General features: G+C 43.0%; 2 protein-coding genes across 2 annotated transcripts; one reads left to right on the top strand and one right to left on the bottom strand.

The window, feature by feature from the left end:
- Positions 1-15,050: 15,050 nt before the first annotated feature.
- Positions 15,051-24,560, top strand: TTR (transthyretin). The gene is made up of 4 exons (XM_075533015.1): positions 15,051-15,119; positions 16,766-16,896; positions 20,182-20,317; positions 24,348-24,560. Exons 1-4 carry the CDS (start codon positions 15,051-15,053, stop codon positions 24,453-24,455), a joined length of 444 nt encoding a protein of 147 aa, XP_075389130.1. The 3' UTR covers positions 24,456-24,560.
- Positions 24,561-63,266: 38,706 nt separating this feature from the next.
- On the bottom strand, positions 63,267-140,461 carry B4GALT6 (beta-1,4-galactosyltransferase 6). Its single transcript, XM_075532949.1, has 9 exons — positions 140,212-140,461; positions 107,037-107,153; positions 101,798-101,911; positions 86,611-86,735; positions 79,617-79,733; positions 72,764-72,951; positions 69,146-69,268; positions 68,767-68,868; positions 63,267-66,815 (listed from the first exon to the last, which is right to left on the bottom strand). The coding sequence occupies exons 1-9, from the start codon at positions 140,324-140,326 to the stop codon at positions 66,668-66,670; spliced, it is 1,149 nt and encodes a 382-aa protein (XP_075389064.1). The 5' UTR covers positions 140,327-140,461; the 3' UTR covers positions 63,267-66,667.
- Positions 140,462-144,179: the final 3,718 nt, after the last annotated feature.

The raw sequence follows: 144,179 nt of genomic DNA, 5'->3' as shown, positions 1-144,179 counted from the left end.
TGTGCATGTGTGTGTGTGAATACAGTAGCATGGAGTTGATTCCAGCTCAGAATGAGTGTAGAAAGTTTCTGAGGCTGTACATTTTAATGGAATCACATAGCCTCATCTTTCTACCAAGGAGCGGCTGAGGGCTTGGAACCACTGACCTTGCAGCTAGCAGTCCAATGCTTACCTGACAGTGCTACCAATATAGAGCAAAACCAGCCAGACACCTTGTTTTAAAACTCTATGACACAAAAAGTTAATAAGGAGTCAATAATGCCTTGAAATGACTTTATATTTTGTAAATCAAATGTGTGTGCACATGTGTGTGGTTAGAAAATAGTAAACTATTTCTGGAGGAGATAACAATTTTAATCACTTTCAATGTCTGGGTCAAGAATTAAAAAATAACATAAAACTCACTGCCTTTGAGTTGACACCAACGCTTAACAACCCTATCGGACAGGGTGGAATTGCCCCTGTGAGTTACCAAGAGTATAACTAAGGGAGTGGAAAGCCTCATCTTTCCCCTCAGAGAAGCTTGTGGTTTTGAACTGCTGACCTTGTAGTTAGCAGCCCAATGCATAACCACTACACCACCAAGCCTAGGCAGATCATTTGCCATAATTTCATGGTCCCTTGGATGCTGGAGACCCATTGATAGTGAACAAGAGTACTCGGTCTCCTGGGAACTGGAGAGTCTTTCTGGCAATGTCTACATCATGTATGCAGAACGTACAGCCCACGGGCTAGATTAAGGCCCACAAAATCATCAATACCAACTAGCAGCACACACTCCCGTCAAAGCGAAGCAATTCTAGCCATCACAGTAGGAATGAGTTCATTAATGTTGGACCCATATGGCCTGAGGAGGATGTGATAAATACCCAAATGGCCCTTAGCAGAAAAAAGTAAGTTCCCGAGCCCTGGCCCACACCAATGCTAGCATGCCCCACAGGAGGATGTACACTCAGAGTCAGGGCACATCACTGTGCTGCATTTGCAAGGGAAGTTTCAAATATAACCTTGTCGCCACGGATGAAGGAGCTCAAGAGAACTAGGTGCTTGGTAAAAGGAGCGGCATCGGCCAAAGGCACAGGTCAGACCCCTCGATTTTGCTGTTACTGCTTATTCTGAGTTGGCTTTTGAAAGCCAGTTAGCCAGCAGACCTCAGGAAGCCTGTACGTGCTCTCCTGCCTTTCTCCCTGTTCCTCACACAGCAAGTGCCCAGGAAGAGCATTCAGTCCAACTGGCCCTCTCAAGACCCATAGAAAACATTGTTACCTGACTCAAATTTTGTGATGAGCAAAATAAAGTTTAAGGAGTCTTGTCAGTTGTCTTGCATCTATAAAGGCATGATTTTAGAAATGTCAGCCAGGCATAATTGTGTGTGTGTGAGCAAACTCCGGGATTCTGTGTTTCAACTTTGGGAAAATTTCCTTGCCCTGTAGTGTACTACTCCTGGATTGTTTTAATCCTTCAATAAATCATTACTATCATCGTAACAGGAGCTCCAGCTTGCTCTTCAACACAGCAACTGGCATCTCTTGCAAAGAGTGTCCTAGGAAGCAGATCTACACCCTTAAAAATAAGGCAGATGTCATAAGTTGCTTGGTTGTGAGTTCAGATTGGGGTTGTCCACCATGCTTGAGTTAAAGGGTTAAGGAAGACTTCATGGATGAGAGGATTTTAGTGGGTGCTAGATCAAAATACATGGAACCCTGGCAGGGCAGTACTTAAGAGCTAGGTGGCAAACCAAAATGCCAAAATTTGTACCCTGGAGAGTACAAATAGTTAATATGCTGGACCGCTAGCCAAAAGTTTGGCGGTTCAGAGACTACCAAGAAGTACCTCAGAAGAAGGGGCTGCCCATCAACTGGTGAGAAATTAGCCATTGGAAACCCTAAGGAGCCCATCAATGGGATAACCATGAGTGGGGGTGGACAGAGAGCATCTGAGGAGATGCTCATTGACCCTGGACTGCATGCTCAGCCCTCCATGAGTGACCACAGCAAACGGGACTCCAACCTTGTGGCAGTTATGTAATCTCCAGTCAACTTGTGAAGGGGTAGAGTTTAGCCTGACAGTTGGGTTGCGGCTTGATGGCCTCATTTGGAGGTGCTACGGAGATAAACAGCTCACTGGAGGCCAGGCACACTCTCTCTCTCTGCTATACATTCTTGTTGACAAGCTACATGGACCCAAGCTGATGGAACCTGAGACCTGGAGCTGGAGGAGCCACATGGAGACCCACACCAGTGCTGAGATGCTTCCACCGCCATTGGATCCACAAGACTTTCCACCCACTGGCCTGTGATCTTCCTGCATTAGGCATCATTGCATGTGTTGCATGAGTCTAAAGAAGAATTTAAAGACTGATTTCGGGCATATAGGCTAATATTGGACTTATGGACTGAATCTTGACTGGGCTGGGATATTTTCTCAATGTACAATTTTTTTCTTTTATATAAAGCTCTCTTACACATATATAAGTGTCCCTGGATTTGTTTCTATAGTCAACCCAGACTAACACAAACCTCATGACCCAAAATATTACCAGCCTGATTCCTCCCAGGATCCATCTCCGAAACTGACATTTCTAATATTTGGATATAGATTCCCCGATATCAATCCATCATGCTAAACCTGCCCCAAAGTAGATTCATTTTCTTTCATATGCCTACTTATACAAGCTAATGATGTTACCATCTAGTGGTCCTCTCTAACTAAAACATCAGCATCATCTCTGACTCTTCATTCGCTCAGTTACTGTTCTAATGTCACCAAGATCTCTTCTTTCTACTTCCATAGTGGTCACTCATAAGGCTTTGCTGCGTTATTGAAACCACCTTCATTCTGTTACCACAACACCAAGACTCACTCCTCTTCCAAGTTGCTATCCAACCCACCTTTCTATAAAGCTTCTGTGAAGTTCTGCTTACTCACTTGAGTCAGAATTAGCAGGATGAAGGGAGATGGATGTGCAAGCCGTTAGAAAGCAGGGGTACCAAGTCACAAAATCTGTCTAGTGTTGTGTTGGGACGTGAAGAACTACAGCAATAAAGGAAAGTAGAGTTGAACTAAATTGTGGCCATTACTGAAGGTCAAGCTAAGGACATTAGCCTTTATTTGGCTGGCCATAGCCTATGAAAGAAAGCTTTCAAAAAGAGGTGTGATGTAATCGGAGGTATGCATTAAGAGGATTAATTTGGCAGTAGCTCATAGAAGGGATATGGAAAATAGATTAGCATTCAGGAGACCAGCTATGACATAAGTATAAGAGGTGGATAAGCAATGAAAGTTTGAACTCAGGGGGCAGTTGTAGAACCAAAAAGTCAAATATGGGGAAGCTATTTTGGATGTCGAGTTGATGTTTTTGAAGTTTCGTATTAAAAAGGAGAATTCAAGCTCAGCCCCTGGGGTGCTCGCACTGATTAACAGTGCTGCCACTTACACACAGAAGGGTGGAGCAGTAGAAGAGTTGAGGCTTTGGGAAAACGAAGAGTCCGTTTCACACATGTTGAGCTTGAGACACCATTGGGATTCCAAGAGATTCGGAGTTTGAGTCAAGGCTAGCAGGAACAGATTTGGATATTGCTATATGAGTACACAGGCCATGTGAACTCTAGTGTCCCAAGTGACAGGCTGAAGAAATACTGCTGGGTTTGGTAGTGGTAGCTCTTCCAAACAAGGCTACCAGCAGCTCAGGAGCATATTCTTAGTGAGAAAGTGACAAGTGAGCTAGCTTTTTTTCTTTGTTATTACTAAATACTTTTATTGGGGGCTCTGACATCTTTTATCACAATGCATGCATTCATCTATGGTGTCAAGCACATTTGTACATATGCTGCCACCATCATTTTCAAAGCATTTTCTTTCTAGTTGAGCCCTTGGTATCAGCTCATGTTCTTGCTCTTTCCCCTGCCTTCCCTCCCTCATGAACCCTTGATAAATTATAGATTATTACTTTCATATCTTACATCGTCTTCTGTTACCCTTTACCCACTTTTCTGTTGCTCATCCCCCTGGGAGGGGGTTATATGTAGATCATTGTGATAAGTTCTTCCTTTCTCCCCACTCCTTCCCCTTATCCTCGTGGTATCTCTATTCTCATTGTTGGTCCTGAGGGGTTTATCTACCCTGGACTTCCTGTGCTGCTGGCTCTTATTTGTAACAGTGTACATATTCTGGTCTAGTCCAATTTGTAAGGTAGAATTGAGATCATGATAGTGGGGTGGTGGTGGTGATGGAGGAAGCATTAAAGAACTTGAGGAAAATTGTATATTTCTTCAATATTATACTGCACCCTGACTGGCTCGTCCTTTCCTCGTGACCCTCCTGTATGGGGATGTCCAATTGTCTACAGATGGGCTTTGGGTATCCACTCCATCTCCCCACCCCCTCTTCACATTGGTGTGATTTTGTTCTGGGTCTTCCATGCCTGATACCTGATCGCATCGCCACCTCGTGGTCACACAGGCTGGTGTGCTTCTTCCATGTGGGCTTTCTTGCTTCTCAGCTAGATTGCCACTTGTTTACCTTCAAGCTTGTAAGACCCCAGATGCTATATTTTTTTATAGCCAGGTACTTTTGATAGCTGCTCTATCTTTTGATCAGTTTTCTTCACCACATTTGCTTATGCACCCATTTTATCTTCAGCGATCATGTTGGGAAGGTAAGCATTACAGAATGTCAGATTATTAGGTGGGGGGGGGGAAGTGTTCTTGTGTTGAGGGAGTACTTGAGTCAAGGGCAAATGTCCATCTGCTACCTTAATTCTTAACATAGATATGAGTACAGCCCCGAGGACCATATTCCTTCTCAGAGCAGACAATGCACAGAGAGGACCACAGAGCCTGCCCCATCATGAGATAGGATGTCCCTCACTGAACCATAGCAGTGTGGGGGACAACACTGGAGACACAGTGTGGGAACTGTGCTCAATCTGACCCCATCCTACTGGGGCAAAACACTAAGGTCAGGGAACAGAGCAGCAAGGGGAGCAAAGTGATGAACTCTCCAGGGAATACCAAAAATAGACTTTGGGGACAGAATGTGGCACCCCATCAGACTCAACTGGAAAATACTCCTAAGGGTCAACAAACAGACCTGTAACTATTCATAGGCTTTTCCATTTTTGTCATTGGCTTTCTTTTTGTTGTTATTTGTTTTTGTTTTGTTGGTTTTGTCTTCTTTTGTTGTTGCTTTGGCTTTGCCTGGTTTTTGCACTTAATAATGCCTCAGCATGTCTATCTAGATAAGATAAGCAGGATAACCAATTTGGAGATGAAAAATATGGGACCGAAGGTTCCGGGGGGGACACGGGAGAAGGGGAGGTGGAGAAAGGAAGTGGGGGGTCATCCACCCAGGGACAAGGGAACAACAAGTGAACTAAGATCAGTGGAAAGAAGGGCGTAGGATACTTAGTGGGGCTTCATCACGGGCAATTTAACAGTAAGGAACATGATGGTGGGACAAGAGGAGAGTAAAGGAAATAGAGGAAAGAACTAGGAGGCAAAGACATTTATAGAGGTCTAAATACAGGCATGTACGTATGTAAATATATTTTATATAAGGATAGGGAAATAGATCTATGTACTTAAATCTATGTGTTAAATATTAAGATAGCAGGTGGACATTGAGCTAGCCCTTTAACATTTTTATAATCTATTTTTGTCACTGTTGTTGAAAATATACACAACAAAACATAGACCACTTTTGTGGCAATCAAAAGATATAGTGTCTGCAGTCTTAAAGAATTGAAGATAAATAAGTGGCCATCTAGCTCAGACATAACAAAGCCCACATGGAAGAAGCACACCAGCCTGTGTGATCATGAGGTGTCGATGGGATCGGGTATCAGGCATCAAAGACACAGAACAAAAAATAACATTGATGTAGATGAGGGTGGGGTGGAGTGGAGACTCAAAGCCTATCTGTAGACAATTGGATATGCCCTCACAGAAGGGTCACAAGGAAGAGATGAGCCAATCAGGGTGCAGTATAACACTGAAGAAACATACACAGGGAATCCAGGACAGATAAACCCCACAGGACCAGTAATGAGAGTAGCAATACCAGGAGGGGAAGGGGAAGGTGGGGGGATAAAGAGGAACTAATCATAATGACTTGTCTATAACCACCTCCTAGGGGGAAGAACAATAGAAAAGTGGGCAAAGGAAGATGCAGTTGGTGTAAGATATGAAAAAATAATAACTTATACATTATCAAGGGTTCATGATGGAGGGGGGAGGGGGGAAATGAGCTGACATCAAGGGCTCAAATAAAAAGACAATGCTTTGAAAATGATGATGGCAACATATGTACTAATGTGCTTGACACAATGGATGCTTGTGATAAGAGCTGTAAGAGCCCTCAATAAAATGATCTTAAAATAATAATAAATAATGTATATTATGAAAAATAAAAAATACACCAATTCAGCCATTTACATACAGACTCAACTTTTTTTGCCATAAATCCTTTAGACAGTTTGCTGAATCCTATGTTTTTCAATGCATAAAACTAAATGCAAAATACTAGAGTAGGAAATGCTAAAGATAAATCTCTCCACTGAAGTAATCATTGAGCTGGAAAGAGTGATTAGAATCGACTGTTTCAGAACTCTGGAACGTGTTCAGACGCTTATAATAACCTAGGAGAGGATGCTGATCTTTTATAAGGGAGTGGATATGCAATCAAATGATATCTCTCTCCAGATGACATTACCTTATATGTAAGACCCCTAAAGAGTTCACACACATACACACAACTCTTAGAGCTAAGAAAAATAATTTAGCACAGTGGCAGGATACCATGGCAATGCGAAAGTCAGTCGTATTTCCATAGATTGGCAATGAACAATCTGAAAAGGAAATAAAGAACAAAAATTCCACTTACAGCAACATAAAAAGTATAAGATACTAGGAAATTTTATTGAGGAAAAAGATTACCAAAACAATGCTGCAAGTAATTAGAGTGTAAAGACACCCAGGTTCATGGAGTGAGAGACTTACTGTTTAGATAACAATACTACTCAAAGTCATCTATAGATTCAACACCATCTCTATCAAAATCCCAATGGTGCTTTGTGCAGAAATATAAAAACCCATCCTTATCCTCAAAGGACTCTTAGTAGTCTAAACAATCTTGCAAAAGAAGCAAAACGTAGGACTGACACTTCCTGATGTCAAACTGACTCTAAAGCTACAGGAATCAAATCAGTGTGGCACCGGTGCACAGAGATGGGCACATAGCCCCATGGGATAAAGTGGAAGGTCTAGAACTAAGCCCTCACGTAGATGGTAGAGGTGTTACAGCAGTTCAATGAGGAAACAACAGCCTTTCAACACATGGTGCTGGGCAAACAAGCAGAAACTTGTTCTCATCGGTGCGTGTCATTGAGTAGATTCTGACTCACACCAGTCCTAGAGGACAGGGTGGCATAACCCCATAGGAAGCTCCATCGTGTTTTCCTCAGCTGTAAACAGACTGACAACTCTTTTTAACTTGTGGATCTTCAGGTTGATTCAAACCTATCACCTTTCAGTCAGCAGCTGGGCATTCAAGACATGTGGCACCAGGTCACCTAAAAAGGACCTCAAATAGAATATCTACATACAAAAGAAGAAACCCTTCATATTATCTTATTTTACATTATATTATAATTAAAGGAATAAAACATATATGCCCTTATATAACACCACATACAAAAATTAATTTAAAATATATCAAAGTTCTGGAATTTGAGAGCTAAAATACAGGAGGCGATCTTTGTGACCTTGAATTTGGTAATAATTTCCTAACTACGACATGAAAAGCAAAGACAACAGAACTTTTAACTGGACGGTGACTAGGCAGACATGCTACACAGACCCTCTGCAACAGGGGTGGGGCTGTTTCACTGCCAAGGGCGATTTGGATATTTATAATATCATTTGTGGACCATACAAAATTATCAACTTAAAAATTAGCCTGCTATGTTTAGTCAAGCAATGAACTCACTCCTAATGTGCTGCTGGAACTGGTCTTTGATGAGGCCTGTAGTGTGAGTGGACTTGATTCCTCCACAGGCCTTCCTTCTACAGCCTGCAGCGGCTACACCTGCTCTCCACAAAGACACAGAGACCAAATGTGACAGGCATGGTGATAATCCTGGAACCCCGACCTCAAAGGAAAGGATAGGTACATGCATTGAGTCCCGACTAGGAGAAGAAGAGGAAGCTGAACAAACGCCGTCAGATAAGAGACAGCTGTGTGAATTGCTCCGCCGCACCGAACTGTCATAAACAGTGTAAAGACTCAGCAACCTGACTTTCCGAAACGCACACAGGTGGCGAGTGGCGAGAAAGGTGGGATCTTTCTTTTTACTCACTGGAAATGTAGTCAGACTCCAGCCACCCACCCCCTCCCCCCATCAGCTGGTGGTACCTCCAACGCACACAGGCTCTGCTGTGCCTAGTACCCTAGTTCCACCTTCACGGATGGGCACTGAGTGCACCACCCCCACACCTGTTGGCACATGAACGCCACCTCACCAGGCCTTCAGAACACACAGGGCAGGGTCCCTGGCCACCACGAAATGGGAATGAAATTCTTCCATAAGCAGCCACCTGCTGCCCTCTGGTCCTAAAATAATTCCCTTCACCACCATCTGAGGTGGCACAAACTTCTTCTGCATCAAGTGCCCTAGCCCAGATAACGTGTAGATCGGCAATCATTCCACCTAGAGACCAGGTGCACACCCTGTCCCTTCCCCCTACCATGTGAGCTCCGTGGCTGGCAGAGGGTCCTCACTCATTCTGGTACTGACCCTTTCTGGGTGCCTGGAGCCCCATACTTCTCTCCTTTATTTATTTTTTTGTTTCCCTTTTTATTCCCTTTCATTTTAAAATACTTTCATTTCTGTTCTCTGTTTTCTTTTTATGTATTTGTCTCTTTATTATTACTCTCTTTTCTTTGTCTTCCCCCTCCTAGTTTTGCTTATCGATCTACTTTGTCTTTTTTCTCTTCCTTGTTTTTATTTTCCATTCCCTTTTCTCTCTGCTCCCCTTCTAAATTCTTTTCTCTGGCTGTACCTTACCTCCTCCTCATGCTTAATTTTTCTTTTATTATTCCAGTTTGGGGCTGTTGTTTATTCTTGCTTTATTCTTATTTCTTGTCCCATTGGATAGGAGATGATAACCATGTCCACATGACCCAGCAACACCCACATCTCCTTTTCAGACCTGCCTACTGGGCAGATTCCATCCTGGGTCAAAATTCTCCTTCATCGGTAGACCTGTAGAATCTAGCTTACAATTTATCTGTTTCTAATGGCTGATAACTAGAAGGTCAGCAGTTCGAATGTACCAACTGTTCTACGGGAGAAAGACGTAGCAGTCTGCCTCCATGAAGAAGTACAACCTGGAAACGGGTGGGACCATTGCACACTGTCTTCAGAGTCACTGATTTGGAATCGACTGAATGGCACACTTGGTTTTATGTCTCTAAAGAGATGGATTCAAAACACAGGTACACTAATTTTGACTCATTAACATAACAAAGACAACTTCTCCCCACTGGAATTATAACTGCAGAAATAGAGATTAGGATTCAAAGCACTTATTTCTGGGTGACACCATTCGACCTATACACATACAAAGATACACTATTCAGTCACAAGAAAGAATAAAGCTCTGCCATGCTGTGACAGGGATGTGTGAAACATGTTGAAGGAAATAAGTCAGACACATGAGATAAATACTGTGTGATTCCACTTACATGACGTCATCAGGAATAGGCAAATTTCTAGAGATAGAAAGTAAGAGAGTCTCCCAGGTCCTAAGCATAGGAGGAACTGAACCTTATTATTTAGACAGCACAAAGTTTAAGTTGGGTATCGTGCAAAATGTTGGAAATTGATCATGGTGATTGCTACACATTTTGTGAGCATACACTTTAATAGGGCTAAAATGATCGATTCTTTGTGATGTGTATTTTGCCACAATAAAAAATAAATCAGGAAAAATACATAGGAGTGTATTACAAAGGAAATACATCCTACGGAAATGAGACTATTAGATGTAACAAGCAACTATTAAATTTAACAAGCTGAGGAAGATTATATACAAAGGGAACTGTGGGTCTAGTTAACAAATGAGAGAGAATGTTTGCTTTTCCTTGGCTGGTTACCTATGTGGACCATAAATAAGGAGACAAAGATGAAGGCTTTGGGCCGTGTGTACGGAATCCTCCGTGCAGGAGAGAGACGTTCCACAGAGAGATGCACCCAGGCTCGGAACAGAGCCCTGGAGAGTGCGACGGCAAATAGTGGAACGAGGGACTTTTCTTTCAGGGTTCTCAAGTAGCCAGGAAGAAACGTTCTCAGGAAAGTTACCAAGTCCTTTCACCCCACTTCTTTGCTCAGCCAGCAACCACCTGATGATTAATTAAACTGGCATTATGGATTTTCAATAAGTCTTTTCTAATTTGGGTACTATTTATCCAACCCCAGAAGCTTGTTAAACTCAAGGTGCACTGATAAATCCGAATTCCTTAGTCTGCAAAGATCCAAGACCTCAAACATGATTGCCTCTTACCCCCCACCAGCTTCCCCAGGAGGGTGAGTCCGAACATGACCCCCACCTCTGTCTAATCAGCTTATTCGCAATAACGTTAATGCGGGTTTGAATGTCAGCCGGCTACCAGTTGACATGCACCCTCAGAAAAGAAACAAAGAAGAAAAGGTTTGTCTAGGATATAAAAAGACAGGTAATAAATAAGCCTATTCATTATAAAGGAAAAGAAAAATAAGCTTAATCCGAGCAAGACTGAATGATTCCTTAGCTACAACTATATTTTCTACTAAAAGGGGGGATATGATCATCAAATTCATGTTTGTGACCTCAATAAAATATCTAGGCTAGACCTAAGGAAAGAAGTAAACTTGTAGATTAGGTGTCACACACACGTTCCTTTGTCTTCTGGTACTAGATTCTTTCTGGTGAGGATGCCTACCTCGGATCTCATAGGATCTATAGTAACCATTCCATTTTCCATTTTTCCTCTGGCTTGGCGGATCCTATGCACGGCTTTTTCTAAAAATGCTTTCACAACTCAAAGAAGCCCTGGCAACCAGAGCATCTTACCTCTGCGCCTCTGTGTGTGCCCAGATGAACCTGAGTTTATCACATATCGCCTCCTAAGCAAGAAACTCAGGATTTTTTTGTACTTATCCTCGCTGCAGGCTCCCTACAAGCCGCACGTCGTACTTGGGCAAAACCCAGTCTCCTTGTCTCTCCTACTTCAGCCTGGCTCTTGCTGCTCTCACCTGGAATACTGCATACTTCTCCTTGGGTGCCCTTGCTCGTTCTCCACTCTTGATGCATTTGCTGGTGTGCTCGGCCACAACTTCCTCTTCTTTTTGTAAGAACAAAAACTTCATCTCTTGAGAAGTCTATGGATGTTTCTACGCGCTGTTCTCCGAATGACCTCCTGGTCTTGTTCCTATTCAAATTTTATTCCTGTTTGCCAGATCAATGACAGATCAGAAAACATGAAAGTCAAAGTGGGCAAAAGCCTAGAGCTTGGAGGGTAAGCTAATGCAGTGAATTCCGGAATCAACGGTTCAAAGATGACACCAGGGTCGATGGCAAGGTTGGAACTCACAGGGTGAGATTTATCAGGGATAAGTCTAGACTTCCAAGATTTAGATTTTGAAGAGAGGGAATTGAGTCTCCCCAAAGTATGTGGTGTATATATATATATATATATATATATATATATATATATTCCTGCTGATACATGCAGTCCTGTTTGGAAGAAAGGTTTTCTTTGCCATGTTAATGAGGCCATCATCAGCACCCTAAACCTGATCATCCCTAAATTACAAACAACTGCTCAGACAAAGGACGAAGTACGTGCAGGAAAAGAGAGATGCCAAGAGAGTCCCCGGAGGTGCACCTTGCTAAGGCTAAGGAAAGACGGGAATTTGAACCCACCCCCAGGCACTTCTGAATAAAGGCCTCGTGGTTAACTTATGAAAAAATCCACAACTGGAAGCCCCTTGGTTCACACAAATCCAATTTTTTTAATAAATCATTTTATTGGGGCTCAAACAACTCTTATCACAATCCATATATACATTAACTGAGTAAAGCACCCTTATACATTTGTTGCCCTCATCATTCTCAAAATTCGCCTTCCACTTGGGTTCCTGGAATCAGCTCATTTTCCTTTTATCCCTTCTCCTCCCTCATGAACATTTAATAATTTATAAATTAGTATTTTTATCTTATCTTACACTGCCCAGTGTCTCCCTTCCCCCACTTCTCAGAGAGGAGGTTATATGTAGATTCCCCAAGATCGGTTCCCCCTTCCCTCCCAGTGTTGCCACTCTCACCGTTGGTCCTGAGGGGTTCATCTCCTAGATTCCCTGTGTTTCCAGATCCCATCTGTACCACTCTGCATCCTCTGGTCTAACTAGGTTTTCAAGATAGAATTGGGATCATGATAATTGGGGGGGAGGAAGCGTTTAAGAACTACAGGAAGGTTTTGAGTTTCATTGTTGCTACACTGAACATTTAGTGACTCATCTCCTCCCCACTACCCCTTTGCAAGGAATGTCCAGTTGTCTAAAGATGGGCATTGGGTCCCCATCACGCACTCCCCTCATTCACGATGATATGATTCCCGCCCCCCCCACCCACTTTTGTTGCTTGAAACCTGGTTCCCTCGGCCCTTCATGATCACACATGTTGGTGTGCTGCTTCTCTGTGTGCTTTGTTGCTTCTGAGCTAGATGGCCGCTTGTTTGCTTTCAAGTCATTAAGTCCCCAGATGCTACATCTCTCAATAGCCGGGCACCATCAGCCTTCTTCACCACACTTACTTATGTACACATTCGTCTTCAGCGTTTATGTGGGAAAGGTGATCACACAATGATGGTTTTTGTTCTTTGGTGTCTGCTGCCTGATCCCTTCAACACCTCGTGTTCACTTAGGCTTGTGTGCTTCTTCTCTGTGGGCTTTGTTGCTTCTGAGCTAGATGGCCGCTTGTTTGTCTTCAAGCCTTTAAGACCCCAGGCGCTATATCTTTTTGATAGTCAGGCACCATCAGCTTTCTTCACCACGTTTGCTTATGCACCCATCTGTCTTCAGTGATCAAGTCGGGAAGGTGGGTATCATGGAATGACCGTTTAGCTTAGCAAGGTGCTAAAAATCCAATTTTCAACCCACTATGGGATGGCACAGGATCGAGCAGCATTGTGTTCCACTGTGAAAGGGGCGGCTATAGGAGGGAGTGTGGAGTGGGGGGCTTGCAGAACGAGCCCAGCAAGTAGGAGGAGCAGGGAGGGAGTGCAGTAACTCAAGGACAGCTCAAACCAACAACATCCTTTACCTAGAAGGATGACTTTGACAGTTCCTAGAGTGCCTTTATATCCTCTTATTTTTAAGGATACAAGAACAGCCTTTTGAAGTAAAAGGATAGATACTACCATTTTAAATATATACCTTATATACTCATATATAAGCTGAGTTTTTTAGCACATTTTTATGCAATTTTGTGGTAAAATTAGGTGCCTCGGCTGATATTCTGGTTGGCTTATACTTGAGTATATACAGTATTAGTTGAGGCACTGGGAGATTAAGTAAGTTTCAGAGGGTCAGCTAGGAAACTGGCCAGCAGAACTAGGTATTGGGGGACTCAGGCCATTTGACTCCAAATTCAGAACTCTGCCTGGTTTGACTCCATAGTCACATTCCACTCCTAGGTGAGCTCTCAGCTGAAAGCACTGCTGCTTTTCTGTACTGGACCAGCTTTCCCAAGATCTTTTCCTACACATTTCCAAGTGCATGGAATGCCTTCCTGTGTCTTTCACCACTCCCTGTATCATGAAGGATATCCGCTTTAACATGCATTTATCTGAGTGTTTGCCTCTCTTCTCCTATGTCCTCTACATAGTTCTATCTATAAAGACAAAAAACCTGCCTCACATAAGGCATCTTCGTGCCACAGTAACGGAAGTGCTCCACTGCCCACAGAAGGTTAGAGATTCGAATCCACTAGTCCCTGCAGGGGAGAGAGGTGTGGCGACCTGCTGCCAGCAAAGTGGGAACCGTGTAAGACAGTTCTACTCCACATGCTTTGCGCTGACAAAGCCACACACACGCATGCGCTCATGCATGCACAGAAGAGGTGATCGCTGATCAGTGAATCACCAGATGCTTACAACTTCTAGTCTTGTAAATCTGTCAAGAGGAGAAAAATCTGTTCTCAATCATGGGTCCTAGTTCTTACTTTTGAGATTTTTATTTTAACAAAAGACAGCTGGTTAGAATTGTTTCTAGCACACCCAATGCAGGAGACACAGTCCCAAAAAAGTTGATTGTCTACATTTTAGGTTATTTCATGCCAGTTTGAAGTATGCCATTATTCCTTAGTTGGAAACAAGCTTTGTGTGGAAATAACACTCACATGCGTGTGCACGGACATAAATGTGAAGAAATGATCACTAAGCAAAGTTTTCCAATGACTGCTTGGCTAAAATATAGGCTTTTTTCAATGTACGACCTGCCAAGGTTTTGTTGTTGTTGTTGACGCATGGACCTGTGTCACATGTGGTTGTGTTTCTAATGCATTCTAGTAAAGCTTGTGCGGTCAAGTATCATTAAAGTTGAAATAAATTACCACTTGCATCCTCTCACATGAAAGGTAAAATATCCACTAGCTGAGAACCATGCGTGGATCTAGATAAAGAAGAAAAGGCCTCCCAGAGTGGCAATGCATCCAACCAGCAGGGAGAAGGTGTGTGTTTTGTTTTGTTTTGTTTTGTTTGGGTGATCGAGCTGGTCAAATGGCCTGCTAAGATTATGTCATGGAATTAGTGCTCTGAGGCTTTAATCATTACTCTAGGCAAGGTTCATATTTGTGTGGGTTACTTATTCTCCCTTTGTTGACTAAGTCAATAATCAGAATCAGCAGCTTTGCAGTCGACTGGCAGGGATAAGCAGCCTGGCTGGGAAGCAGCGAGTATAAAAGCCCGGAGCGGGGAGCAGCCAGCACAGGAGTCTGCTGGTTCTTGGCAGGATGGCTTCTCATCACCTGCTCCTCCTCTGCCTCGCTGGACTTGTATTTGTATCAGAGGCTGGCCTCGTGGTGAGTGCTTGATCCTTTAAGGTTCCTTTCCTAACTTCCAGGGTGGCTTCTTTCAGCTAGAGGCAACACTATACAGTATCGATTTTTAAATCATTGATTCAAACCTAGAAGGAGAATGAAGTCCTGCCGAGCGTACTGAACTGTGTGGTTTGAAGTCTTGGAGCTCTCTCTCCTTCAGTGCTTTGGGGTGTTGAGTTGACAGTAGCTTCGGCGGTTGCTGTGCCACGACACTGACTCCTGGCAGTCCCATGTGTGGCTGAGTGGCCAGGGGCTCCTTGGGTTTTCAATGGCTGCTTTCTCAGCAGTAGATTGCCAGATCTTTCTTTTGCGGTGCCTTTCGGTGGCCAACCTTCTGGTTAGCCACTGAGCACGTTCACTGTTTGCACACTCCCCTTTCCCAGGGACTTCTTTGGCATATCTAGAATTATCATTTCCTCTAATGGATGATTTTTTTTAAATAGTTAGGACAGTAACAATGTGATTCTTATTCAAGTGTTAGAAAAGCATCCTTTTGTATTGTGTGGGTGTGGAGGGCAAAACGGCACGAGATTCGTTTATCAGATTGTGTTTCTGGATGGCTCTTTAAAACGCTCAGTGAGCCACACTCCAGTCCAAGGTCTCCTCTGAAGTGCTCTGGAGGAATTAGCTAACCCTGTGAACGGGGCATGACGTCCTTTTAAAGAAGCCCCGGTGACACAGTGAAACACTTGGTGAGTAGCCAGGAGGCTGACACTGCTCTGGGGCAGCAAGGACTGGAGAGCTGCCTCCGTAAAGATCCCCATTAGGGAAACCATTGTCCTGCAGGGGTTCATGCTCATAATGGCCTGATAGGACAGAGTAGATTACCCCATGTTTTGTTAAGGCAGTAAATCATTACAGAAAGACATTGCCACATCTTTTGCCCGTGGAGAAGCTGGTGGGTTTGAAGTGCTGACCTTTAACCACTGAACCAACTGGGTTCCTTCTGTAAAGATTAACTCGCTCATTCACTGCCATTGAAGGTAATTCTGACTCGTGGTGACTCTGAAGGATGGGGTAGAACTGCCCTCATGGGTTTCCAAGGCTGCAAATCTTTATAGGAGCAGGAAGCCTCATCTTTCTCCCACAGAGCGGCTGGTAGTTTCGAATTGCTGACCTTGTGGTTAGCCCAACTCTTAACCCACTGTGCGGCCTATGAAGGTTCTCTATGAGGTAGTTCTGGTTTTGTCATGTAAGGGTACTATGAGTGAAAATCGACTCTGGCATGTAACTGCAGTAACAGTAAGAGAGAATTACTATAGCAGTAAATGACAAGAGGCTCTCAGAAAAAAAACTACGATCCATGGCACATTGCAACTTTTTAGTAATTCCACTGAAACAGAGAAGCTTAATAAAGCAAACGTTCTCTGGGATCTATCTTCTTCCTTGTCATAAATTATACAAGTCCCAGGGCATCCAAGCATGTTCTGAGGCAGAAATTCTTCTTGTTTTGGAAACAATTATGTCTGTGTAAGACTGAGTCAGGAAGGTCATTAATTGCCAAAACTTATGGTGCTGGAACTGGGATCAGCATGTACTTCCTGCCTCATTCAGATTTCTGAAAACATCATGAATCCTTTTCTTTTTAGCAGTGCTGTTGATTTCCCATTGGTCTTCTCTCTGTCCAGGGCTCTGGTCCCTCCAAGTGCCCTCTAATGGTCAAGGTCCTGGATGCTGTCCGTGGCAGCCCCGCTGTCAATGTGGCTGTGAGGGTGTTCAGAAGGACTGCAGACGAGACCTGGGAGCCCTTTGCTGACGGGTAAGGAGCCCAATGAGGCCTGCAGTGGGACTTCACTTCATCTTCCCATTGACACTATAGACAGAGGCTCAGATATTTCTCCAAGGAATCCACAAGTAGATTGAAAATGCAGGCAGAAGATGCATCTCTCCTCTTGCTTCGCTTAGCTGAGGAGTGAGCATGGATCAGGGCACCTTTTGGAGCTCTTCTGAGGTGCCATTGAGTCCGTTCAGCATCATGTAGGAAAGGAATGAAACAGACCCAACGAAGGCCAAATTGTCGCCATGAAGTTCCCTCCAACACATGGACGCCGCATGTGTTACAGACTGGAGCTGCTCGAGACAGGCTTCTTGGCTGACACCTTTATAGCAGCAGGTCACCAACCAGTTCTTCTGTAGTAGCTCTGGGTGGGTTCACCAGCCAGCCCTTGGATGAGTAGCTGAGGATAAAGCTCAGGATAAATCTGGATGGTGGGGGGAAGATGGAGCCAGGAACTCACTTCCCTCACTTAAAAAGGGGTTTGCAGCCCTTCAGGGTAATAGACCCCTTGAAGGAGGTGAGGAAAGCCATGAGTTCTATTGCCATAACCTACTGCCACCAAGATGATGGCAGCTCAGAGTGAAGTTCTAGGACAGAGCACTACCGCTTTAGGTTTCCAAACCTGTGAATCTGCCCAGAAACAGATCGCCTCACCTGTCTCCTGCAAAACAGCTGTTGCTTTCAAACCACTGACCATGTGGTAACCAAACACACTACCGGGGTTCCATAGTCCACTAGGGATGTACTTAAGCACTTACCCACAAAAATGTCTCCGGCCATCCTTGTGCCCCTGGATATATACCAAGTTAAGAATCCTTGGTCACTCTTTGCCAACAATGAATATGGGACAAGCTCATTTCTATATGCAAGACAAGTACCAGTTTAGCAGGCGAGCATGAGAAACCCATCTCTATGATGCTGCAAATCGACGAAACAATGAAAATCATCCGTACTGGCTCTGACCAGGCCTCCCCCTCCTTCCCTGCTTCCCTAGGAGAAAATAATTTAACTGTAACTTCTTTTAAGTGAATTAGCAAGCACAAACTCGATTAGAACCACAACAAAGAAAACGGCCTCCCCAGTGATGGAATCAACTTAGCATCTTCGAATTGTTGGAAAGGTGTGCAATGTCTGTTAATTGATCAAAGAAAGGTGAGGAGTGGAAAGAGAGAGTTAATAAGGCCTTTGCCTTCCACGATTCATTTTGTGGATCAAGATGCCAAGGCTGTTTGTCTGAAGCAGGCCGGTGGAGCACCTACAGTGGGGTCCTGGAGCTCAGTGAGAAATCACATGGAAGAGGAAGACCAAAGTGCGGCCACTGGTGAATATGGCACTCACCCAACATCAGGCTGAAAAAAACCGGCTGCTCACTTCATCAACTGCTTTACAATCTCCTTGGAGTGTCCCACCCTCCGCCAGCAAGAATTTCCAAGAAAATGCAGATTAGTAACCCTAAGAAAACCAACTCAGAGTCACCAGAAACCCTGAGCATTAGGCAGCAATAAAACAGTTAAGTAGTCATGTCTCCTGGCTGAAGAATTCTGTGGGGTTTAATTGGATCCTGAGATCCATATCATGATTCTTTACCCATCATTGGTTGGCCATTTTCTTTGGTGTGGTTCTTTTATTTATTTATTTAAATCGTTTTATTGGGGGCTCGTACAACTCTTATCACAATCCATGCATCAGTTGAATCAGGCAGGTTTGTACATACGTTCCCCTCATTCTTTTTAGATTGTACATTGTTATTATTTTCATCTGTCATACTGACTGCTGTCTCCCTTCCCCCATATTTTCTGTTGTTGTTCCCCTGTAGAGGGGTATATGATTATATGTCGATCACTGCGATCGGTTCCACCTTTCTCCCTTCCTCTCCCCCTTTTCCCCATCCCCTTCTTGTATCACTATTCACACTCCTGTTCCTGGATTCTATGTGTCGTGAGCTTCCATCCCTTTCTATACCTGTGTACATGTTCTGGTCTAGTCTGCATTGAGAAGCAGCACTGGGGTCATGGTAGTGGGAGGTGAGGAAGCCTCAAGGAACCATAGTGTGTTTCATTGATACTTTATTGCATTGGTGTGTTTCTTAATTGAGTTTGTATTTGCTAATTCACTTTTTTTAAAAGTTATAGTTCAATTACTTTACTTCTCGGGAAACAGGAAAGGAAGGTGGGGTTGGGTCAGAGTTAGTGTCTAGGACTTCCATTTCTGTCTGACAGGCTTTGCAGTGTCTTAGAGATGGGGTTCAGTGGATCAACTACTGTGCTGGTGCTTGTGTATAGAAATGAGTTTGTTCCTGTCCTTGTTGTTAGCAAAGAGTTTCCATAGAGAATGATTATGGAAAAGTCAGATACAAGTCCCTTCTTGTACCTTGGGTTCTCCCCGTGTGTGCAAACGATGCCATCTATGCAACCCGCATGCATGCCACGGGCTAGAGGAGACATAACTTGATGTCATAGGAAGGTGCAGAGTCAGCAGCTAGTCAGGAACCGTCATTAGCTACCCGTCAGCCAGTCAATTGCAACAACGAAACCTTATACCTATGCCATGCTCCCACAAAGGAAAAATCTACGTGAAAACACCGGCAATTTCCTGTAGTTTCGTTTCAGAATTTTCCCCCTTCTGACTGAGTTAAGGTATATATACATCATATATATAACTATATAGAGAGTTAATAAATACCTATACATATAAAACCAAAGTCATAGCCTTCGAGTCATTTCCAGCTCATAATGACCCTGGAGGATAGGCTAGAAACTACCCTTATGGGTTTCTGAGACTATAACTGTTTGGGGAGTAGAAAGTCTCTCTCTCCCAAGGAGTCACTGGGGGTTTCAAACTGCTGACCTTGCAGTTAGCAGCCCAAATCATAACCATTACACCAGGGTGTCACATACATATGCTTAAAATAAACAAAACCTCTATTGTTAAGTCAATTCTGACTCCTAGGAACCCCATAGAAAAGAGTGCAATTATCCCATAGGGTTTCCGAGGCTGTACATCTTTACAGAGGCAAATTGCCGCATCTTTCTCATTTGGGCCAGCTGACAGATTTGAACTTCTGACCTTTAGGTTAGCAAGAAGGAAGAAGGAGGAGAAGGAAGAGGAAAGAAATAAAGATGATGGGTGGATGGATAGATAGATAGATAGATAGATAGATAGATAGATAGATAGATAGATAGATAGATAGATATCTGTGTCACTTTCCATGCTATTTAATCTCTTAGCCCCTTTTTCCTGTTTAACCTTGACATTGGTGCCTGCTAGGAAAACCAGTGAGTCTGGAGAGCTACACGGGCTCACCACAGAAGAGAACTTTGTCGAAGGGGTGTACAAGGTGGAACTGGACACCAAGTCCTACTGGAAGGCAGTTGGCATTTCTCCATTCCATGAGTATGCGGAGGTGAGTGTACGAGACATTGCATAGTTGTGAGGGTTGGCCTTGTTTTTCAATGCTAGGAAATGCATAGTTTGCATTTAGCACACCATAAAAATGTCACAGGGAAGCACTGAACTAGCACAGGCCCCTGTTCTCATGTTTACAACCCCATTTTGCCAAATTCAAAAAGCCAACTTCAACTTTTGTTTTCTCGAAGTTCAGGAAAACTCATTTGCTAAGAGAAGCTGAAATTACAAGACTTTATTTATAGTTTTGATGTATTCCATTTGATACAAATATTTATTTGTTTGCCTAGTACATATGCTTGATTATAAGGCAAAATTCCAGACTCCACAGAGGCTTTAGGTAAATAAAAAATACATGTACCATTTTACATTTCTCAAATATGAAAATCTCTGAATTCCAAAACACATTCCAACTCCCCCAAGAGATTTGGATAAGTGGTTGTGGACTTGCATTACTTTAGCATCTTCCTGATTTAAGTAGAAATGGTAATTTCAAAATAATAAGAGCAACTGAGAACAGTTATCAAATGTCAGGCACCAATGTAAATGCTTTGTATGGGTGACCTGCTTAATTCTCATAAACAGTACATTGAAGTGATCTTATTTTTATTCCCATTTTATAGATGAAGAAAGCGAGGCCTTAGAAACGTAAGCAATTTATGCAAGTCATGTGTAAAGGGAGGGGCCCACGATGGGCTGAGCTTCCGAGGAAAATCCAGGCTTTGGAAAAAAGTTGCTTTTAGATACTCCATTCTTATGCTTGATGGAGCCCTGGTGGCATAGTGGTTACACGCTGAGTTGACTGCAAAGGCAGCCTTCTAAACCACCAGCCTCCTTGAGAGAAAGATGGGGCTTTCTACCCTCTTACAAGTTCAGTCTCAGCAGCTCCCGGGGAAGTTCTATCCTGACCTACAGTGCCATTGAGTCGGCAACGATGGCAGGGAGCTGGGTTTTCAGTGATCGGATAGTAACTAGCCAGCTGTGACCGGGTACAACTCATGGAGTTTCTATGTGGGTCACAGTAAAACTTGTCGCTCTCTTGGTCCATAGCTTAGGGTGTTCATTGTACAAGTGGTGTAATGCCAGGGCCCCTATGAGATACTAGAGAATCTCAATCACTGATACAGGGGCCCAATTTTCTTGTTTACTTTTTGTCTCTAATTCTTTCAGTCATTTAATCCAGATGGCTGCCGTGGAAATAGAATCCAGACATGTTGTACAGAATTAAACATCACTAATTGCATCAAACGTACCTCGACATGATAGGGAACCATCCTCTCTGGCTTAATCATGGATGGGATGGTCAACTGATAAAACACTGTCTTTTTCTGGTAGGCAGTGTTGCCAGGGAAACCATAGAGCTCTGTTTGACTCAGGAGGTCCCCAAGCCACAAAGAAAGCCCTATCGATCAGGAAGTATCTTGCTAGCTGCCTCTCAGTCTGGCAGGAAGGCACTGAGCCTGGGACCGAAACAGCTCCCATCACATGATGTTTTCCACTAGAATCTCAGTCGCTAGAGATAATCTTCCCCGGGAACCAGTCCAGTCTGGTCTCAGCTTGCTGGTATCATCTGAAAACATTCACAGCGACCCCGCCCATCACATAGATAGCGGCTTCCCCATTGGTTTTACTTTCTGTCAGTATTCACGCAACATTTTGAAAACGCATGCCTGCCCTTGGAATGGAAGGGAAGGGGTGGAGGAAGGACATCCTAGGCAGATTCATCACCCTAACTTGAAGTCTGGGTCGATGAAGGGAATGACAGAGCAAATAGTCAAAGGTGACCCTCAAGGCCTCACCTTGGTGACAGGTCCCTGGTGGGTTTGGCCATAAGTCCCTTCCCTTGCTGCCAACTCCTTCCGAGAAGTGGCCCCACAGATTTGCTTCAACACCAGTCACCTCCTCCTCAGTCTCACTTGAAAAGGAGAAACACATCCTTGGAATTATTAGACCCCTTCACTCAACGGGTTTTTGAATACAGATTATGCCATTTGCAATTTTTCGAAAGAATGAGTGTGCTGTGGATGCGATTGTGTACCCCGCCCCCAAATGTTCAAATTCTTAACTTCCGTGCCTGTAAAATGACCCTGTGAGAACAAGGGGTCTCTGGCTACATTAATGAAGCCATGGGAGAGTAGAGCATCTCCTACCCTAATCACAGCTGAGTCATCAAGAGCTCAGACTAGAACTAGGGACTCACAGGGGGAAGAGGAAGGCGGTTGAGGGAGGCAGATACAGCTACAAGTCAAGGAGTGCTAACAATGACTAGAACGGAAATAGACCGGGAAAGAGCCCGAGTTTCAACTTTTAACCTCCTGAATCATGAGACCATAAATGTCTGTTCGTTGAAACCACTTCCTTTGCGTGTCTCTGTGTGACAACACCGGATAACTGAGTGGGACTGGAGGTTCCTTTTTCAGAGGCACTTCCAGAGACATGGCCTTGCAGAAGTGTCCTTTCTCCTTAGGAGAGATTCTTAAGTGCTCCTCTCCTCTCCTCTCCTTGCCATAATGTTTTTTACTTTGGCGTAATTAGCCCCACGCCCACCCCCAAGTCCTGTTGCTTGGGAGCCCAGATCGCCTTTTGAAAAACTACTTGGAACAGAAAGTGGTTCTCCAGGGTATGTCCAGTGATCCAATCAGTGCCTGAATGTGAAACAAGTAAAAGTCCACACTTCCTCCCTGATCTCCAGCTAGCTTCTGAGCCAGATGCATCCCAAATTCCCTCCCTCTGGGAACCCGAGCCCCCCCCCAGAGTCTCCAAGTCTGAGATGTTGCGCTCCATTTGCATGTAGGATGCGCGTAACTGGAACAGCATTGGGTCAACAATTTCACAAGGAAAGAGGAACTTATCTCTAGCCAACGGGTGGATAGTTCAGAATTCCAATATGGTTTTCCACATTCTGTGTTGTAAATGGTTGTGGTTGTTAGAAGTCATTGCGCTGAGGATGATGCATAGAAAAGAATTTCCCCAAAGGATGGTCTAAGCTCCCCTGTTTGCTCTTTGCAGGTATTCCTCTAGCACCACTGCCCGGTGGGTTCCACCCACCACGCTCTCAGTTAGCAGCCAGGCACTTCACCAGGACGCTAAATGCTTTCAGTGTGCACTTTGTTTCCTGTATCCATGAAAGTGTATATAACATTCTATATACATTCAATTATGTTTTATGTATACAGTAGAAATGTATATTATAAATGCATATTGCATTTTTATGTGCATTAAAATACATTCCTGTTCTTATTAGAAAATGTAAAGAAATAGTCCAGGGATTGGTGTCTGACCTTGACAGCAAGAGCGTTCCTTTCTGGCCCAGCTCGGTCACTGTATGAACTTGAGCATGGCACTCTAATCCAGAGGTTTGGTTTGCTTATCTGTAAAATGGGAGCGACGTTTCCTGCCAGCTCTAACATTCTAAGTATCTAAGTCTAAAGTAGCATTGGCAGCCCAGTGGGTACATCAAGTTTTGATTGGTTCAGGTTCTGGAAGTAGATAAGCATTCTCGTGGCACTATTGAGGAAGCATTTGGACAGCTAACCTCAAGGTCTGTGACCCATACCCACCACGGTGCTGCTCGCTGCTGGAAGGGAGAAAGTTGAGCTTAGCTGTTTCCATGAAGCTTTACAGCCCAGAAACCCTATACAGGGTGTCAGTTTGTTTTGTTTTGCTTTTGAGAGCTCACTATTCTCAGGCAGTCTTATTAATTATCCATTTCCACATTTCCTCCACCTTCCTACCAAATGTCAGTTGTTTGTAAACTGAGAAACTGGGCACGAGCATTTCAGCTCCCTGTGGCTTCTCTGTGAATTTACAAAATAAGAGACCTGACTATACGCATGTAGGCTGTAGTGGAGAACTGTTATTCTAATGTCCCTGGCTCCACTGCCTCAATTTGCGAGCTTATTTGGGAAAATAGCAAAAAGTACTAAAATTTTAACATTGATTGGGCACCAGCTAACCACTGGGCTCAAGGTCCGATGGTGTGCTTTTTGACTCTGTTAACATCAGACGTTGTCTGTGTTCTCTCATAGGTGGTGTTCACGGCCAACGACTCTGGGCTCCGCCATTACACCATCGCCGCTCTGCTTAGTCCCTACTCTTACTCCACCACAGCCGTCGTCAGCAACCCCAAGGAGTGAGGGCCTCCACCTTCCCTGGGGTTGCAGGAAGGGCAGGAGTGCTTTTAACCGACAGTATTCCGTTTGTATTAAAGCAGGGTTTTCACTCTATAAGCTATGTTAGAATCTCGGGCAGAGTTTCTAAAGTACTTTCTGATAAAGCTTTTCCCAGTTCATTTGAACCTGCATTTTCATTTCCTCGCTGTCCTTTCAAAGAGTCCGTGTTTTACAGAGAAGCGGAAGGACTGGCCAATGTCTCTGGCCAGACCTCTGGGGAAAGTCAAATTCCCAAGGTCTTTCAAGCAAAGTACGTATTAAACACAATCGGCAACCAGGAAAGCACACCTGCTGAAAGCTGTTCTTTGTCACCACCCATCAGCGAATCGCGGAAGACAAATTGCAGGGCCCACTTCATTTCGCATGCATTGCTTTTACATCTTGGTACTGATTTGCAGCATAGTACCACCCTAATGGAATATCCCGGGCCCTAATGAAAAGCCACTAATCCAATTTAGACCAATTACATCCTGGGATCAAAGGAATAAAGGCTGCAACTCGAGCAGCCTTATGGGAAGCCCTGGTGGCAAGGTGGGTGTGTCTCTGGCTGCTAGGAACAAGGCCTGGGGTTCAAGTTCACCGAATGTACCCAGGGGGAAAGATGAAGCTCTCTGCTCCCAGGAAGTTTCGAGTCACAGAAACCCCATGAGTCAGAACTCACTTGCTGGCAGTGGGGTCATCTGAAATCTGGCTGTGCTGTGGGTTCAGGGATCGACACACACAGTGGGGTATGCATCGGGCTGGGCAGCTAATGCAAAGTCTGTGATTCAAACCTACCAGCTGCTCTGAGGGACAAAGATGTGACAGTCTGCTTCCATAGAGATGACCCCATTGAAACACTAAGGGGCAGTTGCACTCTGTCCTATGGGGATCTCTATTAATTAGAACGGAGTCACCAGCATGGGTTAGTCAGAAGTCCATGGACGGAGAAAGTGCCCTGTGCCCAGCACTATTTAGGCGCTACCAACATTAAGGATGTGACCTAAGGTCTGCATGTACAGAGCTCACAGTTTCTGGAATCAGTAACTATATCTGCATGATTTTATGGAGATGATGGAATCAGGAATGGGCGTATGAAAAAGGGAGCAGCAAAGAGCACGGAGAAATCAGAGACAGACTCGCAGGACAGGTATCAACATGAGTCCAGGGGAGAGTGGTGGTTCAGGGGTGGGATTCTCACCTTTGATGCAGGAGACCTGAGTTTGATTCCCAACCCACACACCAAGTTTAGCCACCACTGTCCCTGGAGGCTTGCGTGTTGCTATGATGCTGAATAGGCTGCAGTAGAACCTATTCTCCTGAAAAAAACAAACAAACAAACAAAAAACCATATTAGGCAGAAAGACCGGACAATCTACTGCCACATAACCACACAATCAATTAAAAGAGTATGTAGGGAGCTGTCATGAGTCAGGGTCAGGCTCAAGAGTAGCTAATAATAATAATAATAATAATCTGAGCCTTGACCGTTTGTCAGATAGAAATGGGAGAAGATAATCTTGACAGAGAGAACAGAGTTTGCAAAGCAAGGCCAACTGAAAACAACTTGATAAATTGGGGGAACGGTCAGTGATTCTGAATATTAAAGAATAGGAGTATCAAGGTGGGCTAGGTTGGTGTTGTAGGTTACACACCGGGCTGCTATACGCTAGGTAAGCAGTTAGAAACCACCAGTGGCTCCTCTAGAGAAAGAGGAGGCTTTCTACTCTCCTAAGGAGTTAGAGTCTGGGAAATACACAAGGGCAATTCAACTTTGTCCTGTAGGATGGAGATGAGTCAGAATCAACTCTCCGTCAGTGAATGAGAGGTTGTGCTGCTGGAGCAAACCGCCCCCCAATTCTCAGTGACTAGCAAAATAAAACTTTCTTCCTCGCCGGTGCCAAGTTCATTGTAGAAGCTCCTGGTCTGACAACTCTCCAAGGTGGTTTTCCTCCAAATAGTGACTCGGGGACCCAGTTTGATTCAGTTTTGTGGCTTTAAGGTCACCTTGGTGACATTGCACCAGGAGACTGGGGGAAGAAAGAGAGTAAACGATGAGCCCATCTGGGTGGAATTGTCACGCATCGTGCCCTTCACATTTCACTAGCCAGATCTAGTTACATGGCCCATCTAGATGCACTGGGAAATGTGATCCCTGGCTGGGAGTCATCTCCCAGAGTAATTCTGCATTCTGAAGAGGAGTGTGCTGATTTTGTTCTTGGACCATAACCATCTCTGCCCCTGTAGGATTAGGAGCAGTGGGAAATGAGGCCAGAGCAAACGGAGGCTTTCTCTGCCTTCCATTAGAGTCGAGAATTTATCTTCTAGCCATGACAGAGCCATTGAAAGGAATTGTATCATCAGTCTTCTCTGTGTTGTTGGAGCAAGGGCAATTACATCTTGCAAACAACTGCCAAGTAAGATCCTCCAGGCCTAAGAATTCTTTCCATTTTTTCCTAAATTTTTATCTAAAATGTTACCACTCTCTAGCTGCCCGCATAAAGAAATTGAAAGAGCGTAAACTGTAGATTTAACCTGACTAAGTTTTCCCACAAGTACAGGTGACAAAATCCGTGTAGTAAGGTTAACAAGTCCTCCTTTCATGTATATTAAATCAATCCATCAGAAATTGGCAGTTATGCAAATTAAGTCCTTCATACAGTCAATTCAATCTAATACCTACCATGATTGTATTTCCTTTGGCTAACTTTCTTTATTAAACGGCTATTGATTTTACAATGAAGACCATGTATATGTATGTGAATGAATGAGTAGCTATATATAGTTATATGGTCTTAGCTATCTAGTGGCTAGCTTTAGCAAATATTAATTTTTCTCAGTTGAGGACCCTTTAGAAGTCTGAATTCAGGGTACCAGCTCTAGGGAAAGACTTTGTCAGCTCCAGAGGAAGATTCCTATCTCCGTCCAACATCTGTGGGTTTGCTATCCTTTGTAGACCTCCATGTGGTTTGGCATCAATCTTCCCCTGGTCTATCCAGGTTCACAGCACAGGGACCTTGGACACAAAGTACACACGCCACTCCTGGCTCTTCTTCCGTGGTGGTGGTCCCTCTTTATCCTCGCTTATTAACATTATGTTGTTGTTGTTAGGTGTGCATCAACCCTTTGTACTGCAGAGAGAAACACTGCCCCGTCCCATGCTATCCTCACAAGGATGGTCCTATTTAAGCCCATTGTTGCAGCCAAGGTGTCAATAGTGCCTTCCGACCTGAGTTGCTCATCTTCCGGCACTACATTAGACAAGGTTGACTCTTCTTCATAAGGGTTCCCTGGCTTATCCCTCAGAGGTGAACTGCCTATTCGTTTTTCCTTGTCTGTCTTAGTCTGGAAGCTCTGCTGAAGCCTGGGACCTAGAATCCAGCATCACAGAAGCACACAAGTCGTGACTGCATGACAAACGGACAGAGGAGTTGTGCATCAGGGTCACCATTCCTGTTTTCTTATCATCATAGTGGTTAAAATGTCTAGCATGTAGGATAATTACATCAAATCACAAAATAGAGGATGATTACGTAATACTGAAAATCCTGGTCTAGCCAAGTTGACACATATTTTTACAGGACACAAATCAATCTATTTAGCCTTCCTGCCCCTACTCCCTTTTAACATCAGCAAACTTAATCTTATTCATTCAAACCCATTCCGCTGGGCTTCCAGTGTAATGTTCGGCCTTTTTCTTTCTCTCGCCCTGAATTTAGTCTATCTCATAGTGGTGATGCAGATCTTGGCATAAAAGAAAATCTGTTGTCGACCCCTTGATTGTTTGATAGCCCAACTGTCTCTCTTAATGCCCATGGTTTTGTCTTAGTATCTCTTTGGTTATGTCCTGTCTTGGCGTCCTCTAAGATTCTGCCAAACTTTATCCTGGGTTTGTATTCATTGAAAGCGTGGCCATTCTGGAGGTCAAAAATAACACAAGATTTGTTTGTATGTTTTCAACTTCGTGATTCTGAACACATTGTTTTACTTTTATTGGCATGTGATAGTTAGATTTTCTGTGCCAACATGGCTCCCATAGGAACATGTGGGTGGAGTTTGGACTGTCAATCAATTTGCAATTGGATTTCTCCCTGGTGATCAGACCTGCTTTGCCACATTGCTAGCAGATTATGTCGGCCAAACTGTACGTTGTTAGAGCCTGAGGCTCCATCAGGACCTGCTTCGCTATGCTGCCATGCTACTGGCCTCTGCGATGCCTCGGCTTCTCATCTTCCTGCTGTTGCCGCCCCGCTCTTTTGTGTCTGTGGCCAGTGACTGACTCTGCTGGTCTTGCCTAAGGACAGATTCCACTATCTGCTTCCTTGACCTTGGACCAGAGGCCTGCATGAGTAGAAAGACCTTCAGTATATTAACTGTCCCACCTAAGTAAGTGGAACTGAACTCCTTGTATGGCTGCATGATCTAATTACTGTAGCGGTTGTATGCCTTCTCTGGAGAACCCTGCCTAACGCATGGCCTTTAGTGTGAGCTGCAAGCGGAAAGTTGGAATTCAGAATGGTGGCTCTAAGTCTAAGGAAAGTCTCTCTCTCTGTGTCCCTCAGCTCTTAGGAAGTCCTTTGTATCTTCAACTTCTGCTTCCTTGGAGATCACCATGTGTCTTGGCATCCAACTCTGGGTTTGTTTGTGTATCTTTGTGTCATAAACAAGATTGGCTGAAACAGTTTACAATAGCAAGAAGTTGAATAAAGAAACATCGGTAAAAACACAGGGTAATCCAATGCATCCCAAGAAAATCATGACATGGATGGACATGGAAACCTTTATGCTGAGGATGTTAATCTGAGCTGATTAGAGAAACAGACCAAGGAAACTGATATGTTTAAAAGAAAGAGCTTTATATAATGAGAAATTGTACATTAAAATATCCCAGCCCAGTCCAGATCAAGCCAATAAGTTCAATATTAGCCCATGTGTCCATACTAGTCCACAAATTCCTCTTTAGACTGATGCAGCTATGCAATGATGTTAAATGCAAAAAGATCACAGGCCAGTAGGTGAAAAGTCTTGTGGATCCAGTGGTGGTGGAAGCATTTAGGCACTGCCGTGGGTCTCCACATGGCTGGCTCCTCCAGCTCCAGGGCTCTGGAGCTATCAGTGTAACTCCATGTGGCTTGTCAACAGGAATGTCTTGCAAGGGATGCAGCAGAGAGTGTGTGTGTCCCGCCTCCAGGGAGGAAGACAGGAGTTCCCAGAATCTTCAGGAGAAGGCCATGCCCACACTGAGACCTCATTGGCTATGACCTGATTGACAGGCTAGACTCCACCCTTTCACAAGTTGACAGCAGATTATGTAACTGCCACACTGTTTTAGTCTCTAAAAGGCAAATATTGTATGAGTCCACTAATATAAGGAGAAGCCCATGTTCTCAGGTCACATAATCTAATCTGGTGTCCAGAGCACTGAGATAGTAAGCTTGCCTAGTGGCTATGAACTATACCCTCTTTACTTGAATGGCAGTGGAAACCCAAAATTCATTTACAGCGACTCCACATGGATTAAGCCTCCAGGGAATCCCCTCTGACCACAGTCCAGGGATGTGAAAAAGCCTTGCTCTCAGAGAGAGCACCGTAAAGTTGATTATGGCAGGTGTAATTAGGTTAAAATGTAACACCTCATCACTTGATATCCGTTTTGACCCACTTTAAAATAGTTTCAATTTTTAGTATTTTATGCTTTCTTTCCATTAGAGGTTTTTCTCAGCTTTATTTTGTCATTGTTCTTGTTTGTTTGTTTATTTGCTTGCATATTGTTTTTGTTTTGTATGATTTTCTGTATATGAATTCTAGGATAGGTAAATTCATAGAGACAGTACCTGGATTAATAAATATCTAGGGGCATGGCAGGGGGGTTGAAGGGAAATTGGGACCAAACGACAAAGTGAAAGAAAGAAGAAAATGCTTTGAAATGATTGTGGTGGTGATTGCATAACTCTTCTTAATATTATTGAACTATTAAATTGTATGTTATGTGAATTATATGCCAATCAGGCTATTAAAATGAATGAATCAAATTGCATATTTATAGATATTGGTTGAACAAACACCCTACACTAATCTTGCCGATTAACATAACAAAGACATTCCATTAACATACGAGGTTTACGACACATTCAGGTGGGTGCTACACATGGGAATGCAGGAAATGGCATCCAAAGGAGACTTAGAAATAGGTGTGTGCTGGAAGTGGGTTTGATTTTGCCGTACCAGAGCGGAATCATGGGATGGACTGTAGAGTACTGAAGGCTTAAAGAAAGATACGTGGTTCCCCAATAAAATGATCTCTCAATAGAAAACAGGAATTGAAGAAAAAAAGAGAAAGATACGTGGTAAGGATCTCATCTTCTTCACAGATGTGTAGAGCTGCCAGGATTTGAATAAATACTTTCTTATACTAATATGAAAACAGAGAAACAGGGGTGGCATTGAGGCTACCCGTTGGGCTGCTAGCCCCCAGCCACTCTTCAGGAGAAAGAAGAGACTTTTCATTCCAGTCCAGATTTCCGATCTCAGAAACCCACAGGGACTGTTCCATGCTGCCCTCCAGGGTCGTTGTGAGTGGGCATGGACGCAAAGGCAGTTGAGCTGGGAATATGAAAATGTGCCACCCTGTTCTCTATAGATTGACTGGAGGAGCCCTTTTGTCACATGGGTTAATCATTCGGCTGTTCACAGCAAGTGCTGAGGCACCAACTCCACCCAGGGAGAAAGATGAGCCCATCTGTTTCTATGGAGATTGGTAACCTTGGGAACCCTACCAGCCCCTATGAGTCAGAATCAATGATGGCAGTGGGAAGAAGACAAAAGAGGTATCAATACACACAACACCATGTATGTGGTAAGAGGTCCACACATACACACGACGGAGATGGCAAAAGTTCACAAACTCTCTCTCAGCAAAGAAAAACCTTAAGGTGTGGTTTTGCCACTTTCCAAGGTAGAAATAAGTTTATTGTGCCAACAGCAAGCAACTAACATGGTGTCATTGAATGCAGAGCTGGGAAGATGCACCATGGTATCGTGCAGTATTTTCACCAGAGAGATAGAATTGATAGAAAGGCTTCAAGTGTATCAATACTAATACAATAATTAGGGAGCAGTAAGCTATGCATATTTTTGCCCTTTTTTCAGCTCCAGCACATCTCTGTTTATATCCTCTCGATTACAAATCCTTTCTAATGCCTTATAAATGTGTATGTTTGTGGGGGAAGTGCCAAGAACAGCCTACTTAAAAAGGTGTCAGACCTTATAAAATATCCTACTTTCTTGAAAATAAGGATACAAAAACCACTAGTGTGGTTTCTACATAAGATCCATTCAAAGAAGCATAATATTTTAATTATTCAGCAAAGCCTTAGATCTAGTTCAGGATTATCTCTATTTAATGACTCTTTTCAAACCAGAGATCATTATTACAATAAGTAGGATATCTGGAAACGACAAATCCACATTTAACAGGTAAAAACTATTAATCTGGTGACATGTAAGACTGATAAGATTTAATGTGTGTATAGATAGATCGTAATCAGCCTCCGGTTTCAAGTTGGTACCCTGCCAGAAGAATCATTTCTCACATAAAAGCAGACATTCAGCAACATTTCAGACATGAGAAAAGAGACGGGGGAAATGCCAGGTATAGGTTGTTGTGATTTTTCCCACATCATTTGTCTTCATTATCTAGTCCTTCTGTGATAGAAATACCATGAGTAGATGCTCTGCCAAACGCGATGGATTCTCTCACAGCAAGGAGACGAGAAGTTCAATTTCATGATGCTAGCTCCAGGGAAAGCTTTCTTTGTCAGCTCTGTTAAAAAGTCTTTGTCTCTTTTTCAGCATCTATATACCCAGAAATCCTTGGTGTTGGCTATTTTGAATGGTTTATAATGCCAGAAGTAACCAATTTAAAAAGAATGATGCCATATTCATCATTAAAAATGCATTTCAAGATCTATATTAAATATTAAAGTACAATATTGTCTGTGATAAGATAATACATATTGACATACAAGGAAATCCAATCAATACAATTATTCAAATTTATACACTGACCACTAAAGCTAGTGATGAAGACATTGAAGAATTTCACCAATGGCTTCAGTCTGCAATTAATCAAACACACAATCAAGTTGCATTGGTAATTGCTAGCTCTTGGAATGCAAAAGTTGTAAACAAAGAGGAAAGAACAGTAGTTGGAAAATATGGCCTTGTGGATAGGAAAAAAAGCAGGAGATCAAATGATAGAATTTCTCAAGACCAATGACTTCTTCATCACAAATACCTTTTTCCCGACAACATTTATGGTGACTGTGTGGTGACTATACACGTGGACTTTTCCAGATGGAATACACAGACATCAAATTGACTACATCTGTAGGAAGAGATAATGCTCAATATCAGCAGCTAAAATGAGGCCAGGGGCTGATTATTCAATAGACCATCAATTGTTCATATGTAATTTCAGGTTGAAGAGAAGAAATTTAAACAAGTCCACCAGAGCCAAAAGACACCTTTAAATGTATCTCTCCTGAATTTCAAGAACAGATTTGATGTGCTGAACACTAACGACAGAAGACCTAATGAGCCTTGGGGTGGTATCACTTATGAAGAAAGCAAAAGTTCATTACAAAGACAGGAAAGAGAGAAAAGATCAAAGTGGATGTCAGTAGAGACTCAGAAACTAGCTCTTCATTGTCCAGTAGATAAAACACATGAAATAAATGATGATGTAAAATAGCTGACCAGTAAATTTTTCATATTGGCTCAAGAAGGCAAACTAAAGTATTATAATGAAATGTGCAAAGACCTAGTATTAGAAAAGCAAAAAGGAAGAACAGTCTTAGCATATCTTAACCTGAATGAATTGGGGGGGGGGGAATTTCAAGCTTCATGTTGCAATATTGAAAGATTCTATGGGCCAAATATAGACCAATGCAGGAAGTAGCCCCCCAAAGTTAAAGAATACAGTGTTACTATACCAAAAGGGCTAATTGACATTCAAGAGGTAGCATATGGTCAAGAACTAGTGGTACTGAAGGAACAAATCCAAGCTGCTCTGAAAGCGTTAGCCCAAATCAAGGCTCTAGGAATCGATGGAAATGTCTCAACAAGTCGATGAACCACAAGAAGCGCTCACTCATTTATGTCAAGAAATTTGGAAGACAGCTACATGGCCACTTGAGTGAAAGAGACCCAGAGTGGCACCCATTCCAAAGAAAGATGATCCTACAGAATGTGCCGTTTATAGAACAACATTATCAATATCACATGCAAGTAAACTTTTGCTGAAGATCATTCACCGATGGCTGCAACCGTCCACTGACGGTGATCTGCCTGAGAAAAAGAGGAAGGCCCTCAAGGACATGGATTGGCACAGTGGCTGCAACCACGGGCTCACACCTAGGAACAATTGTGAGGCTGGCCCGGCACTGGGTGAAGTTTGATTGTTGTTTGCAAGTTCAATATGAGTCAGAATTGACTTGACAACACCTAACAACAATGGCTATAAGAGATATTCAGAATAGAAACCCAGCAGATATTTTCAAGAGATTAGTTGTGGGAATTAAAGGAATCGGTATGGGCAGACGCATCTCTCTTTACTAACAGGATAAGAATGGGTGATCCTGTAACTCAGATCAGGAGCATAAGTTGAAGAAGAGTTTTGTGGGCAAACACACATTCAAATTCAGCCGAGCCAAGCCAGTAATCAGGTGAATCTGTAATCTCAGAAGTTTCAAGTTGGCACTATGTGAAAATATATAACCAAAAAACTAAAAAAATCACTAATATTACGGAGCCCTACTATGTGCTGGGTATTGCTTCTCCAGATATTTGAAGTAAATCAATAAACAAGATAAACAAAACCCCTAACTCTTTAAAAATTTTTAATAAGAGATACAGACAGCAAATACAATAAGTAAATACTGTAGTTCATTTAGGGAGCCCTAGTGGTGCCGTGGGTTAAGCATCAGACTGCTTACTGAAAGGTTGGCAATTTGAACCAACCAGCTGCTCTTTGGAAGAAAGATGAGGCCGTGGGCTTCTGGAGAGATGGACAGCCTCAGAAATCCCTTTAGAAAGTCATTCTAATGTGCCCTACAGGCTCAATATGAGCTAGAATCCACTAGTTAGTGACTTCACACATTCAAGAAATGCACTGGGAGGGCCACAGGAGAGAAGATCCCAGGTGGCGAACTCCATTCGCACTCGGCTGCTAAGCGAAAGGTGGGCTTGTAAGGTCTCTCTGTCCGGGCTAGATTTAAACATCGGTCCTTGGCTCCGCACGAGAAAGAATTAATGCTGAAGCCAGGCTCATGATCCAAGTGAATTTAATGAGAGTTAAAAGAAGCTTCAGGTTTTATGCGGCACCCATAGGATTCCTTTCAATCATGCGGCCTGGCAGAGACTGCTCAGGATCACGCAAAGATCCCTATCCCAAGTTTTCCTCCCACAAAGACAACCCAACAAGACCCCTCTCCCTCTCAGTTCCTGCCTTTTCAAGGATTCCCCGGGGAGGCATGGTGAATGACCCCAAGTCAGTCCCATTGGCTGAATTTCAATCACCTGGCCCAGGTGGGCTGATCCAGGTTTAATGCCCATCTATGCCCACCGGTGGGAAAATCCAGCTTTGTCCTATGCTGGCTCTCCTGGGCATGCGTCAATGGACATCCCAGTCCCCAATGCTAGCTACCTAACAGGCTCTTTGAACTCACCCAGAAGAGCCTTGGAAGGAGGGCCCGGCCATTCTTATGACCATGTGCCTGAAAGATCACCTTTGAAGTCCTAGGGAAACATGCGCTAAGCTTCCCGCACAGGCCTGCCATGATCACCATCACCTCAATGTCTAGCGGTTTAATTTCGTTTGGGGTTTATGAAACATAAAACTCACCTGCCATCGACTTGACGCCGACTTGCCTATAGGACAGGGTAGAACTGTTCCCTGTGAGTTTCAGAGACCATAATTTTTCTGAGTAGAAAGCCCCATCTTTCTCTCTCCAAGAAGCTGGTAGTTTCGAACCCCTGATCTTGTGGATCACGTACGCACTATGCCACCAAGAAACACAAGGGAGAAGTGAAACTCTAGTAGAATTCATTTAAAGTAGACATAAAATGCCTTCATGATTCCATCTTTCTTTTTTCCGTCACATTTGCTTTTAACCCTCTCCCCAGAGAAATGCCCTATGTCGATATAAAAACCTTTTGGGTCTAATTCAGTCTGGAGCCTGCAGACAACCTGGATGTACAGGACAAAGCAGTAGAGCTCTTCTGGGGGCATTGAAAGCCAGCCATCAGAGACACAGGCCGCAGATGCGGGAGAAAAGCAGACTCTCCCTGCAGCTTTCTTGTCGTGGAGCTTTCTGGGGCTTCCTGGGGAAGGTGATAAAACAGTGTACATTCACCGCTGCAAATGTCTTCCTTCAGGCCGCCGCCCAGGGCTCTCCTGCTGACCTCAGCACTCCCTCCCTAGGGCCCCTCTTGCATCTCTCCCGGATGCTTTTACCCAGCACGTCAGTCCTTTGGGCTCCTGGAGGATGACATTAGTGGCCACACCAGCAGGGGAGTTTGCCTTTCCATGGCAGGCATTGATTTTAGCAGGCTTGTGAGTGGCCAGCTCCTCTGGGCTAACTAACAGACCTTCAACGTCTGACTGCACTGCTTCCCAAATGTAAATTAATATCCGCCTTGGCTTGGCATTAACAGCATTAACTGGGGCAGTTCTAACCTGGAGAGAATGGGAAGCTAGAAAACTGGGACTGCATCGAAGTTCATTTCCATGTTGAAAGGTAGGAGGAAGAAGAAGTGAGGCTGAGGGAGGGATGTGCCCTGTGAATGGTGGACTATAAGAAGAGAGAATTGCTCTAAAGCCGAGGTTTAGAGTGAGAACAAGATATATCTCAAAAGTACTGCGTTGGTGTTACAGCTCGTGTGAACAAATCACAGCCTGAGACGTGGATATCCTCAATATCTCTGCTGAGCACACGCTACTCCAGTGTCTGGGGGCACTGGGGGTTAGGCTTTGGGCTGCCACCCACAAGACCAGCAGTTCACACCCACCAGCTGCTCCATGGGAGAAAGATGGGGTATTCTGTTGCTTTAAAGATTTACAGAAACCCCATAGCATAGGGTCTGCGTGAGTCAGAATCAACTCAGTAACAGTGAGTTGGATATTGGGGGTTACCAGAAGGTCTCAGGAGGAATCTTTTTATTGGTGATTTTTTTAAATTGTTGGTAGAAAGAACAAAAGGCTTGACTCCAGGGCACAAAAGATGGCTTACTAATGCAGTCTTTTTCCTTGTATGTTCATGTGGGAAGTGCCATCATGACTCACCGGTAAGACACAAAATATACCCATTTATCGAGAAACGCTGAGAGGTTGTCCGCTTCAGGGAAGTAGCCTAGTTCATAAATTGAATGCCAGCTTCTGCATCCTTGAATTGACTTCAAGGACTTGGTCATTGAAAGTGTTTTAAAATAGAACCAGTCTATTTAAAACATGTTTCTGCCTAAGGCCAGGGCCAAAGGAACAAAAGAGTCATTTTATTCAGAATTACAACTGAAGTCTATCAAGAGAGCTTGGCCGCTGTGCCTGCCTTGAAAGGCAGAGCCCTTCTGCTGTTCCATACCTCCTCACCAAAAGGCTGCTGTCATGAAAGCCCAGTTCTGAAACACATGGACCATCATGAGTTGGGACCCACTTGGCAACAACAGATTTGATTGCTAACCAAAAAGTCTGTGGTTCAAACCCACTAGATGCTCCGAGGGAAAACAACGAGGCTTCTGCTTCTGCAAAGATTTCCGAAACCCTATAGACAGTGGCTGTGAGTCAAAACCAACATGATGGTGTTAGGTAGCTAGAGACAGAAACCAGGGGTTGCCCCTCTACATGCCAAGGCCTCCCGCCTCCCTTGCAGGAAGTTGGAAGCCGATCAAGGCTAGAGGGCGTGCACAAACTCAGGCTTTGGCACAGGAAGCCAGTACCCTTGGGAGGTCCCTGATCTAGGCCAGGTGAGCTTAATTCAGCCAATGGGGTCAACCAGTATGCGTGACCACGCCTCCCAGCGGAGGGCCCTGAAAAAGTCAGAACTGGGAGTCCACTGCCCTCTTTTCCAGCTGCACCTCTGTCTTTTCCAGCTGCATCCCCCTCTTTTCCAGGTGCTCCTCAGCTGCCTTGCAGTTTTCTCTGGCCTTGGGTTTCCACATGTGGGTGTAAAGTGCCCTGAGGGTGCCTGTGTAAAACCTGAAACTTCGGTCCTTTATAAAAACCCAGTTGGATCACAACCCAGGCTTAGGAGTGAATTCTTTCTGATGTGAAGCCAAGGACCAAGGCATTTCCACCCGAGGAATCTAACAATGGCCGTGTATTCTCTTTTACAGCTAAATAAAAATGTGGTCCCTTTCCTGGCACCTACCAGGAAAACCAATGAATGTGACTAGCATGCAAATTTACAATGCCAAAGGTCAAGAAATTGAACATTTTCACCAACTTCTGTAATCTGAGATTGATCAAACATGCAATCAAGTTGTGTTTTTTTAAATTACGGATATTAAGAATTTAAAAGTTAGCAACAAAGAAGGAAATGGGGCCTTTGATGATAATAATAAATAAAAATAGTTGGAGAGTGCTGGATAGAGTTTCGCAAAACCAATGGATTATTTGTTGCAAATACCTTTTTTCAACAACATAAATGGTTACTGTACACATGGGCCTTGATGGATGAATACACAGGAATCAAACTGCCTACATCTGTGGAAAAAGACAATGAAGAAGCTCAACCTTATCCCACTTGGAATGAATTTGTTTGGTATGCCTCTTCTATCCCTAATCTTTGTAGCTTCCATGCAGTGCCTGGATGGGAGCATGCAAATAAGGTGTTGACAACTCTTAAGTTGGGAGTGGTCAGTTTTGTGATTCTGCTGAGCCATCTCAGAGCTAGAAGAGAGGAATCCCACAACTTTCACTAAAAAATGAGCCACCAGCTGGGCTCATTACAGAACCACGCTTCAGGTGGCAGAGGCAGCAGCACTGAGACTAGGAGAGAGCACCGAGGTGCTGCTCTGAAATCGTGAGGCAGATCAGAGCACTGCACAGCCTGCTGAAGAAGTAAAACTATGAGATGCCTATGAGAAGGAGGCTGGCTTTCAAAGTGGGGTGCCTTTTGCATGTGAAAGTTGGACATTGAATAAAGTGGACAAAAGACGAATCGGTGCATTGAAATTATGGTGCTGGTCCATTCTTCAAAGAAATTGAAAAAATTATTACTAACTTCATATGCAGTGGGAAGAAGCCCAAGATAGGCAAAGAACTCCTTAAAAAAAGGACAAAGCAGGTTGTCTTGCTCTACCTGACCTCAAAACCTACTATCCAGCCACAGTTTTCAAAACAGCCTGGTACTGGTATGGTGATAGATACATGGACCAATGGATCAGGACAGAAAATCCAGAAATAAAAACATCTGCATACAGACAACGGATTTTTGACAAAGGCCCAAAACACATTAAATGGGAAGCAGATGCCCACTTCAATAAATTATTTTGGAAAAGCTGAACATCCACGTGCAGAAGAAACAAGACCCATATCCCACTCCAGGCACAAAAACAAACTCAAAGTGAATCAATGAACTAGATGTAAAGGCCAAAGCTATCAGAATCATCAATCGGAAAATTGGAACAAAGTTAGGAATCCTAGTGCAGAGAATACACGGGCTAGGAACCCTAGTGCAGAGAATACACGGGCTAGGAATCCTAGTGCAGAGAATACACGGGCTAGCAGCATTAACAAAGGAAACACACTGTGGGGAAGATATGGGACCCACTAAAAACAAAACACTTGTGCACCTTAAAAGACTTTTTTAAAAGAATAAAAAGAGAGCCCACAGATGGGGAAAATAAATTTTTAAATGGCACAACAGACTCATTACTAAAATCTACAGAATTTTACAAGCTTACAGCAAGAATAAAACGAGTGGCCCTGTGAGGAGGAGGGCAAGAGAACTAAACAGATGGCTCACAGAGGACGTGCGTCCAGTCATTAGCCATGTGGGAAATGCAATGAATACACCATGAGCTATCCACCAAGGCCATTAGTGTAGCCCAGTTTTAAAAATCTGAGAAAAACAAATGTTGGCGAGGGTGTGACGAGATAGCAACACATATCCACGACAGGTGGACTTAATAAATACGTACAGCCACTGTGGATGGCAATATGACTCAACAATTATGGGGCATATATCCAAAAGAGATAAAAAACAGATCACAAACAGACATTTGCACCCCCATGTTCATCGCAGCACACACAGTTCACAATAGCAAGAAGCTGGAACCAGCCTGAATTCCCATCATAAGAAAAGTAGATTAAAAAAACAAACTCTGATACATACACACAATGGAACACTACACATCCCTAAAAAAATGGTGAAACCATGAAACACCTCAATGTGTGGAGGGATCTGGAAGACATTATGCTGAGTGAAGATAGTCAAGCACAAAAGGACAAACACTGTCTGAGTCCACTGCAGGGGGAACATGCAGCGGAATGGCACAAGCTCAAGCTTGCAGGCCAGCCAGTCTTTGGCCATGGACCAGACAGCCTGGTAAAGAGGTGAACAAATGATAATGGTGCACACCATCTGCTCCAGGTAGTATAGGGTAGGTCTCTTGGCAGGAGGGTACCATACAGCATCTGGGATCAAATGGAAGGGGGACAAGTGGGGATGCCAACTGCTGAGGGTTTGCCATGTGGATCTGTGGCAAGGTCCGCTGGTGAGGGAGGCAGCCCTGTCAGAGAGATGAAGTTTACTGATGGAAGGGGCAATGCAGAGGTCCGGGGAGGGAATGGCCAAGTTTTGGGGAAACATAGGAGCATGTCTATTGAGGGGAGGGGAGGGAGGGCTGGCCTCCAGGTGGGAGAGGAGAAACTAAGGATGTTCTTGGGAACAATAGGTGGGCAGGGTCTTTAGTGATGTGCAGCAGGAGGGCAGAATGGACCTAGAGCATCTGGGGGTATCCTGGGAACCCAGGCTGGTGCTGTGGAACACTGGGACATAGAATCTTGCATCATTGGTGCAGACAGCATGCTACAGAAGAGCCCAGACAGGAACTCCACTGGGTGAACTGGACTCTACCTTAAACACACTTGTAACCTGACGACTGGAAAATGCATGGTGTCTGAGGAAGCAGAATACAGCTGTGCCAAGAGTGGTGTGTTATTTGCTGGCAAAGAAAATCTTGCTACACCAATGTCCTGTAATATATATATATATATTTCCAGCAATCCTGGGACAGCCATTCAGTTATATTTTGCTTATGCTTGGGAACATCAGGATATATCTCAGAGGTGTGCTTCCATTGCGTGGGGCGGTGGGGGGGGGTAGTCAGCCTCTTGAAGCCATGTTATTTATTTTCTCTGTTTTTCAGGCAATGAAACCCAGGCATGTTAAGCCTATAGTGAAAGAAACATAACCAGGGTTTGTTTGGGGTGGTTTTTTTTGGGGGGGGGGGTATAAAGATAGAAGGGTGGAGAAGATAAGAAGGAAATTACATCTAGGAGGGGAGTCAAGATGGCATCCAGGTAGAATCACCCACCTAGCATTCCCGTTGTTAGACCAAAAAAGGTAAGGAAGCCAATATTGGGAGGCTGGGTGCTAAAAATAGATTCAGTATACTAGGGTCTGGTTCAAACCTCCCTGAGATTTTCACCCATGAAAATGCACTAAGTTCATTGCGTCTGACTGCGGGCTCCGTTAACCCTTTCCAGGTTCAGCAGAATGGCTTCTACCACCCCTTCCTGTGCCCAAGATCCGAGTCCAACAGTGAACAGTAGTTTTCCCAGAATACTCATGAGAGACTCCAAGAACTAGCCACAAGACCTCACACCACAGTTCCCCTCTCTGCTATCTGGCCTCCTCCTGCAGTCTAGGGATTTGAAGTTCCCCTACTAGGCCAGGAACGGAGTGACTACATGGGCCATCCCTATTCCCCCTCTTCCCAGCTCCACATCTGCCAGCATGGGTAACAGCCTAAGCCAGAAAACTTGCTCTACCAATTTGGGGTTCCAAAGGAGTCTTTAAAAGGCTGAAAATTATGCTCTGACAGTCCAAATCAGGCCCTGCCCATGCTGTAGGCCCACTCCAACCTGGCCCAGTGGCATACCTACAGTCACCTTCCTCATTCCAGCCTCTGAGGCTCCCCACCACCACTGGGCATTGAGTCACTGTGGCACCCCACCTATATAGCAGTTGAACCCAGCACCATAGTAGGTCACAGGTAGTCCTTGAAAACATTCTTACCACTTACTGAGAGAAAGAGCTCAGAGCCCCTTCATCTGCCAGGAACTGGCACCCAGTTTTGCCAAAATGACATGCAAACATCAACATACCTAACACCCTCAACAAGAACACAAGAAAAACAAAACACAAACACACTGGAAACACAAAAAAACACCAGAAAAAGTCATAAACACAGAATAATCAGATTTTGATCTGACACAAAAAGAAACCCTCAGAATGTGGCTTGAAGTAATACAATATATGAGGGAATCAACGCAAAATAAGGACACAATGACTCCATCCCAAAGTCAATACATGGAAAACAATTACCAGGAGGAGATTAAGTGCACGATAAAGGGGATAAAGTCCACACATCAAAGGGAAATACAAAGCCTATTGGATAAAATAACAGAAGCAAAACACAAGATCACAGACAAAACGAGACAGAGAATCACACCAGGGATCTTGAGGATAATCAGGCAGACATCAACAAACGGGAAAGACAGTCAAACAAGAGAATTAAAGAGGCATAAAAATCTTAGAACAGTGACAGATGCTATAAAGAGGAAAAATATTCAAATCAATGGTCAACCAGAACAAGACAAAATGAAGAAGTCAACAGCTGAATTAGTAAAGGAGTTCCTGGAAGGAAACTTCCCCACCCTAATGAATGAGAATCAGACATTCATGCAGGAAGCTGGGAGAACACCAATTAGACTAAACCCCAGGAAGAATTCACTAAGGCACATATGTTAAATTATCCAACATCAAGTAAAAGGAGAAAAATTTAAGAGCACCAAGTTAAGAAAAATCAGTCACAGAAAATAGTGCTCAGGTAAGAATATGCTCAGACCTATCAGAAAATACCAATGGAGAGAGTGGAGTAATATCTTCTGAAAGTTGAAAGGAAAAAAAGCCAATTAAAGAATCCTCTGTCCTGACAAACTATCTATTAAGATAGACAGTGAGGAAATTGTCTTCCAGGACAAGAAAAAAAACCTCAAAGAATATGCCATAAGACACCCAACCCTGCAGAAATTCTTTGTTGATTCACTGGTCAGAAGACAAACATCCACCAAGCACAGGCAGGAGACTGCCATATACCACAACGCCATCCCAAAGTCCATGCATGGAAAACAATTACCAAGATAACATTGCCTCAGAGGGAAAAGAAGGCAAGAATAAAGCCCTCCACATAAACACAGCACACTGAAATGAAGGGAGAGAGGAAAACACCTAACACAAAAGGTATGAGATGACAGCAATGAATCCACAGATGGTGATAATAACTGAGTGCCAATGGCCTGAACTCACCCATTAAAGGGCAAAGGTTAGCTGACTGGCACAGAAAGCATACCTGGTACCTGCAAGACACCCATCTTAAGCTCGCAAACAAAAATAGACCAAGAATAAAAGGCTGGCAGAAAATATAACAGGTAAAGGGAAACTTAAAAAAAAAAAAGCAGAGGGTGCGATCCTAATCTCCGACAAAATTGACCTCAAGGTGCAAACCATAAGAAGAGACAAGAGTGGGCACTATATAATGCTAAAAGGATCAGTAGACCAGGAAACAGTAAGCATAATAACTATATACATGCTTAATGAGAGGCCCACGGAAATTTTCAAACTTTTCAAAAGATGTAAAAAGAAATCACACTCAAAAATCATAGTAGGTGACTTTAATACACTGCTATCAGAGAAAGATAGATCATTGGGAAAGAAGTTCAGCAAAATGGCTAGAGTTAAACACTACAATTAGGTGACTGAACCTGGTAGACATTTATAGACCTCTCCATCCAAATGCAAAAAAATTCATTCACATTCCTTTCAAGTGCACATGGTTCATTTTCAAAAACAGACCACATGTTGGGGCCCAAGTTGAGCTTGAGTAAATTCAAACACATAGAGATCACTCAGATGTCCCTCTCGACCACCACTCCATAGAACTGGAGATCAACAAAAGGATGGCCAGAAAAACAAGGGCAAACAATTGGAGAATGAATAAAAATCTTCTGCTACACGAATGGATACTGGCCTCAATTAGAGAGGAAATCAGGAAGTTTCTAGAAATTAATGAGAATGAGTCTACAACTTACCAAGACCTATGGGATACAGCAAAAGTTATTATCAGAGGAAGTTTGATAGCAATTAATGCACTATGAAAAAGGAGGAGAGACTTATGACTGATATGCTATCACGAAACCTCCAGAAACTAGAACAGAATTAACAGAATCAACCCTCCAAGAAAAGAAATACTAAAAATCAGGGCATAGTTAAGTGTGTGGGAAGACAAGAGAACAATGCAAAACATCAATGCAGCAAAAAACTCGTTCTTTGACAGAATCAACAGAATGAACAGACCGCTGGCAAATCTCATCAAGGAAAGGAAGGAGTAAATATAAATAGCCAGAGTGAGGCATGAAACAAGGGAAATCACAACAGACACCAACACAATTAGAAGGATAATCACAGGGTACTATGAAAGCCTGCATTGTAGTGAATTTCAACAACGTGGAAGACATGGACATATACTTGGAAAAACAATCCTTCCCTAGATTATCCCAGATAGAGGTCAAGAGCCTCAACAGACCCAAAGCAAAAGAATAAATAGATATGGTTATCAAGAAACTACCAACAAAAAATGCTCCTGGATAAGATGACTTCAAAGGAAAATTCTACCAAGCATTCAGGGAGGAGCTGACACCAGCCCTCTGCAAATTATTCCAGAGTATAGAAAAAGATGGCAAACTTCCAAACTCATTCTGCAAAGCCAGTAAAAGTTTGATATCCAAACAGTGCAAGGATCCCACAGACATAGACAACTACAGACTGCTATCTCTAATGAACATAGATGCAAAAACCCTTAACAAAATATTGGCCCATAGAATATGAAAGTATATAAAACATATCATCCATCATGATCAGGTGTGATTCATTCCAGGAATTCAGGGATGGTTTAGCATCTGAAAGCCCATCAACATAATTTGCCACATTGATAAAAAAAAAAGGCTAACAATCACATGATAATATCAATAGATGCAGAAAAAGCATTTGAAAACATCCAACACCCATTCATAGTTAACACACTCAAGGACATAAGAATGGAAGAATAAAAAATTTCTCAATTAATACAAGTTATTTAAGAAAAGCTAATAGCCAACATCAGAGTCACCAGAGAAAAGACTAAAACAATCCCACTGAAAAAGGGGACCAGACAAGAATGGTATTCGTCCCCACTTCTTTTCAACATCTCTGGAGGTCCTAGCTAACAACATAAGGCAATGGAAGGACATTAAAGGTATCTATCTGGGAGAGGAAGAGGTGAAAGTATTGCTATTTGCAGATGACATGATTCTATACATTGCAAACCACAAAAATTCCACAACAGAAGTACTGACAGCCATTGAGGAATGCAGAAGAGTGGTGGGACACAAGATCAACAAACAGAAGTCTATTGGTTTGTTATATACCATGGGAGAGGAGATCAAGAAGGCAGTACCCTTCACAATAGCCAGAAACAAACGGAAATATCTAGGGATATAGCTAACCCAAACCAAAAATTTATACAAGGAAAATGACAGGACCCTACAATAGGAAACCAAAAGCAACCTCCATAAATGAAAGAATATCCCATGCACATGGAGTGAAAGACCCAATATAGTAAAAATGTCCATCTTACTCAGGGCACTATAAAATGTCAATCTTACCCAAGGCACAATCTTACCCAATGCTATCCTGATTCAAATACCAACAACCTTCTTCAAAGAATTGGTAAAAAAAACTAACCACCAATTTCATATGAAGAGAGAAGAAGCCCAGAATTAGCAGAGAACTCCTCAAGACGAAGGACAAAGTCAGAGGGCTCACCTTACCTGACTTTAACACCTACTATACAGCCATAGTGGTCAAAAGAGCATGGTACTAGAATAATGACAGCTACTTACACCAATTGGGGGAAAAAAAACCCCAGAAAACCCAGAGATAAAACCATCAGATATAGACAACTACTACTCTTTGACAAGGGCCCCGAAAGCATCAAGTGGGAGGTGGATGCTCTCTTTAACAAGTGGTGCTGGAAACAATGGATATCCACCTGTAGAGAAATCAAACCAACCCTTACATCACCCCATGCACAAGAACAAACTCAAGTTGGATCACAGACCTAGAAGTAAAACCCCAAACTATCAGGGCCATCAATGAAGGCATCGGGACAAATGTACGGACCTTGGTTCAGGGAATGCATAGGCTAGCTCTAATAGGGAAGTGCACGCAGACAGATGATGCTGAAATCAACAAATGGAATATACTAGGGATAAAACACCTGTGTGCATCAAAAAACTTCAACAAGAGAGTAACATGAGAACCCACACACTAGAAGAGGATTTTTAGCAACAGACAAAGGGCTTATTACTAAAATCTACAATACCCTCCTAGTCAGAAAAAAGAAGATCACAGTTAACCCTCTGAGGAAGTGGGCAAAAGGTCTAAACAGAAGTTTCACTAGTGAGGAGATCTGAATGGCCAAAAAACATATGAGAAAATGTTCCCAAACTATGCCATCAGAGAAATGCAAATTAAAAACAACTACGAGATCCACCTTATACCCTTGAGGATAGCCCAAATCAGAGAGCAACAAATGTTGGAGAGGATGTGACAAGATAGGCACTCTCCTTTACTGCTGGTGGTTGTGTAGATACATGCAGCCACGGTAGAAAGCCATCTGGCGATATTTAAAGCAAATAGAAATTGAGTTACCTTACGACCCAGCAATCCTTCTACTGGGCATATCCCCAGAAGAGATAAGAAATAGATCACGACCAGTTGTCTGCGCTCCAATATTTATTGCAGTGCAATTCACAACCACAAAGTATTGGAAACAACCTAAATTCCCATCAATAGCCAAGTGGATTAGATAACTCTGGCACATATATACAATGGAGTAATATGCATCACCCAAAACACGGATGATCGCATGAATCACATTGTCTCAAGGGAAGCATTGGAGGAACTTAAAATAAGCAAAGGTAGCTAATCACAAAAGGACAAGCACAACATGAGTCTACGGAGGTAAGTATGATCAGCACAGTAGGTGTAGAAGAAAAGCCACCTATCTCAAACCATTCGGATTGAGGTACAGGCAGTCAGGCAGGGGACAGGCCACACCCAAGGATGTAAATGACATTCCAACACAAAGAAGAGAAAAGGGGTGGGGGAGCAAGAAAAAGGGGGAAAAGAAAAGGGGGAGATGATGGCACTAGGGGAGCATGTACACTGGTACAGATATGAGCTCTCGACACATGGAATCTTGGTCAGATACACCCCTCAGGAATAGAAATGGGAGTAGCCATACCAGGAGGGTAAGGGGAAGGTGGGGAGTTGAAGGGAGGAAGGGGAACCTATTGCAATGATTGACATATAACCACACCGCACCCCCTATGGGGAAGAGCAACAGAAACCGTGGGGGAAGGGAGACAGCAGTTAGTGTAAGAGATGAAAATAATAATAATTTATAATTTATTAAAAGGTCACAAGAGTGCGTGGGTTGGAGGGAGGGAAAAAAGAGGAGCTGATACCAAGGGCTCAAATAGAAAGTAAATGTTTATAAAATAATGATAGCAACATATGTACTAATATGCCTGATACAATTGATATATGGATTGTTATAAGAGCCGTAAGAACCCCCAGTAAAATTACTTTAAAAACTTGGATTAGCTTCTGAATCAGAGATTTCAACAGATTTTTTTCTAGACCAGATTTCTAGGAAATGGCTTTAGAATATCCACACCTGCTCAATACACTTTATGTGAAGCTCATGGCCACACTCTGACCCCTGCCATTGACACCACGGTTTCTATCACACAGCACAGTCACTCCTCACAGTGCCAACACCCTCCTCCCCACCGATCACTGCTTGTGTCAAACCCGATGGAACTGTAGCAATATTTATGATCCATTCTAATAGAATATGTAATAAATATAGTCATAAATGGAATATTTCTTTGATTACACGATGACTACTAATGACAATATAATGTTATAAAATCTGTCTACATTAAATTGCAGTATTAATAGTTACAATGTTGTTAGTATATGCGTGTAAGCCTTGTTTTTATCTTTCTCTTTTAATTAATTTAGTTCATTCTCAAAACAAATAGAGGATGATAAATGCTTATTACCATAAATTGTAGCCCCAAAAAACAGGCGCAACTAAAACAAGAGAGCATGCTCATAGGATATTTAGACAAAACCATTTAATTCAAATGGTAATTAGGTAACAATGACAACTTTGACTGGAGCACAATCCAAATTCTCACTGCCATTCAGACAATGCTGACTCATAGTGACCCTCTGTGGGTTTTTGAGAGTGTAACTATTGACAGAAGTAGAAAGCTCAGTCTTCCTCAGAGCTACTGTTTGTTTTGAGCTGCCCATTATGCAGCCTTCAGCCCAACTCATAACCACTTCACCACCAAGGCTCCCAGAAGGTTCAAGAAGTAAATTAGCACAGTTTTAGCCCTGTAGGTTGACTGACACATATAAGCTGAGTTTACAAAAAAAAAAAATGTTTGTTTGTTTTTGTTATAACTAACCTCAGGGACATTTTTATTTAAAAAAATGATACATTTCTGGGGAAACACTACACAAAAATCTTATAGACAGTCATTTTGTTGTCACCCTTCTGAGTATCATCCAGGGCGGTCCACAACTCCCTGTAATGTCACTGGTATCCTACTTAAGAATTTATCTACATCACAGGTTTCCAAACTCATTTGATCTACAGCACCATTTAAAGAATAATGACTCAGCGCCCCACCCAATTAAAAACATTTGCTCTATAGCCCATAATCCAGGATCAAGTGTGGCATCTGCTTTTGCAGCCCCCCTGGATTGTACTGGCATCCCTCAGGGGCCATATTGCCCACTTTCAGAAATATTGTTCTACATTCTGTTGTATTAGTGAAAAGTATGAGAACAATGAACTCATCTTCTAAGGACTACCACAGACAAAGGTTTCATTTACCACATACTCATTAATGGCCATAGGAAAATACAAAAGAAATTATTTTTATTCTAAAAGACATCATTACTCTAATAGGGATGGATTTCTTTAGACCCTGTAATCTGAGTCTGAACAGCTTACCACAAGGATCCACATAATCAAAATTTATTTTGATTGTCAAAAGGGAAATGGAATTTACCGATTACCAAGTAGAGGTTATTTTATTTTAGAAACAGGCCAACTCATTTAAATGGCGAAGCATTTATTTAAACATGCATATGTGTCACGTGCAACTCAAAGGTAGGGAGGACAGCTGGGCCACAGCAGAGAAGGAACTGGGTCTAAAGAGCCCTCAGGCCCTTATGAGTGAACGTTCTTTCTCTTTCCCTGGGCAATGATGTCATGCTGAGTCCTCTTCACTAGTCTCTCTGTAAACCATTGACTTAACCATATGGAAGAAAACTCAGACCCAGGCTCAACGATCTTTGGCTCCCCAAGTTAACTCCTTGGAGTTGACTCCTCTCTGTGTCGCTTCAAATTCATGAAGAAATCTGACTGGCTCTCCCTTGCCTATTGCGGTCTTTCTCTGGACTAGACAGCCCTGGTGGTGTGGAAGTTACATGCTGGGCCACTAACTGCAAAGTCATCAGTTCAAAACCCTGAGGCACTCCTAAGGAGAAAGATGGGCTCTCTACTCCTGCACATTGGAAACTCACGGGGGCAGTTCCACCCCGTTCTGTAGGGCCACTGGGAGTCAGCATCAACTCATTGGTAGTGAGGTTATTTTAATGATTGCCATTCTCTGGGCTATTTTCAATGCCCTGGTCAGGAAATGAAGTCCCAGAACAGGGCAAAATGTGTGACATTCCTCACTGAGAGAGAGAGGGCTTAAGGGAAATGGTCTAGGAGAGGTACATGGGCAGCGCTTCCCAATTCTCTGGTACGGTCCCAGTTGTTAGGTGCCATCAAGTTGATTTCCACTCATAGTGGCTTTGTGGGGCACAGTGGAGCTGCCCCAGCGTTCCCTCCATCATGTTCTAATGGGAGAGGATCACCACGTCTTCCTGCCATGAAGTTGCTGTGTGAAATCAAACAACCAACCGTCCTTTTGCAGCCAAGTCCATGCAGTTTGTAACCCCAGGACTCCCAGATGAGATGGCACAGGAGTAGACCTTTCTCACCTTTACACTACAAAGCGTGTTGTACTTTAAAAAAAAAAAAAAGGAGTAAAAGGAAGTTAAAAAAAGGAGGAAGAGGAAAAAATTTAAAGCCTCTCTAAAAATCAAAAGCAAAACACTGGTCAAACACAAATCAAAGTTTCCTTGACTTTTTGCTATGTTAATCTTTGAGAATAACTTAGTTAAACATTATTTTGTTGAAAAAAGTGTCAAATTTTTGTTTTTGTTTAAAAATAACTGTTTAGAGTTTGCTTTTAAATTTTTCTGTTTTGCTACATGGTTCAAATGTCTAACTATATAAAAGTATAAATGAACCAGCCCTTGATGATTGAGACCCTGTGCTATAGACTACTGAGATTTTACACTCTGTCATTCACAGGCTTCCCTAGCAGGATTACATGTGGAAACCCCACTAAGCAAACTGGGCTTTACCTTGTGTTAGACAGGGTTCTCTAGAGAGACAAAACCAGATTTCTAGTTATATATATATATAAAGATAGATATATAACACAAGAAATGAACTGTTAAATTATATACAGATAGATATATAATACAAGAAATGAACAGTTAAATTATAAAGCAGTACAAATAGCTCAGTGTAACTCACTCCCATGAGAGAGTTATGGGACACTGGCAATCCTTTAAGTCTTGAGGGCCACCAGGTAGTCCTCTGTAGAGAGAGCTAAGCTATACCAGCACAGGCAGCAAAAAGCAAAGCAGGTCACCAACCATCAGTCCCCAGCTCCAGAGATGTACATTCCAATTGTGTGGTCTTAAAGGGACCTCAACTTACAGCGACACAGTCCATGGGTGAAGGGTCCCACAGGTAGTGTAGCCTGTAAATCGAGGCAGAGAACACGCAAGGCAGCCCCACACTGTTCCGATGATCAAAGAGTGAGAGACAAGAAAGGTGAGGCTCACCAAGCTATTTATCTCTCCACCTTTCAATTAATCCCACTTGTGTTTATCGACCAGGCTGGCACAATAAACTATCTCAATCCACCCCTTGCCAACCTGGCACCTGTACACAATTCTTTAGCCATATATACTTATATAATTTCTGGACATTGACGAAATCACACTTACACTTATCATCAATCATCTATCATACATATAAATGAAAACACACTGAGTCCAAGTGTATTTGATATATCATACCTCAACAAAGGAAAGATATGCAATAAGCACATAAAAAGAAAATACATTGACAATTACAAACCTCACATTTGCAATTGATCACGTGGTCGTAATTGATAGGTAGAACTACCTTCTTCTACTACCCATTCTGTATTACCTTTGCCCTCAGCAAGCACCTCAGCTGGCCATGGTTGTTTGCCTGGTGGGGTGACCTGAGGGGTCTGGGTCATTATAAGTCCTGTCAGGATTGGGTTGCTGTAATTTACCATTTACTTTAATCACAGGGTATGGTAGCACTAAGAGTCGGCCTATGAGATCTCCTGGATTCTAGTCAAATTCTTCTTTACCTCCATTATGTAACACCAGTCCAATTTCTCCTTGGTAATCAGGATCAATCACACCACTTAGTACACTGACACCCTTCCTGACCTGTTGATCCAAAGACATGAGAAGCCCAAAGTGACCAGGGGGCATTCTCAGCTGCCAGTTCAGTGGAATCAGTGCTGTGTTTCCAGGTGGGAGAGTTCCTTCCTTCAGGACCAGGACCTCCAGGCCTGAGGAACACAGGGTTGCTGGGACAGGAAGCAAAAATGCAAGTGGATCACTAGGAGTAATAGTGAGTGGTGCCACTCCAGTTTCCACCCGTTGGTTCCTGGACTCATGAATTCTAGTTATTGGAGACACAGCACCATATATTGGCTGCTGGTTGAGAGCGTATACAGCTTCCAGGAGAACATTGCTCCAGCCCCGCAAGTTGTTGCCACCTAGTTGGCACCATAATTGTGTCTTTAGGAGTCAATTCCATCGTTCTATCAAGTCAGCAGCTTCAGGATGATGAGGAACATGATACGACCAGTGGATTCCATGGGAATGGGCCCATTGCCGCACTGTATTTGCTGTGAAGTGAGTTCCTTGATCTGAAGCAATGCTATGTGGGATGCCATGCTGGTGGATGAGGCATTCTATAAGTCCACGAATAGTAGTTTTGGCAGAAGCATCACGTGCAGGGAAGGCAAATCCATACCCAGAGTAGGTGTCTATTCCAGTAAGAACAAAACGCTGTCCCCTCCATGATGGAAGTGGTCCTATGTAATCAACCTGCCACCAAGTTGCTGAATGATCTCCCTGAGGAATAGTCCCATATCTTGGACTTAATGTTGGTTTCTGCTGCTGGCAAATGGGGCACTCGGCAGTAGCAGTGGCCAAATCAGCCTTGGTGAGTGGAAGTCCATGTTACTGTGCCCATGCATAACCTCCATCCTTGCCACCACATCCACTTTGTTCATGTGCCCATTGGGTGATAACAGGAGTGGCAGAGAAAAGAGGAGGACCTGTCTCCATAGCACGTGTCATCTTATCCACTTGATTATTAAAGTCCTCCTCTTCAGAGATAATCCTTTGGTGAGCATTCACGTGAGATACAATTACCTTTACTTTCTTGGCCCATTCAGAGAGGTCTATCCACATACCTCTTCCCCACACCTCCTTGTCACCAATTTTCCAATCATGGTCCTTCCAATTCCCTGACCATTCAGTCAAGCCATTAGCCACAGCCCATGAATCAATCTCATATCTGCCCATTTTTCCTTATACGCAAACTGAACGGCCAGGTGAACTGCTCGAAGTTCTGCCCATTGGGAAGATTTCCCTTCGCCACTGTCCTTTAGGGAGATCCCAGAAAGAGGCTATAGTGCTGCTGCTGTCCACTTATGAGTGGCACCTGCATATCGTGCAGAGCCATCCGTAAACCAAGCATAACTTTTTTGGTCTTCAGTTAAAGTATGATAAGGAACTCCCCAGGAGGCCATAGGTGCAGACTGGGAGAAAGAAGGTAATGTGACAGGAGTGGAGACTGTGGGCATTTGGGCCACTTCTTCATGCAGCTTACTTGTCCCTTCAGGTCCTGCTTTGGCCCAATCTCATATATACCACTTCCATTTAACAATGGAGTGTTGCTACGCACGTCCAACTTTATGATTCCGTGGGTCAGACAATACCCAGTTCATGATAGGTAGTTCAGGCCTCATGATGACTTGGTGCCCCATGGTGTGAACTTCAGTCTCCACCAAGGCCCAGGAACAGGCAAACAGCTGTTTTTCAAAGGGGGACTAGGTGTCTGCAGAGGATGGCAGGACTTTACTCCAAAATCCCAATGGTCTATGCTGTGATTCACCAATAGGGTTCTGCCAAAGACTCCACACTGCATCTTTATCTACAACTGACACCTCTAGCACCATTGGGTCAGCTGGGTCATATGGTCCCAGTGGCAAAACAGCTTGCACGGCAGCCTGAACCTGTTGAAGAGCCTTTTTTTGTTCTGGGCCCCACTCAAAAGTGGAGGCTTTTCGTGTCACTTGATAAATAGGTCTAAGTAGGATACCCTAGTGAGGGATATGTTGTCTCCAAAATCCGAAGAGGCCCACTAGGGGATGTGCCTCTTCTTTAGTCATTGGGGACGCTAAATGCAATAGCTTAGCCTTCACTTTAGTAGGAATATCTCGACATGCCCCAAACCACTGGACCCCTAAAAATTTTACTGAGGTGGAGGGTGCCTGAATTTTCATTGGGTTAATTTCCTAACCTCTTGTACACAGATATTGTACCAATGAATCTAGACTCTTTGATATATCCTCCTTAGTGGGTCAAATAAGCATAAAGTCATCAGTATAATGGACCAGTGTGACATTTTGTGGAATAGACAGTTGGTCAAGGTCCCTTCAGACTAAATTATGGCACAGGGTAGAAGAGTTGATGTACCCCTGGGGGGAGAGTTGTGAAAGTATATTGTTGCCTCTGCCAGGTGAAGGCAAACTACTTCTGGTCGTCCTTCAAGACTGGTATTGAGAAGAAGGCATTAGCCAGATCAATAGCTGCATACCAAGTATAAGGAGAAGCATTAATTCACTCAAGCAATGAAATCACATCTGGAACGGCAGTTGCAATTGGCATCAACACGTGGTCAAATTACGATAATCCACTGTCATCCTCCAGGATTCATCTGTCTTCTTTACAGGCCAAGTAGGTGAGTAAAATGGGGATGTAGTAGGAATCACCACCCCTGCATCTTTCAAGTCTTTGATGGTGGCACTGATCTATGCAATCCCTCCAGGAATGCGGTACTGCTTTTGGTTTACTATTTTCCTAAACAATGGCAGTTCTAATGGTGTCCACTTGGCCTTTCCTACCATGATAACCCTTATTCCACATTTCAGGGATCCAATATGGGTATTCTGCCAGTTACTAAGTATGTCTATTCCAATGATGCATTCTGGAACTGGGACCCACAGTGAGGTGTACCTGAGCTAAAACTCCATTGAGAACTTGACCCCCATAAGCCCCCACTCTGACTGGTGGGCCTTTGAAACACTTTGGGTCCCCTAGAATTAGTGTCAATTCTGAGCCAGTGTCCAGTGATCTCCGAAAAGTTTCATTGTTTCCTTTCTCTAAATGAACAGTCACTGTTGTGAAAGGCCGCAGGGCCCTTTGGGGAAGGCTAGAAGACTAACAGTATAGACTTTCAGTGACGTAGCAGGGTCCTCCTTCAAAGGGACCCGGCCTCCCCCTCATTCAAGGGGTTGTGGATCTGTAACTGGCTCAGGTGTTGGAACTGATTGAGTGTTCATGACGGTCTATTCTGCTGTTCACCTGATCTACCATTCTTCCGCCTGTATAGATCACGTAAATATTTAGTAGGTTTCCCATCTATTTCATTCCTAGAGACACCATGGCTAAGTAGCCAATGCCATAATTCCATATCAGACAGGTTGCTTTGATTACTATTGAAACCTTGTTGTCTGTTATAACCACGCCTACCCTGTCTCTATTGATTCAGTGCTGACACCTGCCCTCTACCATCACGGGGACCAATCAGCCCCATTGTGGGCAAATGTCGGAGTTTGCTTAGGGCAGTGCCCACTGTTAATCCTGGTGCACATAAAATAGCAATTACAGGAGCCTTGAGAGAGGCTGGGGCCCACTTCACAAACTTATTCCTTATGGTTGTGGTAAAGGGTATGTCCTCAGGACATCCTTTTTGGGTCTATGGGAATATCTTGATAGATCCATTCTAACATACCAATTTCCCTAAGTTTTTGGATGCCTTCCTCTACAGTGTACCAAGGTAGGTCAGGTACTTCAAGTTGGTCTAATGTAGGCCATCTGGCAGTCCATGCTTCATTGAACCAACCAAATAAAGAATTAGATCCTCTCTTAGCCTCTCTAGCAGACACATTGAAAGAAGAATCTGTGCTTAGGGGTCCCATAAACAGAAACTCAGACCGGTCCAATATTACATTTCGTGTACCGGTATCCCACACCCTTAGTAACCATTCCCAGGGATATTCCCTAGGCTTCTGCTTGTACGTATTTGAAAACTCAAGCAAATATTTGTGAGAATAGAGTGCTTCTTCTTGGGTAATCATCTCAACCTCACCTTTAGGAGCTTTCTTTGACGTGATTTTAGTGACAGGTCTAGCGGTGGTGAGGGTGTTTCCTTGGTGCGCTCAGCAATATCTTGTGAGGCATCTCCCTCAGGCAATGCTCCTGATGCAGCCCCACCTGGCATATCAACTTGAATAGTTTGGCTAATCTGCTCAGGTGTGGATTGTAAATTAATACTTTCAGCTGGGAGGGGTGGATCTATTGACTGGGGTGAGTCGATTATTTCTAAGAGTTCAATATCCTCCTCTTCTGGATCATCAGCCCATACGTTCCCATCACATGTTTCAGGGTCCCAACTTTTCCCAGTCAATGCCCTTACTTTGGTTTCAGACACTGCTCTAGATCTGCAATTCAGCTGCCATTGTAATTCAGCCACTCCTATAATGAACTCTGGACCTGGTTCTCAGCAATGTCAGGTCTATTACTAGAGGAGAAAAGGCTCTCCTTTGTGTCACAGATGGAAGCTTTCAAATCGGTTAGTCTGCACCTGAGGCGTGCTTTTGAGGCTCTGAGACCATCCCTCTCCTTAACCATACTTTCCATTGTAAGAAGGACCAGCCAACCAGCTTCCTTATACTTGTCCTCCTTACAAAACTCCTGGAAAATATCAAACATACGATCACTCAGCCTCTCCTTTAACCAGCATCTCATCTATCAGTGGTGCTACTTTAGGTATTATTTTTGCTATTTCACACCACTGATTAGTAAAAGTAGCAGACTTATCCATGCTTTGGGGTGTTGAAGTAGTAGCATTATTAATGCTGTTAAGACTAATCAATTTAAGAAGCCCATATTTATGGTTTTCGTTCTCTAGAAGCACTCCTGTTGCCAAAATGTATTAGACAGGGTTCTCTAGAGAGACAAAACCAGATTGTTAGTAATTATACAAATATATATATATTTATAAAGATAGATATATAACACAAGAAATTAACTGTTAAGTTATATACTGATAGATATATAATACAAGAAATGAACAGTTAAATTATAAAGCAGTACAAACGGCTCAGTGCAATTCACTCCCCTGAGAGAGTTGTGCGACACTGGCAGTCCTTTAAGTCTTGAGGGCCACAGTCCTCTGTAGAGAGAGCTAGGCTATCCCAGCACAAGCAGCAAACAGTAAGGCAGGTCACCAACCGTCAGCCAGGTGACCAACCATCAGTCCCCCGCTCCAGAGATGTACATTCCAATCATGTGGACTTAAAGGGACCTCAACTTACAGCGACACAGTTCACAGGCTAGGTGTCCCCACAGGTAGTGTAGCCTGTAAATGGAGGCACAGAACAAGCAAGGCAGCCGCACACTGGTCCGATGATCAAAGAGCGAGACAAGGAAGGTGAGGCTCACCAAGCTATTTCTCTCCGCCCTTCAATTAATCCCGCTTGCGTCTATTGGCCAGGGTGGCACAATAAACTATCTCATACCTCAAACTCACCAGCAGCGGATTTGAGATACCGACATGCTTTCTTGAATTAAGACTGAAATTTAAGGCTGACTGCTAGCCCAAGGTCATGGAATTGGTGGTTGTAGGACTTGGCTTATGCTTTCAGAAAGCCCAAGGGGTGGTCATCCGGGACGACCATATATTTATCATTTTAATGCCCTCCTTGCTTTCTGATGATATGCATTATTCTGGTAGGCATGGTTCTGTCTTTGTTAATGTGTTACTGAAAGTTTTGATCTCTTACAGCCCTTATTGTTCATGTAAATAGTGCCCACTTAAGAGTTTAATCTGTACAAGCCAACAACTAATGTATTACAGTCTGAAGTTTGCCTATTGTTGTATAATTTCCTTTTCTCAATGCTTTAAAACCTATACCATTGGCTAAATTAATGACACTATGAACAGAACTGCCTTAAGTCCCAGGGGGATAATTCATGTCTCTATTAAAAATGATAATGACATCTCTACAGTGAACCAGAGACACAAATAGTCCATAGCTATGTGAATGAATTTTGGGCTTGCACTTAATTCTAACCTCAATCTAAGAACAATCAGTTCTTATTACATGGCCCTATTCGACACTCACCTTCATGATCAGATCACTGAAGATATGGGTGCTCTCGCAAAGTGTGCTGTAGAAACAAGGCGCTGCCTGGCTATCAGAAAGAAAAGCCCCTGGGGTCTTAAAGACAAGTCATTTAAGTAAGGCATCAACTAAGGCTACATGGAAGAAGCACACCAGCCTGTATGATCCAAGGGTGGCAAATAATAAAATTAAAAACTGAGGAGGGAATGGTATCAGAGCTTGAATTATGAAGGCCTGGTTTGCAGAAGGCTACAGATGACAGTGGAAGCCCAAATTCCATTTGCAGGGTCCCCACATGAATTAAGTCTCTGGTGAAGCTCCTCTGATTGTAGTCCAGCTTGGCCATCAGAGAGAAGGCATTGTAAAGTTGATTGTTGCAGAAGCAGATTTTGTTAAAAAGTAACATCTTATCATTTGATCTCCTTTTAAACCTATTTTAAAGTTGTTTCCATTTTTAATATTTTCTGCTTTCTTTTCAATGGAGGTTTTTGGGTTTTTTCTTGCTTGCTTCTTGAGTTTTCTGATTATCTGCATACAAAATCCAGGATTGCTGGAACTATAGGGATAGCAATTGGGTTAATAATTAGCTAGGGGCATGGCAGGGAAAGTTGCGGGAAAATGAGGAATTAACCATGAGTACAAGAAATAAAATGTCACGAAATTGATTGTGATGATGATTCTTCTTGATATGGTTGATTAAATCATATTAGGTGAATTTTATGCAAATGATCTTTTTAAAAATGTATAAACGCAGTCATACAAGACATATTTTAATTGGGTTTATGTTCTGTAAGGAAGAGATACAAAAAAGTGAGGGTCAAATTTTACTTGGGTCAGTCAGGTAAGGCTTCCAGAAGGGTCTACTGAGTCTTAAGAGATCTGTAATAAATCCTTGGATGGATGAAGGTTGGAAAGGTGGTCAACCAAGCAGGGGAGCATGTCCCGTGTCACTGGAATTAGCTCACAGGTGGTAAAATAAATTGAGAGATGAGGCATAAGTATTACAGAGATCAAGCAGAATTTTATAAAACCATTTTATTGGGGGCTAGTACAACTCTTATCACAATCCACACATAAATCCATGGTGTCAAGCACATTTGTATATTTGTTGTCATCATTCCCAAAATATTTTTCTACTTTAGCCCTTGGTATCAGCTCATTTTTCCCCTCCCTCCCAACCCCCACTCCCTCACGAACCCCTGATAATTTATAAACTATTATTTTGTCATGTCTTACACTGTCCAATGTCTCCCTTCACCCACTTTTCTGTTTTCCAGCCCCAGAGAGGAGCTTATATGTAGATCCTTGTCATCGGTTCCCCCTTTCTACCCCACCTTCCCAGTATCGCCACTCTCCCCACTGATCCTGAAGGGATCATCTGTCTTGGATTCCTGGTGTTTCCAGTTCCTATCTGTACCAGTGTACATCCTCTTGTCTAGACAGACTTGTAAGGTAGAATTGGGATCATGAGTGAGGGGAAACATTAAAGAACTAGGGGAAAGTTGGGTTTTTGGGGTTTTTTTTTTGCTACACTGCACCCTGACTGGCTTGTCTCCTCCCTGTGACCCTTATGTAAGGGGATGTCCAGTTGCCTACAGATGGGCTTTGGGTCATCTCATTCACAATGATATGATTTTTTTGTTCTTTGATGCCTGATATCTGATCCCTTTAACACCTCGTGATCACACAGGCTGGTGTGCTTCTACCATGTGGGCTTTGTTGCTTCTGAGCTAGATGGCTGCTTGTTCATCTTCAAGTCTTTAAGACTCCAGTGGCTATATCTTTTGAACGCCAGGTTCCATCAGCTTTTTCACCACATTTGCTTATGCTACCACTTTGTCTTCAGCAATTGTGTCAGGAAGGTAAGCATCATGGAATACCAGTTTAATAGAACAAAGTGTTCTTGCATTGAAGGAGTACTTGAGTGGAGAGCCAATGTCCATGCAAGCAGAATTCTCATAGTGTAGAGTCCCTGGTTTAAGAAGCAGAAATGCTTGGACCATATTTGTACACAGTGGGATCAAGGGAGAGCCACAAAAAGATGTTAAGCCAGGCAGAAGCAGTACAGAAGACAGAATTCTTAGCAACATGGGAGAGGGGTTAAGGCACATCCTTGTAGTAAATAAACGGGGTAGGAAGTGGAAAGTTGTGGAATCCGAAGAACAGATGGACTGGAGATACGTAGAAGGTGAAGTTAATGTTGACTGTTCAGAGGGGAGAATGACTTACATAAAAACTTGTTCCTTGAGGAAGAACAGGTTTTGTAATGGTACATGATACATTCGGTTCAGGACATAGGATTTGCAGTGTCTATGGTCCAATAGATGGAGATGACCAGGCACTCAGAATTTTGAGCTAAAGGTAGGGCTTGTGAGTTTCCAGTGTACATCCCACTGTTGGCCGGAATTAGAGGTGTACAAGGACATGCTGCAGGAAACCCTGCCCTTTTACTTTGCAATGTAAAAAACATGTGTAGTCGAAGCTCACACAGAGCTGGCTTCCATTTTGACCATCTCCACATAAATTGTTCAGCAGCATGATTGCGTTTTTGCTGTGTCCATATTTTCTGCTAGTAGTTCCGCTTGCAGTCCACTCATCTTTATTGAAAATGTTGAGCCTCTGGCCTCATGCCGTGGTCTTGCCACACTAGGGCTCCATTCTCATGGGTACTTTTGTTCTGTGCATCACTGTGCTATTTCACTAAAGGTTAAGGGGAGAGTTTGGGTTCAAGGTTTACACTATCTCAGATTGACAGTCTGAAGGAGTCCTTTGCACTCTCAACTGGCCCAGTAGGTCTGCCCTTTTTTAAAAAATAAAAATTTAGTTTTGTGCACATTTTCTTCCATTCTATCTGGGGCCATCAATTATGAGCCCAGTCAGAACATGGCCCTTTAAGTTAAAATTAAAACATTTGGGATTCCAGTTCCTCAGTCACGCTCAGCATATCACAAGTGCTCACAACCACACGTGGCGAGTGGCCTCCACTGTCAATGTGGATGTCCCAGACAGGGCATTTCCATGACTGCAGAACCCTTCAGTGAACAGTGCTAGAACGTGGTCCTAAAAAGTGAGCACTGATCAGGGAGAAGGGAAGAAGAGAAAGCAGAGGAAGAAGAAAGGGAAGGGGGTGGGTGGAAAGGGGAAGTCCAAAACCCAAGCAGAGACAACAACCTGGCTGGAGTTGAGGCACACAGCGTACACTTTAACTTCCTCAGTTGTACGACTAAGTGAGGCTTCAGGTTGCTGAAAGCATCCACAAGCAGAGCGTTCCAGCTCTGAGGAAATGAAGCCCTGATCCGTTTTTCTCCGATTCCACTCGTTGCTGGTACTGTGGACTTGAATTGTGCACTTTTATCAGTTTCATCCTTTATGTGTTTTATCACATGCAGGCTGTTAAGAATTGATGAATCCGCCTTTCAATATGATAAGGCAATTCTCAAGAAAGAAAAAGTGGGGACCCAAGGCCCATCTATAGACAACTGGACATTCCTCCACAGAAGGGTTACAAGGAAGGGATGATTCAATATAGCACCGACTACCTCCCCCCACTACCATGACCCAGTTCTACCTTACAAATCCGGTTAGACCCAAGTACACATATTGGTACAGTTAAAAGCTCTCCATACATGGAATTCAGAACAGATAAAACCCTCAGGAACAGTAGTGGGAGTAGCGATATCATGAGGGTAGGAGGATGGTGGAAGCAGGGGGTGGTGATGGAGGGTGGAGGAGAAAGGGGGTACACATCACTGATACATACCGTCCCCCCTCACCCAAGGATGACAAATAACAGAAATGTGTGCGAAGGGAGACAACAGCGTAAGACACAAAATAATAACAAATAATTGATCAAGGATTCACCAGGGCAGGAGGAGAAAAAGGTGGGAGCTGATACAAAGGACTCAAGTAGAAAGAAATTGTTTTGGAAATGTTGATGACAACATATATACAAGTGTGCTTAATACTACTGAATGATGGATTGTTGTAAATTTCTAAGAGCCCTCCAATAAAATGATTAATTAAAAAGGAGAAGCTTCAAAATTAAAAAGTGACTTCAAATGAGTTTCTGTTCAGTATGTCAGGTGGGCTATGTGCTCCAGCTGGGATTGGGTTTGCGTATTTATACAATTCAATGACTCTTGAATAATCACTCATTCTCAACTGTAAGATCAAGACATTGCAGAAGGCAGAGGTTTACAAATCTGCTGAGGTCTCACCATGAGTGAGAAGAGATGCCTGAATTCAAACTCAGATCGGTCAGATTTCAGAATCATTGCTTCTAACCTCCACGTTTGATCCAACCCTCTAAAAGTTAACTGCAAGTCCATGAACTCCATGGCAAAGGCTCAATCATCGGGATTACTCTGCAGAAAGGTAGTGTTCGAGCTGTTACTCTCTGCCCACACTCAAACCAGACTCACTGTCACCGTCTATGCCTGCGTACGTTTCGCCTACCAAGATGCTGTTGGCCTTCTATTTGTGAAATATAAAACACTATACCGGTGAGGTATAAAGCTAATGTTTGCATAAAACACAATTGAGCACCTCATTGTACAGTAAGTAGATAGTTCTTCATATTTTCACATTATCAGTTACATGTGCAAAATTTAAAACCATTTGAAAGATTAAATCTGACTATATCTGGAATCCTTCAGAGCACAAAACTGAAATTCATGGGATTGGTAGGATTTAGTTACCAATGAAATTCAGAACCATCGATTATGTTCTAAGGAAGAGTTGGGAAAGACACTTTTTTTCTTTTTCTACTCATATTTTTTCTTTTAATTGAAGTACAGATGAGTGACAAATCTCTCTTTTCTAAAGTCACAGAAATCAAGAGGAATGTGGAACATGCTCCTGAAAAGCAACCTTCTCCAAATAATAAACAATTTGGGCCTGGGGTAGCTCCACAATTTTGGATCCATGTATTTAAAGACAGAGCACAAAATATGTAACATCATTAAGTTGAGTGAGCACGTTTCATCACAGACACATTAATAGGTAAGAAATTGGTGCAGACGAAGCTAAGTTTTATGATGTTGATTTGTCTGTGCTTTAGACAATGTTCCTATACATAATAATACTCAGTTCAATACACAAATAATTTAAACTGATAAAGGTCAAGATCTCACAATCTAGGTATCTCTGAGAGAAGACTGTTTGCTTTCAACATCTTCATCATTAATTGGTACCTGAAAAAATAGGATGCTGAAATTGCGCAGGGAGAAGAAAGTGAATGCTAAAACTGAATTCTTAAATATTATTTTTCATATTCTTTAAATATTCTTTTTACCTAGTAATAGATTACTAACTGTATCAGTGGAAATATCCACATATTGCCATGTCTCTTTTAGGTAAACGCTGTGAAGTGATCCCTAAGTGTCCTGAAATGACGCTGTTGAAGAAATAGATGTTGTTGTCATCTCTGTAGGTTGCAACCTGGGTGTTGACCAAGATACTCATCGATTTACTGAAAACCTACAAAAACCAGCACAAAAGCAAACCAAGAAACTCGGATCGCACCCAAAAAAAGTTCTTGTGAGAAAATAATTACATCATCACACAAAGTCTTTACAACATTATATTTCATAAAAGACAATGATAAAAAAGTACAAACATTTCCATGAGAAGCAAAAGAAAAAAAATCATATAAGTACAAGAAACTACTAGCATTTTTTTCATTGCATTTATGTAGAAGCCTTTTGTATCTCAATAAATAACATTATCTTAAGTACACTTCCTCTTCCTGGTAAACAACACTATGAACATTTAGATCTCTCAACTGGCATATTTACAAACCCAAGGCTGTAAGTCGACAGTCCTAATATTTACCTGAAAAGTACATAAAGAAATAGACCAGAGACAAAGGCCAAATACAATGACACAAAATCTGCTTTTATTTGTTGGAAGTCTCCAAAAGGAGAATTCTGTATTGGATTTTCCCCCCATTTTGCTTTAAAATGGATCTTCATAACCTGGGTTGGAAATAAGTATAAACAAGTTTGCAATACATAATTTTGAATTTACATCATATTGTAAATCAGGGTTTTTCCACTGAACATTGTTTCACAAAATACAAGCAGAAACTTAGATTTAAACCAAAATCTTTAAACCCTAGCTTTGGCAAAGACATGACGCGTCTACTGTGAATCAGACAAAGCTTTGCAGGGAATGCATGTGTACTCTCCCCGCTACTGCTGTTCCACAAAGTGGCCCTTTCACCATGACTTCTTTCTCTAGTTCATACATATTTTGTTCCCAAACGTATTTTGCCTCCTGCCCCTTTTCCAGAAAAAAAAAGAAAAGAAAAGAAAGAAAATTACTTAGCGCCACCCCACCCCCACCCACCGGGCAATCAAAAGCATATACTAGAGTCCTAATCCAGGATAAAGTGTAGGCATCTGCTTTTACAGCACTCCTGGGATCATTCCAGTGCCCCCACCACGACCACCACTTCACAGGGGGCGCTATCACCCACTTGAAGAAACACTGCTCATCTTGAAAGGCATACCAACCTTCCCAGTAGTGCCAAAAGGAGCCTCCTAAGAGATCGATGTCCTGAACACAAGTTTCTTGAGATCAAGAAATAGATGTTATTGGAGGAGGACTTCATAATTTAGAAAGATTTTTATTTAGGTGAATCGATTTGCTAACAAACGAAATAATACTATTTCTGTACCCACACTAAGCATGGTGCCTGATCCTAGGGATGTCAGACTACCTATGAGCTGAGAGGGCAGTCAATATATGTTGATGAAATAAATCTATCACACTATAAAAAATAAGATAGCCTGCACCTGCAGTCTATTTCTTCATGGGGATGGACTCGTAAGATGGCAAAGCTCTGGTACTCCTTAGGAAACATACAAGGTCATTGCTTAGAAGCAAAAATAAAATTTAGGTCTGCATGTAGAAAAGAAACAACCCACCAAAAAGCAAAAGAAAACCAAAAGCAAGCAAACAGAACCCCCAAATCAACATTTAAACTTCCAAAAACACACGTGTCCCACTCCTAAAAGAAAAGTTGTTCAACTCAATCCAGGAAAACAAGGCAAACACAAGTAAGTTCTCTTGAAACTGTAAAATGAATTTTAAAATAAAGACACCAAAATATGGGCAGCTTCAATTAAAAAGAAGAAAAACAAGTTTCCTTAATCAGATATCGAAACAGCCCTAGTGCTCCCTACCACTGAAATATTTAAGTATTTTCTGGTTGATTATGTTCCTATTCCAGATTTCCTTGATCAATACCTGTTAACATTCTCAATCCACTTGCTTTCATTTCATCAAATCAAAAAAATTTTTGGATGGCTATGGGAGATAGAAAACTGGCAGATATAAAACTTAAGTACAAAATCTCCATATTTCAGGAGACTTGACTTTTTCATTATGAATTTTTTTTTAGTGTCATACTTTTAAAAAAATGTAACATTTGGGGAAATAGTCTCAGAAATAAATGTGGGGAAATTCTATTTGGTACTCTAAAAGGGAACTATTAGTTTTCTCAAAGTGATAATGATTTTAATAATTAGATGATTTTGTTTGTGGTCATTTGTGTAACCAGTATTGCCATAGAGAATGAAATTTCAGACTGGAACCTAGGACCTGAGATAAAAATCTTTTCACATTAGGTTACCAACAAGCCATGAGGCTGATGTCATCCAAATATTTCTATGTGATTAATATTCAACTTCATGGATGAAGATTTGTTTATACATCTCTATTTATGTTTTCAATTTGTGAAAATATCTGACAGTAGTTTAAGGAATCTTTGGTTAACCTTGATAATTTTCAAAGTAAGGGTGGGCATTGCTTGGTTTTAGCAGAGAAAACAAAAGCCAGATTTTTAAAAATAAGTAATATACTTGATGTCAGGCATTGAGACTTGTTTTCAGAGACATGTAATTTTATATTAAAAGAGTAGTGCATTTAAATAACCATGTTTTAATGCAACTCCATGACACCTTGGATTAGGGAAGTTTAATAACACAAAATGTTAATTTCTTGAAAGTCACATATAGTTTGAATTGAATTGGCCAACTTTAAGAGTCCTTTCCAAACCTGAAATTTTATGATTCTGAGACTTAAGCATTTTAATCTAATAAGCATTTATCATCATAAAAATAGAACATTCAATCTAATACTATAATCCATTTTTATAAGTATTACTGGGCTTTCCATAGCTCATTCTCTTAAAAAAATATTTAAAAGAAGATACCTTTTTTTTTTTTTTTTGGCTCATCTGAACTGGAAGTAATAAAAGTGCTGTTCACTATGAATTAAAAAAAATACAATGTACAAATACACACAACCTTGGGAACATTGTTTTAGGCACAAAATCCCTGACACTCATACAAGAGGCACATGAAATACATTTAACATAAAGAGGTTCTTTATATAATATTACATCACAACTGTTAAGATTTTCTTGGTAATACTCATGCAATATGCATAAACGATATGGTTGTGATTTAGCAAATCTGATGAGATTGCAAGCAAGGAAAAACTAGACAATACTGGTAGGGAGAAAAGCTGCTTGTGGCCTTTCTTGTTACCCTTCAAAACTCTTGAGAATGTGGTGACTGCTATTCAAAAGGTGGCAGGTCTATCGCTCAAAACTACCAGGACAGTTTGCTGTATTCATTGGCTGTCAATTATTAACAGTTCCTGCATTTCACATAAGAGTTAACTTTTGCTTAGTGACTGGCTTAAGCTTAAACCGTGATTCCCATGCAAAAAAAGAAAGTCTAAAAAAGTCAAATAAAGGCATAACCAATTACATGCAAAATGTCTTTGTTTTTAACAATTTGAGCACATCCATTTACACCACATATGTACAAAATCGGTTTGAACGGAAATAAAGCATTCTCTTGAAGTAAATTATTGTTTCTGGTATAAAAATCTTTTCTGTGTAGGTAGCTCTCTTCACTTCCAATCCCAAGGTGTGGTCATTAGCTTCTGCAGTGTTCCCTATGGGATATGCTTCCAAGTAGGATGGGTGCAAGAAACACTGAGAACAGCTGGCTCTTCTCAGAGAAGAGGGTGTGGTGACAATCACTGACCTCCATGTAGAGAGAACTCGGAGTTTATAGCCCAGGACTGCAGTTTCTCTTGCCATGAGAGCTATTTTCTTCTAATAGTCTTCGATTGGAGCTAACTCTGGCATGAGGTTTATAGATATATTGGTATACAACCTATCAACCAGTATTTTTGGCGTACATATTAAATTGTTCAATCCATCAATGTACTGACGTTCTTTTGAGTACCTTAGTAATTTATACCTAAAGTATCAGAGGATAAAAGGGAGAATATCAGAAATATGTTTTAAAAAGATGAGAACTAGGTTCAACATGCTCTCATAAATAAAGCTTCAAAGTTATCTGTCAGTTTTGGTTCTCAAGCATAATTAAATATCACTAAACCATTATTTTAAATGACCATTCCTAAACACCTTAAAATGTTACCTAAGCGATTGCATTGCACCCTTCTAACTTCTTGCTCTATGCCATCAAGCTGTGTCGACTTGTGTGAAACTTCTGGGCAGGGTAGACAGAGTAGGCTGCCCTTGTGAGTTTCTAAGACTGTAACACTTTAGGGAGAGAAAGCCCCATCTTTCTCCCAGCGTGGCTGGTGGGTTCAAACTGCTGAACTTATGGTTAGCAGCCACTGAGTAACCGCCACGCTATCAGGACTCCTCATCATCTCACTTAGAAAACCTTCATTAATAAAATGTTTTATGCTTTATTTAAGGAAATACTTTTCAGGTAATTAGTTTATAATATTATATTATGCATTCTGAGCCTTTTAATATAAAAACCATGTACGTATGCACATCCATACACATTTAAGTCAAAAATATTGCTCAAATGCATAGAAATGCTTAATAAACACAGATATGAAAATGTGAAGTTTCTGCTTCTCGACTTCTCCTCCATCTAATGCTACACACATCTGAAGGCAGCATTTCCGTCTCCCTCACTCCTCCTCAAAGAAGTGAGCGCTCTCAGAGTTACATCCCGTCACAATGGCAGCTTCGGTATCTTCTACGGATTCCAACTGTGATCCTTTTCTTATTTTTTAATCATTTTATTGGGGGCTCGTACAATTCTTATCACTATCCATCCATCCATCCATTGTGTCAAGTGCATATGTACATTTGTTGCCATCATCAATCTCAAAACATTTGCCTTCCACTTGAGCCCTTAATATCAGCTGCTCATTTTCCCCCTCCCATCCCACTCCCTCCTACCTCATGAACCCTTCATAATTCATAAATTGTTATTATTTTGCCATATGTTACACTGTCCTACATCTCCCCCTGCCCTCTTCTCTGCTGTCCGTCCTCCCCCAGGGAAGAGGCTATACGTGGCTTCTTGTAATCAGTTCCACCTTTCTATCCCACATTCCCTCCACCCTCCGGGCATTGCCACTATCACCACTGGTCCTGAAGTGATCAACTGTCCTGGATTCCCTGTGTTTCCAGTTGCTATCTGTACCAGTGTAGATCCTCTGGTCTAGCCAGATTTGTAAGGTAGAATTGGGATCATGATAGTGGGGGGGGGGGGTAGGAAGTATTTAAGAATTAGAGGAAAGTTATATGTTTCTTCATTGCTACCCTGCACCCTGACTGGCTCATCTCCTCCCCACACCCCTTCAGTAAGGGGGTGGCCGATTGGCTGCCGATGGGCTTTGAGTCTCTACACTCACCCACATTTTCAATGATGTGATTTTTTGTCCTTGAAGCTTGATACCTGTGATCCTTTTTAATGGTCTCTGAGTTTGGGGAACAAAAAAAAGCCTGAAGAGGCAAGATCAGGGCTGTAAAGTGAGTGAGGTTTCCCAGTGGAATTCTCACAGGACAGGCATTACTATATAGTCAAAGCCTGAACAGGTGCACTGCCATGATGAAACAAACCAAAAATCCCGAGCGCCACTTCCCTGACCTTTTTCTCACCAATGAAGCGGTCAATTTCCTAAACTCCTTTACGCTGAGTCCGGTGCCTTCAGAGAAATTATGGCAAGATTAAGCCTTACTCTTTTGAATCCCCCAGAATAGCTATCATAATGTTCTCGGCTGACCTGTGCCTTGAATTTAATGAGCCCAGGAGATCCCCTCAGAAGCTACTATTTTGACTGGACCTTTTTTGAAGGTCGATCCATTAATATATTAAAAAGCTTTCATATCTGAAGCTATCAAAATGTCTGTTAAGTGAAGATGATATTGAAACTTACCGTCCCAAAAATTGGACTTCCCCTCTATGGTGATGAGGAATAGACTTGTATTTCCCCAAGTCTCCCTCTGGTCTTGTTACATTATATCCCGCGTAGTGAACCCTACAACACAATACAGGGAAATGGAATGTAAAGATTAAGATTTCACTAAAAATGGATTATAAGATTAATGTTTAAATACAGACACTACTCTGATGTACATGCTGTCAAACATTTTAGGAGTCTTGAGGAAAAAAGAGAAACACAAAACAGAATCTAGAAGCTCAGAAGTTTTCTATCCCAAGAGAATCCGTTCTTGTAACAGGAAGACAATGGACTAAACAGAAATGAACGACATGGAGGTTAGAGGATGAAGCCCTTTGTGGGTGGCTCAACATACCTATTCCACAGGTCATCATCTTCTCCGCCCCATCCCCAGAAGGCATTAGGAAATCCATTGATCTTTCGAAATTGTTCCACTGTCAGTCCACTTACACCACCAAAAAACTCTTTGTACGGAAGACTGAAAAGGGAAGGCAGGATACAGTTTCTCAACATGAAATGGCAACCATTTGCCACATAAAATCGGGGATCTGCAAAATGTAACCCTAGTGTCCATATAGACGATGACATTGGTTAAACCACCGTCTGGTCAATGCATACTACAACCAAGAAACAAAAGACAGAAATACCAGTGAAATCCATACATCCGCATGTATTCTGTTGAACACGAACCACTCACCGTAACCAAAATGTAATGGGCAGTAGTGTTAATTTATAAAACCCAAGACCTGGTGTTCAAAGCCATAGCGCATTTTCACATCAAAAGTAAACTTGATCAAGTACATTGATCTATGTTAATGCAATGCTAAAATCAAATGTGTAAACTACATATGAAGACAGTAGCTATCGGGCTGAGTACAATTCATGGTGGTGTCGTGCACGTCAGATTAGAACTCCTCCACGGGGCTTTAAACAGCTGATTTCTTGGAAGTAGATCAGGAAACCTTTCTCTGAAATGCCTGGGGGGACTTAACTCTCCCACCTTTTGGTTTGGTGTTACGAAACAAATACATTAAAAAAAATGTTGTTTGAACTTAGTTATAAATGTCATTATGTAAACTGGGAGAAATAGAGATTAATAAAGATAAGCATAGACACTAACTTTTCAAGACTTGGCTGCATATTCCTGTGTTTGAGGTCATATGCTCCATAACTGGCTATTTTTCAGTACATTTCTTTAAATGAACTGCTACTTGGAGGATTTTCTATATTTAAAGTGTGGATTTTGTATTTTTTCGACCCTTCCCAAAGTCACAACTTCAAAGACATTGTCAAAATATGCAATGTTTCAAAAATACATCTTTAATAATCTACTGTCAAATGAGCATCCCTACCTTTGCAGTCCTGAATAAACTCCTGTGGCCCAAAAGATTCCTGGGAAGTGGTGTTCTTGAGTCCCTACAGAGGTCAGGTGAGTGTGCAGGATCAGCAAAGACAACAGGACCATGCATACAACGTGAAAACCAAACTGAGGGAAATCTAACCGGAACCATAGGAAACCTGTCTGCAAGCCAGGAATCTTTTTGCTAGAAGGGAGAAAGTGCTGTTTACCAGCTAGACTCTTGTGCAGTACACAGAACCAGGGAGAAAGAGCTCTTGCATGGCCCTCTAGGGTCGTTGGAGATCGTGATCTTGTTTGTAAGGTGGGCTGAAGGTATCTGAAGACAGTAACATCCACCATGATCTCAAAGACCGCCACACTCTCCCAGGAGACCTCACCAGAGTCCCTTGAAAGCTTGAGTTGGGAAGTTAGAGTTTAGTAATACCACTCAGGGTTAAGGTCAAGGTTCCCGAGGATCAATTAGTGCCCTCGCCCCTACTGTTTCCAGTGTCAGGAGAATTATTCTTGGCCATGTCAGCGGTTTGGGAAAAGCAGGAAATGGTCGCTGTTGTAGGTGCCATGGGTCAATTCCCACTCACAGGGCCATGCGTACAGCAAAAGGAAACACTACCCAGTCGTGCACCATCTTCCCAACTCTTCTTTGTGCTTGAGTCCATGTTGCAGCCACTGTATCAATCCATCTTGCCGAGCGCCTTCGTCTTTTTCATGCCCCTCCACTTCACCAAGCATGATGTCCTTCTCCAGAGACTGGTCTCTCCTAACAACATTCCCAATGTATGTGAGATAAAGTCTCGCCATCCTTGCTTCCAAGGAGCATTCTGTTTTTACTTCTTCCAAGACAGATTTGTTTGTTCTTTTGGCAGTCCATGGTACTTTCAATAATCTTTGCCAGCATCACAATTCAAATGCACTGGTTTTTCTTTGGTCTTCCTTATTCAACATCAACTCTCAAGGGCACAATGAGATATTAGATAGATAGGGATAAACGCATGTGTTTATTGACATTTATAAATTGGTGAACACATCAATCCCATTTGTCGTTTGGTGGAAACAATCATTTGTGCTCTATCCCAAACAACAACAACAACAAAAAGGTATAATAAAAAAACCTGGCATATAGTAAGAGAAAGCACAATAAGCAAAACTCTAGTAACATTTCCTTTGACACTGCTCAAAATGGAGATAAACTACCCCTGGGGGCTGGACTTCCTGCCCACCAGCCAGCAGAGTGTGGGCCCCATAAGGAGGTAGGGCGATCCACTGCGGAGGAAGCACGCTCCAGTCCATCCGCTGATCTGCTTCCATTCTCTCGAAGCGTCACTCTAATTTTCAGTCAAACTCCCAAGGGATTCTACCAGTCCTGTGATTTGTGTAGATGGTATGAATATTTTGCCCACTAGAAAGCAACGTCTTCCAGTGTTTATACATCTAACCTAGAAATACCGATTTAAAGGGGGAAACCAAACCACCAAAAAACGGGTGCCATTGAGTCAACTCCAACTCATGGCCACCCGAGAGTTTCCTGTAGAACTGTGCCCCAGGGGGTTCAAGGCTGCCTTTTCCGGAGCAGTTTGTCAGGACCTTCTTCCCGGGCATGCCAGGGTAGACTTGAACTTCCAACCTTTACCAGCATTAGAAGCTGAGTGCATTAATCTTATGTAACATCCAGGGACTCCCATTGTTTACAAACCATTATTTGTTTTAAGTAAGAAGTCATTTACTCTGAATCTAATTTGACTCCAGTGGGATGACCAAAATCAAGTTTCCAGAAATGCAAAGAACTTGATCCTGAACTTTAATGACCTCCGACAGTTAATACCATACTGTGAGATCTGACACAGTGATCATACAGAAAGGGTTTTCTAATGAATACAGTGGCTTACAAGAGAAGCGATCTTTTCCTGTTTCAGTGTCAATTTACCTGGCCACATCTTTGGGATTTTATGCTTCACTCTAGTCTGCAGTTGGGGCACTCAGGAAAGCTGTGTGGAGGGCAAATCCTTCCCTGCTCCCAGGTTAGACCTGCACACTTTCATGTCAATATAACTTCCTGCCTCGCCTCCAATGATGTTATACCTTTAAGCCACAGAGTATAAAAAGATTTGATTCTTAGTAAAGGCATGTAAAAAAAATCCAGAGTTTTGGAAGAGCAGCTTCCCTGATTTATCAGAGAGTCCAGGGGAGAAGCACAGGGTACCAACATGTGTTATATGCCAACCATGTGTCAGGCACAGAGTCCATGCAGTCCCATAGTCCCTACAGGATGGGCTCTGCTACACCAATGAACCAGTGTTCAGAGCTAAGTAACAAATCCAGTCCTATGGCTGTCGGGGGATGAGAACCCAAATTTAAGTCTACATCTGTGTGACTACAGAACCCAGCCTCTTTTCACCAAACCACACCATACCACACCACACTCAAAGCTCTGTGACACAAGTGCCTAGATGTAACAAGCGACTCCAGGCCCTGAGCCTCTGTGCGGATGACCTGGAGTTGAAGGAGATGCTCGTCAGGCTCTTGAACTTTCTCGGACTGAGGAGTCGTGCTATTACCAAGACAGTGAGGATATCGCAAGTGTACAACACAATACCAGGAGTATGGCACGCTACTTACATATACATGTATTTGTCCAGCTTTGTGGCAAAATGGCGTGGCATTTCTCCACATCCGTAATAGTTGCGGTCATTTTCAGGCAGATGGTCCACATCGTGGAAAATCACACAATCCCAGGCACTGTCTTTCATGGCCTCTTTGAAGCCCACGTTGAAGAGCATTGCACGGTTAAAAGGTTGTGTGCCGGTCTTGAGAGACAGTACCCAAACACAAAAACAGAAACGTACACAGACTGTCAGCTGACCTTTTAACATGATCTTATGACTTCTCAGTCATGGCCAGCTAATAAATATCACACCCAAGTCAATAGACAGTGGACTTCACAGTATAGGCTGGTCAAATGTATACCCAACATCATTGAATACCTTGGCAATAGATAAGAAAACACGGTGATTAAAAGTCATTCATTACATTGAATTACATAATTCACATTCTTGTTTTACTTCAGACACACAAGGAAACAGGCTCTTCATGTTGAGAAAAAAATAAAGCATTAGGAATAACGCAGGCCTTAGTTTTTAGTAAAGCTTCCATCCTTTGTCAGGACTAAGAAGTGGCTACACTTCTACAGAAAGTGAATCCAGCGAGCAGGAACCCTTTTTCTGACAGCAGAAAACCAGAGAAGCCTAACTGCCACTGCTGCTCATCATAAAGACCATGACTATTTTTAGAGACAAAGACAGCTAGAATTTATTACAACTGAACCCAGCTTCCTTTTTCACCTTTTCCTTTGCTGCTGGGGAAAACATATTCAAATGTGCTGGAAATCAACTGTTTCTTTCTGTATCTAAAGAAAATGAAAGAAGTAAGAAACACATCTTCAAACCACTTCAAACTACGAAACAAAAGCCACAGTCTGAGAAGCAAATGGGAAGCCCCGTGTAGTCATCGCAGACAGAAGCGCTTCCTCGCAGGGAAAGAATGATTGCTTTTCAGTCTTATGTCTTGCACTCATTTGAAGTGATGTTAGACATCACTTTATATTTTACCCCTGTTTCATCATCAGTGTAATAAAGAGAATAAAAGGGTTTTCAATCACCTGGCCATTACTGGTACATCGACATCATCCTTAAAAATCACTTTCCTTTAGGTTACAAAAAAAGGTTATTGTTGCTTTTTATGTCCATAAAATATTCATCTAAATATGTACTTTCTGGCTTACAGAAAGCATTATTAAAAGCATGAAAAAAATAAAAATAAGAAGTTCCACATCTAACCCACCTTCCCCCTTTAAGAGAAACTCATTTCAACTCCTCTAGCTGCCACATCCTGCTATTTTTCTCCTTATTTTTCAGTAACAAGAGACTGATAGTTCTGCCCTTTTAAGATTAAGGTGCACCTCATCCAAGTCCTGGCAGTTTTAAGCACCTCACACACATGTGGAAGTCGGACAATGATTTAAAAAGGCAAAAAAAAAAAAAAAGGCCTTTTAATTATGGTGTTGGTGAAAAATATTAATCTGCCAGAAGAAGAAAGAAACATATTTTAAGAAGTACAGCAAGAATGTTCCTTAAAAGCGAGGTTGGCAAGACTTCATCTCATGCATCTGGACATGTTTTAAGAAGGGATTTTGTTAAAACAAAACAAAAGCTGGGAAAGGCTATCGTGCTTGGGAGAGGGTCAGGGAAAGAGAGGAAGAACGTGGATCACAGACCTTGATGTAAAACCCCAAACTATTAAGGACATTTATGAGGGAATTGGGACAAACCTGAGAACTTTGGTGCATAGAATACATAGACTATTGGAAATAGGGAAGGACACAATGAGGCAGACTGACACAATGGCTACAGAGATGATCATGGAGAAGGATCAGGATGGACAGTGTATCCTTCTGTTGATGCCACCTAACAACAATAATGCCCAGGCTCTCATTTCAGGACCCTTGGCCATCTCATGAAGTTGCTCCAATATCAAATTTGGGGCTAGTAAGTAACCAGACCAAGGTGTGAAGAATCCTGTCAAGAATTATCTATGATTTGCTATTGTTTTCATGCATCCTTGATTTTCTATACTTAAATTCATGGGTCATAAACTGAATTTCTCTTTCAGAAGTCAGCACTCGGTATATTACTTAGGTGATCCCAGGGCATGGCAGTGAATTCACAGTAACTAAGGCTTTGGTTACAAGAGTCCTGGGGCACTGTAGGTTGAACAATGGGCTAACTGCAAGATCAGCAGTTCAAAGTCACCAGTTGCTCTGGGGGAGAGGGATGGGCTTTCTACTCTCATAAAGCTTTCCAGTCTCAGAAGCCCCTACGGCCAGTTTTACTCTGTCCTTCGAGGTTGCTGAGAATCGGTATTTGCCACATGGCAGTGAGGGTATTTTTTCAGTGCAAAGGCTTTGACTTGCATTCCAAAGCACACCAGTTATCAGTCTGGTTGACAAGGTATCCAAGTCTAGAAGTTCCTCAGAAAGCCAACTTGCAAAAGAAGCAGCTTTTCAATAAAATGAAGTAATGTATAGTGGATAAGACTACGGAAGAGGAGATTAAAAAGGTAGTACCCTTCACCATAGCCAAGCACAAATTTAAATATCTAGGTATATATCTAACAAAAAACCCCAAAAGATTTATACAAGGAAAACTACAGAACACTACTACAAGAAACCAAAAGTGACCTCCACAAATGGAAGAATATCCCATGCTCATGGATCGGAAGACTTAATATAGTAAAGATGTCAGTTCTACTCAAGGCACTATATAACTTTAATACTATCCCAATACAGATACCAACATCTTTCTTCAAAGAATTATAAAAACTGACTACCAACTTCACACAGAGGAAATAGCCCAGAATTAGCAGAGAACTCCTCAAGAAAAAGGACAAAGTCAGAGAGCTTGCTTTACCGACTTTAGCACCTATTAAACAGTCACAGTGGTCAAAAGAGTATGGTACTGGTACAATGACAGATACCCAGACCAATGGAAAAGAACTGAAAACCCCAAAACTAAATTATCAGCATCTAGACAACTGATCTTTCAAAAGCACCCTCCCCCAAAAAATATCAAATGGAAAGTGGAGACACTCTTCAACAAGGGGTGCTGGAAAAAATGGATATCTACCTACAGAAAAATGAAGCAAGACCATTACTTCACTCCATTCACAAGAATAAATTCCAGGTGGATCACAGATCTTGATGTAAAACCCGAAACTATTAAGGACATTTATGAGGGAATTGGGACAAACCTGAGAACTTTGGTGCATAGAACACATAGATTATTGGAAATAGGGAAGGACATAAACACAGAGGAAGCACAAATTGGCAAGTGGGACATATCAAAGATAAAACACCTGTGTACATCGAAAGACTTTGCCAAGAGAGTAATAAGAGAGCCCACAGACTGGGAAAACATCTTAAGCAATGACACATCAGACAAAGGCTTTTTACTAATATCTACAATACTTTGCTAGCTTACAATAAGAAAAAAAAACCCAGCCCATTGCAGAGGTAGGCAAAAGACCTGAACAGAAGTTTCACAAGGGCAGACATCCAAATGGCCAATAAACATATGAAAAAATGTTCCTGATCATTAGCCATCAGGGAAATGCAAATTAAAACAACTATGAGATACTACCTAACACCCTCAAAGATAGCCCAATTAAAAAAAAATTAGAAAGCAAGAAGTGTTGGAAGGAGTGTGGTGGGATAGGAACTCTCGTCCAACGCTGGTGGACCTGCTGGTATGTACCACCACTATGGAAATCAATTTGGCGATACCTAAAATGAATGGAATATCGAGCAACCGTATGACCCAGCAATCCCCCTACTGGACATATGCCCAGAGGAGGTAGAAACAGACCACGACCAGACAGCTGAGCTCCAATGTTCATTGTGGTACAGTTCACAACTTCAAAAAGTTGGAAACAACCCAATTTTCCATCAATAGATGAATGGATTGAAAAACTTTGTACATACATATAATGGAGTACTATGCATCCCTAATAAGCAGTGATGAATGCATGAAGCACATTTCCTCAAGGGGCGAGTTGGAGGAAATTATGCTAAGCCAAGCACAAAAGGACAAGTACAACATGAGTCCACTGAGGTAAGGTTAAAGAGCATAGGTGAAAAGCTACTAAATACATAAATTCCCAGGGCAAGGCGAGGTCCAGGTGCTCTGGTAGAGGTCAGACCCAACCAAGGGATGCATATGGCAGCCAACCAAAAAGGCACGGGGTAGGGATGGGGGAGGGGAAGACAGGGTAATGTTGACCAGGGCACTAACCCAGCCACAGGGAAGGTATTGTTTATATCTCCACAGGAATGGGTGAGAGAGACCAGACCTCATCCCTGTGCGCCAACCCTTGAGGGCAACAGATCAACATGGAGCAGTGACCTAACAGAGAGGACTCTGGGGCTGGCTCCAATCTCAGCTATAACCCCGCCCCCAGAAGAATGCACTACAGAGGACAGCACTGGAAATACAACTCTGGGACAGTGATGGGTCTGCTCAAACCACAGGGGAGCAAACTAAAAGGGAGGGGGCGGGGAAAGAGAGAGAGAGAAACACATCCTGGCCCACCAAGCCTCCAGGGCAACATTCCTGCTCAAAGCAACCAATGCACAGAGAGGGCCATAAGGCCGCCCCCATCTTGAGACACAACATCCCCTCACTGACCCACAGAATGACAGAGGTCAGCACTGGAGACACAGTGTGGGGAGTGTGCCGGTCTGACACCCCCACCCTGGGCAAAACAGGAAGGGAGCACAACAGAGCAGCAAGGGGAGCAAAGCAACAAAGTCCCTGAGGAATCCTGAAAACAGACTTCTGACTCGGAGGCAGGGCTTGGCACCTCATCAAACCTGATTGGAAAACATTCATAAGGGTCATCAGACAGATCTGGAAATATTGATAGGCTTTCCCCCTCATATCTAGCTATATAAGATGGGCAGAATTGTTTACAATCCTGAGGAGAAAATAACAGGACCTGTGGTTCCAGGGAGACATGGGAGAGGAGGTGAAGGAAAGGGAAGGGGGAGCCAACAAACCCAGGGACAAGGGAACAACAAGAGATCGAAACTGATGGCAAGGAGGTTGTACAATGCCTGGTGGAGTTTAGTCAAGTGCAATGTAGCCAGGAGGAAGTACTGAGAGCCGCTTAAAGGTAGATAATACTGGGACCGGAAAAAAGTAAAAGTAAATAGAGGAAAGAACTGGGAGACAAAAGACATTTATACAGGTATAAATATAGGCATGTATATAAGTACATACTAGTCATATATAATGATAGGGATATATATGTTAAATATTAAGGTAGCAGATGGACATTGGACCTCTACCCAAGTCCTTCCTCAATGCAAGAACACTTTGTTCTAATAATCCGGCATTCTGTGATGCTCATCTTCCCAACACGATCACTGAAGACAAAGTGGGTGCAAAAGAAAGCTGATGGTGCTCAGCTATCAAAAGACAAAATGTCTGGGGTCTTAAAGGCTTGAAGATAAACAAGGGGTCATCTTGCTGAGAAGCAACAAAGCCCACAGAGAAAAAGCATACCAGCCTGTGTGATTAAGAGGTGTCGATGGAACCAGGTATGAAGCATCAAAGACTCAGAACAAATAATCATGTCAATGTGAATTGGGTGTTGTGCAGAGTGGAGACCTAAAGCCCATCTGTAGACAATTGGACATTCCCTTACAGAAGGGTCACAAGGAAAAAGAGATGAGCCATTCAGGATGCAGTATAGCACCAATGAAACATGCAACTTTCCCCTAGTTCATTAATGCTTCCTCCCCACCCCCACCCCTACTATCATGACCTCAATTCTACTTTACAAATCTGACTAACAAGAACATGTACACGGCTACAGATAAGAGCTCCCAACACACACACACACACACACACACACACACACACACACAAAGAGCTCACAACACAGGGAATCCAGGACAGATAAACCCCTGAGGACCAATAATGAAAACAGAGATACCAGGAAGGTGGAAGGAGAAATCGGGGAATTAATCACAACGATCAATACATAACCGCCTCCCCACTCCCAGGGTGATGAACAACAGAAAAGTGGGTGAAGGGAGACAGCAGATGATGTAAGATATGAAAATGATAATAATTTATAATTTACCAAGTGTTCATGAGGGAGAAAAGTTGGGGGAGGGAGGGGAGAAATGAGCTGATACCAAGAGCTCACATAGAAAGAAAATGCTTTGAAATGATGATGGCATCATATGTACAATTGTGCTTGACACAATGGATGGATGGATTGTGATAAAAGCTATAACCCCAAATAAAATTATTTTAAAAACAAAAACAGAAGAAGAAATGGAGTAGAGGTTTTCAAGAATAAAGAAAGATCACAAGCTCAATTAAGGCATAAAAAGGAACTATATTAAAAGTTAACAGAATATGTAACCTTAATCAAAGTGCAGTTATAAAAATTGTAATTTGATCAGCTACCATTTAGAGTATGAAATTAAAATATATAAGGCTAGCATATTAATTTGCATTGTCATCGAGTTGATGCTGACTCACAGTGACCCTATAGGGCAGGAAAGAACTGCTCCATGTGTTTCCAAGAGTAGAAAGCCTTGTCTTTTTCCTGAGAAGCCAGCTGCTGCTTTTGAACTGCTGACCTTGTGGTTAGCAACCCAACACACAACCAGTATGCTACCAGGCTCCTAGCATACAAAAGCCATACATAATTGCAGAACAACTCATTTCACGAAGGCAAGTTGTATTTTGATTTAAAAAAAAACCTGGAAGGCAGATACATGCTCAACCAAAATGTAATTTTACTCACAAAAAATCAAGGACCCGAATTCCTTCATTTTAAACTCAACATATTCAATCAGTCTATGTCAGTGTTGACTAAAGCCCACTTTGAAAAATATTCTGACCTGTTCGATGACATAAAAGGCAAACTGCAACCGCTGTTTCTGGAGCATTGGAATCAGGTGCAGGAGAAAGATGGGAAGGTGCTCGTGGCGATTGCGGAAGGGGATGAGAACTGCCACCTGCAAAACAGCAGGCACGCACGTGATATGTCGGAAGCACAGACGCCAGCGGCAGAGACAGAAATCGACACTTCCGACGTTCCTGGCGGCTGTAAGGGCCCACTCTGAATGCGCTTCCTCAGCATGGGTGGATCAGCGATCAAAACCAAATGTAGTCCCATCTTCACGTGAGGTGACCAAACTTTAAAGCTACAGACAGAGGTGAAGCCACAGCCCTGATGAGTGTGAACAGAGCAGTTCCTGTAGGGCCGACATCATGGAACTGGAAATGCGCAGCGGTCCGAGGTCTTCGCACAAAGCAAGCTGACGCTTCCAAGTCGGCATTAAATCCCTCACCCCAATTGCAGTGAACCCATGCCGATGCTGACTCACAGCACCCCATCGGAAAGGTGCAACTGCCCCAGGAGTGTCCGAGACTAACTCTTCACCAGAGTAAAGAGCCCCACCTTTCTTCCACGGCGTAGCTGGTGATTTAGAAATGCTGACCTGGCAGTTACAAGTCTATAACCACTACCCACCAGGGCTCCTGGCGTCAAATAAGCAAAGGGCAGATGAAGGAGGAGGACCCAGCGTGCAGCGAGAGAGAGAGGTGGGCGAGGAGGCTGGGGACACGGGCATGGGCTCTGAAGGCCTTTATTCTATCAAAACCATGGGAAATCTCAGAGATTCAATTAAAGGGGGAGAAAATCCGATTTGGTGACTGAAAGACTATTTTAAATGCAGTCTGGAGAGTAGATCGAGAGGGTTGGCTCAGGAAAAGTAGTTGGAAAATGCATAATAGAGGTCTGAGCTGATAGTAGCTTGGAGGAAAACATGAGCGGTACCTACATGTTTGAAACATTTATGAGGCAAACTAACAGGATTTAGTTATCAATGGAGCATTAGGAGTAAGGGAAGGTAGATGTGTCAGATGTGTCGAGAGTAACTTCTAGTTCTTAAAGGAGGTCATAAATAACAGCCATTTTCATTTCTATATTTAATTTAAAAGAGCCTCCACTTAAATATCTACTGCCCTCCATGTGGCTTATTTGGCGTAAAGATACTTTTGAGAAACGGTACAGAAATATGCATAGAAGGGATTCAAGTCATAGCTGATTTAAGCAACCCGGCGAAAATAGTAGCATCGTAGAACACACACAAAGCTTGGTTTTACTATAATATTTTCATTTAATTAAAATGTATAGCCACATGTTTAGTCCATTTTATACATGTATTTCAGTAGTACTATTCAGGTAAAATAAAATGGATAATAAAATTATGTTAGGATGTCAAAATAACAAAAATGCTCATGTAAGCAGCATAGGAAACCAAAAAATTGTCTTTATATAAATGAAAGAAATTTCTTATATAAACAAAAATGCACAAGAAAAAACAAATCTATATAAATTAAAATGATGTCTCAGTATTATCAAGCATCTTACAGGAAGAAATCCAAAATTGACTATATAAGCTAGATCTCTCTACACATCGTATTTTACTCTTACAGTATTTTGATAATGTTAATGTTTCTCAGTAATTCCTGATCAGAATAGCTTTATTTAAATTGTATAATTTTCAATAAAAATGGAAATTAAGACAAATAATATATTTCTTAAAAACACTCCCTGCCATTGGATCAATTCTGATTCATGGTGCCCCTATGTTGCTTACAAGTCATAAATGTCCAAATCATTAGTCTTCAAAGAATAAAAGAGTTGACATAAAGCTTATTAGGATATCTATGTTTTACCCTATAATGTAAAATTTAAAATACAATATAAGATGGCTTTAACAGAAAATCACAGAATAATAAATATGCAATTTATTAAAACTTCACCTATACCCCAGTTTTTTATGAATGATTAAATGCAAATCCTTATGTCTAGGAACTAATCCTACTTGTACAATCAGGGCATGGCATTAGATATGGTCCACAGAAAATAGAAACATTTACCTGTATGATTTACTTTACCAGGATTATAACCCAAAATCAAAATCCACTGCTGTGTAGTAAATCTGGACTCAAAGTGACCCTGTAAACTCAGTGCCACTGAATTGATTCCGACTCATAGTGACCATATAGGGCAGAGTAGAACTGCCCCTGTGGGTTTCCCAGGCTGTAATCTTTACAGGATCAAAAAGCCTCATCTTTTCCCATGGAATAGCTGGTGGGTTCAAAATGTTGACTTTACAGCAGTTCACAAGTTCAACAAGTAACCCACTATGCCACCAGGGACCCAATTGGGTCCCATAACGTCTCCAAGGCTGTAAATTTTTACAGAAGCAGACTAGAGCAAGGAGCCGTTAGTGGGTTCAAACCGCTGACTTTCTGACTGACGATGAGTACTTTATGCTACCAGTGCTCAGGTCAAGGATTATAAATGGGAGAAAATACAAAATGACTAAAGGTTTTATTTTAAAAGAGAATAAAAGATGGTTTAGCACAATTGAAGACAGCTGAATTTTTAAAATTCCACAATTAATATATTTTTAACACAGATGTGATAGTTGAGGGAGAAAAAAGAGCCAATGGGGGCAATGAAGTCGATGCTCTTATATCTACATGGATTAGTTTATATTTGGTAAGTGATGAGAGCTGAAGACATGCTCATGTACCAGCCAGCTTCATTTTGGAACCCATGTCCTTTTCATGTGGCTCAAAAAGCATCTCCTTGGCTTATGAACCGTAGTTCACAGGATTGCCATGGCAACTAGACAAAAGCATCTGGAACTCATTTGTAGTTATCATAACCACCTGTGATGCTGGGAACTCCCAACTCAGTGGGCATTTCTCCTGGGCATCCCTATCAATGTGGGCTTATTCAAGGAAGTCCCACATGAGTAACCTGCCAACGAATTTCAGGGAAAAACTGAAAGGAAATAAAGAAGTTAGATATTCAGAATATGTCCACGCTGATTACCGTATATGAACGATTGTAGTGTGATAACTTGTACAAAAGTAAGGGTCAACCTTGCCCCGCCTATTTTTTATTCATTTGGCCACAAATTAACTGCTTATGACATAATGTGAATGTACTCTGATAAAAAGCTAAGCTGATTAACACATGATACTTGAGAAGCTACTAAATGGCTACAGTCCATATTAATTAAAGATAACTGACAGTGATGAATTGAAAATGAACCAATAAAGTCATAGCATACAAAGAACTATTTAGAATATCAAGAATTTATCTTCTTATTGGTTCTTTTATTTTGTTTAACCTTATAAGGAAACAAAATATTAAAAGTAAAAAATAATTTAATGTCTTAGCAAAGTGACTCAGCAAATTCAAAAAGCTACAGTGACTTTTAGTTGCAAGTAAATGTCAAAGTCTTAACAGGAGAGTTACCAAAACATTGAACAAAATGGCTGGAGAAAATTTTTCATCAAAATAAAGCTTGACACTACCTTAAGCATTCATTGGGTCTGTCTCTCCTTGTCTGTGAAAAGACGTTCTCTATAGTCTGCAACTAGTTAGAAAGCGATCTCAGTGTCCTGTAACCATCTACTTTGAGGTTTTAGTAGCTTCATGTTAAGGCACACCTTCTTCCATGTGCCCCAGTTTGGTGCTTGAATCACCCTCCTATTGACACAGCTCCCGTGGGGAGAGAGTATCTTGTGAAAAACAACAGTTCCTCTTCAGAAATCTCTCCTTCAGCAACTCTAGTTCAAACAAAACTATCCCATTCATTCCCACTTAATAAAAAAACAAACATCAATCTTACGAATTTGTGCACCTTATTTTCTCCTACACACACGATCAAGAAACAATCACGAACGTGATTTTCCACATAAATTTCCTCCACCATGTCAAGTTCGCCATGTGTGACTGTCCACGAGAAGACTGAGTTGGATACTGGGTCATGTGAAGAGGGAATTTGCTCCTTACCACTGACTAAGACTGAGCCAAACAGAAGCCACCAAGCCCTCCCTGACCAAAGGTTTTCAGCTTCATCCTCTTCTTCCTCATTGGCAGGACCTAGTTCTCAAATGAAGGTTATTTGAGTAAAAATAATCATCATAAAAGGAAAGAAAAACGAGCAGGGCCGTGCTTCTCTCTCTTTTGAATCAGGATGTCTGAGGCTAGAGTTCAAGAATTTGCATTTTGACCAGATAATCCACCTAGCTCTGAAACAGCTGGCTGAGGACCATCGGACACTTCCTGGGGCCTCTGAGGAAGTAACACCACTAGCTCCTTCCTGGCTCCTTAACCCTCACGGTGTGGAAACAAAGTTGCCCAAGCCCTCAGCGGCAACCCAGGTGACGTTTCCTAACGGAACCCTTTCAGTGACTCAAAAACCTTCACACTGGCCTCCTATCTCCCTTTGAGAAATACGCTTGCCTCTGTAAGGTGTCCAACTGGGGCCGACCTCTCCCAGGTAAGCCTGCAACGGTCAGGGGTACCTGGGACTTGCGGGAGCTATGCGTTTCAGGAGACCTCAGTGAACTTGACCATCAATCAACTTGGTAATTATTTTATTCGTGTTTTTGTTAAAGGAGCAAAAAGTGCCTCACAGGTTGAGAATCAAGTTGGTAGCAGATGTTTATCATAAGTCCCGCTGGCTTTGCCTCTGGACACTGCTCCCACACTGAGAGAGAAATTACTTAGTTAAAAGTAGCCAGTACATTTCACCTCTAAATGATATCCAGATTCGCTACTTTCCTTTTTAGCTGCAAAACTCTGCACTGGACACCACATTCTGTGAAAGATTTGTATTCAAAGCTGAAATAGCAGATTTACTCTTGTATAAATATGTATATACATGGCTATAAAACCACAGCCATCAAGACTAATCCAACTCCTAACAGCCCTCTAAGACAGAGGAGACTGGCCCTGTAAATCTATTCAGGAGGAGGAAGCCCTGTCTGCCTCCAGTGAGCAGCTCCTGCTTTCCAAGTGCTCACCTGGAAGTCAACAGCCAGCGCATAACCCCTCCACCAGCCAGGCTTCCTCAAATGACTGAACAGTCCCCAAACAAAACAAATGACTCGAATTAAGCCTGCTTCTAGGGAATTCCATGTCAAAAACTGCTGCCTACTGAGCGGCATTAAGTGTACCGTCTACAAAGTCAGATATGCCTTCTAGGAATGACATGTTTTTCTCTTGGGAAATGAGAAGAAAGCAAACTATCAAATTAAAAACCCAACATCTGGACAGACCACTGGAGAGAGAAGAAAACTCAATCTTTCTGACCCCAAATTACTCAACCATTATCACTATGCCATAAAACTGCACAGCGTGTGTGTGTATGTGTGCATGCACGAGGGAGGGGTGTCCATGTTATACCTTACACAAAACCACATCTAAGGATCGACCCCCATGTTTCTTCTCAACTGTCACCCAATTAGTGACTAATAGAGTGTGCTCCTGCACTCATTAACATTCAGCATACACAATCTGCACCCAAGTCATAGAAATAACTTCTTTGCCAGGGGCATTTTAATATAAACTGGTCACATGTTATTTTTAAATATGGCAAATTTCCATCTAGAAATGGGGAAAGAGTCTCTTATTAAATGAATCTGATCTGGCAAACAGCATTAAGACAATAATGAAGTAGAGTAATTTTCCAAAATTTATACTGGACGCCACTTAACCAGCTTCACAGCCTGTGGGAAAGAATGAGTGGTCTTTATTGAATAATTTGCAACCAGGTCAAAAAAATAACCCATTTAATTTCCACCCTCAAGACAACACTTTTTTTGGGGGGGGTACTACGCTTATACGCAGTCCCAAATAAGGAATTCAAGGGGGGTTAGGTCTGTCTCCTTTGTGAGCTTCACTTCGCACAGTTCTCTTTCCTAGCCTTGACTCTGTGTGTGTGGATGCCACCACAGGACGATTTTAGCAGAATATCACCATTTTAAAAGAGAAGGTAAAAGTTGTTACCAGATGATGATTATATCACAATCCTGAATGATATAGCATTTCATTTTAATTACTTGCAATTTTCATTAGAGCTACATATAGGTTATTTTCTACTTAAACATCTCGGATTAGACAAGTACACCCTCCATAAGCAATATATACAGAGTACTGAGAGGAACAAGGGTTGAAATCATTGGCTCCCAAACTTGCTTGGTCTACCTACCACCTTTTCAGAAAAAAAAAAATATCCAATGCCCCCTTGGCAATTAAAAACATTTGTACTGTAACCCATAACAGAGGAAATGTAGGTACTTGTTTTGGTAGCATCCCTGGATTGTTCCAGAGCCCCCTAGGGGGTAGTGTCCCCCACTTTGGGAAACACTGATCTAAAACATGATTTTCCATTATTTTTCAACCCACAAGCCCCTTCTCACACGTATTTCTCAAAGAAAGTACAAAGTACAATTCTAATACATCAGAAAAGATTATTATTTTTCTCTGCTCTGTCATCTGAAACAGAGGTGATAAGCCACGGCTATACATAGCATGCTCTGCAGGGACCTCAGAGCAGCGTCTTTTGAATTCCTGGGCTCTGAGGAACATCACTTAGGGATCTCAGTGCTAGACCCAATTAGAAATTAGATCATAATACCTCCCAGTGGCTCTCACTGGTACCCGCACTTGGAGGAGGTAGACCTGCAGGCAGCCAGCAGGTCCGTAGGGAAAGTGGGAGGAGGCAAAGCCTTCTGTTTTCTCTTCCAAAACAGAGCCCAATGCAATCTGTCTATACAACCAAGGGGAGGGATTTCAAGAGGCGGAACCCATGAGCACATGTTTTACAGGCACATTTAAAGTCTGCATAAGGCCCATGATGAAACCTCATTTTAACTGTGAATGCATGTGAATTCTGATGTCTTAAATTGATCGAGAGTCAATGGTATTTCACTCTGAATTCAAAGTTTAACCTATGGTACATTTTTTTCAAATGCATGTTAACAGTCACATTACGGATGAGAAATTCACCTCACCTTCCATCTGGGTTTACAGTCTTTGGGCCTCCAGTGACCTCCTGGCTCGATATCTAAATCCTTGGCAAAGAGCTGATGAATTTCCTCAAAACTGACCTCGCTTACGTTGACATTGAGGAACCCTCCTGTAAGTTCAAAATCATGAAGAATAATTAGAATTTAACTCAAAGGCGCAAGTGAGACAAACAGGCATCAGTAAGTGTTAAGGGTGTACCTATGATGCCAGTGTAAATTGGTTTCCTTCTGTTGTTAGAGCATCATCATTAACGTTCCCTCCTCTCATTTTCCATTTTGATGGTAAGTTTTCTATTAAGCTACTATGCTGAGTACACCAGGAGCCCTGGTGGCATTGGAGGTCAAGCACTGGACTGCTAACCACAAGGTCAGTTAACGACACAGTCCAACCCACCAGCTGTCCTGCAGGAGAAAGATGAGGTTGTCTGCTTCCATAAAGATGTGCAATCCTGAGTGAAGGGGAAAACAGTAATTCACAAGAGGGAGAAGAGAAAGTCAAGGGGGAGGGGAGTAGCTACTGGGTAGGGTTGATGTGTAGCTGAGGATATTGAATACAAAATTGATGAACTGAAATGTGTACGCCCACTTAATTCACACACACACAGAATATATGTATAAGTAATATGCACACACACATATATAAGATTTTCAGTTTCTGAAACCATACGGGACACTTATACTCGGTCTTATAGGGTCCTTATGCATCAGAATTGATTGGGTGCCACTAAGATCTCCAATAAATAAGCCAAAGAAAATCAAACTGCTTATTTAAACTTTTTGCATGTTCCTAATAGGCTAAACATTTCTATTTTCTTTAGAAAATGTTTGCATGTCATTGTAAGTTGGTATACCATTGTTGAAAGTTCCAGAATTTCAATGTTGTCACACCAACAGAGTCAACATAAGGACATAACAGCACAGCATGAGAGCCAACCAAATGGAATGCTGTGAAGAAGGCTAACCCGTATCTTCTGCCCCTTGGGGAATTATCTCCTCCCTGCACCTCACCTGTAAGAAACCCCAAACTCACTGCCATCAAGCCATCTCCTGCTCACCGTGACCGTCAGGAGTTAGCAATGTCTGCCTCCTACGGGGAGGTTGTACCAGTGATGTGAAATAGTGCATACACAGTGCTGGGCACAAGGTACGCCCTCAAAAATGCCAGCTACTACCACTGTCATCTCCACTTCCTGCACTTTACTAAGAGCGAGACTCTGCAAACACAATTAAAATTATATACATAATACATATATCTGGTTTAATAGGCACATATTCTCCAACAAATAAGCAACATTTACTATATAGCTTATCTAATTTATACCATTTAGATAGAAATGATTTGGGGAGAGAACCCCATTTCCATTCCCCTGATCAAAAAGCAAGGATGGAAATACTGCACGATTGCTGTCCCACAATGCTCTCCCCACTGTGTTGCAGAGAACAGTGTTCCAATGGCAAGCAGATCACCTTTCTAGCATTTTTAATGGTTCCCTTCACTTCCCAATTGGTACCAATCGCTCCGGACCACCCTCTTGGCAGGGTCTTCTCTCTAAACTCTTCTAAAAGGCAAACCAACAGGTGTTGAGGATTCACAAGGTCAAGTCTTCTGAGCTTCTCGTGGCCAGCATTCCCTAAGCAAAACCAAACTCACAGCCACATAGTGGATTCTGACTCACAGAAGCCCTACTGAACAGGGCAGAAAGGCCCATGTGGGTTTCCAAGACCAGAAATCTGTACAGGAGCAGAAGCCTCAGCTTTCTCCCAAGGAGCGGCTTGTGGGTTCAAACTGCTGACCTTGCGGTGAGCACACAATACATAACCCACTGAGCCACCGGGGCTCCTTCCATAGACAGGGGAGCTTCAAAATGTTCCTGTAAAATTTTCCATTACCTTTTCACTCCAGTTTTCCCTGAACTTTTGGAAATTCCCCTCATATACAACACTTGGTTCCTCTCTGGAGCTCCTCCTGATACTGACTCTACACCCCATATCCACCTTCATCCTCACCGGAGAGCTCCCACATACCGTACCAGAGCATTTAAAAAGGCAAAAGGCTGTCTTACACAGGAAGTGGGGGTGGGGTGGGGTGTAACCGTCTATTGTCTGCCTGATCTGCTGATGAATTTGTGGCCTCTGACAGCCAAATACCTACTTTTTAAGGTGACAAAATATATAAACTAACTGTCTTTGAGAAATCAGGTTTACCTAAAGAAAAGAGAAGTGTATGACCCTGCAGCGAGAGCGAAGGTCAAGTGGAAGACTTACCAGGCAAGTATAGACTAGGACTCTGCTGACAAAAACAGAATCTAGCACTGTAATCAAATAAGGCTTACACAAATAAGTCTGATGCATCTAAAGGCACGCACGATAGCGAACATGGTAGTAATTAGTCTAAATAGCAGTTCGTAGAAGTGACTGGAGTGTGTATTCTTTATGCTTTGGGAAGCAGAGCCCATGGCTTCTCTGCTCAGAAACCATCATGCCTGAAGTTCAAGGCTGACCCATTGGCCTGAAGCTATCATCCCAGGGGTTAGAGCAACATCCCTAAGCTACAAGGAGGGGAAGAGAGAGCAGGGCTCTGGGTTAGACATGGGGAGAGTGAATGATAAATAGGGAGAGGAGGAAGAACAGACATTCATGCTGGGGGGAGGGAGGGCAAGGAGGAGGAGGGATGGTTGTTAAGAAGATCCTGTACACAGGAGGAAAAGGAAATGTTACAGAAAGAGGTCCGAGAAAGAAGCATGCAACCTCTTCTCAGCAAGAGCACCCTGAGGAGACACAAATGCAGGCGGGAAAGAGGGCCAGGGTCCCCCTCCACAGGCCCTACAAAGTCCGCTTTCATCTCTGAGCTCAGAAACAAGCAGCACCATGCCAGGCTAGCACCCTTCCCTGGCTGGTTTGGATTTCAAGGGCATCTGACAAAGGCTCTTCTGAACCCCCTGGACACCACCCTGCACACTCCCCCTATGTGAATGAAATCTGGAAGCTTCCACCAGGAATGGTGCTTTCTCTTCTCAATTCAGGTTGAGAAAGTAAATACATCAATAAGTACTTTGCCCGAAATCCACTTACTTTATCCAGAAGTGGAACCCACCAGCAAACAAAGGCAAACGACAAAACACAGCAACGGCTGAATTCCTATGACTCTGCAGCTGGATTGAGGCGTCCTGGCCACGTGGCGGGCGACCCACACGCACTGGGCTGCTGACCGCCTGCTCAGTGGTTTGGACTTACCAGTTCCTCCACAAGAGCAAGACGAGGCTCTAGGCTCCCATACAGATTTCCATTTCAGAAACCCAAAGAGGATTGCTATGAGCCAGAATCGAGTCTGGCAGGAAGTTTGGTTTGAAGGTGGACTGGGTGAAGGAAGAAAGAACAGGAGAAGTATAAGCCCCCAAAGACAGGAAAACGCCTCTCCCTTCATTACCTGGAGTGTTGTGGTGAAATAAGTACCCATATATGAGCTTTATCCTTGAATCTCTGGAAAAACAGCTTGGGAATGTTTCTTCTGCACCATGAGAAGTTACTTTTCCTCTAACTTTCTACCGTAGAGAGTTAGTTACTTTTGTCCAGGTTGATGGACATGGCCTTGGTAAATGTACACAGCTTTGATAGACTTGGCCTGGTCCTGGATAGCAGCCTGCCCAGTGATGGATCCGATCTTGCAGGGACTGGTCCACAGATGATGAAAATGACTGGATCTTACTGACAGGGGCTTAGTCAGCCTGTGGACCCCCCACTGGGAGAGACAATGATTTTTACACTGACAAAAACTCACTGCGGTTGAGTCAATTCTCACTCATAGTGACTCCATAGGACAGACTAGCACTGCCCGGGGGATGGTAAATCTTTATGGGAGTAGAAAGCCTATTTCTCCATGGAGAGACTGGCAGTTCCAAACCACTGACCTTGTGGCTTGCCGCCCAACAGCTAATCCACTAGGCCATCAGTGCTCCTCTTGTAAACTGACACGGAGCTGTGCATATTTGCAGCTACCCCCACAGAGATTTTCAGACTGGAAGAAGAAGAGAGGAAGTAGAAAGCAGCAGAAGGAAGACAGAACAGAGAAAATGCAGAAAGACAGAAGGCAAGGAAATTTATAAAACCAGTCAGAAGGGATCTAGTGGCAGAGCCAGTGATTGGCAAGGGGGCCAAGAAAAGCTTGTCCTGAGAAGGCGGAGAAGCCTACCTGCTCCAGAGGAGCTGAGAGAGCAGTCCTGCCCCCGGGAAGGGACACTGTGTCCACATGCTTCCCAATCCCGAGTTGGTCTTTAAAAACCACTGAAATGTTGTGCCCTGTTCCTCACTAAGCCCCTAAACTGTGAGCCCTGTCTCTGAGTTGTGTGAGGCCTTTGTAATCGATTACCAAACCCAGAGGAGAAGCAGAGCGTGCTGGGGGAGGGAAGGCAGGTGTGAGCATGGGCAAACATTTGGAGGAGTGGAGGGCTGTCCGACTGTGAATCCAGCCGCAGAGTCGAACGGTCCTGTGGAGCAGCACTCACAATTAAAGAAGACAGAAGAGAGGACACAGGGGACTCAACTCCGTTCTCGGGAGAAGTGAGAAGGGCCCCGAGTTTATTCAGCCAGTGGGTTTTGTAGCTCTTGAGACATGCAAGCTTCTCATGAATCATATACATCAGGCAAATGGGCAATGAACTAACCTGGTATTCCAAGCCGTCAAATGGAAGACTTCAAAGGGAGGACAAAGCATACAAGAGACAAGAGGAGCAAATGCTCCTTAAGATAAGTGACAAGGGGAGAAAATGTTCTTCGAGATAAGTGCACTATAACTGCCTATGTGGGGAGTCAGGCGTCTGTAGGAGACAACTTTATTGGAGCATCTATGCGGGACACATGGCTGTGGAGAAATGTCCCCTGCCTTCGAGTTGGTTCTGACTCATAGCCACCCCATTAGAGAGGGTAGAACTGACCCTGTGAGTTTTCAAGATTGTAACTCTTTATGGGAGTAGAAAGCCTCCTCTTTCTCCCATGGAGCAGTTGGTGGTTTTGAACTGCTGACCTTGCACTTAGTACTCCAACATGTAAACAGGGCTCCTAACTATTAAGTACCAACTACTGTCACTGCTCCCATCATTTCACAAGGGTAAAGGGAATTAAATCAAGTGTAAGGTCCTACTCAGTCTTGGGAAGAGTCTCTAGGCAAAACTACTATCAGATGTGAGGATAACTTGGTAATGTGTCATTGGTTACCTAGGACGTTTCGTATAATTTCCTAATATTGAATTCATAAGATGTGAACTCCGTTTCCCATTTTGGGGGAGCTGTCTCCCAATGGACAGGAGCCCATTAGTAAGGGCAGAACCCAAATGTTAGGTTCACTGTGGTGTGAATCATAATATATCACCACACAGTTTAGGACACGTTTTTCCGATTAAGATACACTTCTTAAAATAATACATAAATTATCTATACCTACATTCAGTCGTCAAAAGCCAGGAGAGGGGCAGGGGACAATTCCTTTCTCCAAATCTCCAGAAGGCATGCTCACGTGGCCCACGAGCCTCCAGAATCGTCGGAAAAGAAACTGTCCTGCAAAGCCGCTCGTTTTGTGCTATTTAGTTATGACAGCCCTAGGAACGAAGACAGCGCCTAAAACCTCATCCTGGACGCTCTGCCTTTAGTCACTGTCAATGCTGCAGGGTGTCCAGAGTGGCAGCCCAGAGCTCCGATGACAGCATCCACAAAAAGGTGCATATCCCCTCGACAGGTCTCTCTGGCTGTCTCCCTTTCCCAAGCCAACAAAGACTTTTACAGTAAGATGGCACGTCATCTCACGCCACACCTTCTCTCTGGCACCTGCATTCCAGAGACTCAGTGTTTCTGTGGGTCATCTTGCCACCTAGAATCTGCTAGCTATCCCTTTGAAGTTAACACTCAAAACTTCTGGGGTTTAGCTGCTTCGTTGGGGCTTTTTCAACATCTGGAACTCTATCATGGTATGTGACTCGTCTCAAATGTGAACAAATTGAGTGACAAAACATCTAACAGCATGGTTTTTTGTCACAGTCGGTAGCCTCATGACAGACGCAATGCCTGCCCACGGGTTGAATGGATGACCTGAAACCATAAAGTCCCAATGTTTCGATTCCTCTCTTTCTTCCCTCCTAGCCGCAGTGCAAGCCCTGCCTACATCCGGTGTTAAAATGTACCTCTGATACATTTGTTCAAGGAGTAGTCTGTGTGTGAGTAAATTAATAGCCCTTGTCCAGGAGATGCTCTTATTTCCCAGTAGACAGGTACGTGACCACACGTAGCTTCCCTTTGCTGCTCTCCGTGGGACTTCTGGTCTCCCTACTCTCCACGGTTTCTTGCCCCGACTCCTAAAACTTGATCTCTTCCTAAAATCTCCCTCCCATAATCCCAGCTCCTTCCCATACTCTGTCCCACACTCCTTTCCTTCCCCTCCCAATGACTTGTTTCTCTAACCAGGTGTCCTCAAACTACGGCCTGCGGACATTTATCCGGCCCGCCAGGACATTTATCCAAACTACGGCCTGCGGACATTGATCCGGCCCGCCAGGACATTTATCCAAACTACGACCTGTGGACATTGATCCGGCCCGCCAGGGGGTTTTGCCCCATTTGGGTTTTTTTTTACTTCAAAATAAGATATGTGCAGTGTGCATAGGAATTTCTTCATAGTTTTTTCTTTTTAAAAAAACTATAGTCCAGCCCTCCAATGGGTCTGAGGGACAGTGAACTGGCCCCCTGTTTTAAAAGTTTGAGGAACTGTGGTCTAAGCCAACTAAAGCACACCTTCAGTTCTGTTCTAGAACCACTATCATTTACTTCTTATCCTGTTATGCTACTGAAATTATGCTTATCTGGTTGGTTTTCTACTTGCCAAATCTTCAAAGAACTTTTTGCAGCTTTGGGTGGCATGCGTCAAGAGGAAGTCTTTCTGGGGAATTCTCTCCTCGTTGACTTCTGGGACACATTCTCTGATTTCTCTGTTTCCTTCTATTGACCTTTCTTCCCACCTCTGGAAGAGCTGGTAGTCTCCAGGGAGACTATCCTCTTTGCTCCAGCCTAGACTTCTTGCATGGAACTCAGAGCATTTGGATCCCCAATTCACTCTCCTGAGCCTTAAACAAAACATGCCCAAGTGGGACCTCAGCTTCCCCATGCTTCAAATGTGCGGTGCCTATCCTGTTTTACTTGTTTCAGTGAATGACGGACCAATCCCCCAAGTTAGAACCTGGGAAGTAGCCCTGATTCCTCAGTCCGTCCCCACATGTGGACAAGAGCCCCACGGTGGCTTCTCCATGCTTCTTCCTCTTCCCAACTTTGCAGCCCAGCAGATGCCCGCCCTCTTTCCTCTTGAGCCCTAATTGGCACGAAGCTCCCTAACTGGTCTCCCTGATTCTAGACTTTCTTCATTCTCATCCATTCTCCAACCTCTCCGCAGAATAATCTTTTTGAAATACAAACTTCATCCCATTATTCATCTGACTACTGCCTTCAATGGTTCCTCATTTCTCCAAAGCTGTGTATGTTTGTGCTTCCTTTTTGTTGGTTTGTTTCTAGCCCTTTTAAAGCCCCGCATTCTCTGCTGAGACAGATACACACAAGTCCATAAATCAGGACTCTCCATTCAGACTCAGGGGGGCTACTCCCCTGCAGCCCATCTTGTCCATACCTTGGGATTCAAGGAACTGGCACGCACCTCACATTCCTCCACCCTTTATCCAAGGTTTTCACCTCCCTGTCCAACCTGCCCACTCTCCTCCCCACTCCACACACTCTCCAACCCCGAAACACACAGAATCTTCTCATACTCAGATGCTATCCTTTCTTGGTTATCTTACAAGATGCAAGTCCACTGTCCTTTCTCTCTGAAATCTCTCATTTCTTTCAACGGTGAACTGTTCTCTCCAGGTGGTGTTGTTGCTGCTGCTGTTGTGAAGTGCCCTAACGTTGGTTCCAGCTCTGTGCCCCCAAGTAGCAGCATAGAAGTGCCACGCAGGGATTGCTCATCACCTTGTGGAAGTGGGTGATCAGGTATTTCTCCCACAGAGCTGTGGGTTAGGACAGACCACCAATCATTGGGCTAGTAGTTGAGCACTTAAGCTCTGTGACCCCGGGCTCCTGTACATCATCACCCCACTGCCTTTCTCTGTGGTGCACTGGCAGCTGGTATGGAAAGGGTCATATGGTTCCTTCTGCCTGGCTGTCTAGTCTGTGGTCAACACTCCGAGGAGAGCACCATTTTTCTCTGAACCAGATCCCACCTCCCTTTTCCACCATCATCCTGCGCTTGATGGCTTGAACATCATTCGTCCTGTCCTCACATTTATTTATTTCATAACATGTGCTTAGTGCTTCTCTTTTTCCCGATTTCTGCTTTTCACTTGGCTTATTTAAACTCAGCCCAAAAGCCCTTGTACTGTTTGTTAAAATAAGGTCGAAACTATCAGAGTTTAACTGTAAAGGGAATGATTCCATGATCATGAAAACATGTACAAAAATCATTGAAAACCAAACCAAACCAATTCATTGTCATCGAGTGAGCTGTGACTGATAGCAACCTTATAGAGGAGTACCATTGTCCCTGTCGGTTTCCTAAGATATCAGTCTGTATAGGGGCAGAAAGCCTCCTCGTTCCCCCATTGGGTGGCTGGTGGGTTTGAACTGCTGAACTGATGGCTGGGGGCCCAACATGTAAGCCATTACATGACTCAAGAGGTGTTGTATTTGGACCAAAAAATGCAAGAGTCATGTAACTAAAGGTAAGTCTATCTTCATTATAATACAGTGACATATTCCACCTCTACCTCACTTGGAAAAATTGAAATCAAAGCATCCATGCTAAACACTTGTTTTTCAGCTCTAGAGTAAGTGAGATTACCATTTTGCTTTGTTAGCACAATAGTCTCATGTAAGTTTAATGCTGATGCAAGTGGATTTGCCTTCTTGAGAATCTGTAAATACTAATAAATAACCAAAACAATTACTCATACTCCTCACATTGGTAATATACTAAAGACTGTATAGTTAACTGAGAGCCACTAAATATAAAATATTGTTGAAATCCACAAAATCTGAATTCCCAATGTGAAGAATCCAAACTTTCTGGAAACCTAGTACAGAACTCCCATCCCTACCTTCAGGGGGAAAGTACAACAGGAGTTACAGCTAGATAATCAGACATACCACTTTTAAGGCCTAACCTCACTTTCAATTATTATAGGCAAATCAAATCATATTTTAAAGGTTTTCATCTCTATTCATTAATTTGTGAGCTCCAAACTACAAGGTCAGCAGTTTGAAACCACCCTAGCTCTGTAGGAGAAAGATGAAGCTTTCTACTTCAGTAAAGAGTTAGAGTCTCAGAAACCCACTGGGGCAGTTCTACTCTGACCCTGAGTGGTCACTATGAGTCACAATCAACAGTGAGTTTTATGTTATTTTTTGGACCCAAATCCTCCTAGCCAAAGTTGATTGGAAAAGGAATTAGTGCAGGCCCATTGCCAATAGCCCACAAAGGCCTGTCATGAAAGGTGGCTGGCCCTACTAGTGTGCTCTTCTCTACAGGGAAAGGGACCCAAGGCTGTGGGAAGCAAAGAGGAGCGGTAGTGCCCAGACACCCAGCAAAAAGGCAATCAGCAACAGGCAAAGGCACTGACAGGGAGCTCTAGTACTCCACTGACATTCAATTGAGGGCAAAGTCAGGCTACCACAACTAAAACCATGACACACGTAACTGCAACAATCTCCAAACTCTCTTTCCTCTTATGGCACAGCCAAGAAATCACAAGACTAGAATCATCCAAGATTTTTTGCTTTGGCTTGAAGTGCTGTAAACAGGGCCCCCTGTTTGACCAGTTAAATAAAAAACCTAGGAGCTGAGAAAACAAGAAGTAGAAGTGCTTCCCAAGGTATTCTTTTGTGCAGGCCAGAAGGAGACCCATTCCTTTGTGCAGGCCAGCAGGAGATCACAGGGCTTTACCTGTCCATGGAGCCCGTTCATCGGCGTAGCCCCAGAACTTGTTAGAAATGAACACGCCGAGGCTCCAGCCCAGATCAACTACACCAGACCCCGGATGCTGGGTTCTAGCATGCTGTGTGCCAAGATCCCCTCCCCAGGTGAGTCTGATGGGCCCGAAAGTCTGAGTGCACAGAAAAAGAACACTTTTCTTTACACTACAGGTACATAATATCTATCGATGGTAAATTTTTTTAAATGCTATAAATGGTAGAATTTGAAAGGTTAAGACCCAATTTCTATAATGGGCAGAAATTATTTTCATCAATAAAGAAAACCTATGTAAATCCATTAAAAAAAAACAAATTTAGACATTAAGGATAGTATAATGTAAATATAAATATGATATTCAAAATGACATTTATGTAAAATTTTAATTACACAAAAATCAGGATTCAAAATTATTTGTGCCAAGAACATTTAAAAATGAGAGAAAATGTATATATAAAAATTACACTGGGAGTCCTTTAAAATACAAATATATTAACTTCAAACTTTTGAAAATTGTGTCTTCACATCACAGTGTCCTGACACCTTCCTCATATCATAAACAACAGTGAAAAAGAAAGTATAAACAGGATTAGAAGGAAAGAAAGGAGCGTGTTGTATGACCTCATGGTAAGAACACTTTAAGGCAAAAAAGCAATAACCTTTAAGAGAAAGTGATTGATACATTTGAAAACATTGTCATTTCAAGTTTCTGTAGCATAAATGGCTCTATGAACATCAAATTATAATGAAAACAGCTGGGGCTATAAAAGGTATTTATCATATGTAGAACAGGTAAAATCAGAACTACCAGAATAAGGAACATCTACCAATCATAGAACAATCTAATTAATCAATAAGTAAATGATAAAGACCAGGACTAAGCCAATCACAGAAAAGCTCATTTTGAAATAAAAACAGGAGTGGGCAACAGCCAAAGTCTCAGCGGGCCTGGCTCCCAGTGTTCCCATGGACAGACTGACACCAGAGTCTCTTAAAGAGATCCAAGCCAAGCCACTGGGGCTGCCTCAGGCAGGCAAGGTTACCCGGTACTCAAATGTGCTGAAAATGCCTATCATTTGTCTGCTGGAGACATGCGGAGGGTGATGGTGCCTTCTGGCTCGGAGACGGACAAAGAACTACAGGCATCAGTGGATGCTGGGAAATTGGTGGGCAATGACATGGTGGCAAAGCCCACTGAGATGAACTTGCAAGAATGGTTTTCTTTCAGATGGTTTCCCTCAGACTGTGGGACACTGACTGCCTTGTGGTGCAGAGGGGAGAGAAGACGATTCTGTGACTGAAGTCAGTATCCCAGACTGCTCATAGAAAGACTCACGGGAAGACTGATTCACTGCTTGAGTGGTCGTTCCGACCACAAGGAGTCCAACCCCTGCATGGTGTTTGCACTGGAAAACCTCTGGCCTGCCAATCAGACAATAACAAGGAAGCTCCACTTGTAGGTCGACCCTACCCAGACCATCCCACTGGTGGACTACTATTGGCAATGGGGCATCCACTGTGCCAGCGATGTGCCCCAGATGCCTGATGTCCGGTCTGCAAGCATCCTCACAGCCTTCTCCAAAACCACAGGCTGTACCAGAAGGCCAGGCAAGGCTGCACGGCCACTCATCACCCTGCTCTGAGTTGCCGGGCAGAGCAAAGGGGTCAGTAGCTCTAGGGTGTTTCAAAGAGCAGCACTGTTAGTATAATGAGGTAGCAGATGAATATGTAGGATTTTTTTCTAAGTACAAGTAAAAGAAAATTAATTTTAACAAGAAAAGTTAAAAATGAGAGTAAGAAAATACCTTTTTTGTTAATCTATCAGATTAACCAAACAATTAAGATCAGTCACGCATGTTGTCAGTGGAAAGGGGGAAAAAAAACAAAATACAATGCGCTCATGTTTTCCTGATGGGTTTAAAAACTGACACAGTTGCTTTGTGGAACAGTGAGAGAGAGACTCTAGAAGAAATGAGTCCCTATACCAAGCTACATGTCTACATAGCAATCCTCAAGAGCACACGGGGACCCACATACTATGTGGTTCTGCAGCACAACAGCATGATAGCAAAAAGGTGTACACCACCTACAAGTTCAGCAGCAAGGGGATGGATAAATGAAACCTGGTACTGTAAAAATGGCCCAGAGCGGCATCTGATCTCCTAGGACTTCGCAAAGGGACCGGAAAATCTAACTCATCTGCCCAAGGCCAATTCCTCTGAGACAAAGGCCAGACCCGCCTAAACTGTCCAACTCTAACACCAACCAGCCCAAGGCACCCCATTCTTCTGCTGGGCCCTATAATCCGTTTTGTAATCACCACACAAAACTCCAGATAATCCTCATGATTATGAGGCTTAGTAGAAAAGTTAACATGTAACAGTAGAAAAGTTAACATGTAACAAACAATTCAGGATAGGAAATGCTCAGAACACAGTTCTGGTCAAGAGGCCCTCTTCTTAGCCATGTCTACAAGCATGCCTCTTTCTCAACCCTTTGACCTCTGTGCCCCTCAGCCTCCGCCCTCCTGAGGCAAGTGTTACAAAGCTCGCAAGTGTTACAAAGCTCCATTAGCACTGCTGATGGATGCTCAAGGTCCATTCCACCATAAGCCTCTGCCCTAAGGTGCTGAGCACCTTGTAACTCTTAACTCTGTGGGTCAGCAAACCTAGGTCTCTCAATTAAATGTCTGGAGGCAATCCACTCTGAAAGTGAGTCTCCTGCCCAAAGGCACGAAGCTTTCTCTCTCCTTGGACTGGGAAGGCTACTGCTTTGTCTTATCTGCGGCTGCCACCCCTCTGCTATCACTGCTTCTCTGCCATTTTTTCTGGTGTCCCAGTCCTCTGCCTCTTGGACCAAAGAGCCTCAGCACAGGGATGTTGGGGTCCAAAGGATATATTCTACTCTTGGTTCTTCTTTCGGGCTGGCAGTGAGATCAGCAGTTCCTACTTAGGAGAGCACTCATTTTAAACCTAGCAGGGTTACAAAAACAGACCAATCTCTTCATTAGACTCATACACACTTATCTGCATGGCCCCACTTGGTAACTCCCAAGAGTAATTCACTTCATCACAGGGGCATCTGTGCAAGGAGGTCCTGTACATTAGTTAGGGGGCATACATTAGTTCTATACGTGACAGTATCGTGTTATTGTGAGGCGCTATGAGGTCCATTTCAATTCATAGCAACCCAAAGTGACAGCGCAGAACTGCTCCACAGACGTGTCCTGGCTGCAATCTTCACAGGAGCAGAAAGGAGCTCCTGGTCCAGGGGAGTGGATGGGAAGGTTTAAACTGTCAACCTTGGGTTAGCAGCAGAGGACTTAAATTTTGGCCCATCAAGGCCCAAAAGAAAATGGTAATAAAAAGAAAGTTATACGATGAAGTCTATTAGGTCACACTACATAAATTCATAAAGCTTTTAAAAGTGCTATACATTTCTATCCAGTCTCTATTTGTGTAAAATTATACATTTTTAGAAATAACCACACATCATCTGAGCCACACTCACAGTAGAGGTGATTCCTGGGGAAGTGAAGCAGAGGGATTTTCATTGTGTTTGTAATGTTCTAGTATGTGCAAAAGGAGACTACACACTGATTCTTCTCTGGGCTACTCTTAAAAGAGTAACTTGAATCCTTCTTGGGCTAAGATCCACATGGTTGATAGTTTGAAACCACGTGAAGCTCCTAGAGAGAAAGACTGGGATTTCTACTCTAGTAAACAGTTACATAGTTTCAGAAACTCCTGGGGGTCACTAGGAGTCAGCATTGACTCAGTGACAGTGAGTTTGGTTTGGTTTTATTCATTTTAAAATCTGAATTGGATAGAGGTCTAAATAAAGGCATGTACATATGTAAATATATTTATATATGAGGATGGGGAAATAGATTTACGTACATATATTTATAAGTTTAGTATAAAGCTAGCCAATGGACATTGGGCCTCAAGTACTCCCTCAATGCAAGAATACTTTCTTCTATTAAACTGGCATTCCATGATGCTCACCATCCCAACACAATTGCTGAAGACAAAGTGGATGCATAAGCAAATGTGGTGAAGAAAGCTGATGGTGCCTGGTTATCAAAAGATATAGCATCTGGGTCTTAAAGGCTTGAAGGTAAATAAGCGGCCATCTAGCTGAGAAGCAACAAAGCCCACATGGAAGAAGCACACCATGCTGTGTGATCATGAGGTGTCCAAGGGATGAGGTATCAGGCATCAAAGAACAAAAAATCATATCATTGTGAATGAGGGGGAGTGCAGTCGGGATCCAAAGCCCATCTGTAGGCAACTGGATACCCCCTTACAGAAGAGTCTCAGGGAGGAGATGAGCCATTCAGGGTACAGTGTAGCAACAATGAAACATACAACTTTCCTCTAGTTCCTAAATGCCCCTACACACACACACACACACACACACACACACACACACACACACTATCAAAATCCCAATTCTACCTTACAAATCTGACTAGACCAGAGGATGTACACTGGGTACAGATAGGAACTGGAAACACAGGAAATCCAGGAGGGATGATCCCTTCAGGACCAGTGGTAAGAGTGGGGATACCAGGAGGGTGGAGGGAGGGTGGGGTAGAGAGAGGGGAACTAATTATAAGGATTTACATATAACCTCCTCCCTGGGGGATGGACAAAAGAAAAGTGGGTGAAAGGAGATGTCAGACAGTGAAAGATATGACAAAATAATAATTTATAAATCATCAAGGGTTCATGAGAGATTGGGAAGCAGAGAGGGAGGGGGAAAATGAGGAGCTGATGCTAGGGGCTTAAGTGGAGATCAAATGTTTTGAGACTGATGAGGGCAATGAATGTACAAATGTGCTTTACACAATTGATGTATGTATGGATTGTGATTAGAGTTGTATGAGCTTCCAATAAAATTATTTTTTAAAAATCTGAATTGGAGAAACATGGGTATCTGTTTTCTCGTTTGCATTTTTTCAGCTTTTTGATCTCCCTTCCCTAAAGAGAGACCTGATTTACACACACAACCCCCCTCCCCCCCCAAAAAAGACCCAACAGCACACTCCATAATACGAACACTAGCCCTCAACAGTTATGACCCGATCCTGAGGCATTCAGATCATGTGGTTCTACTGCTGTTTCATCATAGCACAAGAAAACAGTGACGTCAGAATCCGAGCACACTTACGCATGTAAGGCAGTTTTTCTGGGCAGGGAAGGTATGGTGAATAGGTGAAATTTTCTGGAAGATATGTTGTTGTCTGAAGCAGATAGTCACTGGAATTATTGCCTTCGGGATAATCTGAGAGAGAGAAAGAGAGAGAATTTACAACCACCACCACCACCAAAATAAAAACTTTGTCATTTGCTTTGCTCCTTGTGTGAAATGTCCTGGCATTGTGAGAGGACCTACAATCTGCAGTCTAGAGAGTTCTTAAAAGCAATGAGCTATAAAGCACTAGGAAGGCTAACAACACCCAGCCATGGCAGATAATCTCCCGTCCACCCCTGCATCCACCCCTGCCGGTGTGAACCCGCTCCGAACATGACTTCCCCGGGGAATCCTGGGGGCCACATGCCCTTAGCAAGTGGGCACAGAGAGAGCAGACCCATTTACGATCACAGACTCGTGAAGTAGGAACACCTGCTCCCATCCTTCCCCCCTCCCCCCAGGCCAGCCAGCGCTAAAAAAGGCGTGAAAACATAACAGTGAATCTGCTGCTATCAAATGGCCACAGGGCGCTGCTGCTCCAGGCATCCATCCGGAAAGTGGTAGGAGTGTTGCTTTCTCACGAGAAACTGAGATGTGCCCACTCAACGTCTTCTGTTGTACAGAGTACAGTCCATTCTCAATCTTTAGTTACCCACCCCACACCCACCCATGGGCTTGCGCTAGTTGCTGAGAACCCGGGAGCTACGGTTACATGAGCTCAGTTACCTTTAGAGTTAGTAGCCCACAGAGCACTTAGGCCAGTGGGTTAGACAGAGCACTGCTATCAATGCCTAAGGTCAAGTCACTTCTCCAACACCTAGTTTTGCGATCTGGGGCAAGACACAGTTACTTTCTCATCCATACATGCAGGTAATCACAGTGCTGGCCACATTTGGCTGCTTTGGATTTCAGGGAGCCTAACCATATGGAAGTGCTCACGATAATCATTGACCCATGCAAATCATCAATACTGGTAGCTAGTGATGTGTCAGCGATTTCACTTCACGTGGAACCACAATCAGCATCCAGAAAGCAGCAGTCAGGAAATCAAACACAGCATCAGGCATCGGGCAAACCTGCCGCAAACATAGGCTTAGACAAGTGAAAAAGCCACGATGTCACTTGTAAGAGTAAGGTGCGCCTGATCCATAGCCGGGTGTGGGGGGAGGTCAGATGCTTACAGACATCCTCCCTGAGGACCATCAGTCACCAGACTACATTAGGTAGGCACGGCTCCCTGCTCTTAAGGACAATGGACAGGCCTGCAGTCATCGATTTGGTTCCTGTAGGTGGGGTTTACACCCTACTGATAATGGTTCTTATGGAGCTCTAGAGAACAGATTAAACCAGCTCCATGACATCCAAAGTTAACCTGAATCTAGGATACGCCCATTTGTCACATGTATACCCCCCTTTTGCGTGTATATCCCTAGACTGTCCCCCTCTCATTGCTGTATAATCTATAGTACAACCCCTCCCTGTGAAGTATGTCTTTGCCTGTAATTAGTGGGCTTGCACGCCCCAAAGGTATATATATTCCTGGGTTAGCAATAGAGAGGGGCTCTCTCTCTCTCTCTCTCTGCTCCTCCCTTAGCCTTTTGGTGGCTCCCCTCTCCTCTCCCATCCCTCTCCCCTGTTCCCTTTCCTCTTGTCCTCCTTCCCTTCCCCCTCTCTCCACGTGGACCACCAAGCGGGACTGAGGTGAGCATCGTTACCATGAAATGTGCCTGACTCCATTATTTGACTCTCTCTTCTATCTCTCATGCTCTCTATGACTTTAATATAATACTTATATATCTCAACCGTACAATTGTAACTATCGAACCCGTGATTAGTGGTGGGGGGCTGGCTCTCCCCAACTCATACCACAGCACGGTATTTTCAACCATCTCTTATGCGTCTGCAAAAGCCGGACAGTAAATAAGGACGTTCAAAGAACTGAATTACAGTATTCATGAAGGATCTGAAATATACCACAGGCTGCCAGAAGAATGAACAAATCCTTATTGGGGATAGTGTGGCTGGAATGCGCCTTAGAAGCAACGGCGGTGAGACTGTCTCCTGCACTGGAAAAAGACATCATGAGCGGTAACGTCAAGGGCCAGTCACGAAAGAGGAAGGTCCTCATCAAGGTGGATCAGCATGATGGCTGACCCAATGGCATGACTGTGAGGATAGTGTAGGACCAGGCAAGGTTTGGTTCTGCTGTGCATACGGTCCCAAAGAGTTGGAACTGAATGGACAGCATCTCACAACAATAGCATGAGTGACTTGTTTAGAGATGAGCCCCTGACCCAATGTCAGGCATTCAGGTCTTTCTTGGTGTCTTAAAAATATACTTATTATTGCGGTGATAAAGATGGATATAAAACAAACCATTTGCGAACCTCAACCTTTTTTCCACATACCACCCAGTGACACTGATTACGTTCACCGCAGTATGCACTCGTCACCGAAAGAGGTTTTCATCGCAATAACGGAAACGTCATGCCCCTGAAGCAATACTGCTTCCTTTCTTCTTCAAGCGCCTCTGGTAACCACTTCTCCGCACCAGGTATTTAATATACACGACAGATCAGATTTATCTTTTGTGTCTGTTGTAAAGGTTCATGCATGTCACAGCACGCATCAGATCTTCGTTTCTCTTTAGGGTTGAGTAATGTTCCATTGTAGGCATGCCCCACATTTGTTTATCTATTTGTTGATAAGCATTGAGAGTTGTTTCCACATTTTGGGTGATTGTGAATACTACTACAATAAATGCTGGTGTCCTTCTTGGGACTTTTGTACTTAGAACCAAAATGATCAAGTCCAAGCCCCTTTCTGGGGGAAAGTTCTAAGATGCAAACCTGGAAACCCCAACCCAGCAGTTGGCTGCTAGGTAACTCGCCCCAGTTACCTGGACCTTAAGCAGCAATGTACACGCAGCCAACGAAGCGCTAGGAGATGGTGTAGGAAAATGCAAAGATATTGAATGTGCAATTTCTTCTTTCCATCTTTAGAAGTCTGCTATGATGAGAGAGCAGACTCTTCTATGAACTAGCCTGCAGGAGCAGCCCAAGATGAGAATGCTCCTGAACGTCTCTCACCAGACAGCTCTTGAAGAGCATATGGCAAGGAAAATCCTCCAAGCCAATGGGGAGAAAAAGCGATTCATTGAACACTCGTTGTTTTGTATGATCAAGAATTCCTATCTCATTGATCTATGCCTAAAAATGATAATAACAAACATAAAACGATTGCACTGGTGGTTCAATCAGTAAGCCCTTGGCTGCTACCCAAAAGGTGGACAATTCAAGCCCATCCAATGACTTCCCGGGAGAAGGCCCTGTCAATCTCTGCTATAAATATTACAACCAAGAAACCCTACGGACAGTTCTGTGGGCACTTTCTGTGAATTGAAATCAACTTGAAAGCATCCTACAGCAAAGTAAAACACACACACACACCTGCTGCTGGTTTGTTTCCGACTTCAAGTGACCCCGTAGGCAGGGTAGGGTTTCCATGACTGCAGACCTTTACAGAGCAGACTGTCTCATCCTTCTCCAACTGGAGGAGCGAGTGGGTTTGAACCACGGACCTTTTAGTGAGCACCCTAATACATATAGCCCACGGTGTCACCAGGGCTCCTTAAAATCTATAGAAAGAAGCCCAATGATGTTATGATACTTAAGATATATGTCTATATGTCAAAAATTGGGTGAGATAAAGATTTTTTAAATGGAAAGTCCGACTTTGCTAGTGGTAAGTCCTCACACTCCACACACGACTTACGTTTCCTATTACTCCCATCAAAAAACCAAGTGTTAATGATTAAAAAAAAAACCAACTCAAGTGTTACAGGTTTTGTGATAATTTCTGGTCAAATTCATTGATTTATACCTTAGACTTATTATCAATCAATAAGTAGATTTTACTGCTTAATATTACAAAATACACTGTTTTTTTGTTTGTCCATTTCATTTGAAAGGACAATAAAGCATTCTTTCCTCGGGAATACAAAGCGATACATTGGCAGATGCTGGAAATGGAAGATCGATAAGGTTATCTCCAGGTAGGCCTCTGTCAAAGACTCACTTTCTTTTAATCCTGAGGCAAATTCTTCATTTCTTAAAATGATGTAGTTACATTTAGATATTTTCTTATTCTGCACTTTTTTTACTGCATCTCAGTTATTTTTGTCCCTCTATTCTTAGCATGCTATGATTCTATAACCTATATCAATACTTAAAAAAATAAACAGTTCTCTAGACATGTCTGCCGAGCAAACTTCTAGCAGTAGCTCCCCTGCAGAGCTGTATGGTTCGTGAAGGACTGATTGAAATAAGGAGGAGCATTCCTCCTCAGGGTTTCTGACACCGTAAATCTTTTCTATAGCACACAGCCTCAACTTCCTCCTGCGGAGCACCTGGTGGGTCTGAACCACCGAACTTGCTGCTAGTAGCTCCATGCTTATCCCTACCAGGACTCCTCTTGTTCCCTCCAGCAGTGTCTGAAAGGAGTGCTGGTGACCACTAAAAAACAAACTGAAAAATCATTCCTCCTCACCATTAAAAAACTTCAAAGGCATATACTGGCAAATTCAAGTCACCCAGAGATAAAGTTTGGGTTCAAAACAAGTTTGATCCTTAGGTACAGTACTGCCAAGAATCCTAAGGAGCTCAACTGACTTGGAGCAAAGGCTCAGGCCTTCGAGGTTAACATGTCTAGAGGTGTTTCCCTTCTCTTACAGTGTTACTGACATTTATAACGCATCCTGAACTGTTATTGTGGTAAGGCCTGCCTTCAAACAAGAAGCCGTCCAAGTGAGATTACAACTAAGGCCCCATGGAAGAAACGCACTAGCCTGTGTGATCCAAGGATTGTGACTAATACACCCCAAACCTGAAATAGGGAATTATATCCGAGCTTAAATTGCACCATTCAAAGAATGGAGTCCCCGCCACTGGATTGTTCATGTCAAACTGTCAGTTGACATTCTGCTACATATCTTCTCAGCATAAAATCAGACAAGAACTGCATGTATAAAAAGAGGTAACTGCTGACCACCTCTATGGGGCCAGGTCCTGGTACCAGCAGTACAATGATCTAGCAGCACACTTCGCGGCCACACCTTCCTCCTTAAAAGAGAGTCACCTGAGGTCAAACAAGCTAACAAATAGGGCTGACTGCTGTTGGCTAGAAGGCAAGCATAAGTAGCAAGAAGCGGGCTTACCTGTCCCATTGAGTGTCGTATTTTTGTTTGTGTACAGCCTGATCATATGTCCTATTGTTTTCACATTTTCTCTCAGCATGATGCCTCGAGCTTGTACCATGAAGAGATATGTGTTGGCTGTAAGAAAAACGAGAAGACATCACAACTCAGTAAGCTCTATTGAATGGACTAACTGTCCCATTTGGGCAACTGATCAGTAAAGGCAGACTCAATTATTAGCTCCAGAGGAAAACATAAATATCAAATTATTATTTCCCACCATCAGAAATACTTTTATAAAACAATAAAATTGAAAAAAATGACAAAATCCATCTACCAAATTAGCTGAGACTAATCAAACAAATTAAAATATCATAAAGAATCCTCTATCCATAAACCATTTCCATTCAAAAAAATTTTTTAAGTTTTTGAAAGGCTTTGTAGAACAAGTATAAGGTCACAGTATTGTATGATTTACATCCTTTACTTCTATTTTAATTCCTCAAACCATCCTTCCTCAAAATAATACTCCAAAGTAAGCAAACCTTACCGAATTATAAATATATCATAAATCACTAGAATAGCTAGTGGCCGCTATGGTTCTTGTGTATTCTCAAAGGGCTGAGCGAGAGATGATCTAGAATTAAGATGTATTTTTGTTCCTTTCTCTTTGAGAATTAATCATTCAAGCTTTACAAGTCTACTACCAACAGTGTAACAATGAAACAAATCAAACTCGATGTGTATTTTAAAGTTGGGTCAATTAAATTCTCTGGAATAGGTGCCACAAAAATCACCACTGGCTCTCCATTTCTTCACATAGAAAGGACAGTGGCGCACTAAACATTCTCTTCTACTCTATAGTCTCTAGAGAGAAAGTCAAACTACCCTATATTCCACTCACTCAAAACATGGAGGTTCATTATCACGGCAAAAGCAAAAACAGGAAGCCTCAATTAATGCGTTTCTGAGTTAAGACAGGCTGGCTCATGGCACCTCAGATGCAACTGGTCCAGAAGACAGAGGAGTAAGCAAGCCTGAAGGCTCATGGAAACATTTCATCCAGTGGACTAGTAACACACCGTGCAAACATCACTCTCCCCGACTCCTAAACCAGAACAAGAATGTGGTGACCAAGTGCAGCTGCTCTGGAAAGGATCACAGTAGAAGGTCCTTGATAGAGCAGGGTGAAAATTAAGAACAAAATTCAAAATCATACAAGAGCCCAGGCTTAGTGGCCACACAGAGAATGAGGGGATCCCTTGTCCCTCTTTGCAACAAGCGATAGGTAAGTCTATAAAGAACACAGTATCGCTAAGGAGGTATGGGCACCTGAGAATAATCAGCCATTGGATCTTCTTTAAGGCAGCATTGATCCAAGGGCAGAGTCCAAAAGGGTTAGGAAAGAAGAAGACCTGAAAGTGGGAAAGACGAGGAGGACATGGGATGAGCCATGTTACACTGTGTGGATCACAAACCACGACATGAAACAAAATGTGAATGAAAAGAAAACAAACCAAGAAAAATAGATATGCTCTGAAAAAACCCACCCATTTCACAGTAAAAGGTGTTAACAAAAAAGACAAGCTGGCTTTGAATACAATTATGATCACTCCTTGAAAAATGAATGCAGAATGGAATTATTTAAGAATGACCACGAATTTCCTGGGCCCTGCTCTATCTCGAGATGGGATAGAGGGATCAGTAAAATTTGGTATTTATTATCTCCTTTGCCATTTTCTTTGTAAATCTGAATTGGTTCAAAGTCAGAAAAAAATGACAGTAAACTCGGTGAAATAAGTCATCACAAAAGGACATTATATTTATGTGACCATTAATATTAAAACTCAAGGTTTTTCCACACACGCAAAGAAAAAAACAATAATAGTTACCACGTATTTGAGGGGAAAGGAGGTGAAATCACTAACTACAAGGGAGATGCACATTAACTAGAAGGCAAGTGCAATAACATAGATGAACCAAAATGAAAGAATGAAATCCAAGATCGACCGTGGTGGGAGTCCATGAGTTTAAGGCAATCAAGGGAAAGCCGATTCCATAGACAATCCTGCCACACAGTAATCTGTAAGTGCGTTCATGACCGGCCCACGGCTGAACAGGCGCGGAAGGAAACTGGGACCATCACCATGAACATACACGTCAAGGTTTGAGAGACGTTATTTCAGGATTTCATCTTGTTTGGATCCACAATCGATGTTCATGGAAACAGCAGCCACGCGATCAAATGGCACATTACACTGGGTAACTTTGCAGCACAAGACTTTAAAAGCTAGGATGTTACCTTTTTTTTTTTTTTAGGATGTTACTTTGAGGACTAAGCTGAGCCTGACTCAAACCATGGTATTTTCAATTGCTTCATCTGGATGGGAAACGTGGACATAGAAGATGGAATACCAAAGAACCGATGCCTTTGAATTATGCAGCTGGCAAAGAATATTCAAAGTACCATTAGCTTCCCCACAAGAAAAAAAAACAGAGCAAAGCAAATCTGTCTTGGAAGAAATACAGCAGAAATCTCCTCAGAGGCAAGTATGTCAACCTCGTCTCCCCTCTTTTAGATACACAGTCAGGAGGGACCAGCCCCTGGGAAAGGACAGGATGCTTGGTAAAGCAAAGGGACAGCAGCAGCCCTCCACACGATGGACTGATACAGTTGCCCGACAGCGGGCTCCCACAAACTCTGGGGAGGAGGGTGCCGGACTGGGCCGCTTCCTCCTGCTCTCAGAGGGCTGTCATCCGTCAGCACTTAGCAGCCCCAGCAGCGACGAGCGACCAACACACCGGTGCATGGAGACGCGCATACAAAGACAAGCGTGTGAAAACGACTCAGATGGAGCCAAACAGACCGAGGGAAGGAGTCACTGGACCAGGGGGTCAGAAGCACAGTCTTGCTGGACACAAAACAGTCCACAGAAGCAAGGTTATAAATTCTACTTGATGAGCAGCTAAAACAAACCCCAAGCAGACACCAAGCAAAGCTCAGAGCGAAGCACATGTCCTTTCACTTTCAATCCATAAAAATGATCCAAAGGTCCAGGTTTCACACAAGGTTTGCCTTAATAATTGTTAAGAGCATGCCTACAACTTTTCTAGAAAGAGTACTGTAAGTAGGTTTAACTTGTTCTGGCCTAAACTTAAGTGTTCCAAGCTTAAAAAAAAGAAGAAGAAGAAGACAGTTTTTATTGTTTTAGCTTTTCAGTGGTCTTTAAGAGATGTATGAGGAAAAAAGAAAACACACCCAAAAAGGCAGTCAACATGTAGAGATGTATTAAATAAAAGCCAAGCTAACTTTTCCAATTCTTGCTAATCCAATTTTGCTAATCAAAAGCAAAAGTTCAACTGAGATAACAGGGACGCATCATATCTATTACTGTGTCTGACTGATTTACAACACTTTGGAATACTTAACCACAAAGTTGTGTGCAGATCTGTTATTGATGACGTGAACATCTTATTAACATCTTTTCTGTACCAAGCTGTAAAAGGAGGGATGTTACAGAGTATGGGAGCCAAGCCAAAGACACAAATGCCCCCAGGCTTCTGGGAATTACGTTGATCTAAGCAAGGAAGTGCTTGGGGGAAACATGGATGCGTCCTTGTGCATACTGAAAGCCAAATCGGCATCCTATTAAAATAACGATATGTACCTTTCTTCTTGTCCTTTTAACATACCTGCTCTTAAGATGAGGTGGCACAGCGAGTTAAGCACCAGCTTCCCAACAGAAAACCAGCAGCTCAAATTCCCCGGCTGCTCCGTGAGAGCCCTGTGAGGACAAAGCTATTCTGTGATGCAGGGTCAGCGCGCTCAGAGCCAACTCAACAGCAGCGAGTCTGGCTGTCCTGGATATTTACACAGGGAAAGCTGCGGGGCATCTTAAAACCAAATCAAATGTAGGTAGTGAAGAAACGCTGTGCGATGGAAAGACATAAACAAATTCAAACGTTCTGAACACGAACAAAACTGTACAGAATAAAGATGATTGCCGATAATGCCGTGGCAAATTTACCAAAATGCTGCACTGGGGACGTTTCTGCTGGAAGGAAGCCTTGGTGATGCCAAGGGGTGAGAGGCTGGTGTTAACAGAAAGGTAGAGACATAGACCCACCAGCTGTGCCACCACGAAGAAAGACCTAGGGATTTGTTCCTGGAATTGTACATCAATGGACATATCGGATGGTGTAAGATGTGGCAAAAAGCAAAAAAGAAAACAACCAATCAATCAATAAAAATAAGGGTTCCTGAAGGCGGGGAGCATGGATCAAGGGGAGCTGATATCAAGGAGGTCAAGAAGAAAGAAATGCTTTGAAACTGACTGTGATAGCAGTTATACAATACAGTTTGATCTGATTGAACCGTGGTATGCTATATCCATAAACGCTCCCATTAAATTGATGAACATTAAAATGATCACAGCCTATGTGAGAAAAGCCAGACATCGAGCTCTGCCCATGAAAAACTCTCAAGTTCATTTATTGCTAATGAGTTACATTGCTTATGTTCATGGTCCTCATGGGTTTAATCCCCAAAGATAAAAAGTCATTAGATGTTGAAGTGATGCTCAAATAGAGACTTATTGTTAATGGAAAGAAAGTGATATTTATTATCCAAGAGCTGCAAGACATAGAAGACCAGCATGAAATGGCTCCTACTGTCTGACTTCCAAACATCATAAAACCATGGAAATAATACACAATTGTCACTTACTATCACTAATATAAAACACAACATTGGTAAGCTTTTCATTAGAGGAATCTTTGACTCAGATTTTCTCTTCAACTTAAATGAAACAACATCCACAGACACAACCTGCAGAAGGCAAATGAGGAAATCTTTCCCTTCCTTGGTTTTGGTCTCCAGATATGTTGTTGTTGTTGTTGTTGTTGTTGTTGTTAGGTGCTATCAAGTTAGTTCCAAGCCGCAGCAATAGCACCTGACCCTAACTAACATAGAACAATATATTGCCTGGTCCTGGGCCATCCTCACAATTGTTGCTGTATATGAACCCATTATTGCAGCCTGGGGCCCATCTATCTCACTGACAGTCTTCCTCTTTTTCTGCTTCCTCTCGACTTTATACTAAAACTACCACTGCTTAATTATAATCATGCTGTGTGCTCCCTAATTTAGCTCATTTTAGTGCCTTTGCATTGCAAGACATAAATATAACTTGTTTACCAGTTCTGCTTTATAAAGATAAAAACTCTGTAATATTAAGAAAATAAATATTTTTTGACACAAAAACAGGTCACAAAAGTTTCCAGGTATCCTACTTGGGTGAGAAAAACAGTTATGAATTATCTCATTCTCAACTCAAGAAAAGAAACTTATTTGCCATGAAGCTATGTTTTCTCCACACCTGTCCAGCTGCAGCTTTGGTCACTCACATTGCTATCAGTAGTCAAAACAAAGAGACTCGATACTGATCTGCAGAGATATGGAAAGGTGTCCTGGGCTCTCAACGACTCCAACTTAACCTATGTCCATCTTCCCAACCAGTATGACACAGTGCTGCAATTTCCAGGTCTTTCAGCAAAACAGGGGCTGATATTCTGAGGGGATCATGAAGGAGCCTGTGTGGCAATGTCAGACTGCCAAGGTTGCCCCAGGTCAGCGGTTCAAACCCGCCGGTTGATCTGTGGGAGTAAGCTGTGGCTAGCCATGCCCATAAAGATTCACAGCATTGGCAACCTTTGAGTCACTATGAGTCAGAGTCAACTGGATGGTAGTGTGTTCCACTGGTTAGGCATTTTGACCAGCAAGAGATGTAGGGCTAAAGCTAAGAAGGAGCTAGAAATACATGTTGGGGAGCATTCATTTAAAAATCAGAATTGGAGCTGTGGTGATCAACCAGCACAGGAAAAAAAGAGAGAGAACGGAAATGGGAAGGTGAAGGTCAGATACATAAAGAGCAGCTACAAATAAGATGGACAAAGAGAAAAGCCCCCAAGATAAATTTCTCGAAGCTTAGCTGCAGCCAAGAAATTATTCGACAAAATAATGCTACAGAGGCAAATGAGAAAAATACAGGATAGCTTCAAAAAAAGTACTAGTTAGTCCATATGCTCATTGTCATTTTCAGAAGTGCTTTACTTAAATAAGCCCAGTTAATCACCATAAGCAAGCCAAAAATGTAGGCCATATGAAAGGAAAGATATATCCAGTGTGCAGCAGAGCACTGAGGAAACGTATAACTATCCTCTAGTTCTTTAAATTTTCTCCTTCCATTTGATCAAATTCAATGTATCCGAGAGGAATTATCAAGAGCTGAATGGAGGGTGAGCATGATAGTGGGATAGGAGGAAGGTAAAAGGAAATGGAGGAAAGAACTAGGAGGCAAGAGCTATTTATAGAGGTATAGCTATAGGCACGTATAAAGGAAAATATATTAATCAATAATGAAAGGACTAGAGGCCAATGTACATATATTTATATGTTAAGTATTAAGAGAGCAGACAGACTTTGGGCCTCTACTCAACACCTCCCTAAACACAAAAACACTTTGTTCTAATAACCTGAATACTCAGCTTCTTGACACAATTGCTGAAGACAAAATGTGTGCATAAGCAAATGTGGTGAAGAAAGCTGATGGTGCCAGACATCATAATATATAGCATCTGGGGTCTTAAAGGCTTGAAGTTAAACAAGCAGCCATCTAGCTAGCAAGCAAATAAGCCCACATGGAAGAACCCGGTGTGATTATGAGGTGTTGACGGGACCAGTTATCAGGTATCCAAACATCCCAAACAATTATATCGAAGTGAAAGTGGGGAGTTGGAGTGGAGACCCAAAGCCCATTTGTAGACAATTGGACATCCCCCCCAGAGAAGGGATGATTCAACCAAGGTGCAGTATAACACCGACAAAACATACATCATTCCTCTATTTCCTGAATGCTTCCTCCCCTCTCCACCCCCACTACCATGACCCAGTTATACCTTACAAATCCGGTTAGACCAGAGTACACACTTGGTACAGATAAGAGCTCTCCACACATGGAATTCAGTACAGATAAGACTCTCAGGAACAGTAGTGGGAGGACTGATATGAGGTAGGGGGGCGTAGTGGGAGAGGGCAGAAATATAGCCTACCCCCACAGGGACAAATAACAGAAATGTGGGTGAAGGGAGACAAAGGACATTATAAGACACGAAATAATAATATATAATTGATCAAGGATTCACAAGGGTGGCGGGGAGGGAGGTTGGAAAAAGAGGAGCTGATAGCAAGGACTCAAGTAGAAAGAAAATGTTTGGGAAATATTGATGGCAACGTATGTACAAGTGTGCTTAATACAAATGAATGATGGATTGTTATATGATTTGTAATAGCCCCCCCAATAAAATGACTAATTAAAATAAGAATTTCTTCCTCCCATTATTTTTTTATTTTAATAATTCATTTTTATTTTTTAAACATTTTATTAGGTACTCATACAACTCTTATCACAGTCCATACATACATCAATTGTGTAAAGCACATCTGTACATTCTTTGCCCTCATCCTTTTCAAAGCATTTGCTCTCCACTTAAGCCCTTTGATCAGGTCCTCTTTTTTCCCCACCCTCCCCGCTCCCCTTTTCCTCATGAGCCCTTGATGATTTATAAATTATTATTTTGTCATATCTTGCCCTGTCTGACGTCTCCCTTCACCCACTTGTCTGTTGTCCGTCCCCCAGGGAGGAAGTCACATGTAGATCCTTGTAATCAGTTCCCTCTTTCCAACCCATTCACCCTCTACCCTCCCAGTATCACCCCTCACACCCCTGGTCCTGAAGGTATCATCTGTCCTGGATTCCTTGTGCCTCCAGCTCCTATCTGCACCAGTGTACATCCTCTGGTCTAGCCAAACTTGCAAGGTAGAATTTGGATCATGATAGTTGCAGGGGAGGAAGCATTTAGGAACTGGAGGAAAGCTGAATTCTTCATCGGTGCTACATCACACCATGACTGACTCATCTCCTCCCCTAGTCCCCTCTGCAAGACGATCTCCAGAGGCCAACAAATGGGCTTTGTGTCTCCACTCTGCACTTCCCCCTTCATTCACTATGGTAAGATTTTTTTTTCCTGATGATGCCTTATACCTGATCCCTTCGACACCTCATGTTAGCACAGGCTGGTGTGCTTTTTCCATGTGGGCTTTGTAGCTTCTGAGCTAGATGGCCACTTGTTTACCTTCAAGCCTTTAAGACCCCAGACACTATCTCTTTTGATAGCCAGGCACCATCAGCTTTCTTCGCCACATTTGCTTATGCACCCGTTTGTCCTCAGCGATTGTGTCATGGAGGTGTGCACCCAATGATATGATTTTTTGTTCTTTGATGCCTGGTAACTGATCCCTTCAGAACCACATGATCGCACAGGCTGGTGTGTTCTTCCATGTGGGCTTTGTTGCTTCTGAGCTAGATGGCCGCTTGTTTATCTTCAAGCCTTTAAGACCCCAGACGCTATATCTTTTGATATCCGGGCACCATCAGCTTTCTTCACCACATTTGCTTGTTCACCCGCTTTGGCTTCCACGATTGTGTCGGGCCTCCTCCTCCTTCCACGATTGTGTCGGCCTTAGTTTTACTTCACTAATCTTGCTGACCTACATATGTACATTGGTACAAGCAAGATATTTTGATGCACGAAATCAAAGATATGTAAACCGCTCAGAAACAGTAAGGCAGTTCCTCAACCTTTCTAACACAGCAATCCTTTAATACAGTTGATGTTATGGTGAATCCCCCCCAATCATAAAATTATTTTCATTGCTACTTCCTATCTATAATTTTGCTACTGTTATTAATCAGGCGACCCCTGTGAAAGGGTCATTTGACTCCCAAATGGGTCACGACCCACAGGTTAAGAACCACTGCAGTAAGGGAGTATTGACTCCTGGAGTAGATATGGGAAGAGGGGGTGGTTGACTGATAGCAGTGATGATTGTATAACTGCACTCAAGGGAAACAAACATCAGAATTTTAGGTGAATGTGCCCCGTTGGATGTTGTAAATTCTGGCAAAAAAACACCAACAACAATAATATATATTAAGGGTTGGGGGGGGGGCGGGTAGGGTAGGGGAGAGAGGGGAGAAAGGGGAACTGGTATCAAGGAGTTCAAGAAGAAAGATAATGTATTGAAAATGATGATGGCAGCAATTGTACAACTATGCTTGATCTAATGGAACTATGGATTGCAATAATTTCTATGAGAGCTCCTAGTAAAATATTTAAAAAGAGAGAAAATCCTATGGCTCACAGTTCTCTTCTGATGCATATAAGTCACCATGACTTAGAACTGATTGAAGGCAACTAGTTGGATGACACGTCTGTCAGTCCCTTCAAGAGAGGAATGTCAGCAAAGCCATGGAAACAAAAGAAACACATGAAATGTAAAGGGGTTGCTAAGGAAAAAACAGCAAGGAGTACCCACGTCTCAGAGAAAGAAAGGTCAAGGGAAGGCTCTTGGAATAAAAGGGACCTGAGTGTGACGGTAGCCTGAGCAGAGGAACTAGCAGAGGCAGCGATGAGGGAGTAACTTAAGGTAAGAAAAGATACGAAGGGAGGGGAGGGGACATTTCTGTCAGGTCAGTATCAGCAGAGGGGCTGACGTGCACATGTGTGGAGCATTCCTCGGGGAAAATGAGTGTGATGAGAGAAAGTAAGTTGGAAAGGTTCAAGTGGATGGAGGGTCTGGGGGAGAGGGAAAAACAAAGATAAAACAGGAAGGTCTATCAGAACACAGGGGGCGCTGCGGGGATGAGAAGTAACATTCACAACGGCGAGGCAGTCCGGGATGTCAAAGGGACACAGTGAGCAGGAACCGGCAGAGCTGAGTAGTGGCGGCCCAAATCATTCAGGGACGCAGAATCTTGCAGGACATTTGCAGGGTTTCTAAAGAGAAGATGAATGAATGACCCCTTCCAGGGTATCAACTTTGATTAGGCATACTGCTGAATGTTCTTGCTTTTAGGTGGCATGGGGCCAGTTCCAAGCCCACAACAGAACAAAACCCTGCAGGGCCCTGCACCCTCCTCACAACTGCTCCTGTTTCCAACAGCCCATCGCTGCAGGCATTGCGTCGATTCATCTCGTCCACGTTCTTCTGCCTTTGGCTGCCCGTCCATCTACCTTTGCAAGCACCTGTCCTTCTCTAGGTGACTGTGAGTTACCATGAGCTTCAGCCCACCTCATGGGGACCCCGGAGTCAGAAGAGAGATGCTCCACAGACTTATGAAGGCTGGCATCATTAGGGGACAGACCATCAGACCTGTCTTCTATGGAGCCTGTGTGGGTGAAACATCCAACCTTTCAGCTAACAGTCAAGAGCTTAAGAATTGAGCCTCTCAGAGACTCCAAGTATACAAAGCTGATTTAGAAAATGGAATTAAAAGATCATGGAGAGAGAGGGACAGGAGGAAGGTGAAAAGAAATAGAGGAAAGAACTAGGAGTCAAAAGCATTTATAGAGGTGTAGCTACAGGCATGTATACATGTAAATATATTAATTTATTATGAAAGGGATAGAAGTGATTGTACATGTACATATACTTATATGTTAAGTATTTAGAGAGCAGACAGACTTTGGGCCCCTACTCAACGCCTCTCTAAATACAAGAATACTTTATTCTAATAACCTGGCACTCTTTGATACTCAGCTTCCTGACACAATCGCTGAAGACAAAGTGTGTGCATAAGCAAATGTGGTGAAGAAAGCTGATGGTGCCAGACTATCATAATATATAGCATCTGGGGTCTTAAAGGTTTGAAGTTAAACAAGCAGCCACCTAGCAAGCAAGCAAATAAGCCCACATGGAAGAAGCACACTAGCCTGTGTGATCATGAGGTGTTGAAGAGATCAGGGATCAGATATCAAAAGATCTAAAACAATTATAACCATGTGAAAGAAGGGGGTTGGAGTGGAGACCCAAAGCCCATCTGTAGACAGCTGGACATCCCCCTACAGAAGGGTCACAGGAAGGTACGATTCAATCAGGGTGCAGTATAGCACAGACAAAACACACAACATTCCTCTATTTCCTGAATGCTTCTCCTCCCCTACTACCATGACACCTTACAAATTCGGTTAAACCTGAGTACACACATTGGAACAGATAAGAGCTCTCAACACAAGAATGCAGTACAGATAAAGCCCTCGGGAACAGTAGTGGGAGTAGCACTATCATAAGGGTCATGGGATTGTTTGGGGTGGAGGGGTGGGTGGAGAGAAAGGGGGAACCCATCACAATGTTGGATATATAGCCCACTAGCAGAAATGTAGGTGGCGGGAGACAATGGACAGTGTAAGACTAGAAATAACAACAATAATATATAATTGATCAAGGGTTCACAAGGATGGGAGGGTGGGGGAGGAAAGAGGGAAAAGAGGAGCTGATACCAAGGGCTCAAGTAGAAAGAAAATATTTTGGAAATGTTGATGACAACATATGTACAAGTGTGCTTAATAAATTGAATGACGGACTGTTATAAGATTTGTAAGAGCCCCGCAAAAAGCTGATTAATACTTTTTTAAATCATGGAATATTCTCACAAAATTTTAACTGCCTCATAAAATTTATTCTTACATAGTACATCATATGTATAAGTACATGTATACATAATAATTATATTTCATTCCTTTCTTTTATATATATATATATATTTTTTTAACAATTTATTAGGGGCTCATACAACTTTTATCACAGTTCATACATATACATACATCAATTGTATAGTACATTCTTTGCCCTAATCATTTTTTTCTCCTCTTTTCTTTTTTTTTACATTTTATTAGGGACTCATACAACTCTTATCACAATCCATACATATACATACATCAATTGTATAAAGCATATCCATACATTCCCTGACCCGATCATTCTCAAAGCATTTGCTCTCCACTTAAGCCCTTTGCATCAGGTCCTCTTTTTTTTTTCCCCTCCCTTCCCTCTCCCCACTCCCTCATGTGCCCTTCGTAATTTATACATCGTTATTTTGTCATATCTTGCCCTTCATTCCTTTCTTATGACCATCTGTTGTGGACGGAACAATGCTCTCCAAAAAAGAGATACTCCCATTCTAGCTTGTAGGACCTGTGCATGTTGTGAATCTTATTCTGTTTGGGGAAGCATAGTCTTTGCAGATGAAATTAAGAATCTTGATAAGAGATAATTATCCTACGTTATCCCAGAATCCAATGGCAGGTATCCTTATCAAACAAAACAGAAGGAGATTTGAGATGCAGTCCCTCGGAGGAGGTAATGTGCAGACAAGGCAGAGACCGTGCATCTCTCGATAGTCTACAAGCTCAGGAATACCAACAGGCACCAGAAATTAGATGACACAAGGAAGGAGTCGCCCGCCGAGCCCCCAAATGGAGTGTGGCTCTCCCAGAAACTTGGTTTCGAATTTCGGACTCCAGAATAGTGAGAGTATAAATTTCTGTGAAAGTATAAATTTCTGTTGTTTCGAGTCACATAACTGTTGGCCATTTGTTCAGCAGCCCGAAAAAGGTAATACCCCACTCCTCGATATAGGTACAATATTTCCCAATGTAAGTTCAGTGAATAAATTCAGAAGCAAGCACATTAGAAGTCTTTAAAATTCAAGCATAGGTTTGAATGACCACAAGGGGCAAACAACTGGAAAGAAATCGTGTTTCCAAGCCATGGAGGGGAGAAAGGAAAATGAAAAATCCTCAATGCAAAATATTTTGAAGGAAATAATAATATGAGGGATAAGCCAGATTTCAGTTCATGCAAGGAGCAGGGAACCAGAGGGGCACTTATTAATCAGAGGTAAACGTGACTTCCCTTATTATCTGAAGAACACATAGGAAAATAAACAGCATGGAAAAACCACTGCTTGCATATGTCCCAGGCTACAGATAATCTGAATCAAGAGTTTCTGAGTTTCTAAGAATTCAAAATAATCTACCTAATAGCCTGTTTCAGATACTGAAAGCTACCTTCTTTCTATATCTGGTCTCAGGTTCACCAAATTCCTAGACACCGTTCTCTCTTGTTGGTAAAGCAAAATATTCTGTCTCTAATGATGGTATAAACTCTAAGGACAGACCTGACTTTGTTCATATTTTTCCTAGGACCAGGGAACTGCTTGGATTAAAAACAGAAAAATAACAAACTTCTGGTTGTGCCAAAGCCACTGCCACTGAGTCAATTCTGAAAAGAAATGATCACATTTCTGTTAAAAAAAAGAGTAAGATCTGTAGAGAATATCGTCCACAGTGAGGATAATTTAAAGCCAGGTATAGCCTCAAGGCAATCTGCAAAGCAAATAATTCCCTTCCCATAATAATCTCCTCCCACTTTTCTTGTAAATCATTGTTGGACTATGATTTTATCAAGTCACAATGGGTATAGGAAGAGTCCAGGTGATAGAATGCTTAAAGTGCTGGGATGCCAACCAAAAAAAGGTCAATGGTTCAAATCTGCCAGCCACTTTGAAGGCAAACGATGTGACAGTCTACTTCCATAATGATTGACAGCCTTGAAAACCCAATGAGTCCATTGGGCTCTGTCTAACTTGAGGACCAAGAGTTTGCTTTGGGTAATCATGGGCACAGCCATCACACAGAGAGCAGGCTAATTTCACAAACTAGCCAACAACTCAAGCTTACTGATGAAGAAACTAAAATAGTGAAAGGGCCTCTTTACAAAAAACCTCCTACTCCTTTTGTCAAGTTAACAGTTTGAAATTTAACGAGTTATTTTTTGGAGACTATTTGTGCTTGAATACCAATCAAGGTTATATTTCTTTTGACTTTCACAACTCTCTCAATAAAGGTGTTTGGGGGCGGTGACATTTGTTTGTTTTACTGATACGTATTGAGTACCTATCATTTATCAAGCAGCGTTGCTTCATCAGTGTTGCGAAGTGCCAACAAGTTGGCTCTGATTCACGATGAAACAACACTGCCTGGTCCCGTACTGTCTTCACAACTACTGCCATTGTCACCACCACACGCCACTTCATCTGGTTAAGGGTCTTGCTCGTTTCCCCCAACCCTCGACTTTAGCAAGCAGAATATTCTCCAGGACCTGAAGGAAGCAATACCAGAAACGTGGGTTCCCTGGTACAACCAAGACTTGCAGGGGCACAGAGAGCCTCCATCACCACCTGGTCTCCTTTGCAACTATCGGACCGTCAGTTCAGCCTAGTGTAAATGTAGCCGATAATTCTAAATGTGCTCTGGATCCAGTTTTATGAATGCTCTGCTCTAATACAGAAGAGCTATCCTATCATTTGTTAATTCATTACTTACTGTCCCAGTTTTTTTTATTAAGTACTTTTATTGGGGGCTCTTCCATCTCGTATCATAATCCATACATTCATCCAGTGTGTCAAGCACATTTGCCCATCATCAGGTTTAAAGCATTCTCTTTCCACCTGAGCCCCTGATATCAGCTCCCCATTTCTTCTCCCTCCCTCCCCCACCTGTCCTCCCTCACAAACCCTTGATAAGTTATAGATTATTATTTTCATATCTCACATCACCAAATAGTTCTTTAAGCATGACAGGAACCTTAGGAAACTCACAGCTCAAGTTAAGATTTATAAACCATACTGTGGGAAAGTAAGGTTAAGAAGAAATGAGAGAATCAGAGAAGGTAGATGCAGACAATTTACTAGATTTTAAAGTCTAGTAAAAGTCTAATCAGTTAGGAAACTCATTTAATGAAATTACAAATGCAAAGAATAAACCATATATAAATGTGCCCAGGAAACACTAGAACATTGTTGAATATTAATGATTTCAGAGCATGTAACATAAAAGTAAAATTAAAATATACATTCTTGAAAGTTTAATTAACACTAAAAGTGAGAACTTTTAGTGAGGAAATATGCTTTATAATTTTTCCCAATTTCTTGTATTTTCACAATTAAGTTAACCTTCACTAGTTCAACTTTTTATGAAAGGAAAATAACTTTAAACCAAATGCAGAAAAAGGGACTATCATGAATTAAATTGTATCCCCTCACAATATATGCCAATTTGGTTATACCATGGATCCCAGTATTGTGTGGTCATCTTCCAGTTTGTGATCTGATGTAATTATCTTCCATTTTATGAATGAGGCAGGGTTAGTGTGTGGTGTATACTGGGTAACAGTTTTTCTAAGAGGGCATGATCCAATTACTCCTGTAGTAGTTACATAATCTTTTGTCAACTTGCAAAGGGGTGGGGTTTAGCCTGTCAATCAGGCCATAGCCAATGAGGCCTCCCTGTGGGCATGGCCTTCTCTTGAGGATTCTGGAAACTCCGGTATTCCTCCCTGGAGATGGGAGACCCTCTCTGATTCATCTTCCTGTGACAAGACACATGGAGCTATGTTAGAGCCCTGGAGCTGGAAGAGCCACATGGAGACCCCTGCCAGCACTTAGAGGCTTCCACCACCACTGGATCCACAAGACTTTCCACCTACTGTCCTGTGATCTTTCTTTCTGCATTCAGCATCATTGCATGTACTGCATGAGCCTGCAAAATAATTTATATACTGGTAATGGACATATTGGCTAATATTGGATTTATCGACTTGACCTGGACTAGGCTGGGATGTTTCCGTAATGTACAATTGCTCTTTGATATAAAGTTTTCTTTTACACATATGAGTGTTTATGAATTTGTTTTTCTAGTCTACCCAGACTAACACACACACCCCTTACTCAAGTTATCATCCTTACTTGAATTAAACATTCACTCTTATGAGAGATAAAGTTGAGAGGAGTCAACATGAGGGAGGGACTTCACTACTACCAGGAAAGAAGCCTCCGGAGCAGAGCATACCCTTTGGCTCTGGGGTCCCTGGACTGGGAACCTACTAGACTTGGGGGAAGATTGAAGCCAATACACAGGGAAGCAAGAAATAGAAGTTAAAGAGACAAGGACCTTCCTCCTGAGACTACACTATAGAGGGAGAGCCTTTCTCTCGACCTGACACCCTGAACTAGAACTTCCAGCCTCCTAAATAATGAGAAACAAGTTTATTTGTTAATCATGCACTTGTAGCATTTCTGTTGGAGCAGCACCACATAACTAAGATGGTGTGGTAGTTCCATAATCTTGCATCAATTTGAGGATATTAAGAGTGAAGGGGTGGAGGCTAGCCTGTCAATCAGGTCACTGCCTGATCATGCCTCTTTGTGGGAATGGATTTCTCATGAGGATTCTGGGAACTTCTCTTTTGACCTGGAGGTGGGTCATACTCTCTCTCTCTGCTTCACATGGAGATCCTCGCCAGCGCTGAGATGCTTCTACCGCCCCTGGATCCTCAAGACTTTGCACCCACTGGTCTGTGATCTTCCTGCATCAGGCATCATTGCACGTGCTGCATGAGTCTGAACAGGAATTTATGGACTAGTATAGGCATATGGGCTACTACCAGACTTATGGGCTTGATAAAGCTCTCTCTTATACATACATGAGTGGCCCTGAATTTGTTTCTCTACTCAACATGGCCTAACAGAGATGGGGACATTGTGTGGTAAAAATTAATTCAAAGATTTCCAAATGAGAGCACATTTTCAGGTCAATAAACAATGCACATTATAATTCTCTACCTTCAGTCTGTTGATTCAAGAAAAATAAGGTCAACTTTCTCATCCTATGAGTCAAACTGAAAATGCTCTATAATTAGAAATCATAATTTCTGAACAATTAACTTAATTATCAGAAAGGCGCAATATATGTAAGGTGGTTTTAGTAAAATCATATTGATACTAGCCAGTCTCAAATCCCTAAAAACAAAATAGACCATAATTATTTCAATCAAGGTATCATGCTTTAGCAAAAAAAATTTCATATATATACTTAATTATAAAGGCATTTTATGAAGATTTTTTCAAGCCAAATGCTGTCAATAATTGTTTCCAAATTATTTTAATTGACTCCTCAAATGAATATACACTTTTTAAACTTTTGTTGCTATTGTTAAGTAAATTACAACATATCCTTTTAGTAATTAAAAATACTAAATAAATCTTATTTATTTATTTATAATTTTTGTTTTTAAACATTTTATTAGGGACTCATACAACTCTTATCACAGTCCATACATACATCTATTGTATAAAGCACATCTGTACATTCTTTGCCCTCATCATTTTCAAGGCATTTGCTCTCCACTTAAGCCCTTTGCTACATAAATACTACTACTCATCTTTCAATCTCCAAGTCATTGCAAACTCCTAAAGAAACACAGAATGTTAGTATTAAATGATCTATCTGTCCACTCATTAGGGAAAAATTCTTCACTGTGGAGGAAAAAGCTTTTTCTTTAGGCAAATGGGACAGGACTAACACATTTCATGGCTCAAGGTCATGGGAGAATGATAACAGCTCATCCCAGAGAGCTGTTTGCTGCAGTTGTTGGTAGGTCACTGCCGGGAAGAACACACCCTTTGCTTCCTACTCTCTGACAAAGGCTGCAAAAGGCAGCCAGCTTATCAATTTGTTCATGTTTACAGTCTCATCCTCCCCTCCTGTCTATGAATAACTTGGTTGACATGTTAATATTTCGCTGTATGACTTATGAAGTGTAAACTGCCTTTGGGTAAGGCCTGGCATGAGCATGATCCAAGGAGTACAGAAGCTCGCCTCTACTCAAGCTCTGGCTCTAGATTGACTGCTTCACAGACCCCTGCAATGCGATTATGTCGTATTGTCTTTTCACTTGTACATCAATTTGCTTAACTGTGGTGTGCCCCCTTCAAACCCATTTGTGATGTAAGGTAAGAGCTGGTCTCAATAATTATCTTTCACTTCACTATCATAGTCATCTTTATCTCCAGTAAAACATGATTTTAAAAATAAGTTAATTTGGCTTTTAAAAAGTAAAATTAGTTCGATAAAAGATCAAATGGCATAAAATTATCAGTTTAAGGAAAGTGTATCTCTTCAGCACTTACATTCCCCCCCTCCTCACCCCACCTAGGTTATTTGTTGAAAATTAAGTCCCTCTAGCTCATCTCTCACAATGCAGGTGCAGTGACCCATTTAATGTGGCTCTCCTAGCCAAGGTCTCTGTAACTCATGTCAAACGACCTTTGTCTGCAAAGGTCTGGATAAGAATGTGGGGGAAGACACTGATACAATTCACCTGTGAGTAACTGAATCCGATTGCCATACTGCTGTCTAAAATAAGCTCCCTAAGAAGGCAGGGTCTCACTATCAGCAAAAGCCAGAAGTGGGGTGTGTCCTCTGGCCCCCGAGAGCCGTGTACAGTGAATCTCCTTGGTCCAGAAGACAGCTGGGACCTCAGAGGAACAGCAGCAGAACCAGGAGCCGGAGCATGAAACAGTGGTGGTCTTCCCAGCCCACAGAGCAAATATGCTGAGTACTTTAGGACAGGAGGCTGGCTTGTCAAGTAATGTCCCTTCTGGGCACCTTCTGGGGAAGCCAGCCTTGCTGGGCCATGGAGGTGGCGCTGAGTGCCTTCAGGCAGAGGCTTCCTGGAGTGGGGTGCTTCTGGGCACCTAATTTTGGAAGCTGGGTTCACTAACCTATCAAGCTTGAGTTGAATGCCTTCAGTTGAGGCTTACTCCATTCTTTATGCACAAGGGCTATTCTATAAGAAATTCTTGGGGAGGGGGGAAGCAATTCTTTGGGAAACCTTATCCCATCCACCCCACAGCCTGAGCTTCAGACTTTCCACCCCTCCCCCCCAAAAAAACCCAAAACCCAATTTGAGTCATTCAAGGATGCCAAATCTTTCTTTTTGACTCAGTGCGAATGAAAACAATGCAGAATTCTTCAGTAATAAAAAACTGCCTGCAGAAGTGTCTGGGGAGCAGCAGGGGCTGGAGCGTGCTGTGGTAGGTTAGGAGTTTATTGGAGTTCTGCAGCTTGACTTTGGCACGATGGTGGAGATGAGAGCCAGATCTGCTGTGAGAGTTACATAATTTCATGGCAACTTGATAAATAGAATAAAGGGGTGGTCTTCTCATGAGGATTCTGAGAACTTCTCTTCTTGATTCTGCCATCAGAAGCGACAGACCCCTCTCTCTCTCTCTCTCTCTCTCTCTCTCTCTCTCTCTCTCTCCTCCTGCCTTCTCTTCCTTCTGACACCATATGGAGCCATGCAAACGGCAGCCAGAGCGTTGGAGATGTGTCTACCACCATTGGATCCACAGGGCCTTCTATCAACCAGCCTATGATCTACCTGCATTTAGCATCATTGCATGTGCTGTGTGAGTCTAAAGAGGAATTTATGGACTTGTATCAGACTGGAATAGTATCGGACATGTGGGCTAATCTCAGACTTATGGATTTGATCTGGATTGGGCTGGAATGTTTTCACAATTGCTCTTTGATATAAAGCTCTCTCTTACACACATGTAAGTGTCTCTGGATTTATTTCTCTAGGCAACGCCTGCTAACAATGAAGATGGGAGAGAGCTGGTGAAACAGAGGCGAGTGATAATCCTGGAGCCTGAGCTTCAGAGGAAAAGCAGAGAAGTAGGTTGAATCGAGATCGGGAGAAGAAGCTAAGTGAAAGCAATGGGAGAGGAGACAAGTGAGTCATCGCAGTATCACCACTCTGAATTTTTCCAGGCTTTCAATCCAGACATGGCCAGGCATCCAGTGGCCGACCATGACAAAGGAGAAACAACGCCCATGCTCCCTCTGCAGCCTCCACACCTGGACCAATGGCTAGCGCCAGTCCAACTGTGGCAGGAAGAGGGAAGTGCATACACACTCACATTCTTGATCACACCCGCCAGCAGACAGGTGGAGAGTGCGCACAAACACACCAGCATAACAATCACCAAATCAATTCAAATACACCGCGACAACGTCTCTGAGACAAGAAACCACATCAGATCACGTCGATGTGTAGTAAGGTAGAGTGGCTCAAAACGTGACCAAAACACAGAGGCAGAAATCTTTTCTTGAGAATTATTTCAGGATGAGAAACTACCTGATAAGGAATTCCAAAGGAAGTTACTTAGACATACTTGGCAATTTGAGAAGGTGATTGACAGACTGGCAGAAAACACAGATGATAACACAGAGAATAAAGAGCAAGTAGAAATCTAGAAGTTAAATACTGTGATTTTAGAGAAAAAAGAAAAAGAAATGCACTGTAAACACCATGAGGAGAACTGAGCCAATGGAAGGTCAAATTGGAGAGGTTGACAACAAATCTCATGAAGAGGGTCGAGGTAGAATCAGACAAGGGAAAAACCTGAAGAAAGTCTAAGAATTAAAAGGGGTTCCATCAAGAGGGAGACCAACAGAACAGAAACAAACTAAAAAAGCACAGAGAGCATGGTCAAAAGTTTGGAAGAAAAGTTCCCCAATACCATACAAGAGGAGAACACAGGCAATCCAGAAGCTGTATGAAAGTCACGTAAGAGATCCCCAAAGAAAAACATTACCACATAGCACAATCACGCTTTCCAAAACCCAAAACAAGGCATGAACAGTGACAGCAGCTTGGGATAAACAAAAGTTACCTACGGAGGAAAACTAATGTGACCCCCACTGGATTTCTAAAACCACATCTGAAAATAATAAGATTAACATCTGAAACCACACAGGCAAGAAGGCAATGGAATAACATATTCAAAACTCTGAAAGGGAAAAAAAATTACAGGAAAGATATATGCAGCAAAACTGTCCCTCAAATATGATAATGAAGTTATGACATTTCCATATAGACAGCAATCAAAGGAATCTGTAAAAACAAAAAAGAGCACCTTTCCAAGAAACTAACAACAATTTTAGATTAACCATACATCACAACACCCAGAAGTCAGCCCCAGATATAGAAGTAGTGAAGGTAAAATAAACCTACACAATTGAAAAATAGGGAACCACCAGAGACTAATCTGTAGCGAGGATAATTGCAACAATGTAGGAAGAGGGGAGACTAGAGTTACAGAATTTCCACACGGAGAGTAAAGCGGATTTAAATTGGGGAAAGAGGAAGGCATTACACATTAAGGGAAGTTGCCCAAATAAACGCTTCACATTTTGATACTCTTGTTTAGTCGATATTTATTTATTTTGTAGCAATGTTTTTTGGCTTAACTTCATATATGAGGAGGCATCAAAAATTCATGGAAATGAAATTAAAAGATAATCAAAATTGTCCATGAAATGTATAAAGTTATCTCATACCTGCATGTACATGTGGGTGCACAAAGTTTTAAAGGAAACAGTTACAAATACTTCTCAGACATCACTAAATACTGTTACAAACTGTTTTGGGGGTTTGAAAGTTTAGGACCTTAGTCTCAACTGACATGTTCATGCTCCGCTCCCTAGTGAGGGAAGTACCATCTGGGGTTTTAAAAGCTTGCAAGCAGCAAGCTAACATCCAACTGCTGGGCCCTCTGCAGTAAGAGCTACAAAGAATGAAGGAGGCCAAAACTCGTAGAAGAAATTAAGTCTACAGGGCTAACCGCCTCCCCAAGCCACAGCCTCATGTGTCCTGAGACAAGAGAACTAGGTGACACCTGGCTACCATTCTGACCCAGGTCACAATAGATGGCCTCTGACAGAAACACGCAGGACCAAATTCAAATGATGTCCAGACCTACCTGGACCTGGAGCGGTTAGAGAGCTGAAACTACGCCCAAATCACCTTCTGATGAAATACTAGATTAGCACATAAAATCAAGGATACTACCCATTTTAAGATTTTTCATTTGTGGCCCAAAAGGTCAATAATGACTCCAAAACCCAGGTTAGAAGGGGCCGTGAAAGGAGACGCTGGAAATGGGAGCGACCAGAATGCAATTCCTGTCGACGCCGTGTGAAAAGAGGAGCCGCCACCCAACAACTGTCCACAAGGAGCCTAACTTTCTGTGTAAACGTTCACTGAAGTCACAAGAAGATAGAATGAAAAAATACAAATTAAAAAATTTCCCGAATTACCCAAGGTTTGTTTAAAAAAAATGTATCAGAATCTGTGGGGGGAATAACTTGGAAATACCTTTATCTCATAGCTCCTTTGGTGTAGGGGTTACAGGTTGGACTGCTAAGTGCAAGGTCAGCAGTTCTCAACCACCAGCTGCTCTATGGGAGAAAGACATGGCTTTCTACTCCCACAAAGAGCTACCGTCTGGAAAACCCACAGGGGCAGTTCTCCTGCCCTGTAGGGTTGACATGAGTCAGCACTGGCTTGATGGCAGTGATTAGCCTAAAGAAGGGTTAAGCATAGTGATGTTTGAAAAGCACTATTTGTAGCAATTCCGTAACCCCAATTAATAGTATTTATAACAAACCAAATAGGTTTAGAGTAAATGCATCCTCATGTAGAACCGTTTCAAATATGCATGCAAGCTCGAGTATAGAAGAATTTACATCCTCCTTACTGAAAATCCCACATAAAGAAATGATGGTGCCCTAGATGTTAGCTAACTGAGCTGATAAATCAAGAAACAAAGGTCCCGGCACAGAGGCATAATTCTCACACCTCTGCAGGAAACAAAATGTACAAATTCAAGATTTAAAACAAGTCCGAATCTTTCCCTAAAGAGTCACCTGTGTTTCACAACCAAAACGCAACTACTGATTAACCCGCTTGCAGGTGCCGTTCCAATGTTGGAGAGGGGAGGGTTTTCCGTTGCTGCTGCAGCTTATCCTGAACTTGGCTAAATGATGCTACGAAGAAGGAAACAAACACCTGCTGCTCAAGAGCCGGGCCCCACAGGCAGCCTGAGCGTGAAAGCTAGTAAGTCCCATATGGGATCTGTAAGCCGGAGAGAAATGACAGCTGGCGGTCCCTCACCTTCTCCGGTGTGTTCCAACACGTGCTAAGAAATGTCCAATGACAATCAACGTAAGCTCATCATTTTCCAGAGGCATATCGCTGGCATTTTCAGTGTCCTCAGACAACCTACCGTCAACCTCCATTTCACCCACCCCTGCCTTCTACTCACAGTATTACTTAATAGCCTTCTCTTGATTATGCTGCTGACAAAAGGCAAGAGTGGAAATCAGAAAGGTCTTCTAAAGGCTAGCTAGACCGCCGTGTGCTCCAGAAATTAAGAAAGGAACCAACGCCAGAGCCAGAGGGAGAGGGGGAAAGACAGGAGAAGAGGCATGCAAATGTGGGAGGGAAGGAAACACTGCTCTGCTTAAACTGGTCGACTGCTGTCTGAGGCAGTGGTGACAACAGCCAGCGGGGCCAAGGTGGCCAGGGAACTCGACCGGAGAGAGAGGATACTCGGATCAATGCAAACAGCCAGTCAGGCTGGCTCTCCATTCCTAAAAGAACTCTAAAAAGCCACCAGGAAAGTCTCTGCTTCCTTCCTCTCCCCGCCTCTCCTTTCCACCCTCCTTGCCATCTTCACTTAGGTGAAGACGAGTGTGAAAGCCAGCTTGAAAGGGAACACCAGTTACCATGTGGGCGGCAGGGCGACCAGCAGCAGCAGCATGCCTGTCCCCCTGACTCGAGGAGGAAAGGTGCTGGGGAGTTTATGTGGACACTACAAACAGAGCACAGTCATGGGGTTTCCAGAGGTCTCCTGACTCCCCAAAGCAAAGCACCTGCTCCAGGCTTAACAGGGGCTCATCAGCCCTTCATGAGGAGCCTTGGTGGCGTCCATCTGTGGGTTGAACCTACCAGCAGCCCGATGGGAGATGAGGCTGTCTACTCCTGTGAAGATATAAAGTCTTGGAAACCCAAGGGGCCATTCTCCCCTGTCCTTTGGCGGTGAGTTTGGTTAGATCTACCCCTGACTTGAGACTATAGGTTGAGAAAGCACTCTCTCCAGAGAAGTTGCCGTGAACTTGAGTTCACGACCCGCCCGTGTGTGTTTGAGTTGCGCCGTGCTCCAAGGAGCTGGTTTATCAACAGGCAATAGGCAGGCCTTTCTTCCAGGCCATGTTGATGTGGACTCACCTCCAGCCTCTCACTCTGCAGCCTAGCATGTTAACTGATGGCACTACCCGGGACTCGGCTGGCTTCCTAAGGGCACAATGCTTTCCTGTTTTTTCTTTTAATAACTTTTAAGAAGATTGAGTTTGTGGGTGTGTTTGGTAGTGGCCCTGGGTTTTTTTTTCCCCTTTCCGTGACTGGTTTTACAGATAGTGTTGGAGTACGACAGGTAAAACTCAGCAGCATTCTAATAGTGGACAAAACAGTGAGCCACATTTGGGGCTTTCTGTACCCAGCACTGGCTCCAGATTCGCCAGGGGCTCTTGTGTTCCAGGTTCCCAGGGCCATGGGCCCTTAAATAGAAGGGAAAATGCGGGGACGCTAGTGGAGAGAAACAGCCACAGCTGTGACCCCCAGTGCCTAAGGCCCAGAAGAATCACACTTAACTCTGATAAGTCTTGTAATACAGCCGTGATAAGCAGGCTTCTCACAGGGTGAGTTAGGAAATGAACTATCATCTAGAGCAGGGGTCCTCAACTTGCCCGCCAAGGACATTTATCCGGCCCATCGGGTGTTTTGCCCTGTTTTTTACTTCAAAATAAGATATGTGCAGTGTGCACAGGAATTTGTTCATAGTTTTTTTTTTAAACTATAGTCCGGCCCTCCAACGAGTCTGAGGGACAGTGAACTGGCCCCTTGTTTAAAAAGTTTGAGGACCCCTGATCTAGAGCACTGCTTTCAAAGTAGTGGGGGTCCAGTGATAGAATTCCCAACTTCCATGCAGAAGGTCTTGGCTCAACTCCTAGCCAGTGTACCTCACGGACAGTCACGGGCTGAATGTCAGTGGTAACTTGCACGTTCCTATGATGCTGGACAAGTTCTGCCTGAACTGCCTCAATGAAACAGATGGGAGAAGCAAATCCTGGCAATTGAGTTCCAAAATTAATCATGAAAACCCCACTGGATCACAGTGGCCTGAACCAATGGCATGGGATTGTCAGCATTTCGTTCCACTGAGCACAGGGTCACCATGAGTCAGGGACTGAGGCAAAGGTATGAACATGACATTGGTTCAAAAGGAAAATGTACCCTGTTCCCAACTACATTTCAAGGAATCTGGAATACGTATCATACCTGGGGCATGTTCATTCTCTGTCTCTCTGACCTTGACTCGCACCTTGCAAAGCACCCCCAGGAGAAGCAGCTGTCAAAAGGAACTGGGAGGACTTTGGCCAACAACTCACATGGGCCTGGCTCCCTCATTCCAACAACCTCAGGAAACCAAATCCAGCTCCAAACCCCAACGATGAGCTTTGAAGGCCCTCACTGCCCACTGAGTCTTCAACCACAGCTCTGACAACATCTTGATTGACGCTCAGTGAGAGACCTGGAGCCAGGGGCAGCTGAACGAAGCTGTGTCATCTCCGGACAGACAGAAACTGAGATAAGCATGATAACAAGACTCTCCTATTTTAAGAAATTACATTCTGGAATAACTTATAACAAAGTCATTGTTAACTGATGCAGTTAACTGTGGTATCTTTCCCATTGTTCCTAGTTTCCAATCATTAGAAACTTTTCAACCATCCAAAGTAAGTAAACAAACTGAAGGGTCTAGGCCTGGAGATGTGAATTAATCAGGAACATCGAGGGTACTTATCAGCAAGAATGTGGGCGCTTCACAAAGGAAGTAAATGGCAACACACAAAAAAATCCTAGTAATTTTACAATTATTATTTACTAAGGTTCAAGTACATTCCATAGCAGAAACCAAATGTCTAGTCTAAGACATTCACTTTCTATCATTCTGTGTTACGCAAGTACTTCAAGCCCATCAGGCAACTGCTCAAAAATAAGTATCATCCGATATGACCACTCTCAACGACTCTTGACCAGGCATCCAATTTTTATTACCACAGCATCTTTAGCTTCTTTACACCCATCTCCAAAATCAGTCAACCTGTACCCTTGACCCAACACCCATATCTAGTCTCTCTGATTCACCTTTGGTTCCTTTGAATTCACTGCAGTGTTGCCTAAAACAGAGGTAGGTTACTTTCCTGTTTAAATTGTTAAACAGTTGGCAAGGCCTTTAAAGTAAAGTTCAAGTTTTGGGTTTTTTAAAAATCTGTTTATTGGGGGCTTGTACAACTCTTATCATAATCCATACATCCATCCATTGTGTTAAGCACATTTGTTGCCATCATCATTTTCAAAACATTTTCTTTCTGCTTTAGCCCTTATTATCAGCTCATTTTTCCCTCATCCCCCCTCCCACCCTCCCTCATGAATCCTTGATAATTTATAAATTGTTTTTTCATGTCTTACACAGACCAATGTCTCCCTTCACCCACTTTTCTGTTGTCCATCCCCCTGGAAGAGGGTTATATGTAGATCATTGTGATTGGTTCCCCCTTTCTACCCCTACTTCCCCCTACTTTCCCTTTACCCTCCTGGTATCGCTACTCTCATTATTGATCCTGAAGGGTTATCTGTCCTGAATTTCCTGCATGTCCAGCTCTTATCTGTACCCCTGTACATGCTCTGGTCCAGCCAGATTTGTGAGGTAGAATTGAGGTCATGATAGTGTGGGGTGGGGTGGGGGGAGAGGGAGGAAGCATTAAAGAACTAGAGGAAAGTTGCATGTTTCATTGGTGTTAGACTGCACCCTGGCTGGCTTATCTCTTCCTTGTGACCCTTCCTTAAGGGGATGTCCAATTGTGTCAAGTTCTTGATCCCAACAACTAAAGACCTGATTACACTCTTATCTCTGGCTTCCACTGCTAGGGCTCTTAGCCTATAATAAACCAGTTTTGGTTTTGGTTTTAGCCTATAATAAACCAGTTGCCATCAAGTCAATTCTAACTCATGGTAGCCCCACCCTATCTCCTAGCCCCTGTGTGGCAGAACTGTGCTTCTACAGGGGTTTCAGTGGCTGGTTTTGCTAAAGGAGAGAGACAGGCCTGAATGGACTCAAACCCCTGACCTTGTGGTTTAGCAGCTGAGTGTATTAACTGTTGGCTCTACTCAGACATCTGCTTTAGCCTAGACAGCATTGTTGTGTGTTGTAGCTTTCCATTCTTTCATCTCAGCCTTCAAACACAAGTGGGTGTGGAAAATTTCATGAAAAGATCATGGATTTGGTATTTTAAACTTAAAGGGTTGATTATTCTACTATGGGGGTGAGCTCAGTTGAGACCTGAAGCATGCCTGAGGGCTACAGTCTCCAGGAATTTTCCCACCAACTATTTGAAGCAATCCCACCTGTATTCCATTCCTGTCTGAAACACACGTTCTCTAAGTCCACCTCATTACCTAATTAAAGTGTTGGCCTCAGTTTCACCTCCATTTGCTATGTGAGTCTTCCCTGAATGCCTAGAAGTATGGGATTTCATAACAGCCTGCATGTCATACTCCGTTTTTATCAGCTCTCTAAGGGGCAGAATTTTCAACTATCTGCTCCATGAAGACAAGGGTCATACTGATTCTGTTCGAGGCTGAACCACAGTGTCTTGGACAGAGCAATGCACAAACATTTGCTGTGACCAGAGAATGAAGTCTTCCTAGATCACAAGCCATCATGCATTCCTCTTCTCAAATCTTTGAATCCCACCCTTACTCCCTACTAAGGCCTCCACAGAAGTGTCTTCCCATTTTGCCAGCTGCGCTCTTTGAACCAAGTACCCGTCAAGAAACCCTTTCCTTTCTTCGAAACGCGGCTCTTTCCGTTGACTGCTCCGTTTATACCCGACTCAGTACGGTCTGTTTGGGACCGCGGGCCCCTGTAACAACTGCTCTTGTGTTGACTTAGGGCCTCCTCATTATTGAGCCGGTGGTTCTTTTAGACGTTAGCTGACGTACTGCACTGCCACAAGCAGCTTGCTGATCACCATCTTTGTATATTTTCTATATTTTTAATGGGGTAAGAAGGAAGCCTCTTCCCTTTCATTATCTCTTTCTTCATTTTCTGATTGCTCTTCTCAACTGTCTCATGCTGGGTTATCCTCTCTTCAGCCTCTGTGAGCTCTCCTCAGGCACCCATCTCAAGCTGTCCAAAGCGTCCACCACAGAACCGCATGGAAAACTTTTCAAACTACACTTCAGCCACCTCCATGGTCCACATTTAAGAATAACTTATTGAATCACTTCTGCTAGTTAGCATGTGTGCGATGTATTGCTCAGGTGCGCTAGGGACGAAGTTGGTAAGTACATTCACCTTCTCCTATGCTAAATCCCTGACCGAAGAAGCAAGGTAGTCTGACCGAAGAAGCAAGGTAGACATGCAGGTTGATTTGTGTTTGCTTACTAATCTGGAGCAAATGTCACGAAAGTTTCTTCATAGCAAAAAACATGGGACCTATCATTGCAGATTAGCAAAATTATTCACTGCATATTAGTAAACACAAATAAATTCATGCCTTGTTCAATCCTGCACATTTGACAAGAGTCTTTAATTTCAGAGGAAGGTTGGGGCAGAGACAGATGTCAGCCATGTCTACAAGCAGAACCTTTGATGTGGGAAATGGGAAATTGTTCACTACTGATTAAGACGTAGCACAAGTAACCCATGCGTACCTTGCTTATTGGGCAATCCGACACTCTGCTATAGACAGTCACATCTCTCCTCCTGGACTCCAGGCTCTTTTTCCTATTTACTGACAAGCTCATCCTGGATACTCCGCAGGCATCCCTACTTAAGACAGTCCAAATATCTTCAACGCATGGGCTTTTCCGTATTAGCCATCTGGATGACTCCTGTAGACTATGAGCATCAACTTAATGCCTCTCCTTTCCTTTTAGCCCAACTGACCCTTCACATCCTCTCCACCCAGCCCTGATGCAATCACCAGTCCACGCAGCTCCTAAATGCCAGTGGCAGTGCCCTCTCACCTGTCCTCCTACTAACATGTCCAGTCCCCAGGCAATGTAAGGCCCAAGAAATCATCAATCCCAGTGGCCATCACACACCTCATCCAAGAGATGCAGTTCTAGCCATCACATTCAGGGTGAGCTGATTCAATGTATGACCAATATGGCTGGTGGACGATGTGATAAATATCCAAATGGTCCCCCACCCCCATGCTAGAGGATGGTTCCAAAACAATGCACTGCATCTCTCCCCATTTCCAAACTTCTCATGCCTGCTGCTCTTCACAGGACAAGAATGGTAGCATGAGATACAGGCTAATGAGGAGGGTCCAGAGGGAAGAGATGTTTGATACTGCATCTCGATCCAAGGAAACCCATGAGAGGAATCCTGAAGATCACAGCACGTGCGTGCGTGTGTGTGTGTGTGTGTGTGTGTGTGTGTGTGTGTGTGAGAGAGAGAGAGAGAGAGAGAGAGAGAGAGAGAGAGAGAGAGAGAGAGAGAGAGAGAGAGAACAACATAACAAACAAAAATGTCTCTGAGAACAAACATCAGACTATAGCAACAGAAAAAGAAGACAACCAGGCTCACCTAGAAAGGGTTAAGAGGCTGAAGGACAGAGATAAGAAATCTAAATTGGCCCAGGGAGAACCCTAGACAATGGGTCCAAGGGCCCAAGGCAGAAATCAACTGGCCACTCCCTTGCACAGTAGATACACCAATGTGCACACCGCCACACCTTGACCACAGATCACATCACCTCCAGACAGACACAAAACCCAAGGCTCACACAGCAAAACTTTTTGCTAGGTCATTCCCTAAATGACCCATAAGAAATTACACCAAAGTGGCCTGACCAGATTCCACCTCCACCCAAAGAACAGAACAGTGGGTCGATGGAAAATGACAACAGGGAGTGAAAACCCCACTCCCAAGGCACGTACGCAATCTTTTCTACCTCACAAAGGGCTTCAAACGTTCCTAGGGAAACTCCATCACGTTTTAATTCATGAGCACCTCAAACAATGTCTCACCTCTATCAGGGGTTCCTTTCCTGGTTGTTGAATGAACTTATGAACTTATGAGTCTGTTCATCACCTTTGATACAGGAAACATCAATTTCAGCAGTTTCTGGTAAAACTGTAACTCTATGAAAGTAGAAAGCCAATTCTTTCTCCCGAGGCAAAACCTTAGCTTAGAAGAACACTATTCTCATCCTTTTGCAATTATGCACAGGGATGGATACATGGTTCCTGTCCCTACTGGGTAGAGCAAAAGCAATTTGCCCATGGACTTCCTATGGTTGTGGTAAGAATGTCTACAGACCAGTTTCTTCAGTACTAAGAAGTACGCGCTCAGAAACCCACACAGGCAGTTCTACCCTGTCTTATTGGGTCGCTATAATTTGGAATTGTCTCGATGGCAGTGAGTGTTTGAGTGAGGTTCACTGTCTAAAGACTATCCCTCTGTTTGCTGCTAGAATTTTAGGGAAAATGTCTCAAGTGATACTTAAAACCATGAGCTTTCAGTTTTATGGAGCTCATTAGAGATGAAGACCCCAAATAACCAACAGAACACTGAGCAACATCAAACACGTATCAGACACGAAACAGTTGATACTGCCTACTACTGTCAGGTGGGTCTGCTGGGAGAGAAGGGGGGAAAGAGGGAGGAAGGAAAAGAGCAAGGGACAGACAAAAGTGACCGAAACTGTGGAACAAGTGGCAGAAGGACAGCCAGGGAGACACATGACAAAAACAGGTTTCTGAACCAAACACAGAGAGCAATATCATTGACGGCTATCAATCAGGTTGGTAGATTAAGAAGGATTCTTTTACTGAAGAAATTTGAAGAATTAGAATATGAAGATTTAGGATACAAAAAGTAAGTAATGTTATACAACATATATTTTAACCATAAGGAAGTTTTGCCTCAAGATATAATCTAAGCTAACACGTGAATCATTTCAAGATGAAGTCATGTAGATAAATGACAACTGAGAAGTGCATTAGTTTTCATTAAAAATGTATGGTAGTCAGAATAAACGCATTTTTGTAAATCTTTTCCTTGTGAATTGGGTAAAGGTAACAAAGCTTTTTGACCACATTTTATAGACTTGTGGTTATCTGGAAGGGCAGTTGTGCAATTCACTGTTGCATGACAAGATGAACCAACCATTTTGACATGAAAAAAACTGACAAACTCTAGTTACTTATACTCATGTAGTTGACCTGATATTTATCCAAAAACTAACAGAGAGAGCAAGCTCTTGGAGGAAAACTGACAGTACTCGTTTCCACACAATAAATTAATTCACACTTTCATGAGAAATTTTGAATTTTGGAAAAGAGCTTCCCAATGCTTAAAGATGCAAACAATAAGATAAAGAGCTTTTTTGTTCCTTTTTTTTTTTTTTTGGTAGATAGTACTAGGCTTTGGAAAAAGATTCAGTTTAACAAGTTGGTGATGTTACAAGTTTCGGCTTTCATTTTTTAATAGGTTTTAATGATTATTGTAAAAATTATAACATACTAAAGCCTTTAAGAGCTGGGAGGTCTAAACCAGTTCAATTAAGTTGCCTGTAATTGCCAAATCTTTTATGATATCATGACCACGCGTTGACTGCTCTCTAACAAACAACAGCATCCAAATAACCAATTATTGCATTTCATATTAACTGTATGTTCGGAATCTTTATATAAGTATCTGAAGCCATTAACAAAAGAAAGTGAACAGAGGACTATCCAGGAAGAGATGTAATTCTAGCTTCCTTACATTGTTTTGAGTCACAGAACTTTAAACCCTTTCTCAAAATCCCAAGAAAGTTTTTTCTGTGTAAAGAAACATTTTCTTAAATGTTTCTCAAAGCTAAAAGATGCCTAAAAGAAGTAACGTCTATCAAAAAATGCCCAATCTTTAAAGAACCACATGAGGAAGGGAAAAATGGTAATAGAATGAGATACATTTACATGACTTCTAAAATGACAGTGGTTTTTAAGAAAAACCCTTGCTCCATCTCTTCACCTAACTGTCCTAATTCCACAGAGGGCTCATACTCATTTCTACAACTGGCCTCGGGAGTTATTAGCCTTAAGAAAATGCTGCATTAATGGAAAATAATGTTAAAATATTCATACTCCTTTAAACTTTAACCTCAAAGTTCTATTTTGGGATACATCAAGGTTTCAACCATTCATGTCTTCTCAAACATTCAGGTCTGAGCTGAGACATTTGTACTTCACACTTAGGTAGAAAGGTTTAACCATATTTTTTAATAGTTGGGTTTTTCTTAAGAATAAAGCTGTTTCTAGGTTTCCTTTCTATCCCATCTCAATTAATTAAAATGATTTATTCTTATATAAGACAATGCCCTGATAAGAATTCCATCTCAAAATCTGCAGGTGCTTCTACTCTGCAAGGGCTGTTGTATTTTTAACTTAGGTGCGATGTGGCAAGTGGCTCAGAAGGCTTACAAAATGATAGGATTCTTAACAACCAGAAAAGAAATAAAATTGGGGGGTGGGGTGGGGGTGATGGGAGATGCTGATGATTACTAAGTCATATAACACCATAAAAAAGAGTAACTGGGAAGTTTTGGAAATAGGATGCAGTTTAATAGCCAGACGAAGTTCCGATTTTTTCATTTATTAGAATAATGTCATAATTGACCCCTTTTGAACCAAGAAGAAACCAATTCTAACGGATTGCACAAAAATTATGTTAGGGAGTAACGGCCCAAAGATTACAAGTGGAAGGTGAAATGTTTAAACCACAAATTCTTACATAATTGGTATTCTGTTACTTCATCTTCAATGTCACCCTAACAGGTAGCAGAGCAGCCTGCCAGTGAAGAGCAGACCCCAAACACACTAAAGAATGGAGTGTTCTTTTTTTTTTTACATTTTATTAGGGGCTCATACAACTCTTATCACAACCATACATATACATACAGAATGGAGTGTTCTTTTATCAAGGCTAATTCTCTGAAAATCTCCACATGTGGTACAAATGCCTATTGACCCCGTTCTAAAACAGTGACCTAGAACATACGAACACACTCTTGAACTCAGGAGGCCTGCTGATCTCAATCATGTTTTCACAACCAGTTTTGTAGCTCAGGATGTTTTAAGAAAATTACGAGTAAGCAATGACCCAAAGACGTGATATTAAATGAAATCAAGCCGTCTTGGATACACAGAAGAACAAGGGCCCCTAAAGCGATCACACCTAATTCTGCAATGCCCATTGAATGTAACCTGAGTTATTTATCCGTGTCTTATTAAAACAAAAACTTACATACCACAACCGTGGCTGCGAGGCAGCTTATCTGACACGTTTGAAGGCACACTAAAAAAAAAAAAAAAATCCTTCCCGAGCCCCCCTCTTTCTCCACCTTCCAAACCCCCCGAAGTACCAAGCTGCGTTTCTCTCTTTCAGCGTGACCAGGGAAGGTGAGGGTGTGTCCCTTTGCTTACCGATGCCCGGAGCCACATAGATGAAGTAGAGACAAGACGAGAAGAAGGAGAAGAAGAAGATGAAGGCGAGGAGGGAGCGATTGGAAACCCGCATCATCCGCCTGAGCACAGACATCTTCGTAGGGCCGGCCGGCCGGCCGCTCGGGCTGCGTTCCCGGGCCGGTGTGGGACGCCGTGCACGCTCTACACTTCCATGCGAGTGCTGAGCACCCCGGGCCCGGGGCTGCGGCGGAGTCCGCGGGGAGCGGCGCGGGCCAGCGGGGGAGGAGGCAGGAGGGGAAGCGGATGGAATGAATGGGAAGCTGCAGAGTCGGGGGAGGGCCGAGGGGGAGGGCCGGAGGCAGGAGCGCGCCCGCCGGCCGCGGGGCCGGGGTCGCAGGGAGCGCGGAGGCCGAGGCAGGGCCCGGCGGCGGCCGCGGCGGCGGTGGCAGGAGGAGGGGCTGCAGGTGGGGAGCACCAGCGCGCTGCAGCGCGTGCGCCGCGCCCCGACCCCGAGCTCGGCGCCCCGGCCAGCGGAGTTCCGCAGGCCGCCCCCGGACCCTCCTCCTCCTCCTCCTCCGGGCCCGCGCGGGGCTAGCGTGGGCGCCCGGGCCGCAGGCGGCGCGCGCGCAGCGCGGGGGTCCGCAGGGACCCTGGGGGGCGAGGAGCCGGGCGCTCGCCGGTGCGGAGCCGCCTCCTCATGCCGCGCCAGGCCCCGGAGCCCCGCTACGGCCGCGGGAGCCGAGCGCAGGCGAGGGCGGCGTCCCGGCGGGCGACCAGTGCGCTCCGGCGCCCGCTGCGGCTGTCAGCTGCCCGCCGGGCCGCTTGGGCGCCCCGGGCATCCGCATCCCCGCCGCCGGGCCGGGGTGAGGCGTCCCCGCCGCCGGCGCCGCCCCCGCAGGCCCCGGGACGCTGGGCGGAGAGCGGCCCCCGCGAGGCGCGGCGGGCGACAGAGGGAGGCCAGGCGCCTGCGGAGCGGGGCGCGGGCCCGACAGGGAGGGGAGCCGCGGAGGACCTCCTGGGACTGGCGGGCGCACCGGGACCCCGGCGGCTCCGAACTCCGCGGACTGCACTGCGATCAGCCTGGAGGAGATCCGAGGGCCCCCGAAGCCCCCCTCTCCCTTCTCCTCCCCCGAAACATCGCGCCTCTTGATTGGCCCGCGACAAATTCGGTGAGCAAGCCGTCATCCCATCCTCACGCCGGGCACCTGGACCTCCGCCCCCCATCGCCTCCTGCGTCACCGCCGCCCTGGTAGTCTGGGGACCCCAGTTCTTGGTGTGCCGCTGGGCGACGTATCTAAGCCTCCACTACATTCTGCCCTAGGATTGATAATAAAGGATGGTGTACCCTCTCCCCAGATTCTCAGTGAGCACAGAGAATCTGGGATTCGTTCATCCCTCCTCCTTTCTTTCCTAAAGAGAGTTGTCAGTGTGTGACATGGATATAAGCCCATCATCCCTTATCAGACTTGCCTTCACCACTGAAGGTGAGCACTGGGGCAACCCTACTGTGCTGTGAGGTGCCACCGGGTCGGAGCCAACCCATAGCGCCCCGACGTCCAACGTAACAAAATGCCGCCACCCTGCGCCATCCTCTACTTGAGCCCATGGTTGCAGCCACCACGGTGTCTGTCTATCTCGTTGAGGGTCTTCCTCTTTTTCTCTGGGGTAGAGGGACAGTGAAGGAGAGGAAGAGCCTCAAGGAGATGGACTGACACCGTGGCTGCAACCCTGGGCTCCTGCCTGGTGAGGATGGTGCAGGAACAGGCAGTTTCCTTCCGTCGTGCCTATGGCCCCTAAGGGTTGGCGTGTAAAAACCACTTTACCAAGCCTCGTGGCCTCTAGAGACTGGTCTCTCCTCACCATTTCCAAATGCTGGAAGACCAAGTCTCCCCGTGCTTGCCTTTAAGGAGCATTCTGGCCGTACTTCTTCCAAGGTCGATTCGATTGTCCTTTGGGTAGTCCATACATAATGCTTTCAATATTCTTTGCATAGGAAATTAAACGCACGGATTCTTCTTTAGTCTTCTTTATTCAATATCCAACTTCACAAGCATATGAGGCAATTGAAAAGATCATGGTTTGGGCATACCTTAGCCCTCAGCGTCACATCCTTGCTTTTGAACCTTCTAAAGAGGTCTTGAGCAGCAGATTTACCTAGTAAACTGTGTCGCTTGATCTCTTGCCTGATGCTTTCATGAGCATTGTGGAGCCAAGACAAAATCCTTGACACTTCGATCTTTTCTCCATCATGATATTACCTGCTGGTCCATTTGTGAGAATTTTTGTTTAGTTGTCAGCCGAGCTGAAGGCTATAATCTTGGATCTTCATCGGGAAGTACTTCAAGTTCTTTCAGGAAACAAGGCTGATGATTGTCTCTGCATACAGATTGAACAAGTATGGTGAGAGAATACCATCCTGAGCCACACGTTTCCTGATTTTAAACCAGGCGGTATTCCCTTGGTCTGTTCACACACTGCCTCTGGATTCATGTACAGATTCCACGTGGCCACAATGAAGTGTTCTGGAATTCCCATTCCTCGTAAGGCTAGCTATAGTTTGTCCTGATCCATATAGTCTAATACTTTGGCATAGTCCATAAAATACAAACACCTTTCTAGTGTTCTCTCAGTTTAGCCAAGATCCATCTGACATTAGTAATTGATATCCCTTGTTCTAAGCCTGCTTCTGAATCAAGCCTGAACTTCTAGCGCTTCCTGTCAATGAACTGCTGCAGCCATTGTTGGATGATCTTCAGTCAAATTTGACTTGCACGTGACACAATGAGATTCTTCTATAATATGCACATTCTGCTAGGTCACCTTTCTTTGGGGTGGATACAAATATGGATCTCTTCCAGTCATCCAAGTAGCTGCCTTCCAAATCTGGCATAGACCAGTAAGTGAATTCAGTGCTTCATCAGCTTGTTAAAACGTTTCCATTCATATTCCACCTATTCCTGGAGCCTTGTTTTTGGCTAATGTTTTGATGCAGCCTGGAATTCTGCCTTCAATACCATCGATTCTTGATCACATGCTACCTCCTGAAAGGGTAGAATATTGACTTGTTCTTTGTGGTATAGCAATTCTGTGTATTATTTCCATCTTCATTGGGTGCTGCCTTTATCATTCAATATTTTTCCCATAGATTCTTTCAGTATTTCAACTCAAGGCTTGGATTTTTTAAAATACTTTTAGTGGGGGCTCTTACATCTCTTATCACAATCCATACATTCCTCCAGTGGGTCAAGCACATTTGCACATAGGCCACCATCATCATTTTCAAAGCACTCTCTCCCCACTTGAGCCCCTGATATCAGCTCCCCATTTCTTCCCCCTCCCTCCCTCACCCATCTTCCCTCACAAACCCTTAATAAGTTATAGATTATTTTTTCCATATCTTACATCGTCCTCTGTCGCCCCTCACCCACTTTCCCATTATTCATCCCCCTGGGAAGGGGTTCTATATTGACCCTTATGATCAATAAGGCTTGAAGTTCTTCTTGAATTCTTTCCATTTAAGATAGGCTGTGTGTGTCCTTCCATTTTGATTTTCTAAATTTAGGCCTTTGGCACATTATATTATACTTTACTTTGTCTTTTCCAGGTACCCTCTACAATTCAGAGCAAAATTGGGACTCTCTTTGTTTGTTTAATTGTTTTAGTTTTAGCCTGAAACTGTGAATTCAATACCACTTTATAAGGCTGTGGGTCTAAATGAGACAACTATGTAAAACGTACAGCATCCTACTGAAACCTTTCACTGGTGAAACCACCAAACTCAAATTAGTTCAGTTTTGTTTTGTTTTTTAATACTTTGTGGAAATATTTGACAAGTTGCTCAGCTTCTCTAAAAAGTTTAATATTTCATGTGAAAGGTAATGGTATTGTTTTCTGATGTTCCTTTAGATAGAAAAACTGGAAATGCAAACTGAAGCAGCATATTAAATAAAAGATAAAATTCACTTGTTCAAAAAAAAGGAAGCTAA

The sequence above is a fragment of the Tenrec ecaudatus genome, chromosome 15 (genome assembly GCF_050624435.1).
Source record: "Tenrec ecaudatus isolate mTenEca1 chromosome 15, mTenEca1.hap1, whole genome shotgun sequence".
In the NCBI taxonomy this organism is placed as follows: domain Eukaryota; kingdom Metazoa; phylum Chordata; class Mammalia; order Afrosoricida; family Tenrecidae; genus Tenrec; species Tenrec ecaudatus.
The sequence above is the reverse complement of the archived record's forward strand: the minus strand, read 5'-3'. Positions and strand labels throughout refer to the sequence as shown.

Coding starts and splice junctions, on each gene's coding strand:
- TTR (XM_075533015.1), top strand. CDS start 15,051: ATGGCTTCTCATCACCTGCTCCTCCTCTGCCTCGCTGGACTTGTATTT. Junction 15,120..16,765: donor TATCAGAGGCTGGCCTCGTG/GTGAGTGCTTGA, acceptor CTCTCTGTCCAG/GGCTCTGGTCCCTCCAAGTG. Junction 20,318..24,347: donor CATTCCATGAGTATGCGGAG/GTGAGTGTACGA, acceptor GTTCTCTCATAG/GTGGTGTTCACGGCCAACGA.
- B4GALT6 (XM_075532949.1), bottom strand. CDS start 140,326: ATGTCTGTGCTCAGGCGGATGATGCGGGTTTCCAATCGCTCCCTCCTC. Junction 101,912..107,036: donor TACGACACTCAATGGGACAG/GTAAGCCCGCTT, acceptor TCTCTCTCTCAG/ATTATCCCGAAGGCAATAAT. Junction 68,869..69,145: donor GATGATGACCTGTGGAATAG/GTATGTTGAGCC, acceptor ATTGTGTTGTAG/GGTTCACTACGCGGGATATA.